General features: G+C 34.1%; 9 protein-coding genes and 3 long non-coding RNA genes across 16 annotated transcripts; 5 read left to right on the top strand and 7 right to left on the bottom strand.

Annotated features, from left to right (window-relative positions):
• Positions 1-6,027: 6,027 nt before the first annotated feature.
• On the top strand, positions 6,028-12,180 carry LOC144562763 (alpha/beta-Hydrolases superfamily protein). The gene is made up of 5 exons (XM_078312021.1): positions 6,028-6,808; positions 8,756-9,247; positions 9,329-9,388; positions 9,729-10,145; positions 11,345-12,180. Exons 1-5 carry the CDS (start codon positions 6,290-6,292, stop codon positions 11,759-11,761), a joined length of 1,905 nt encoding a protein of 634 aa, XP_078168147.1. The 5' UTR covers positions 6,028-6,289; the 3' UTR covers positions 11,762-12,180.
• A 5,997-nt stretch (positions 12,181-18,177) lies between these two features.
• Positions 18,178-27,410, bottom strand: FTSH11 (FTSH protease 11). 3 transcript variants are annotated; one of them, XR_013514202.1, is made up of 18 exons: positions 26,642-27,410; positions 26,066-26,219; positions 25,561-25,653; positions 25,032-25,120; positions 24,609-24,732; positions 24,332-24,451; positions 24,027-24,077; positions 23,889-23,950; positions 23,575-23,632; positions 23,370-23,495; positions 22,675-22,755; positions 22,443-22,572; positions 21,936-22,084; positions 21,198-21,479; positions 20,645-20,734; positions 19,127-19,180; positions 18,370-18,791; positions 18,178-18,311 (listed from the first exon to the last, which is right to left on the bottom strand). XR_013514202.1 is itself a non-coding variant. In XM_078312019.1 (17 exons), the coding sequence occupies exons 1-17, from the start codon at positions 27,184-27,186 to the stop codon at positions 18,639-18,641; spliced, it is 2,361 nt and encodes a 786-aa protein (XP_078168145.1). In that variant the 5' UTR covers positions 27,187-27,410; the 3' UTR covers positions 18,178-18,638. The 3 variants fall into 3 exon arrangements, 2 of the variants coding, with proteins under 2 accessions (XP_078168145.1, XP_078168146.1); XM_078312019.1 differs by having other exon boundaries at positions 18,178-18,791; XM_078312020.1 differs by lacking the exons at positions 18,178-18,311; positions 18,370-18,791; positions 19,127-19,180 and adding an exon at positions 20,002-20,241.
• An 8,400-nt stretch (positions 27,411-35,810) lies between these two features.
• Positions 35,811-39,909, top strand: LOC144562867 (putative polygalacturonase). Its single transcript, XM_078312180.1, has 8 exons — positions 35,811-35,938; positions 36,543-36,774; positions 37,149-37,258; positions 37,669-37,789; positions 38,012-38,186; positions 38,293-38,363; positions 38,637-38,907; positions 39,322-39,909. Exons 2-8 carry the CDS (start codon positions 36,546-36,548, stop codon positions 39,689-39,691), a joined length of 1,347 nt encoding a protein of 448 aa, XP_078168306.1. The 5' UTR covers positions 35,811-35,938; positions 36,543-36,545; the 3' UTR covers positions 39,692-39,909.
• Positions 39,910-53,268: 13,359 nt separating this feature from the next.
• Positions 53,269-56,466, bottom strand: LOC144562760 (pentatricopeptide (PPR) repeat-containing protein). The gene has a single exon (XM_078312018.1). The coding sequence runs from the start codon at positions 56,365-56,367 to the stop codon at positions 53,560-53,562; it is 2,808 nt and encodes a 935-aa protein (XP_078168144.1). The 5' UTR covers positions 56,368-56,466; the 3' UTR covers positions 53,269-53,559.
• A 1,430-nt stretch (positions 56,467-57,896) lies between these two features.
• LOC144562810 (polypyrimidine tract-binding protein homolog 1-like) lies at positions 57,897-63,330 on the bottom strand. Of its 2 annotated transcripts, XM_078312102.1 has the most exons (12): positions 63,183-63,316; positions 62,613-62,820; positions 62,049-62,258; positions 61,831-61,882; positions 61,092-61,154; positions 60,927-61,000; positions 60,694-60,789; positions 60,367-60,424; positions 60,161-60,250; positions 59,114-59,195; positions 58,911-59,023; positions 57,897-58,626 (listed from the first exon to the last, which is right to left on the bottom strand). In XM_078312102.1, exons 3-12 carry the CDS (start codon positions 62,060-62,062, stop codon positions 58,096-58,098), a joined length of 1,173 nt encoding a protein of 390 aa, XP_078168228.1. In that variant the 5' UTR covers positions 62,063-62,258; positions 62,613-62,820; positions 63,183-63,316; the 3' UTR covers positions 57,897-58,095. The 2 variants fall into 2 exon arrangements, with proteins under 2 accessions (XP_078168228.1, XP_078168227.1); XM_078312101.1 differs by lacking the exon at positions 61,831-61,882 and having other exon boundaries at positions 63,183-63,330.
• Positions 59,422-60,298, top strand: LOC144562811 (uncharacterized). The gene is made up of 2 exons (XR_013514213.1): positions 59,422-59,532; positions 60,101-60,298. It is a non-coding gene; the product is annotated as an uncharacterized LOC144562811 (long non-coding RNA).
• A 6,149-nt stretch (positions 63,331-69,479) lies between the features above and the next one.
• LOC144563286 (Glycosyl hydrolase superfamily protein) lies at positions 69,480-73,027 on the top strand. The gene is made up of 8 exons (XM_078312736.1): positions 69,480-69,813; positions 69,916-69,989; positions 70,434-70,514; positions 70,598-70,682; positions 70,784-70,881; positions 71,287-71,374; positions 71,589-71,934; positions 72,578-73,027. The coding sequence occupies exons 1-8, from the start codon at positions 69,544-69,546 to the stop codon at positions 72,826-72,828; spliced, it is 1,293 nt and encodes a 430-aa protein (XP_078168862.1). The 5' UTR covers positions 69,480-69,543; the 3' UTR covers positions 72,829-73,027.
• Positions 73,028-83,680: 10,653 nt separating this feature from the next.
• On the bottom strand, positions 83,681-88,677 carry SIGE (sigma factor E). The gene is made up of 6 exons (XM_078312405.1): positions 88,526-88,677; positions 86,379-87,078; positions 85,818-85,964; positions 85,119-85,355; positions 84,615-84,884; positions 83,681-84,165 (listed from the first exon to the last, which is right to left on the bottom strand). The coding sequence occupies exons 1-6, from the start codon at positions 88,675-88,677 to the stop codon at positions 83,971-83,973; spliced, it is 1,701 nt and encodes a 566-aa protein (XP_078168531.1). The 3' UTR covers positions 83,681-83,970.
• Positions 88,678-95,018: 6,341 nt separating this feature from the next.
• Positions 95,019-99,486, bottom strand: SEH1H (Transducin/WD40 repeat-like superfamily protein). 2 transcript variants are annotated; one of them, XM_078312292.1, is made up of 8 exons: positions 99,210-99,486; positions 98,936-99,047; positions 98,620-98,720; positions 98,114-98,191; positions 97,046-97,207; positions 96,473-96,585; positions 95,788-95,914; positions 95,019-95,382 (listed from the first exon to the last, which is right to left on the bottom strand). In XM_078312292.1, exons 1-8 carry the CDS (start codon positions 99,381-99,383, stop codon positions 95,242-95,244), a joined length of 1,008 nt encoding a protein of 335 aa, XP_078168418.1. In that variant the 5' UTR covers positions 99,384-99,486; the 3' UTR covers positions 95,019-95,241. The 2 variants fall into 2 exon arrangements, with proteins under 2 accessions (XP_078168418.1, XP_078168417.1); XM_078312291.1 differs by having other exon boundaries at positions 95,019-95,385; positions 99,210-99,476.
• Positions 99,487-101,705: 2,219 nt separating this feature from the next.
• On the bottom strand, positions 101,706-104,392 carry LOC144563402 (transcription/mRNA export factor). Its single transcript, XM_078312873.1, has 5 exons — positions 104,222-104,392; positions 103,633-103,720; positions 102,703-102,797; positions 102,370-102,446; positions 101,706-101,891 (listed from the first exon to the last, which is right to left on the bottom strand). Coding segments are annotated over exons 1-5 (339 nt in total). The 5' UTR covers positions 104,224-104,392; the 3' UTR covers positions 101,706-101,814.
• Positions 104,393-104,915: 523 nt separating this feature from the next.
• On the top strand, positions 104,916-106,910 carry LOC144563426 (uncharacterized). Its single transcript, XR_013514347.1, has 2 exons — positions 104,916-105,224; positions 105,940-106,910. It is a non-coding gene; the product is annotated as an uncharacterized LOC144563426 (long non-coding RNA).
• A 536-nt stretch (positions 106,911-107,446) lies between these two features.
• Positions 107,447-110,931, bottom strand: LOC144563717 (uncharacterized). The gene is made up of 2 exons (XR_013514399.1): positions 110,673-110,931; positions 107,447-107,643 (listed from the first exon to the last, which is right to left on the bottom strand). It is a non-coding gene; the product is annotated as an uncharacterized LOC144563717 (long non-coding RNA).
• Positions 110,932-115,965: the final 5,034 nt, after the last annotated feature.

Genomic DNA, 115,965 nt, shown 5'->3' with positions numbered 1-115,965 from the left:
TAAATGGAAAATCAATAAGTTATCAGCAGTTGATGTTTGAAGTAAAAAATAATATTTTGAAAATTCATAAATTAATATATTTTCTTAAGAAAAATTCACCTATCTCGAAAAATAATGATAACATTATAAGACTGGGGCCCGCTCTGCAGTGTGTGCTTTGGATCTACTGTAACATATTTTGTGCGCAACAGTAAAAGAATTTTACATTTAATCCATTATTTTCTGTTACTGGCTTGGTACACACTGTGTCACACAGCACTTAGGAGTTCCCGCCATAGAAATCCCACAGCATAAATTCGGAGAAAGCAGGAGAAATATTGAAGAATGACGAGGAAAGGAAAGATGAATTCGTATCCTCTTGAGATATCTCAAACTTTGCGTGACATTACGGAAAATTTAAACCGTTTAAAAAAATTATGCACGAATCTCAAAGCATAAATAATACAGGCCCCCCTGCGCTATCACCGAATAGGCACCGGACACGTCGGTCACGCAAAAGTTGAGATATCTCAGAGGATACGCACTCAGGAAAGATTCCAACGAGAAAACAAACAAATTTGGTACGCTCTTCCTCACAAAAAGGAAAAAAAAAACAAGAAGAAGAATTAAGAAGTTGGTACGGCCGTGCATCATAGGTTAGTACAAATTCTGATTAAACAATCCGAAATTAAACTTAATTAAATGGTGAGTTTATTTAAAGGATCAATCGTTATCTATTAACATAAATTTAAAGGATCTTGTGTATTATAAACTTGAGCTGAATTGATCTGAATTTCAATTGACCTGTCAAAGCTAAATTCAAACAGTGCTTTAATACAAATAATACATGACGGCTCTGAGGCGAGACCGTGCTCTACAAAACGGGATGAAAGCTTATTAATGGAAAGTAAAGGAAGGATTCCGTGGGTGAGGCTCTCCTTTGAACAGTGAAGTTACACTTCAATTTAGAGGTGAAGAATTTCGTCGACGTATATGGTGCTTACCTCGTCTCCCCTCCGAATATTAATTGTTCTCTTCCTCTCTTTCTTCGTTTTTCCTCTTCTGAAGCAGGTGAATTTGCTCTGACTGGACACTTTGAGGTGAAGCTCTCCTCCGCACAGTGAATATAACTTCTCCTCTCTCCACATACCTCCATTGAAACGGAGTCTGAGAGATTCGGATTCAAATATAGTTAATTCCGGAACTTCACTCCAGGAAAAAAAAAATACTGAATTCTTGAATTCTTGTAATGCTTCAATTAGTGGTTAAATGACTCGTTAACCAATAAAAATTGCAAATTACTATTTTAGATTTTATTTTAGGGATCGACTAACAGTACCCCCATATCAGTCTCCTAAATGTCCTCCGCACTAAAAGACAAATAACTTTCAACAGGGGGCCACTAACTGACTCCAACATCTGATATGGGGGTATTTATACTCTGAGTTAATAGTCAAAACGTATAGTATTCATACCTACAAATGTATAGTATTCATACTTATTATCAGAACCATTCGTCATATGTAAACACAAGTTGGAGGGGACCAGTAACGACCAGGGGGGCATTGACGTCTTGTGACAGCCTGGATTGGGGACCGCAACCGTTTGAAAATGACATTTGCCAAGATTGGGGACCACTACAGCGAATCTATATATTATTCATATCTAACTAAAGAAGTATTCATATCTAAACAAATGAAGTATTCATACTGACGATTATGAAGTATTCATACATGTTTGAAATAATTTATACAATTCAAAATTCAAAGTTAGACTCTTCTTCTTGAACACCTCTTCTAAGAAATATTCATATCTAACTAATGAAGTATTCATACATGTTTGAAATAATTTATACAATTCAAAGTCAGACCCTTCTTTCTTGAACACCTCTTCTAAGAAATATTCATATCTAATAACATAAATGCATATCTAACAAACCAAGTATTCATATCTAACAAATGAAGTATTCACACATGTTCGAAATAATTTATACAATTCAACATTCAAATGTCAGATTCATCTCTCTCACCCCACCTCTTCCAAAAAGTATTCACATCTAACATGAAGTATGCATATCTAACAAATGAAATATTCATATCTAACTAATAAAATATTCATATGCACCACTCTCTCCTCGCCGGATCTCAACGGTGCACCACGCCGAGAAAGAGAAGAGGCTGTGAAGGCCGTGAAGAGTGCGATTTTTTTTTTTGTTGATCGGGAGAGAAAGAGGGGTCAAAACAATTAGAAAGACTAACTAGAATGGAAGAAATAATTACCATAAGTAGTTAATGGTCAGGGGAACTAGAATGAGGGGGATGAAATCATTACTCTTTATTTTATTTTTAAATTTTGATGAAACAAAAGTTTGTTGAAACGTTAACGTACCAAAATAATTTTTCAACCTCATCATCCGTATATATTGGACTCCAATTTTTTTTTATATATAAATTCATAACTAATCAAATATATCAACATAAATATTTCATATTTATTGTTCAATACCGATCAAACCTTTTTTTTTTTTTTAAGTTAATCTGTTGAACTCCGTTCATGACTTAATCTCATGTTAACAATTAATACTTATAATTATTTTACCAATAACTCTTTTGGTTGTACAAATATTTTTTTTATATAAATGGCAACGTAGAGTATGAACTCAAACTAGATAATAACAAAGGCGTACCTCCCAATGCGAACTAAGTCATAAAAACTTAACTATAACATAATAATTAATGATAGAGTATATTAACAAGAAAAAATTTAATAATTACGAAAAAATCATGAGCGGAGTTTACCTAGTAGATGTTTTTGCTATTTTCTTTGAAAAAAAGAAGTAAATATTCATATTATAATTCAAAATGATTGAAAATTGTATTCCATTTTAAAAAATAAAAAATAATTTTTTATACTATGTCCCGAGACAAGCCATGAAATCTGTAATCAAATTAATATAATCTACATTTAATTTTCTATAATTTAGATAAAAAAAATTAAGATATTAAGTTAAACATTAATAAGTCGTTCATCAAGCAATTCAAAAAAAAATGTTGTTATACACTTATTCAAACATTCTAAATTATTTATTTTCCATCAAAAATTCTAATGTTTTTTTTTTTGAAAAAAGGCTAAAAGCCCGTTTCATTAACATGAAACAAGTACAAACAAGAGTCACAATTATTCCAAAACCAAATTAACATAACCATCTACATCAACATGCTACCAAAGTTCAAAGGTATACTCAAAAGGCTGACAGAGCCAAAATGTATATCTATTAATATATAAGACCACTTTATTTAATCTCTAGCTAACTCACGGTAAATCAAGGATTAATAGCCATCTTCTTCCTGTGGATCCACGGCTGAGCCTTACCCAGTGAATATGACCAGTTGTGTGTCCTTTTCAGGTGCCGAAGCCTGTAAGGGAATTTCATCCAACTTACCCGGCACCCATATACCTGTAGAGAATTTGAACTTCTTCAAAGTGTTACCTAGCCAATAAGAAACCAACGAGAGAATGAGTAAAATAGTAGTCTTAAAAGATTTTGGTGTTAATTGTTGAAAACAGATTTCATTTCTAATTTTCCATAAAGTCCAGCACGAAAATTCTAATGTTGTAATTTTAAGTTATAAATTGAAGTAATTGTTCTCGTGTTCATCATTTTTTTTTATGAATTATCAAATTTCTCCATCAAAACTTGAAAATTGATTATTTCCCAACTAAAAACAAACAACTTATTTATTTATTTTTTCTTTCATTTATCTAATTTTAAATTTTTATTTGAGCTTAGTGTTATTCTTTTCTTATTTAAGATGAAAAGACTAATTTACTCTTTTATTAAAAAAACACATTCTTATTGTCCAAACAATGATAAATTCATTTACATTCTGAATAAATTTTTGTAACCAATTTGGTATCAGCTGCTTTACAACGAATTAAGAAGACGATTGTCAGTTTGTCACTTCTACCAATACAAACTCCATTTTTTCTATCAATACAAATTTTAGTAGCTAAACAGTCACATGCATTAGCATTCAATTCTTGATTGATTAGAATGCAAAATAATATTTATCATAGTTGGTTAATAAGAATGTGTTTGTTTGAAGAGAAGGATAATTAAATTAGTCTTTTCATCTTAAAATAAACGATTAATAATAAGCTCAAATAATAGTTTAAATTAGATTAAAGAAAGGGGAAATGAAAAAGGTTGTTTTCTTTTAGTGGGAAGAAATAGTATTTTAAATTTTGACGGAAAAATTAAATATATAAAAGTTTTTGATGGATACGACAACAATTATCCCTTTATAAAATTAATAGTTTGATTTTACTGATGCTTGAATATTAGTGACAACCTGATTCTTGTATTATACAAATTATAACATATATACATAAGTTAAACACATACTTATAAATGTCATTTCAATGATTATTTTATTAATCATTATAATTATTAAATTAATTTGATTGTTAATGCTTTCTTTCCAACAAAATAGTATTGTTAAAAGTTAAATTAGACTATAGCTATCAATTTATTTATCATAGAGAATTAGGGCTGTTCAAAACTAACTAAATGAGCTCAACACGAGTTGGAGGTAATTCGTTTAAATTCAGCTCATTTACAGAAAGGGGCCAAGATAGTAAATTTTTCTGACAGGCTAGGGACTTAACTTTTGTTCAAGAGATTTTGGACAAGGTTTTATTTAAAATCGGATTTAATTAAATCGTTCAATTTGTATTAAAATTCGAATTTGTATTAAAATTTATACGAACAATTTAAATTTAATCGTACAAATCTTAACACATATTTAACTATTTTAATTCGAATTTGAATAAAATTTATTCTAAAACTTCGAACAAAACCCAACTCCACAGAGCAATTTACGGATTCACGAAACAAGGTGGAGTCTTTCCAAACCTTAAAAGTAGGACAAAATAAATAAACTCGGGTGGACTGTTACAATAGCCCACCAGACTTGTACATAAAAATCCAAACAAGTTTTTAGGCTGTGTTGCGTACAAGTAGCACCCAGATTTGGAGATTTTGTAAGGTTTTGTAAAAAGCCTAGCTAGGTCAACCGCTCATGTATAGGTGTAGACTGTGTAGGGTAACTAATTAATTAATTGAGGTATAGCTTGTATCATTGTATGAGGTGGTGCTCTCTCATGCTCCAACTCTCATGCATCCGCACACTTGCCCTCCCCCCCCTCTCTCTCTAACCCAGCGCCAATTCATCAACTCTGCACCTCTACCCCATTTGTCAGTTTCCTACCTAATTAATTACCCTTACAAACAATACCATGGGCATTTTCGTCCTTTTCTTTACCACCTGACACGTCGGTATTCATACATACTATATACATGCCTCTCTAGTCTCTCTCCTGTATAATATCCAGCTGATTCCTTTCGCATATATAGGAACTCAACAGGGATATAGAGAGAGAGAGAGAGGTCTCATAACCATGCCAACAAGGTTTCTATGAATTTTCTGTGGGCCCCACTGCGTTAACTTCTCGACATGCAAGATGCATGCATGATTGATCGCAAACACATGCAAGTTTGGTTGTCGGGTAATTCGCATTTGTTGCAGTATCGATCGATCTCCTCTCTTCTATAATTAATTTATTAAACAAGGTAAGTGCGGTATTTTGCTTCTCTTTTCTTCCAAGATATTAAATTTAAAAGTGTAAACAAACGCGATGTCGCACCAAACTATATATTAATTTTAATTTTTTGAAATTTGTTTTCCCTGTTCGCAATCAACCTCGCTCTCTGATCTCTCGTAAGTCTTGACGAAATGAAATTCGCCTTGACAGTAGATGCTATTTCGAGATACTGTGTTACTTATTCGTGGTTCCGTTTTTCTTTTATCTTTGCTTCGATAGTTCGATTATGTAGTGCACGTTTCTTTTTTAAATTTTTTTGGTAACGCTCTAAAACATAAGGTGGCGCTTACGAGGGTATTAATGTCATTTTCTACGCTACGTCGGAGTTTTTTTTATTTCCACAGTTGCCCTTTGCTGACTGCTTGTTTTGTTTTTCCCACGGTTTACTTTAACCTCACACGTTGTACTGCCACGTCAGAAAAGTCGCAAGGGTAATTACGTCATTTCTTCATATACCTCTGCGCTGCCTTCCAACTACAATAAATTAATCAATTATTTACTCCGTCTGATTTGAATTTAAGACTTAACTACTAAAGCGCTTGATCGCTAACTTCTTGCATTCATTCCTCCTCAGATTGTACAAAGAGAGGAATCGCATAGAGCACTTCTGGCGGTGCACTAACCGAGGCTCCGCACCGTACCAGCAATGGCGGTGACGACGTTACCTGGTATCTCTTCCAGTTCCCTGACAAATGAATCTCCCAGCGGATTCCGGCGATGTCAGTCGGAGCCGCTACTCCGTTGCTCAGTTCAAGCCCCTCGTGCCTCTGCCACGCTAAAGAGCACTAGATCAGTACCTCGATTCCTCTTTAATTTACCCAAGCCTGTGAGATCAATTCTCTTTGAAACTGAAGAGGGGATTGATTTGAATGAGTTAGGATCGGGAGAAGAAGCTGGGAGAAAGAAAGAGAAAGTAAATTGGACAGAGAAGCTTCTGGAACTGAGGCGGAGGTGGAGAGGTGACGAAGAGAGAGAAGGAGAGATGGATTGTTACTGTAGCGCGAGTTACGATTCGGAGGAAGAGATGGAAGAACAAAGAGGAGATATTGTATGGGATCAAGCTTCTTTTGCACGACTTTTGGCGCGAGTTCCATGGACGGAGGCGAAGCTCTTCTGCCAACTGGCATACCTCTGCAACATGGCCTATGTGATTCCCGAGATCAAGGTTTGTTTTCAACTTTTTTTTTTCAGATTTTCTACATCCCGATTTCTGAGTTGTCTTAGACTGAGAGTACTTACTAGGTAGTTTACAGAGGAGTTTGAAGAGAAGATCCGGGTGTCAGTAATTTTTGTTTCGGCTTATGTTTGACGATAACAGCGTCGTTCGATCGGAATTAGATGGAACGGATTGCATTTTTTTTTTTTTTTTTTTGTGTTCAACAAGAATTTTTATTAGGCTGGATTGTTTGTCAGTTGGCCAGAGTATAAAATAGCTGTTCCAAGATGTGTTACTCATCTCCAACTTACACCCGATTAGGTTGGTGTGCATTAGGGGTGGCAACGAACCGAACCGAACTGAACTTACCTTAAGTTTGAGTTTGGTTTGAATTAATTTCGAACCGAACCTGGTTTGATTCGTTTTGAACCGAATCCATTTCGAATCGAATTAATTGCGAACTACACATTTTTCGAATCGAACCCGAATCGAATCACGAACTAAATTATTTTTTAGCAGCCCTAGTTATACCGGTAGTTTATACATTATTTTTTTCTCGCGGGACAAAATGTGTTTTTAAGTTGAAAAATTGTTCATGAAAAAATACATCAGAGACGGTTTTCCTGGTATGAACTATGAGAGACGACCGAAGAGAGAGGAGAGACAATCATCTAGGCCGGAGAGAGGAGTGACAGCCAGTCGCCGAGATCGTCGGCTAGATTTTAGAGCTAGAGGGAGAGTGAGTTAGGGAGAGATGGAGAGAGAACTAGGTTATTGAGATTTGAGAGCGAGGGAGTGTCGGCTAAGTTAAATTATGACTCTCTATCTTGGATTTTAATTTTATCAGGTAAATGGATGGCCGGTGATTTTATGAGATTCGAATCACAAAAAATTCACGAACATATTTCGATCGAACCAGGCTAGGTTTGAGTTTGGTTTGAATTAATTCCGAACCGAACCTGGTTTGGTTCGTTTCAATTCGAACCCATTTCGAATCGAATTAAACTCGAATCAAACCCGAATCGAATCACGAACCTCGAATTTTTTTGCCAGCCCTAGTGTGCATAAGCTATGTTTAACATTAATTATAATTTATAAAGCCTTCCTCTAAGTGATTTTAAAATACAAAATAGTTGGTTTAAACCCGTTATTTCAAAGGTTGAAACCCGTTATAAAAGAAGGTTGGTTAATTAGCATAATTAGTATCTACGGTGGAGAACTTTTGGGTGCTTCCTAGCAGAAACATATTAATAAAAGAATCTCGTAAGAACGGCCTGTAAAGTTGAGAATCAAGTTACAAGTTGCAACTAGATTTTCATGCGGGTCCCAGATAATCAATTAATTCGTACCGAACTCGTTGAGAAAATCCAAATTCTTACCAAAATAAAAATTCAAGGGAAACGCACCACTGAATTTCCTTTATTTTTAGAAAGAAAAGGAGAGATGAGAAATGTGCAAGGTTGTTCTGTACTTAATGTATGACTGCCCTGTCAGCATGAGATTATTGCCGGGGGCGGATCTACTGTAGCACTGGGGGGCAGCCACTCCTCCCTAGATTTCGAGTGTTAGTGGTGATCTATTGGTACCGATCGACTTTGCTCCTCTTTGAAAAAAATTTTGCCTCCTTTTGATGTTTGATTTGTAATTCGAGTTAAATTTAGTGTTAAAATCAAAATAAATTTATTGAATTATGATTGATAATATTAATTATAAGTTATATGATCATAAATTATAAGTCAGGTATTGGAAAATATAAGTCAAAACATTGTTTTTTTTATTGAGTACCCAATTAGTTAATGGGTTTAAATCTGGTAAGCTATTTAAATCCGATTCAATATTTTTTTGCCTCTTCTGACGAAAATCCGGTCCGCCCCTGATCATTGCAAGGGTTGACTATGCTTAACCTGATGATGGTCAAACTTGTTATACATAAACTATATGTATCTGTAAATGCAGGAGGACGATTTGAAGAAATACTATGGTCTCAGATTTGTGACCTCTTCTTTAGAGAAGAAATCTGGTTTGCCTGTAATTAAGTCCAAGGCCAGGCTTGACTCAATCAAAGTTGGTGCACTCAATTACTCATCCTGTTTCGACGGTGACGATGATGGGCCCCAACCAAGACGACCGGCACGGTCTTCAATTGTGTATCACATAGCAGCATTGGCCGCATCGTATGTGCATTCACGGGCCCAGGGGCTCCTTTCTAAACGAAATCAATCCCCTGATCAAGTCGAACCCTCTGGCATAGCCGGTTCAACCAGCAATCGGTTGTACAAGGCTGAGGTGGCAGCTTACATGGCAGCCTCTACTGTGACAGCTGTGGTGGCAGCACAGGAGAATGCACGTAAAGAGGCAGCAGATGATCTCAGTTCAGTGAAATCGTCGCCGTGCGAGTGGTTTGTGTGCGATGATCGGGGCACCCGTACGAGGAACTTTATCATCCAGGTGTGCTGAAATTACCATTATGGCCTTGCATGAAGCAGGTGATGAACAGTTGTTTTACTGAGATGTTTGATGAAAAAACAGGGATCTGACTCACTGGAATCGTGGCAAGCTAATTTATTCTTTGAGCCTACTGAATTTGAGGCAAGTTTTCATTCTTTTTTTTATAAATTTGGGGTGGATTATATATTTACATAATTGTAATCAATGATTTGTGCAATCAATATTCTGGGAAGAACATAAATTTTTTCCCTGCTCAGAATGACAAGCGGTCCACAGTTTTTGTTAGTCACTGGATAGCATAGGACATTGGTTGCACAAAAAATTCCCTTGAACAATTTTCATTACTTACCAAACAATAAAAAATTTGATCAAGAAGCATGCACATGAAATTTCAAATGGAGTACATAATTTTGATAGCAGGCCTACCAGCTTTACTGTCCTAATAGTAACTTTCGACAAAATTTATCTTTGGTACATGCAGGATAGAGGAGTGCTAGTTCACCGGGGCATCTATGAAGCCGCAAAGGGAATGTACCAACAACTCATGCCTGAAATTTTATCCCACATCCAACAATACGGCGAACATGCTAGGCTTCGATTCTCGGGCCATTCACTAGGAGGCAGCCTAGCCCTGCTTGTTAGCCTGATGCTACTCACCAGAGGTGCAGTCGAGCCATCTATGATCCTTCCAGTAGTAACTTTTGGTGCCCCGTCAGTGTTTTGTGGAGGACAAAAGATTTTGGAAATTTTGGGGCTTGAAGAAACATTTGTGCGGTCAGTGATGATGCACAGAGATATTGTACCGAGGGCTTTCTCATGCAGTTACCCAAATCAGGTTGCTATGGTTTTGAAGCGGCTCAATGGTGTATTCAGGACACATCATTGCCTAAACAATGAGGTGAGTTGTATTTCATATTTTATCATAATTAGATGCTGTACGTTAACTGAAATTCACTGCTCAATGTCACACAATTAATCAAAATTATAATAACCGTGGCAAAACCATCTCAAATTATTGACTCAGCCCAAGTTCGTATTGGAAGGGTAACTTTTCTATAGCACATCTATTTTAATGAAGAATATTCTTTTATTTTCTACCAGTATTAGTTCTATGTTATCATTTGATAACTTGAAATTTTATTTTATTTTATCACTTTGATACTGAAAAATGGCATTCAGACTATCTATAAAATCTTTTTTTTTTAATATAAAATAAGAATTTTCTAGTGTTCATTTAATTTTTTTGCGTACATCCAGTTCATAAAAAAGTTGCATATGCATGTGGGCAATAGAAACAAAGAAAATCATTCTTTACAAACAGAGTTTCCAGAGTAATCTGTTTTAGAGTGTTTCGGTGCCTAACTTTTTTGTCTCATGAATTGGCACGACCTCCTTTTGGCATTTATGTCTTGAATGAAAACAGCATAATTATCTACTTAACTGAGGGATCAGTATGTTGCAACTACCAAAACTGATACGTTTTTAGGTTAATGAGAGAGACCTACAACAACAATATCTGACCATTTGTAGCTTATTAGTATAGAGCTCCTAACTGTGGGATACGTTCCAATTTAAGAAGTTTTTTTTTTTTTTTTCCAATTCTCATCCTTAACATAGATCTAGCCATTTATCTAGATTTATTTGTACCGAATTTACTCGAAAAACAAAAACCATTAGTGGAACGTGATTATGAGACATCAGAAGTAACAAAAGTCAATTTTAAAACATAGGGGGTATCAGTTGTGATTTCTTTGGCATTGGTGGAAATTAGCTATGGGATTTACTTTTCACAATCAATATAATATAATGAAGTAATCGATCAACTAAACGATGAATTTGTAATCGCTTTAAATGGATAAAAGTGTATAATTCCACTGTTGGATTGATTGATTACATCAAAATTGTGGTTATCACCCTCAGTTGCAAATTACTTGAATCATTTGCTTTAAAAATTTCTAAAATGATCGTATCATATATATAGAACAATTCCCAAAAATAAAGGAGATACTTGAGCAAAACTTGGTCTGGTTGCAATCAAATAAAAAAAAGAATAAATTTGAGCAAAACTTGAGCAAAACTTTTGTTAATTCCAAACAGAGGTTACTATATGCTCCATTGGGCAAGACTTACATCGTCCAACCTGATGTGAGATTGTCCCCACCACATCCACTCCTTCCAGAAGGCGCTGCTTTCTACATGCTCGAAAAAGAATACATGCCATCAAAGTCAGCTTTTGCAAGCGCACTACATGCCTTCATGAACTCTCCTCACCCGCTCGAGACATTGAGTGATCTAAAAGCGTATGGCTCAGATGGGACAATCTTGCGAGACCATGAGTCGAGCAACTATTTCAGAGCAATAGATGGGGTACTTAGTCTGCACACAAGGACGGTAGTAAGTAGGTCCAAGGAGGAGAGGTTGACGAATTGGTGGCCGCTTATTGCTGGGAACCGCAAAGGGAATGGAATTTTGCATAGGTGCGATTCTGGTAAAGAACTTGTAGGTGAGGTGTAAATTATTGCAACAGGTCCCACCCGAATTCGTATCACCTAAGGTAACAGAATATTTATGTTTGGATCTGGATGGCCCAATCAGAATCTGGACAACTATTAAAGCGGCCTCGTGTGTTCCATCTCGGACCGGATTGGCCCGGATCGGACAGCTGTGATCCAAACAGAAATATTCTGTTACCTCAGAGGATATGGATTCAGTGCCCCCAAACCCCCCTCCTGCTAAGATGTCTGAGGTTTTGTACATAACTGAGGCAATGGGCATACCAAATCTCTGTTCTTTGTAGTATGTAACCTTCTTAATTTTACTAGTATTTGTTACTTCTTTTATTTGAGAAAGTATTTATTACTTTTTTTGGTACCCTAGATGAGTTAACTAAATCGTATGGATAATAATATCATGATCAAGCTTGACTCTTTCAACCAGTGTATAGGTACACCGTTTCTTGATTTGCACAATTGGTCTGCAAATGTCCAGGATATAACATTTACATTTTCTGTCCATTGTAGACTCGACTTGCTGCAAATTAATCTGAATCACTAGATTTCTTCTTAATATGAAACTTTTTTTATAATTCAAACTTAAAACTAAAATGTAGAGATAATTTCATATTAATTAAGAATAATTATTTCAATCCCCACACTCCAGTACCTGCATTATACCCCATCTCTTAAACATATTTTAACTTCCCATAAACTAACTTAACTAACTAATTTAATTAAATTTATTCAAAACACTACTATAAATACTTGGAAGATAATAAATTAATGCTTGCAAATTAAGATATTAATACTTGCATGTATAACTATATGGAGAGACCGCTCAAACTACATGGGGAGAAGAATCATACACGTTTTTAGAGGTGGGTTTTTTTTTTGTTTTTCAATATCTTCCACATTTCTCACGTTCTATGAGGAATTTTGCGAATCTAAAACCACGAATGTATTCTACGCAATTTTATCTTTCAAATGAGATCCATGATGGTGTACTTTCGGATTCATCGTCACACAAGTATTTATACCTAGTTGTGGAAGTATTTATACCGCATCGTACAAGTATTTATACCTATACTTGTAAGTATTTATCCCCAATCGTGGACCTCTAACAAAAATAATTGACCACATAGGTATAAATACTTCAGTGCATAGATATAAATACTTGTAATACTTGATATTAATACTTTTAAATGTCAGCAGTGTCATATATGAAAAATACTATGTAAAAACACTTAAATGACGATGTATAAATACTTGTGTGATGACGAGCTCGAAAGTATGTCATCATGGATCTCATTTGAAAGATAAAATTGTATAGAAGACGTTTGTGATTTTAGATTCGCAAAATTTCTTATAAATCATGAGAAATGTGGACGAGATTGAACAAATAAAATTGGGGGGATAATGAGGGGATGAGAGTGCGGGTACTCATATCATCTCCCATTAATTAAACCATTATCAAGTTTATGTTCTTGGTTTACTTCTTATAACTCAATCATTTGTCCCACTTTCTTGATCACTAACCTTCCAACTGTGGAATTAATGCCCACCTTTCAATTGTTAGCTCTTGTTTAAATTGCGAGTATGCTTGGACGAATTTCATCCTCTAAATATATTTATACCGGTTGCATTGGATAATGGAAATATGGAAAGGGATGGATAGAGAAGGTTACATACAGCGATTTAATGCTTTAGTTTGGTTAATGTAATGCTGATAAAGTAGATGGAAAGTGTTAGTCATTATTATTGTTGCTATTCATTATTGCTATCAAATAGTTTAGTTAGTAAATATTTTATTTTGACTAGTCAACACTATACATATTTACCTTTTCTATCTTACATAACCTCCGCCAAACTTGCAGCGTTTGTCCGTCGATGCTTCAATAGTCAATAGTGGTTTGACAAGTTTTAAAGTTGGGTATATTATTTATCAGTTTATTGATCTTAGTATTCATTCTAGTATTGTTTTTCCTTAAATCTGGAGGCAGGAGTGTACAACGATAGAATTAATTATGAATTTTTGTCAATAAAAATTTCAATCCCACCCATCCAACCAATCTAACTTTATACATACGAATTTCGTAGTGAATGGGTTAACTTTGATTAAACTTTCTATGATACTTTTTTTAATTTTAAATATTATATTTAGCGATTAGCAATGTTACAACTATCAAAGATAACATTCATAAAGATAATTGAGTATTAATAAATGGATAAAAAATATTAAGTGAGGCTATATATGATGATATACATATTACACAATATTACACAATGGTTTGCGCTATAAACTTATATATCTATACAATAGAACATGATTTTCATATAAAAATGTACTTGCAATCCAAATTTTACATTTTTTTTTTTAGATAAATAAAAAATCACTCAATTTGAAAATTCTGAACTATCCAAAAGCGGTGGTTTTCTACCTATCTAAAAACATAGTAAATAGGGAAAAAAAAATTTATGCCACTCCAAAACATGGAATTTGCTATTTCAAAACCTTAAATTAACTAATTGCCACTCCAAAATCATTATATTTAGCAAATTGTCACAATTATACATATAATTCAGATATTTGATTAAATTTTTTCTAAAAATTCAACAAATTTTAATAGTGACCAAAATATCCCCGCTGATGAATTGGCTGCCCTGTTTGTGCTTGTTGACCCCTATTTGGTTCCTTTGTTGCTGCCTTTTTCTAATGCTTGATGATTCATACTGGTACCATAGAAACCGACTGATACATTAATCAATTATCAAAGTTAAAACCTTGATATTGAGAGAACCCCTAATAAGCCGATGAAAAACCTCCATCTCCTGAGCTGAAGCCGGCAACACTCCTTTCTTCGCCCGATAACTCAAAAGCCCTCGAACCACTGTCAATTCTTCCTCAGGTGACCACAGCCACTTCTTCCCACTGCTTCTCACAACTGAGGCAAAAGCCGATGAAGTACAAGACGATACCTTTGGCCGCTTGGAGCGCGGCTGAGAAGGTGGTGGTGCAATTGTTCTGGGCTTTGCAGGCCCAGTGATGGCATCCATGGGTAGAGACTTCAACGACCTGATAGTCGGGTCAATGCCTCGGGCCGGGCGATGGGGAGGAGGAGTGGGATGGGTATCAGATGGGTCGGACTTAGCGGATTGATCGGATTCAGATGGGTCGTTCTCTTCGTCAGAGAAGGAGGCGGAGTGCGGAGAGGATGGCGGAGACTGGAGAGACCAGTTGGATTTAAGGGGTCCAATTGAAGGGTAATTTTGGAAATATCAAAATACGTTTTATTATACACTACTTTTCAGCAAATTTTAATAAAATATCTGAATTATATGTATAATTGTGACAATTTGCTAAATATAATGATTTTGGAGTGGCAATTAGCTAATTTAAGATTTTAGGGTGGCAAATTCCTAAATTCCATGTTTTGGAGTGACACAAAATAAAAATTCCGTGGTAAATAAACATTCAAAATTATACAAACTTTGGTCTGCAAAAATATTATCATATGATGATCATGTTTAACACAATTCTGAATGGTTGTTTGAAATTTGGATATAGAGATATGGATCCATAGCGCGAGTTGATCCATAATATGTGTATTACCATATCCACACTCAAAAATAAATAATTATTTTAGTTAATAAATTAAGAGAACAATAGATGACATTTTGAACGTGAAGGAGCCGGCCTTAATATTTATAGGTAAACTGGGTAGTTTACTGATTTTCTTTTCTTATTTTCTAGTCCGTACGTCTTGTGTATAGCCAACCGTGCAATATGTTGTTTTCTTCCAAATAATAACCTGAACTCTTCTAATCTCGATCAGATTGTTGTGACAACTTTACAAAATATTTTTCCGTTCTTTTGTTAAAAGCGAATTATTAGATGCTAATCTGGTTCTTAGTAGAGGCGGAGTCAGACTTTCAGACTACGGGAGTCAATAATATTAAAAAAATTCTGCAGAGGATGTGATCAATTTTTTAGTACCATGCTATTTTGCTCACAATTATATGAAAAATCATACATATATATAAAATTTTGAAAAAAAAAAATAGAGGTCAATTGACCCCCATTTCTCCTTCCTCACTCCGCCTCTTGTTCTTAGAAAGTGATACACCGATCTACTTGTCAAATTGAGACAAACAATTCACATCCACATTTTTTTTATAAATTTTTGTTGCATTTTCGATTTTTTGCTAATTTATTTATTTCTGATTTAATATAAAGTTAGAAATTATTTTTATTGATTTCAAACTTCTTTTTTTCTCAAAAATAAGAATACCTAAAGAATACGGATTTTGTCTTATTTCCCAATTTAAATGATTCGGTCGGAATATCACAGAAATTAAGTTGGCCGAAGCGTCGCCAGATTTGGCTTATGCTCAATGACTTGGTTGCTTTGCATGAATTACAATAAATGTGACCCATACAAATAACTCCCCATGTAATAAAATAATTAGTATCCATTCAAATGCAAATATACTCATGCAATATAAATGTGAATGTCATAATTGGATTGGCTACTAAAAATGTAATGTTTTCTCATTTGCATAGTATATTTCTAAATTTATCAATACAATATTTTTGTAAAAATTATTGTTTTATTAAATATATGAATATTATTTTTTTTTTTCAAAGAGTAGGGTTAAAATATTCCATTGGTTTTGTGCTCCATTATGCTGCAACATCATTATGTCTATTTTCAAAGTCTAAATAATCAATCCGAACCATTCAATATGATCTTCGTACTAAAATGTGCTTGAATAACAAACTTTTATATATATTTTTTTTACTAATTGTTTATGGAGGTATAAAATCGTTATTTTTGAATGGCCCATAATCTTCTAAAAACAATGATTTTATTTACCTATTTTAAAAAATAGCAAAAAAACAGTTTCAAAAAATATAAATTTTATATCCAAACACATTTTAATATGAAGATCATATTGAGTGTTTCGGATCGACTATTTAAACTTTGAAAATAGCGATAACGATATTGAGGCATGATAAGACACAAAATCAATAGGGCATTTTAACCCTACTCTATTTAGATACCTATGTAAATAATGCAAATTCTAATAGTTTAAGTTTCCATGCATAAGCTTCGATTTTCCGTTCAAACAAAACATGCTGAACTAGTGCGTTCAAAATGACAATGCACAAATTTTGCATTATCGCTTCGACAGATAATAAAGAAAAAAAAATCTCCAAAGAGAGTATAATATGCAAGTGCTCCAACGAAATGGGGAAGAAAACTGAAGGTATAACTAAGAATGTCCATTGGAGAATTGCAAATTTGGTGCAGTGATATGAATCATCGTCGTGCATGCTACTGCTCATAGCATACAGGTTTCTTTAAAAATCTAAGGAGGTCGGGTGTTGTATACTTGGCTGATTTATTTATTTTTCAATAAAATTCACATGGCAGCTTTTGCCAGGTTTTCAAAGAAAAAGACATGAATCATCGTCTCTCTTCCAAAAAATTAAGAATAACCATTGGAGAACAGCTCTTTTTTTCACTTTTACTTTTTCTTGTTTGAGCATTTGAGCTGCTTTATTCTCCTCGGTTTGCATTGTTGGTGTTTGAGTTTAATAAAAAAAAAAAAAATTTGTTCCGTGCACACATACCAAGATTCAAATTTCATAAAGCATATCAAATGCACGCATACTAAGATTCAAATTTCATGAAACATATTAAGATCATAGCGCAAAAGGAAATTTCCCAAATGCTACGGCTGATTTTGTCAAATACATTTAATCATTTATTTTGGATTCGACTCAATGATCCCGATTCAAAGTGATCTTAATTTATATGGTTTGAAAGCTTGCACCAAATTCAGAAGTCGTGCAAAATGAACACACACGCTGAATCATGATCATTGTCTGATCCAAACCTTTAGATTGGAACCATTGACCCCTATATTTCTAAAAATATTATAAACCACTCATTTTTTCTATTTTTGTTATTTTCTATGAATAAAAAATTCTTTAATAAATCAGATGCTCATAACACTTCGTTTGACCATTCAAGTTTGATCATACGATCTGGAAAAATAAGTCGTGCATATATTTTTAACTTGTAGATTTAAAATAAAAAAGCTTATAAAATTATTTATAAGCACATTAATTACATTTTATAACTCTTAACTATAAAATATGTGAGTATGTGACCCGAGAATGTTTTAAACTTTTAATACACCAAGTCAAAACAACAAGAGGATTCGAAAAAAAAAAAAGAGTGCTCACAAGGCTTTATTTAGCTATCTGATTTCTTTCGTATTTTGAAAAACAAAAATAGTATGCATATGATTTTTTTTTACTTGAAGATTCTAAGATTAAAAAACAAAAATATTGATGGTTTTTGGCACTAACCTTATAGTTCATCCAAAAAGAAAGTAGAATATACATAAATTTTGACTAAAAAATGATTAGTATACGTAATCTAGACCTTTACTCTTAATATATCCAATGACAATATGTTGTAATAAATTAAGATAATCTATACAATAAAGCATTTGCAAAGCTTCTGACCTAGTACACATAATTTTAGAAGTACAAGAAACTTCAAAAATTCCCTTGGTAGTCACTACCGAGTTTTCAAAAAAGAAAAGAAAAGAAACTTCAAAAATGAAGCAAATTGATATTCTTCTTTTTTTCTTTTTTTCTTTTTTGACAGAAGCTGTCGGGTTTGAAGCAAATTGCTATTCACTTCCATCATAAACACACCCCTTTTCACCCAAACACCTGTTTGAAAACAATTCTCAACTAGATTTCTTTCGGCCAGCAATTCGCCAACAAGACAAAACGACAAAAAAATAAAAAGAAAAAAGGCTACCAATAAGCCACAAGGGTAATTACTATACACAGCAGCACATTAATAAATGCGCTCTTAAGTCAAAGCAAGCTCTTCTCCTTGGTAGGTGAGCTGCTCTTCTTGATTTAGTATCTGCTTATTGGGATTTAGTAACTGCTTTATCTCTTCAGCAGTGAGTGTCTCATACTCCAGCAGTGCATTTGCCAAGGCATGTAAAGACCTCTCATGCTGCAAAGGTTGTAAAATTGGAAAACAGAGTTAGAGATTGATCAGAAGTATAGTCGTTCTCTTACTAGAAAAGATAAATAGGGTGTATTTTGCTCTTTGACTAAATTAGAAATTTCCCATGTACCCTGGCAAAACAGGAATGCATCCCAACAATCCATGGCTTTTATCAAAAAAGGAGTGGTTTGAATTGCTCATCTTGGCAAAGAAATGAGAAGGGGGTCGTCAATGATATTATCCATGAAATATCTATTAAGCAGGATTCTCAGGAAGGAGTTTGCATGATATTGCAAACTTAAACAAGCAATTCAACCTAATATACCATATACAACACTAACCTTCTTTAATAGCTCCTTAACTCGGTCATACGCTTCTCTAAGAAGCTTGAGTACCTGCATAGAAGTGTAAAAGAGGTTACCTAAATAAGGTAGTAGATAGAGCTTATGTGTTCATATTAGGCATCAATACTTGTATCTGACACATACCCGATACGCGGATTCACGTATCATACGCGTACTATGCATATATATCTGACAAAACCAGCTGGTGTATCATAATATTTTAATTTAAATCGATACAGACTTTGATAAGTGTGGACACACGTCTCCAGCCACAGAAGATCATATTCCCAAGGAAGTCGCATGAGCCCTCAGGGTACTTCATATAGCACCTGCTTAACCTCCTATTTTGCAGGAAACCAATCGTCGGACTTAGTAAAGCCAGCGGGCCGGTTGATGTATAGAACCAAAAGTTAATATCCCACCGCTTGAAAATATTTATATTAATTTAATTTGTCTTATCCTACCCAATTAACCTTTATGCTCTAATTATCAAAATTGTAACTTAGTTTGTAACTAACAAAATTTGTCTTGTAGATTATCAAAATTGCAAAAATCAGTCAATTTCTAAATTTATCTGCCCAAATATTCTCTTCAGCTAGTCCAGCCATTAATATGTACGGATATTCTTTTATTTAAAATTAACCAGGAAATCTCCATTATTTAAGAATTTATATATTCTACACTTTTGTTCGAAAATTTTGCCTTGATTATAGTTTTGACAAGAATAGTTTTTATGTAGAAAAATAATATAAATCACATAAATACACACTTATGCTATGGTGATTTGCAACATTCAACGACTTACAAAATATGAATGGCCAAACCAAGCCACTCAATGTGATCTACATATCAATATCTTGTTGGAAACTATATCTTATATCCATTTAAATTATTATTATTATTTTTCAAGAGATAAAACCATTGCTTTTTGACAGTTTATGATTTTAAAATAAATGGGTTTTCACCCGTATATAAAAGAATATAGTAACAGAAATCTAAAGTATTAAATTCAGTTTCAAATAAGACTTCCATGTGTAGATCTCCTTGAGGGCCTTGGATTGCCCATCCAAATCTTGAAAGTCCAGATTTGAATGCAAAGGGCAGTAGCAAAACTGCACAAGTCCACGCGGATATTAGGATATACAAATTTCTTTGACAACCGATCAAATGGTTCTCAAAATAGGGAAAAGTAAAATATCTTCTCTACAGTATAAATAGATTGTATTAAATTGGTGCAATTTAAAAACTGATCGGTCATCCGTCAAGAGGTTTGAAAAAATAAGAGTTTAGTTTAACAAGCACAGTTGATCAGTGACCAAACAATTCCCAATTTGCACCAAATTTGATACAAAACCTATCTAAAAATTGAGAACATATCCATAATTATACTTCTTTTGATTTGATAATCATTTTGTCGGTTCCATGATTGTCAAATAAATACGGCCGTCTATACATCCCTTTCTATATTTACATGCAGCTCAAAGAAAAACAGATTACCGAGTATACTATTATTACCTCTGCATCAATGCGCGATTGCATCTCAGACCCAGGTCGATCTTTTATATGTACAGGACCTATTGCGCCACTCATCCCACAATTTGATACCTAAAGAGAACAAATATAAATATTAGCAGAATTAGGGGCAATTTTGTCAATATACTGGACCAGTCAGATTCATGACAGTTTATTTATGATAAGTTCACGTTCCTGTATTTGGACAAAAAAAGTAAGAAATTTTATTTTCTTTCCAGGTGAAAAATAACAACCAAAAAAGCAAAAAAGAAAAAGAAAAAAAAAGAAGATCTGTCATATCTTCAGAATTAGCAGGTGCTACAAGGTTACCAGATTTTCTTTAGTACGTTTGCTGTTTCTACCAAATTGGTAACCAGGGAAAGAAAGGAAGAAGAAACAGTAAAAAAAGAGAGAACTACTCATGCTGCCAAATAAAGCGTAGCATGCTGCTTTTTTATAATACAAACTTCTCCACAGATAAAAATATAGATGTCTTTGGTGCGCTTATTCTGGTGACAATTATCAGGCTTTAAGAGAAATTAAAACAAATTGATACCATATAATGAGCAAGCTCAGTTGCTGTTTGGAGATCATTACTTGCACCGGTGGTAACATTATCCTCTCCAAATATAAGCTCCTCTGCCACTCTGCCTCCCATGCAAACATCAAGCCGCGCCAATAATTGCTTTTTGCTGACAGATGTCTCATCTTGGGAGGGGAGCTGTGTGACCATGCCAAGTGCCGAGCCACGTGGCATAATGGTTGCCTTGTGGATTGGGTGGGCTCCGTCAGTGTTCAAGGCCACTATCGCGTGGCCACTTTCATGGTATGCTGTCAACTGTTATAAGAGTTGTTGGTTAGTTATCATATTTATATTTGGTTTTTTCCTAATTATTTTTTTACTCTTTTTATTTTTATCGGTTTTTTCCCAGATTTAAAAAAAAAAAATTAAAAGGACCAAACACTTCAAAGCATGTGCCTTGTTCTTACAAGTGTCGTGCCCAGTTTCGCACTTTTTAGCACAACACAGCACTTGCAGCCCACAACATGGGCCTGCATGGCATGATACGTCTGAAAGGCACTTGGGTGCCTGGCACAGCCATAGCACACTACCCAATATTACTATTTATCAGACAATACAATACTGCCACAGCAGAAAGATGACAACTATTTGCAAGCAATAAACATCTCCTTCAGAATTTGACAGTGCTTTGCATTGCAAATTAATCTTGCAAGTGTATCTTTGGTTGGTTGTCCTCAGTATTCAAGAAAACTTCGAGAGAAAATTGTCTACCTTTTTTGATTGTTCAGAGACGAACATGGTTTTGCGCTCTGTCCCCATAATTATTCTGTCCTTGGCAAATTCCAACTGAGTGGCGCTTAATTTCTCTGCTCCGTCAACTGCTGCTTTAATAGCCGCTATGTTGACCAGGTTTGCAAGGTCTACACAAGTGTGGAAAGAGTTAGTACATATTCAACGACTGCTTTATCTGAAAATAAATACGAGTTGCTTAAAGTTCATCAACTAAACATAAATCAAATAAATGTTCGGACCAAACCAAATATTTAAGGTACCACCCATTTTTTCTTTTCTTTTTGATGTCTTGAACCAGAATACTCGGTCCTGATTCTCCATCATAAGAGCTATAAGCCAGGTAAATGCTAATTTGTTGAAACAGTGATAAAAGTTTTAAATTTATTCCATCTAAGGTTATATAAGTTTGTGTAAGACAAACTCTCTATCACACAAGAATAATATTATTTGGCTTTTAAGAATTTGGAAAACAGGAAGAAGACATACCAGCGCCATTGAATCCAGGTGTACCACGAGCTATTGCTTTGACATCAACATCTTCTGACAAAGGCTTGTCTTGCAAATACAACTCTAGTATATCCTGCCGGCCTCGCAAATCAGGACTTGGGACCACAATCTAACAATAAAGATTTAAATTAGAATGTCATCTCCTTAAGTAGAGAATCAAAGTATATCCATCATTCATTTAGGTAGCATAATAAGTTCTGAAGAAACTTACATGCCTGTCAAATCTACCAGGTCTCGTCAGAGCTGGATCAAGAATGTCAGGCAAATTTGTAGCAGCAATCACTATAATGCCCTATTATAAAAAATAAAAATAAAAACCATTGCCCACATGAGATTTAAGCTAACTATTTGAAAATTTAATCCGCGACAATTTCTAGGTATCAAGCTTCTAAATGGTATCAAAAGGGTTTTGGACCCCCCAGCATTAAATTCTCTTAGAAGGGATAAACGGATTTTGATGATTAAGCGGATTAACAGCTGAAAAGGCAATATAAATAAGCAAATAATACAGATTTGATGGATTTTGACGATTGATGTTTGTAGTTTCCAACTACCCCAGTTACTTTTTTTATTTGAGATCTTGAAGTTTTAATTAAGCACAATTCTTCTTTGCAAATTGAGACCTTGTGGTATTTAACTAATAGTTTACTGCATTACAATGTTAGAATTTATAACATTAGAAATCAAAAATTGATATAATGTTGTGTTATTAAAGGACAGAGGTGTGGAATTTATAATTTGAACTTTGTAAAACTAGGAAAAAAAGGATAAATTTTACAAAAACGCCAATAATGATCTGTCAGCCCCCGCTTAATTCAAACCACACCACCGTTAAATGCCACTAAATGCCTTTTAAGAGCTTGACAGATAAATAAACTTAACATTATATATATCCCCATAATATACCTCGTTCTGTTCAAATCCATCCATTTCAACAAGAAGCTGATGCAAGGTTTTCTTTGTGTGCCCTTCCCATTGTTTTCTAGTTGAACCCACCGCATCTATCTCATCAATGAAAACAATGCAAGGAGCCTACGGATAAAATAGAAAAGGTCAAATAAGACAATTGCAAATATTTGTTTGGAGTTGTAATACAATAAATGGGTGTTACCTTTTTCTTAGCAGCTTGAAATAAAGCCCTCACTCTCCGAGCACCAACGCCAACAAACCTAAGAAAGAAAGGTATAGTAACATTCTTATCATTATTGCTAACATCATGATTAATAATTTTTTTATTCATGTTACTTCTTATTTTGCACAGTAGTGTGTCTATAGGAATGGTGTATTTTATTTTTCTCTTGGTTTTCTACAATACTTTTGGATGGGTGGATGTTCTGCTCCAGAATCAAGCACAGCACCATGGTAGAAAACAGCAGACAGTTGACTAATTACGACAGATTTAACTGGGTGTGAAAATTGGCTTACATTTCCTCAAATTCAGAACCAGCTCTATAGAAAAATGGCACCCCAGCTTCTCCAGCAATAGCCTGATATACACATTTAGCAAGTTATTGACAAAATACTAATTAACAGAATATGAAATTCCATTTAGATAGAGCTGACCTTAGCAAGTAAGGTCTTTCCTGTACCAGGTGCACCCGTCAAAAGTATTCCCTACATTGAAAATTGAAATTGAAAGTCAAATTAGAAATCAAGATGAAATTCTGAGAATAGGAAAAGCAAGCATAGTTCAAAAGCTCAAGGAAACATACATGCAAAAACAAAAGAAACAACGTACCATTTGAAAATGAGAACACAGTAATTTACAACAGCACAAAACTTAGTAAAAGTATTCAATAATTATGAAATATCACTATGAATGTACACGATGACTAAGGAGGGAGTGAAAAACATCAGGGAGTGTCTACCTTTGGTAGTTTACCACCAAGACGTGTGAATTTGGATGGGTTCTTAAGGTACTCCACAACCTCCTCAAGCTCTTGTTTGGCATCATCGCAGCCTTTTACATCCTTGAATGTTTTAACATTCTACCAGAAAAATAAAAAATAAAAATTAAAGGAATCCCATAAGAGAAAGGACAAGGGATCTATGGAGTAACAGGAGCTACTAATCAAAATAGATATCTTAAGCTCCTTGTTAAACTAATAATATCAAAATATAATGGCTAAAGAAGGTTCATGTTACCTTCTCAGGCATGACTTCTTTATTCACCTCCTTTGGGGAGTAAGTGGCATTAGAGCCAATAGCTGATGGACCTATGCCGCCGCCTAAGCCACTAGCGTACCTTTTTATTAATGTTGAACCCATCCTACACATGTTCATGCAAATAAAAATTGTGAGATACATTGAGGTGTATAAAAGTATCTTTAATCTTTAATTTAAAAAATGCAACATCAATTCAAAACCTGGCAGTGTATTCTGGCCACTGGTATTTACCTACATTCATTTCCTCCTTTTCTTTGGTAAGTTCAGTATTATCTTTATTTCTGCCTACTAATTGTATTGTGCCCTAGAACATATGTTGGATACCTAAAATTTGCTCATACAAAAGGTATAGAATAAATTATAAAATAATGCATATTAAAATGATAGAGATAATAAGCATACCAAAAGAAGAAAATTGCAGCTGTAAATAAAATGGGTATGATGAACTCACGAGCAGACCATGATGACCTGCCTGATGCCTTCGGTTTAACCTGAATAAAAGAAAAAATTATATCACAGTATAAAAAAAGTGTCCAAGAAAAATACTAACGTTGAAAAAGAATTCTAGCATTAGTTAGTAAGTGTAAGAATATACATCTGTATCTATCAATTATGGTAGAAATGAGTTCATACAAAATAAAAGGTGAACAGAATACATTTTATTAACAGAACCAACATCATTTAGTAAAGCCATTATTCCAATTAGAGAGTGTATATCGGTATCAAGCTAAGACTAGTTTATAAAATTTAGCAATAGCCCTTCCTGAATAATTTTTTTCTGGCTATAGTTTTGGCCATAAGTAATAAGAATAACCTAAGCCCCAATTTAATCTTAGAGCAATACAATTACCTGAAATAAAACAAAAGATTATACACCGATCCCAATAATTGCCTTGTGAAATTAAAAATGTCATTAATCCCCATTGCTTACCATAACCACATGAAGAGGTTGCTTCTCTGATATACCAGGGTTATAAAATGACACATCTTCATTTCCTGATACACGCTGCTTCAGCTCTTGCAGCTACTGACATAAATGCAAGTATCAAAAGTCAAAAAAAGTCGGTTCATAATCTAGATACTACAATTCAATTATATTACACTTAAGAGTGCCAGCTTGGCAAACTTTTAGCCTTTTATCATTCCTCTATTGTTTTTGGAGTTTTCATCTTGGCATGAATGTTATTTGTTGTACACAATGATGACAACTACATCGGGCCGTGCAGTAATTCAACAATTAGTAAGGCCTAATGGCATAGTTAACTAGAGATGAATCAAACATTTTGTTTTGTTGTATGACATATTGTTTTTTCCTTTTTTGGGGTGTGGGTGGGGGGCTGTCATACCAGCATAAAAGCCAGATTGACGTGAGCTGACAGGGCAGCATACGAATGAAATGACTGGAAAGCAGTACAAGAATTTCAAAACAAAATTACCAATGTGGGGAGACTCGAGGGTTTTCCTGTCGCTTCATCTGGGAGATACTCAGTTATAGCATTTGTAACTACAAGGGCACGAAGATACTCAGCAACTCCTCTACTATCCACTGCATGGTTTCTCTCATCAAACCGATTAATAACAGCTTCAGGACTGCCAAAAGTTATGGATGAATATAAACTGGGTTATTTATTGTTAAATTTGGGAAAAACATAGTGACAACTGTTTTTAACTCTAGTAAAATTTGTTCTCATTATGTGAACGACCAAGTGATCCCCAAAAAAAGGGTTTATATAACCTAATTAGTACAATTAACAATTCAACAAGAAAACCAATGTTTAAGAACTCAACAATCAAGTATTCTTATGAAAATAAACAAATAACACCAAATCATCAATTCAGATAGCAACTTCCAGTTGGTCCAAAAATTATCAATTTAAATTTGACCAAAATCAAAATGCAGCCCATACAAAGGTACAAAACTACAGTCATGATGGTGCAAATGTGTATTCTCAATTGCCAAGCATCAATTCAATCCTTAATATCAGCCTCAATAAGCAATTGAACAAGAGAACCTGTGTTTATTAAGCTCAGCAAGGAGGATACTCTGTTTAGCAGCATCTCTTGGGTTCGCATCTGCCTCCTCAATTAATCTCTGAAGCATCTTTTCATGCCTCCAAAACGGCCACCAACTCCACCAACTCGACCACTGAGGAATTTCCACCGATTCTACCCCCTTCAGAGCTGACTCCATCACCCTTATTAAAGAGTTCAGCAGAGGCACTTTATCCAGCACCCCATCCTTGCTCTCTTCCAAATTCGGATCCTTCCCGTCCGAATTCACTAGTGTAGTTCCATTAGCCTCCCAAGCGGCTTCACTGGTCGTCTCAGCTGACAGGTTGTCAGAGGTCGAGCTGGGATCGGACGCTGGGGATGAATCTTGGGCGGAATCGGAGGATAGTGACCGAGGCGGGATGCAAGAGATCCGGAGGTGGGACCTGGGCTTGGATAAGGAGCATTTGCAATTGGAAGAGCGAGAGGTGGGAGGAGAGATAAGAAACGGGGAAAGGGAGGAAGGGGCGGGGCGGAAGAGAAGGAGAGAGGCTTGGAGCGCTGACATGGAGTGCGACGACAAGGCGGCGAAGCTCCGCAGAGAAGGCGGAGCTCCGGCCAGAGGAATGAGAAAAGAAAGAGGGAGAGGGTTTTACGGGGTTAATTTGTGGCGATGGATAGTAGTCTAGTAGACTAGAAACAAGTGGGGGAGAAGGAGAAGCGCCTTGTGGCCCTTATCTCGGGTTTCATCTGCGCGCGTCTCCCTCTGATGCGATGGAGTGTTTTGGATTAGTGAATTTCGCAAAGCGGGGAAGAAGCGAAGTTGACTGGATATTACTATCACAAGTTTTCAATCACTGGATACCTCCGTTTTCATACTTTCATTATTTCCTCATACTTATTTGTCATAAAATTTACAACTAATATAGTATTATTCATCCCCACCGTAGAAACAAGGGAGATTTAAGGGGCTTCAGGAACTGGAGATGATAAAAGCCGATGCGAAAGGTTGTGGCTCGTGCAAGTTGGGCCGTTACCCGTTGCCCAAGCAAAGTACCTGGTTTTCATCACATCTTCGTTTCCCTTTTCTTTTCAGTTTTTATTTGCTTCTTTAATTTCTTGGATCTTTATATGGCAAGATCTTTTCTTTTCGTTTTTTCCGTTTATTTTTCTTTTTCTTTTTCATTTTCAGCACAAAAGCAACATCAACCGTCTGATCTTTACTCGACGGTAACACAAACCGTGAGATGCCAATTTGTTTGCATTAGAAGACAACAGATCACCGAACAGCTCCAAAAGGCCCATTTAGCTTGAATTTGAAAAGTCTAACTGGGCTCAAAATATTTCTGGGTTATAATTTCTCTCTCTTGGTTGCTAGAAACTACAACATCATTAAATACAGGCCTTAGATGAAGCTCTTTTTTGAAAGGCCTGTGATACAAAAATATACGAGGCCAATGATCCGGTCCGGTCCGGTTCAGCCCCTTAAGTTTGGCACTATTTGCGGATTCTTCAGACCGGATGAGATTTAGCCAGCTGGTCCGGGTCCATGCCCATCCACCGATGCAATCATGCGCGTGTCAGCTGTCAATTACAAAACGATCCAAGAAGTATTGCGAATCTGCGATGGCAAAATACGCACAATACAGAAAAGTGCTCAAATAGCCGACTGCTTGAAAGCAAAAGCGTCCGGGAATCTCTGTACATGTCTTTTGGAATTTGGATGGTGTTTGCCACTTGATTTGTCCCCACTTCACAAAAATACACTTGTGTAAGTTAGAATTTGTTGTTTATGCTATTGTGGTGGAATCGTAGTTTGTTTCTAGTCGCCAACCCTGCAATACAGATCTCCACATTTTATCTGTCAGGTTTTAATTCGTGTCTTTTTATTTTGCCCGTGCATATTCAAACAGGTTATCATAAGCTATCATTAACTCTGGTGATGAACTATCAATCCAACTCGGAAGAGAAGTTTTATTCTCGCTCGTATCTATAAATAACAATGTATCGATTATCTTAACTAAAAACGAGGAATATATTTGCAATTAATCGTTAAAGTTACATTTATATAATTATCACAGAGATCATAAACGGAGCTAAGTACAGTAATTAGGTCAATTGACCTCTATTTTTTTATTTATGTATGATTTTTAATTCAGAGTAAAATGTCATAGACTGTAAGATGTTGATTGATCAACATTTTCGGCATAAAATGTTTATATAATTAATTTCTAGTGTGTAATTTACTTTTATATATAGTTTAGTCTGGCTAAAAAAAGTGTTTGCATTGATGTATTATAATAAAAAGATATTAAAAATTGAAAACAAATCAAAAGGACAAAATAATATTAGATCATGGATAAAGGCATTAAGGTATCAAACGCAAAAGGTGATTGACTATAAGTATATTAGTACCAATTATCTTAGCCACAGATTCAATTACAAGTGTGGCTTAGAGGCTACTGATATTGGGTATGTATTCGGGTACGCCGAGCATATTTCCAAAAATAGTACATGCTGCACATCTCCGCAGAGAGGGTTAATAATGAAGTACCAAAATAATCATCTATAAATCTGCATCTAATTCGGGCGGGCCCATTTATGCGCCCAGCCAACTAACATCCCACAAGGGAATCACAGAAGAATAAAACACATAAAATATTTAATTTTTTTATATTGTCAAGCACGAGCTGGCTATCACTTTGTAAATGCAAGCACTAACCAATATACAAGTCAAAAATCCAATTCCCTCGTATCCAGTATCCACAGATCAGAAAAACTGTAATACACCGGGCAGTGGATTCTGAATTTCAGTTATAAATAAGCACAAAATATTGATAAGAATATATATATATATATATATATATATATATAGAGAGAGAGAGATGAGTTACGGTGAGTTATGAAGTAAAGCGACTATTTAATTTCACGCTCATATTTTGCGATTTTAAAGTTCAAAACGTCGATCCGAACCATTCATCTTGTTCTCCATATTGAAATGTGCTTGGAGACCAAATTTTACATTTTTTGAAATTTGTTTACTATTTATTAAGCAATTTTGAAAGTTGCTGATCCGACGGTCCAGAAAATTTTACTGTTTTTTACTGTTCACAGCAAAACAGCAATTTTAAAAAATGCTTAATAAATAGTAAACAAATTCCAAAAAATGTAAAATTTGGTCTCCAAGCACATTTCAATATGGATTAAACATCTAACGGTTCGGATCGGTCGTTTGGACTTTCAAAATAAAAATACGGCGTGAAGTAGAAACGCGTTTTACTTCGCAACTCACCGTAGTCCATCTCTCTCTCTCTCTCTCTATATATATATATATATATATTTTTTTTTTCTACTCGACAAAGCGAAGCAGAGTAATGGATAGAGATATAAAAAAGTCACAGCACACATGCCATGACACGACATGCGTATCGGTTATGTGTTATGGCTCTCGTATACAGTATCGTGACTATTCATTTGACATGATCATATTTCGAAAATTTGACATGACACAGCACATTAGGAGAAAGATTTGGTCATGTGAGTTATGTGTAATTAGGATCGTTAGATCTTGATCGAATGGTAAATCTTAAATAAACTTACTTAAATTATGAAAAAAAAGTTAAATATGACCAAATGTGACCAGTTACGTTTGGACTAACAATATGACTGACGTATTGTGATCATTCACGTGCCCTGACCATCATTTCAAATTTGGCCACGATACGTGATCGAAGTCACAGCACGGTACATATTTCTGATTCAATAATTTTTCTGAGTGGAGTAACAAATCGGGCCGCGTCTTTTTCTTTCTTTCTTTCTTTTACATGAATCAGTTTGAACTGACTTTCTTTTCTGCACAATTTTTTTTACTGGACCGTAAATTAAATTCAGAAGTAAATATTTCCATCCAAAATAGACATTGGTATAAAATGTCACTGAGTTAAAAAAAAAAAATTCAGTGTCTAACTAGTAGGCACTCTCTTTAGATCTGCTCATAAATACACCAGAGCATAAACATGTTGTTTCTTTGTCAATAAAATTTTCTATGGTTATCTAACGTTATAGTATGCAAAAATTGACATTAAATATGTGGCTTTTTAAAAATAATTTTAGGAAGACCGTACATTTTATGTGGGTTTTTTTCCATATCATTTACAAATTTCGCCATCTTTTCAATTCTTTAAAGAATATTTATTTATTTTTTAAATAAAAAAACCGCTTAACCTGAGTTTGAATATTTGTTTGTAGCTAAATATGTAATTTACAGTATAATACACATTTTCTGAGACGGACACAGATCTAGCCTGCTACGAGCTCAAAGATAAATTTGATCAAATTCGTTCTGATATATGATCTGGACCGTTTAAACCAGACCGAAATTTGTACACTAGATTTAAATTTATGAAACAGTTTATAATATAAATTATCTGCGAACTCGAAACAGATCGAACGATTCAAATCAAACATCGAAACAAATTTAGTTCGATGTCATCGGAATTCCTCTAATCCCAGCCTACTATATAATGTAAATTGCAATATTATATCGTTTAATACATTAGGTACATATTAATATTTGTGGACAGTATGATAAGGGTCTACATCATATAGCAGCAGTACAGACTATAGAGTAGCATTTGCGTAAAGCATTAGGCAGTTGTAAGTTGTAACTTGTAACAGCATTGTAACAGAATACGGTTGCAGAATTGATATAGCAATCCGAGCCTTTATATTATTATATACATCATCTACTGTACATGAAAAACATAATAATGGAATTCAAATAAGCAAGATTCGCTTTTTCTTCAATATACAGAGTTAGGCTGGGGTGCTATGGATAGTATAGAGGCATCTATGCTACGGCTCAATATTCGAGTTTTCAAAATCCAAACGGTCGATCCGAACCGTTCATCTTATTCTCCATATTAATATCTGTTTGGAGACCAAATTTTACATTTTTCTGAATTTTTTTACTATTTATTAAGTATTTTACAAAATTATTGATCCAACGGTGGCTGCACAAAACAGTAAAACCGTTGGATTAGCGATTTTCAAAGTGGCTTAATAAATAGTAAAAAAATTCAGAAAATTATAAAATTTGGTCTCCAAGCATATATTAATATGGAGAATAAGATGAACGGTTCGGATCGACCGTTTGGATTTTGAAAACTCAAATATTGAGCCGTAGCATAGAGGCCACTATGCTATCCATAGCACCCAGCCTAACTCCAATATACAAATAGGGACATGATCCCTTTTTTTTATCTAAAAAAAAGAAAAAGAAAAAAAGATTCGCTCTTTCTCTCTATTCTCTGTTTGATGTAATTACAGTAGTTTCTTCGAAATATATATACAGTTAAAAATAATTATAAGTTTTTACTAAAAAAATATCACAAGTTGAACTTTCCTGGAAAATATATTAAGAAAAATTGGGCTGTGTGCAATGAAGTAACACACTTCACATATTGAGAGCTATATTGCTAGCCAGGTCAACTAATTAATATACAGAATTGATCAATTATCACATGCTATCACATGACATCAAAAGTTTCAGATTATAATCAGATTTAGACCGTGCTTTCAAAGTCACTTTCTATCATCCGCTGTCCGTTTCAAGCATTTCATTATCAGTATTGATTATGTCGTAGATCCGAGTAAAGCTAATCAAATTATTATTTTTTTTACTAAGTTCTCCTATAAATTGAAACTTGAAAATTTTATTTATTAAACTTTGTAATCTTTACATGCATCAATATTTTTGAGCTCTCTATAATTATAAAATAAAATAACACTACACTATATTATTCAGTTCTCTTAATTTCGAGTTTCTAGCTCTGCCTCTGACATAAGGTTTTTTTACATGTATCTTGATTGAGTGATTGGTTTGAGATTTCACAATTTCACAATTTTGATTTAAGGTTTATAAGAAATGATCTAATAATCAACTGACCATTAGCTTTATTTTCTCACCTATTTCCATCTGATTAGTGATTACCAGAGGTTAAGAGTACTTTGGTACACAGGGGGGCGGTACCCCAAGCAAATTTCCAGAAAGCACTATCGTCTGCCCATGGACTAATGATCAAAATTAGGAAAAAAAAAATCCACTAATTATCGACCCCAAAATTCTGTGGGCCCCATTCTACGGAGACACTAATTAATAAATAAAGGAGCCATGCCCAAGTGCACTGCACACCCACTCAAAGATGAATGCCACGCTAAAGCCCTGTTTATCTTTTGTTGCCATCTGCTTAGATTTTCTGTGATCATTACGGGACTAGAACAGTGTGTCGGTGCAATTAATGTTTCCCAGATAAAAGTATGAAGTATCAGCGAAGTACGTGGGACCCAGCGTCAGTCAATCGTTATAAATTCTGGTAGGTGTTCTCCCACAGAGAACTCAGTACTCTAGATTTTTACGACTGTCGACTGTTATCTCAATATCCAAGGCTCCTCGGTCTGGCCAAAAGAAGGGAATCTCCCCTCATAAAAGAAAAGAAAAGAAAAGGGAATCGGCCAATCAGGAATTTTTTTTTTTCGACATTAAACAGTTTTAGTAATTATTTTTAATTAAATTTTATATCATTTTAAACTGTAATGTCAAATGTTTTAATTATATTATATTTTTAAACTACAATATTTATGTGATTATCAATAAATTAATGTTATATTTTTAGACTATTATTAATTAACAATTATTCCATATCTATCGATTGAAAATATAATTATCACGTCAGGCCTTAATTCTCACATCTTTTAATCATTTAAATTTTTTGAATAAACAAGTGAAATTATCCGAAATTGCTAAAAATACAAACAATAAACAAAAAAAAGAATAATTATTTCAATCCCCACACTCCAGTACCCGCATTGTACTCCCATCTCTTAAACAGATTTTAACTTCCCATAAACTAACTTAACTAACTAGTTTAATTAAATTTATTCACAACACTGTGATCTTTCAAGTTTAATTAAATTCATGAGTATAAATACTTGGAAGATAATAAATTAATACTTACAAATTAAGATATTAATACTTGCATGTCTAACTTGATATAACTATATAAATGGACCACTCAAACTACATGGGAGAAGAATCATACACGTTTTTAGATGTGAGTTTTTTTTTTTCAATATCTTCCACATTTCTCACGTTCTATGAGGAATTTTGCGAATCTAAAATCATGAACGTATTCTACGCATTTTTATCTTTCAAATGAGATCCATAATGACGTACTTTCGGATTCATCGTCACATAAGTATTTATACCTTATCGTGCAAGTATTTATACATCATCGTGCAAGTATTTATACCTATACTTGTAAGTATTTTATCCCTAATCGTGGACCCCGCATCACATTTTCCTAATCGTCCCTGCGTTAACCTTTCTCTAACAAAAATAGTTGACCACATAGGTATAAATACTTCCGTGCATAAGTATAAATACTTGTAATACTTGATATTAATACTTTTAAATGTCAGCGGTGTCATATGTGAAAAATACTAGGTATAAATACTTAAATGACGAGGTATAAATACTTGTGTGATGACGAGCTCGAAAGTATGTCATCATGGATCTCATTTGAAAAATAAAATTGCGTAGAAGACGTTCGTGGTTTTAGATTCGCAAAATTCCTTATAAATCATGAAAAATATAAATGAGATTAAACAAATAAAATTAGAGGGATAATTGAGGGATAAGAGTACGGGTACTCATGTCACGTCCCAAAAAAAAAAATAGAATTTATAATCTACTAGAAGATCGGTCCATGATGTCCATCACCCTTTGGTGCCAGCCTGCTAGCTATTGATTTTGTTATTAAAAAAATACAAATGAGTAAGGATTAAGTATGTCGACGCTTTTTATGATTGAGAAAAAAAAAATAGGTGGATCGTATCAATATCCCAGATTTATATTTCTTTCTATAACGGTCTGCAAGTATTATTAGCATCCAAATATTTTTACACAGTATTGGCAGTTCATATCATATTTTAGTTAGCACCATTCCTGTCATATTCCGTATAAAAGAACGAAATAATTATACTAATTACCTAATGCTAACAGGTTATTTACTTGTCAAAAGAAAGAAGCATGCTGCAACAAAATATCTTTGTTATAAGAGGAAGGATCAAACTATACCTGGACACACATTGACACTGAATTTTTACAAGTCCTTTTTATAATTTTAAAGTCCAAAAAGTCAATTCCAATCGTTCAATATGATCTCCGTATTAAAATGTGTTTGGAGATCAAATTTTATATTTCTTTTTTAATATTTTTAGTATTTATTAAGATGTGTAAAAATTCTTATTTTTAAATAATTCCGGACCATTAAAAAACAATAATTTTTAAATTTTTAAATAACTAGTAAACAAATTTTAAAAAATATACAATTTAGTCTTCAATTACATTATAATATGGTGATCATGTTAAACAATTGACTTTTTAAAATTTGAAATTATAAAAATAATTTATAAACATATAATATTAAGATATTTCACTGTAAAATAATGTAATTAGATCCTCTCTTCTCATAATTAATTACCTTTCTCTGAACTGCAGTAACTTCATTTTTTTTTAAAAAAACTTGACACACAGATCCGAATGTAAAGTCAAAAAAATCGTCTTGATGTAAAATATATTAATAAATTAATAGCGAGCGTAAGTCCTGCTATTCAACCCAAATAACAGGGTTTTGTATGAATTTGACTGAATTTTGACCTAACAGGCAGACAGTCTAGAAAGAATTATTCAACGGTTCAAATCAAAACTAAGAATTATCTCAGCGGTTCAGATCAAAGTTTCCCATCAAGTGAACTCTGGCGTACGGAGCGTAAACCCAGGACCATTCTCTTTGAGTGAGGGGGGTGTCCGATGGGCATCGGACCAAATAGGGTTCGATGAGGGGTTTAAACCGTCAGATCTGCTTTAAGATTCGCACTCGCAATTTCGCGTCTGCTTTAAAATCCGTACACACGAATCCTAAAGCAGATCCGACGGTTTAAACCCCTCATCGAACCCTATTTGTGTCCGATGCCCATCGGACACCCCCCTCTCCCATTCTCTTTTGTTTGCTATCTCTTTGCAAAACCTTTTTTTTTTCTTTTTCTTTTTGCAAAACTAGACAAAAGCCAGTGATCGTATTTAATGGTGGCCATCTCTCCTCTCCATGCGCTATTGCGCTTGACCCCTTCACAATACCTCCTTGTACATTATTCAATTACTATTCTTTATTATTTTACTTTCTGATATATTGTACAGATTTCATACAAGTGGAGAAGAGCACTCTCTAAAAGGTGCTTGTTGGAGCTCTCCTTTTGGGGTATTTTCTTCTGTATAGCTGGCTGCTCAAAGGTTCCTTTCTTTATAGTCTGGCTATTAGTTTTGGATTTCATCTTACATATCACTGGATTTCAAAGCCAATTTAGTGGATTGCAAGTTAGGTTCAATTTTTCTCAATTTTCTCTACTGGGAACACTCTCTTGGGACTAGAAACGGAAACGAACGTTGGTAGTGTTTCTGTTCCCTTTGCAAAGACAAATGGGGATAGCGATTTAGGTTTTTTAATTTCAATCTTTATTCTCTCTTTTTGGATTTTCTTCCTGGTTAGTAGCAAAACCAGGTATCAAATCCTTTTTCCTCTTCTTGTTTTATGGAGCTATCCTTTTAACCTCTCCTATTTGGTTCTTCTCCCGACTTAACTAAAATAAATCGAATAGATTTCTCGATTTCATTTCTGGGGTTTCTGGTACATGACCGTTATACACTGTTTTCCCTCGCTAGATTCTTTCCTTACCTAATCTAATGAAAGACCAATCAGATGTTTGATCTTTTCACTTTTCACAAAAAAAGCTCTATTTGTTTTATCTATTTAACCTCATTTACCTTTTCTTTTTACCTAACCAGGATTTTCTTACTTTACATAGAAGATGAGAAACCAATACCACACAGCAATGCACTTCATGCTTTTCCTTCTATCAGCATTACTGGCTGTACAAGGTGATGGGTTATTGGAGACCTGTACCAATATTGTTCCGGTACGGCAACGCGGGGCATGGATCTCACTGAAGAGCTTCGGTGCAGTGGGAGACGGTACCACTGTAAACACTGCGGCATTTGTACGTGCAATTGCACGGATCGAGCGAAGAAAAGCACGAGGTTATTTATTTGCTTATTTTTCAAAAAGATGTATTACTCAATTTCTCTAAGTAGGATATATGTCTGGAGTAAGACATGGAAATGGCTTTATTGGACCTGAGAACTTTATGTTTTTCAGAACAGCAAAGAGTACCATGGCACAACTTTTGGTCTGTAATTAGTTATCTAACTGAGTGGTATTGGGCTCTTAATGGGTCTTGGTTTTGCTTCATAAATAAGTTTTGAACAGACTTTTGTTTTTGGAATTTTTCTAAAACTGGTTTTATTTAAATTTACATTGATTTATTTTTGCGTGGTTTCAGTGTCAAATTTAATGTTTCAGGAGGCATATAATATGTACAAAAAACCTCATTGGTTTACACTAACTGATGCAGGTGGCATGCTACTCTATGTACCACCTGGTGTATGGCTTACGGGGCCGTTCAATCTGACGAGCCATATGACTCTATTTCTTGCAAGGGGTGCGGTTATCAAGGCCACACAGGTTAGTTTTGTCGTGTGTGGATAAGTGTGTAAAGAACTCTTCTCTTTTTCATTGGTGCCATTTGTTTCTATTATTTGCTTTGTTTTTATTTAAGCAAGCTAGTAGAGCTTTGTTTATTAGTAAAATAAGAAGATCTTTTTTTTTTTAATTTTACATAGACCGAGTTTAGTTGTGCTTTGCCCTTGTGCTTTGTGTAGGAAAATACATTTCTTTTGTCTTGGTATTTGTTCTATTTACATTACTTCTGGTGTTGAGAGAACATTCACGTGTTAGTTGACAGGCCTTCCCATTTTTCCAAGCCACTAATATCAAAATATTTTGATGTGTACTTCCATTGTTTGATGCAACCCTGAATTATATTAGATAGCCATTTTTTTTGTTTATGCTGACCAAAATTTAATGTCGAGCAGGATACCTGGAATTGGCCTCTTATAGATCCTCTACCATCTTATGGAAGAGGTCGGGAGTTGCCAGGGGGCAGATATATGAGTCTGATACATGGAAATGGACTAGAGGATGTCGTTATAACAGGTAAAACATATATGTTGTTTCTCTCACTATATTACCATGTTTAACAAAGTGTTGTAAACTTCGATACTTGTACATAGAAAGCAGCTTTGCAGATTACTTCCAAGAAAATTACTTAGCAAATAGATAAGAGAAAATTACGGAGTTCTAATCTCACATAGTGTTACATATTTTATACAAATTGGATGATTAGTTACTAAATAAACCTTGTCTCAAAATTTAAAGGTGGAAATGGAACAATTGATGGCCAAGGGGAGGTGTGGTGGAATATGTGGAGGCAGAGAACACTCTCTTTCACACGACCGCATCTAATAGAGCTCATGTATTCTTCAGATGTCGTCATCTCTAACATTGTTTTCAAGAATTCTCCTTTTTGGAATATTCATCCTGTATATTCTGTGTGAGCACTAAAACTAACCTACTCATTCCTTTTTCTTAACCTTGAGATGCAATTGTATTAATAACCGTGCGGGTGCTAAATTTCTAACTGCTTCTATGTTTTGTAGCAATGTGGTAGTGAAGAGTGTGACAATTTTGGCTCCACATGACTCACCTAATACTGACGGTGTTGATCCAGGTTTATGTCATATTGCCCTTCTTCTAGTACCTTCAAGTGTAGCCTAATTTGAAATTAATCATTACACCTTATTTTTAAACCCCATTGGTACTGTTAGAGTGTTTACTTGCTTTAGGTACTTTTTTCTTAATTTTTCTTGGCTGTAACTTTTCTGTGTTTCCGTCAATTAAACTCTCAAATAGTTTCCAATAAGCCTCAAATACAGAAATCAAACAAACAACAGAGCAAATACACAAACATGAAGATTCTAATATCTAATTTGGCACTGTGCAGATTCGAGCTCTAATGTGTGTATAGAGGACTCCTACATCTCGACAGGTGACGACATGGTTGCTGTGAAGAGTGGCTGGGATGAGTATGGCATCTCCTTCGGCCGACCAAGCTCTGGCATCACAGTTCGCCGTGTCACTGGTTCTAACCCCTTTGCCGGGTTCGCCATTGGCAGTGAGACCTCTGGTGGGGTTGAGAATGTGCTTGTTGAGAACCTCAACCTATATAACACTGGTGTCGGCATCCACATCAAGACCAATGCCGGACGTGGCGGGTACGTTATTTAAATGAAGCATCAAAATTAGTAACCAGTGTTTTGTGAGAGAGTACTTTGTGGGATAACAAGTGGGACTATAGTCGGAGTAAAATAGGATGTGGTAATCTGGTGGGATGTGCTATGCCAATTGCTACTTGTTGAGTAGGTGTGAATTAGAAATTTTGGACACATTTGAAGTTTTGAACCAAGGGGATTTTGTGCCATTTTGGAATTTTTATTTGATTATACCTTCAGATTATAGATCTACAACCAGATAGGATTCATATCTGATAACACAACAAAATATTTACATTGGTACAACTTCCATCCCACAAGCAATGAAAAGTAAGAATCTAAAGTTGGATAAATCTTAGTACTGTCATAATATTAATCGAAGCTTGGAAGATTGCTCATGATAATATTCCTTAATAGGTACATCCGCAATATCACAATATCAAACGTGAATATCTATGGCTCTCGCAAGGGGTTGGTCATTTCAGGCAATGTGGGGGACCACCCAGATGAAAATTTTAACCCAAATGCACTGCCAGTAGTCGATGACCTGACAATAAAGAACGTGTGGGGGGTAGATGTGCTACAACCCGGGTTGATTAAAGGTATAAATGGGTCGCCTTTCACCCGGATTTGCCTTAGTAATGTTAAGCTCAATTTGGCTGCTGGAAAGGACGCACAACCATGGAGTTGTCAGGATGTCAGTGGAGGTGCTCTGGGGGTGCAGCCTTCACCCTGTACCGAGCTTACTACAACATCTGGTACAGGATTCTGTACCAGTGAGCTTTGAACAATTCGTTGGCTCTTTTGTGATTCTGTAATTGCTCACTGTACCGGCCTTTTTTTTTGCATCGGTAATTAAATTTAATCAAGAGTTATGTTTGTTTGTTGGCTTGTTACTGTTGTCAAATACAAGCTAATTTTTCTTAAGAGAAATGAAAATCTGTAAAAAAATAAAAAAATATTAATTATAATTTGCTAGATTGCCTTTATATTTACAAATTTTAATGAGAGCCCTTGTGATATTTTTAATTAAATTTAATCAAGAGTTCTGTTTGTTTGTTGGCTTGTTACTGTTATCAAATACAAGCTAATTTTTCTTAAGAGAAACGAAAATTTGTAAAAAAAAAAGATATTAATTATAATTTGCTAGATTGCCTTTATATTTACAAATTTTAATAAAACCCCTTGTGATATTTTTCAGTGTCTGTCCCCTGGTCGTCGAGTAGTCCCAAAACTGAACAAAGGAATTTTCTACAGTATAACTGGTACCATTTGTCTCAGAGCATATTCTGTATGCCGGATCATGTCTTGGATTAGATATTAAAAAAATCAAAGACATTGAAGACAGTAAATTAATGCATATCTACTAATTCTACAGAGAGACCTACCGATCTCACCTTGTCTAAAATAAAATGACAATGTCCATATTTACTGCATATTTACTTATGAGTAAGACTTGGGTGCTATGGATAGCACAAGTACATTCATGTTACAGTCTCAAAAATCTATATAGTGAATTTCGATTTAAGCAGCTCAGTAAATTAATTATATAATGAATTTGTAGAATACTAACTTTTATTATTTTAAAAATAATTTATGAATTATAAAAAAGATTTCAAAAATAGTAAAACTTGTTAATCTATGAATTCATTATATAACAAAATTATTGAGCTACTTAGATTAAAGTTTGAAGTTTATTCGATAAGTTTTTGAAGCCGCAGCATGTATGACCTTATACTATCCATAACTAGGGTTTGGATCACGGGCAGGGCATACCCGGGGACGGGCACGGGTAGGCACGAGCACGGGTACGGCAGGTATACGGGTACCACGGGCCGGGCATCACGGATTTTTTTTTCAAAAACCTTGCCCTGCCCATCTTAAACCCGTGCCCGTTGTACCCGCGGGGGGCCGGGCGGTCCGGTCCGATTTTTTTTCTATTTTTTTTTACGGTGTTGTACGAATATTATTACGTGTTTATAATTCGACTTTTAAAATCTGAATAGTTCAATATCAAATAGTGTATATAAATAAATAAAATCTGTAACTTATATATAAAAATTATTCGTGCGAAATTTTTTTATATTTATTTGGCTAAGTACAAATCTATTTATTTATTTCTTTACACGTTTTTATAATTTATTTATATCTCAAATTTTTTAGTTTACATTTTAAATTGATAACTAGTATCATACCTGTGCGTTGCAACAGAGACATATTATAAGAAAAAAAAATATCAATAAAAATAATAATTATCCAAAAATTAAGACACATGTTAATAGAATTTATATGATTATGTATTTTTAATTAACTTTAATCGTGATCTCTGATAACAATTTGATGATGTGATGATTCTTTATTTTTAAGTTCTAATGATATCAAATAATAGCTCGATTCAAATCTAAAATCAAATATCGTACAACAATTCAATATCGACATATAATATGATATCAAAAAATATAAATAAAAAATGTTATCGTGTGTATGTATAGGATATATATATACACACACATACATATTATAAGAGAAATATATATTCACACACACGTTGCAATTTATATTCTTCTTCTTCTTTAATTTGTTTCCAATTTAGAATACACACACACATTGATATATTATATATTGGAAATATATTCTAAATTGCCCACAACAATATGTATAGAAACAAAAAAAAAAAGAAATAAGGAAATATAAAAAAAAAATTTCCATTGTGATCCGTATAGAAACGAAGAAGAAGTAAGGAAACAAAGAAATAAGAAAATGGAAGACGGAGTCTTCTCAATTGAAGAGAAGAAATATGAAAACAAATAAATATTTCGCTAAATTTCAGAGTTTATTCAATTTTAATTGTAACGTATGGTGTGACATATCATGTGGTGAGTATGTTTTTAACTAAATTTAGACTTCTATACATAAAACATATGCATTTTATCAAAACAAGACAAATTATGCAATTGGATGGCTGAGATCTAATCCGAAGTTTTATCTTTCAATCATAGCCGTTGAAGGATCGGACACCCAACGTGCTTAATAATAAAATGGAGATATATTTTCTAAACGTTCATTTTAAATTGATAATATATTTTTTAAACGTTAATTTATTTTTAATAGGTTAAATAAAATATAAATAAAAAATATATTAAAACAATATAAACGGGTGGAGGGGAAATTTGAAATTTTTTGAAATTTTGAATATAAACGGGTACGGGTACACGGGTATAGGGTACAAGGGCACGGGTACACGAGTTCACGGGCACAGGTTCACGGGTACTACGGTCCGGGTATGCCCGGGTATTTTACCGAAAAACCAGTTCCGACCCGTTTAATGCCCTTACCCGTGTACCCGTCCTATACCCGAGCTCGAACACGGGTACCCCGGACATAGGACACGGACGGACCGGGCACAGGCTGCCCGCCTCGGATTTTGTTAATACACTATCCATAACACATAAGCCTTACTCTTTAGTAGGAATATATATTAGATAACCAAATCTTTAGATAGAAAAAAGGTCGTGCTTTTAGAGGAAGAAACCTCACTCATAGTGGGAATTCATATCCTTGAGGTAACAAAATATTTCTGATTAGATCCAAACAGTCAGATCAGAATTCACAGGAATATTAAAAAGTCAATTTTATCTCGAACTGGATTAATCAGAATTCTAATGGATGGTCCGGATCTTAAACTGAAATATTCTGTTACCTCAGAGGATATGGATTCCTCATAGTGGAGCGCCTAGTGGATTGAATTCGGGTAGGGTACGGGTAGGGCGGGTAGTCGGGTAGGGCGGGTACGGGTAGGGTGGGTAGTCGGGTAGGCGGGTACGGGTAGGTCGGGTAGGGTTTTAAAAAAGTGTACCCTACCCGTTTCAAACCCGTGCCCGTCCCGGGTAACGGGTACCTCGGGTACGGGTAGTCGGGTAGGGCGGGTAGGGTACGGGTATTTTTTTTTTTTTTTTTAATACTGTTTTTTAGTTTTCTTTTCTGTTTTTAATATTATTTTTTTCGGCGGCAAAATAATTTTGAATTTTGAATTTAAAAAAAACGGGTAAACGGGTAAAGGGTAATGGGTAAACGGGTAAAAGTACACGGGTAAAAGGGTAAAGTAGGTCGGGTAAACGGGTGCGGGTACGGGTAAAACGGGTGCGGGTAGACGGGTTTCGGGTACGGGTAAAACGGGTACGGGTTGGGCGGGTTTTTTCCCGAATCATTGAGTCCGGTCCGTCTCAAACCCGTACCCGTGTACCCGTTTACCCGCCTATACCCGGGCACGGGTACGGGTACCTCGGGTAACGGGTACGGGTCGGGTAAAACGGGTCATACCCGTTCGGGTAAAAGCAAACCACTAGGAGCGCCTGAAAGAAAAAGAAAAAAAGGTTTATCCCTTCTCATTTACTTATCTGCTTGTTGAATCATGGTGTGATACTAATTACCGTATCAATATCTATATCTATCTATCTATATATAGAGATATAGGTATAGATATATAGAGTTGAGCTAAAATGAGTCATGGAATAAAACAATTTTTTGCTCCATGACACTATATTTTTATTTAGAAAATTCAAACAATCTATTCAAACTGCTCAACACGATCTCCATATTGAAATGTGCTTGGAGACCAAATTTTATATTTTTTGGAATTTTTTTTATTATTTATTAAGCCATATTGAAAATCACTGATCCAGTGGTCTAGAAATTTTTATTGTTTTTAAACAGTAATTTTCAAAGTGGCTTAATAAATAGTAAACAAATTTCAAAAAATATAAAATTATATCTCCAAGCACATTTCAATATAGAGAATATGTTGAAAGGTTCAAATTGGTTGTTTGAATTTTCAAAATGAAAATATGGCGTGTAGTATAAACGTGTTTTACTCTATAACTCATCCAAGTCAAATATATATATATGTGAGGAGGGTTCAAATGCCTCCATTTTTTGTGCCTCCATCATACCTCTATTTTTAAAAACTTTAATAACTCAAAATTTAAATCTTAAAATTAAAAATAAAACCGTTGGATAAGAACTACATCATTTTATCTATCCACGTGTAAAAAATTATGGCATTTCAACTTTGTTTTGGTTGTTATCTTGCGCTTGTAAAAATGTATATTAATGTGGATAATTTCTAGACGTTGATTTTTTAACTTATTGATTCACATAAAAGCAAAATCAAAATGTGATGATTTTTTATGAGCACAGAGAGAAAATAACATAGATCACATCTAACAGTTTTATTTTGATGTTTAAGTTTTAAACTTTGAGTTATTTAAGAGGCACAAAAAATGGAGACATTTGAACCCTCCTCTATATATATAGGCTGTGGCTAATTTGCTGCCGGCAGCATTTCTGCCGGCGGTGCTGCCGCACATTTTTCTGTTTTGTGATGTCCAAACAACAAATCCAAACAGTTAGATGTTTAATCTATATTATAATCTACTTGCAGACCAAATTTTATATTTTTTTTGAATTTTTTTACTATATATTAAGCTGGTTTGAAAACTGTTGATTTCAATGTTGCAGAAATTTACTGAAATCAGCGGTTTTCAAACCAGCTTAATATATAGTAAAAAATTCAAAAAAAATATAAAATTTGGTCTCCAAGTAGATTATAATATAGATTAAACATCTAACGGTTTGGATTTGTTGTTTGGACATCACACGGCTAAATATAGCCTCGGCAGCAGCTCTGCTGAAATGCTGCCAGCAACAATTTAGACAGACCCTATTAACTAAACAATTTAGACAGACCCTATATATATATATATATCAGATCTGCGCGTATTTTACTATTAACTAAACAATTATAATTTAATAATTAACTTTTCGGGGTACATTATGAATTGGTAGTCAAATATTGGGTGCAATATTTAGTGTCGAACAATGTGTCCACGCCGACATTTTTATTTTTACTCCATTAAAAAATCATTTTAATAATAATAACCAAAGTGTAGCAACAATTTTAAAAATACCCCACCAGTGGAAATTTTCCACGGACTGAAATTTTAATTCCCATTTTTTTTTATAAAACAGAAATTTGTTTTTATTTTTTGTATTGAAATATTAGAAATGTTGGATATATTTCTTTGAAAATAGATGGAATACAATATAATTTGATTTATTAGAAAGACTGTAACAAATAACCCGGATCAATAATTTTCAGGTCGGATTTTTCGCGGCTGTAAGAAAAATTAATATATTTCTGTATGTGTTATTGGAAAAAAATAAAAATGCTTAGATTCTGAGTTATTGATCCCGATTCAAAAGTCACTTCTATGTAATCTAGAAAATATTGTGATCCTTCTAGGACATTTAATTTATAAAAAATTGTATCTATTTTGAGAATTCTTTTTGAATAATAATTATTAAATAACTTAAAGTTTTTATTTTTTTTCAAAAATAGATACAACTTTTCATAAATTAAATGTCCTAGAAGGATCACAATATTTTCTAGATTACATAGAAGTGACTTTTGAACCGGATCAATAACTTAGAATCTAAGCATTTTTATTTTTTTCCAATAACACATACAGAAATATATTAATTTTTCTTACAGCCGCAAAAAATCCGACCTGAAAAATATTGATCCGGGTTATTTGTTACAGTCTTTCTAATAAATCAAATTATATTGTATTCCATCTATTTTCAAAGAAATATATCCAACATTTCTAATATTTCAATACAAAAAATAAAAAATAAAAACAAATTTCTGTTTTATAAAAAAAAATGGGAATTAAAATTCCAGCCCGTGGAAAATTTTCACGGGTGGGGTATTTTTAAAATTGTTGATAAACTTTGATTATTATTATTAAAATGATTTTTTAATGGGGTAAAAATAAAAATGTCGGGTGTCCATGTGCTTATTTTTTGGTTTAAAAAATGATGGTTTTTTTTCTTTCTTTCCGTAGACTTAAGGTATTATCAAAATAATTAAAAAATCAATTCTATTATGAATTCTGCGGCTTTCTCTGTTCCTTAATAATTACTGAATAAATCTTGCGACATGACATGGTGGTTATGACCGGGAGCACAGAGGGCATGTCTAACTCTCTTTACGACTTTCTTTCTGACCAGTGACCACCTCCATTAATTGTTTGTGTTGGATAACGACCGGTTACATTTCATCGGATCTATTTGTCATGCTAACAAATTGAGAAGGTTTTCAGTATCTCATGTTTTTTTTTAATATTTTTTCATGTTTTATATTTTTATCTTTATTTTTAATTTATTTTTAATGTTTAAATTATCGATCCGAACCGCTTAATATGATATTTATATTAAAATATATTTGGAGATCAAATTTTAGAATTTTAGAACTTTTTAATACTTTTTAAGATAGATACAGCATTATTGTTTATGGACTGTACATAAACCGTTGATTTTGTATTTATCTTAAAAATTATTAAAATAAATTTAAAAATTATAAATTTCATCCTTGAGTATATAGTATGGATTGTATATTAAGCAGTTCAGATTAGCTGTTTGAACTTTGAAAATAAAAATATAAAATGTGAAACATGGTGAGATATAAAATACACAAGATATTGGAACCCTTCTCAATAACAAATAGTTTATTAAATTTGTAATAATAAATTGGTGCCGTGTTTTATTAATAGTACGAGTAGTATAGGAGCAGAACTAAAGAAAATAAATTAAGAGGACTTAATAAATTATTGTAGTGTAATTTAATTTTACAGAAATGTTCCTGTACCCCAAGCCACCAAATTCGAGCTCGTCCCCGAATTGGTTTAACTGGATTTAACCGTCCGCTAATAAAGGTAATTTATTAATTTGCCATTAATTAACGAATTACTGTTTTAACGTACTGTAGTTTTAATTTGATTGTTTTAGACATTAGTTTTGCATACTTTTGTACTGTGTTTTAATTTTGTGAACAGTTTGTTAGGAACAGTTGTAATCACCAATCTCCGAATTAGTCCCCCAGATTGTTAACGGTTCTCTAATCATTTTCTAACTAATTAAGTACTTTAACTAGTTAAACTAGTTATAAGTACTTTAAAGTACTTTAGTGTACTTTAAAGTACAATTTAAACCCAGTTAGCTCGGGAACGCGATGAGAGATTTGTTCTAATTTTAATTATGCAAATTGACAGCTTTTGATATTTAATAACTAAAAAAATAGTCTTCATTTTGAACAATTAATCTATTAAATGAAGATTTTTCAATGTTTGTAAACACATGTTTATATGGGGCTAGGCTACTATGACATTGGTGTTATTTGAAATTAAATAACACAAACTTTTAAACCCTTAGATCTGCCTTGAGATTCGTACAAAATAAAGTGCTTGAACAGTAAAAGCGGATATTACGAATCTCAAGGCAGATCTAAGGGTTTAAAAGTTGGTGTTATTTAATTTCAAATAACACCAATGTCATAGTAGCCTAACTCGTTTATATGCACATGTTAATTTTAATTATGCAAATTAACAGTTTTTGATATTTAATAACTAAAAAAATAGTCTTCATTTTGAACAATTAATCTATTAAATGAAGATTTTTCAATGTTTGCAAACACAAGTTTATATGCTTTAAAATGTGTTTGAAGAATAAGCTTTAAAATGTGTTTGTAAACACAGATTTATATGTTTATAAACACAGATTTTTCAATGTTTGTAAACACAAGTTTATATGCTTTAAAATGTGTTTATATGCACAAATTTTCAATGCTTTATTTATGTTGTTTGCTTGCCAGTACATATTGGTTTACATGCTTTACTTGTTCACATGTACTGTTCCTGACACATTCGTATAAGTCTGCATTTCTTTTTGGCTTACAGAACTGACTCCATCCTCTTCGCGCCTTCGACATTTCTTATATTGAATCCATTATTTGGAGGTACATTATTTCCTTTTTCCTTTGTATTCCAATTTTCTTTCTTTTTTGTTCATATTTCTAGAAATATATATATATATAGGAGATGGAATTGTCAAAATCCAATAACATTCTTCTTGATGCATACTTCTGTACAAAATTGCAGACTTCTGTACAAAATTGCAGACTTCTTATTGATACTTGTTCACAAGTATTGATATTGGTGTTAAGCATGTCTTAGAATCTGAAACAATTCACAGGTATTGATATTAATCAGAGAATTTTCAATGCTTTGTTTATGTTGTTTGCTTGCCAGTACATATTGGTTTACATGCTTTACTTGTTCACAGGTACTGTTCCTGGCACATTCTGCACAAATGAAAAAAAAACATGTGCTGGGGGACGCCCTTGGAGATTAGTACAAATTTAGAGTTGTAAATTTCGTGCTCGGAGACACGCTTGGGGATTGGTTCAAATTTAGAGCTGTAAATTTTTACTCGGGGACGAATTCGGGGATTCGTTTTTGTTTTAAAAAATGAAAATTTAACTCATTTACAATGAAAGTTAAACACTTGAATACAGTTGATTAAACACTTTCCTTTATATGTTTAAATTATACGATTGTTTCGCTGCATTTGGTTGTGCTTTTGTTACAAAAATTTAACATAGCATTTTTCTCTTCATGCAGCGAAATTCTATATAATAAAGAAAGATTGGTACTGTTATTGCGCTGTATGAAGTAAAACCTGATTTTTTTGTCGCCGACATTCTAGAAGGTTGGAGGACGCGAACGGGTACTTTGTTTGGGTACAATTATCAGCTTCCTTAATTTTAAAAGGGTGTTGAAAAATATTAAAACTTGTAAAAATTATAAATTGCTAAGAACAAAATTATTAGTTTCTATTTCAATTTATAGGACTCAGTACCCTTTTTTACTATCTTAAAAATGATTTTAGATAAATGGATTGGATACGGGTCCGAAAATTTTGTCCTGTTACGGATCGGACCAGCTGGTCATAGATAAATCAGTCACAATCCAAATATCCAATCGGACTTGGAAAATGATTTTGTTGTTAAAGTTATTTTGAGTGTTTGCTGTTTCAAGCAGTAAGAATTCTGTTCAAGGGTGGAGGCCTAAATTTCTTGAATGGGAGTAATTTTTTTTTTACTAAGAATGATAAATAAGAGAGAATATAAAATAAGAAGTGTCACATTGTGAGCTTTTGATTTTTTTTATTAAAATAAAGTTCTAAAACACTAAAAATTCTTCAAATTATACACAAATCATTCTTCTTCTTCTTTTTTTTTAAAAAAAGAATGGGTCAATAGTATAAAATTTCACAAAAAAAAATATGGGAGTCAATTTCTTGTACATGTAACATTTTACTATAAATTATAGAACAAAAGTCTACTTCATTACTAGTTTTTGAAAAAAATAGAGATCAATCGACCCTCATTCTACACTACTACCTCTGCCTCTCGTTCAAATCCACGGGTTTCGGTTGGTGTTATTTTTAAAATTAAGTTACGCATTTTCTTAAGGCAAAAAAAAAGATGTATATCCTTCAAATCTTTATTCTTTGTATCAATCAAAATTTTAATTTGAACATTCGCCCATCCAAACCTAAAAAAATTTGTATATTTCTCTAAATTTTAAATATTAACAGGTTGACAGTATAAATTAATTAAGAATAATCGTAATCATTCTTAATCAGGGATCTGGATTGGAAACAAAGGTAGAATTGCATGCTATAATTAATATGACGTGTACCTAAGAAATTGAAGTAATTCCTTACTATGAATTAAAAGTGCAATTTTCTTACATGAAAGATTTTTTCTTTGTTATATTTTGACTTCATTACATGGTTAAAGTGCAATAATTACATAGAACCTCTATGACGCATTTTAACCTTCTAATATGAAAACATAATCAGAAATTAGAACAAGTCTTTTTGAGTGTGAACCTAATGGGGCCCGGGTCCAGATGGTTCCCTTTCAAATTTTATCAATTTTTTTGAAAATTAGTTAAGGAAAATATGTTACAATTGTGTATTCATTTTCATCATCACACACTAAGGTTAGAGAAACTTAATAAGTTCATTATTTGTTTGATCTCTAAAGATAAAGATGCTAATACCATAGCTAAGTATCAACCTATTAGTTTAGTGAACCGCAGTTTCAAGTTGATTTCTAAAATCCTTACTCATAGACTAGGTAATATCATGAACAAGATTATTGATCCTTGTCAATCTGTATTTTTACAAAATAGATATATCTTAGACAATGTTGTACTTCCAAGAACTTGTACACTTTTGCAAACACCATAAAAAATCAGAAGTAGTGATCAAAATAGATTTTGCCAAAGTATATGATACAATTCATTGGACATATATGTTAGAAGTTATGCATAGTAGAGGTTTTGATATCAAGTAGATCAATTGGATTCATAGTTGGCTTGTAAGCTCACAATCATGCGTTAATATAAATGGAGAATTAACTCCATACTTCTTCTGTAAAAAAAAGGGTTCGACAAGGGGACCCTCTTTCCCAATTTCTTTTTATATTACCTGCTGATGTTTTAAGTATAATTTTTCATAGAGGAGGGTTCAAATGCCTCCATCATGCCTTCATTTTTTAAAACTTTAATAATTCAAAATTTAAAACTTAAAAATCAAAATAAAACCGTTGGATATGATCTATATCATTTTATCTATACACGTGTAAATTTTTTTGACATTTCAATTTTATTTTGGTTGTCATCAAGAGCTTACAAAAAACGTACTAATTTGGATAAGTTTTAGACGTTGATTTTTGAACTTATTGATTTACATAAAAATAAAATTGAAATGTGATAATTTTTTATGATCACATAGAGAAAATAACATAGATCACATCTAACGGTTTTATTTTAACTTTTAAGTTTTAACTTTTGAGTTATTAAAATTTTAAGAAATAGAGGCACAAAAAATGGAGGCATTTGAACCCTCGTCTTTTTCATAAAGGTAAAATTGCAAATGTGATTAGAGGTTTAGGTCCTAAGTGTTTTGATAATAAGAGTATTACAAACTGCTATTATGCAGATGATACGATATTGTTTTTAGAAGCATCACATGAGGTAGTCGAGGCAGCATGGTGGGCCATGCAAGCATTTGAAGCAACCTCAGGAATCAAACTTAATTTAGATAAAACCGAAATGTATTTTATTGGAGAGGAACCTGACACTAGTTTAGCCAACACTTTTAGATGCAAAATTGGACATTTTCCCATGAAATATTTAGGTTTACCTTTGCACGATAAAAAACTTTCTATAGCTGATTGGAGATTCTTGATAACCAAAATTGAAAAGAAATTGAACAATTGGAAAGACCAACTTCTATTTTTAGGAGGTAGACATACTCTCATTAATTTCGTTTTATCAGCCGTACCTTTATATGCATTTTCCCTTTATAAAGTACCAGAAACTGTGATTTCAGATATAGATAAAATTAGACGCCGTTTTTTATGGCAAGCTACTGACAAAAAAGGAAATATTCCTTATTGAATTGGCCGGCTGTTAGGGTGTCAATGGCACCTTTTTACCCATTTACTCGACCCGTATCGTATCCAAAAACACGGGTAAGGATAAGATTTTTTTCCGTTAGGTAATTGGGTACGGGTAAGGGTAATGATTATTTTCCGTTATCTTACCCATTTTCGTATAAGATAATTTTTAAAAATAAAATTATTTATATATAGATAGATAGATAGATAGTTATTTGTATGAAGATGATACATGACACACTAAAATTTTGTATTTTATTAAATTTTCATAATACAAATTAGTTGTATTCATTATTTTTTTCTTATCTTAAAAAATATTTTATCAAAAGTACAAATTGAAATGTTAATGACACTTTTTTATTCGTTTACTCGACCCATACCGTATTCGAAAAGATGGATAAGGATAAAGATTTTTTTCGTTATCATAATGGATACGGGTATGAAAATATCTCCACCCGACCTGTATCATACCCGTTGACACCCCTACCGGCTGTATGTAGAGCAAAAGAATTTGACAGGTTAGGCATCTTAGACTTACGAGATATGAACATCTCATTATTAGTCAAGTGGTGGATTAAGTATAAAGACCCCAACTATCACTCCAATTGGAAAACTTAGATAACCTACCTTTACTCTAGTTATAACTCTTCCATTGCTATCTCTTCATTTTGGTCTGACATTCTTGCATTAGATAATCTTGGTCAATGTAGTGTACAATATGTCCCTGGATATAATTCTCAAGTTTGGTTTTGGGAGGACATTTGGATAAACTCATGTCCATTAGCATTTAGCTATCCTTAACTTTATGAAATATGTTTCTCTAAAAATATAACTATTGCTGATGTAGTCAATTCACATGGGCAAAATGTATTTTTTAGTAGAATCCTTACAAGAATACTCCTTCAAGAATGGAATCACATCCTCAGCATACCCAGTCAGATTTCTTTTACTCACTTTACCGACAAACTTTCTTGGAGATGGGAGTCAACAGGGACCTTTTCTGTGAAATATTTATACAACTTTCTTAATTTTGGAGGGATTGCTGTAGATAACCCTTAGCTTATTTGGTCCCTTCCTATTTCCCCAAAAATCATAATTTTCATTTGGCTTGCCTTGAAAAATAAAATACTTTCTAAGAAAAACTTGAGTAAGAAAGGTTGGACAGGTTCGCTCAAATGTGTGTTTTGTGATAGAGAGGAATCAATCAATCATTTATTCATACATTGTACAATGATAAAACAAATATGGTTTTGAATGGGTAAAAATCAACAAGTTTTCCAATCTTGGAGATCTATGAGAGATATACTCAATTTTGCTAAAACACTACCCCTTGTACAAGGAACAACCTTTTTGATAGTTTTTTGTGCTATGTGTTGGACTATTTGAAAACACCGCAATGAGATTTGTTTTCAAAATGCACAACCTAAAACAGCTCGAACTCTCATTTTACTTACTGTGTCTTTGGTTGTTTATTGGATAGGTCATTCTAAGAAGGATAAGAAGAAAAAGGTTCAAGGCGCAACTGAGCAATGGATGCCCGATACAGACACCATTGCTGCCATTCCACTTCGAATCTGGTACCCTGGAGATGATCAGCTAGTTACTCGTCAGCCGCCCGAAGAGGGGAGTGAGCAGTGAAGCTGCAAGGTCTAACTATATGGCTAACGTTAATGGTAGACAGAAAATAGTAGAGAGACTTTACAAAACCCCCCTCTGAGTTGGTTTTGTTGTTCTCAGAGTTCCCAGTATTACGTATATTTTGCTTGTTTTGTGATGCAAATAGCAGGGTATTGCTTTGTTGGATATTAGCTTGAGTTGTTTAGATGTCTTAGTTGTTATGGCAGAGATTGAGTCTCCGATTTTTGCAGAGGAGCAATATAAGCTTCTAAACTGATATGGATGTATTATTTACTTGTTTCAGTAAATGGAACCGGGCTTCGGCCTTTTTATAAAAAAAAAAAATGAAAACATAATCACAAAATACTAAACAAATGAACAAACAGAACGAAACAATGCGAGATCTCGACTCTATTAAATTATCAATCAAAACAGGAGATACAACAATAAAAATAAGAATCTTATGAGGCTGTACGACCTATTTTACACTACGAACACTACAAAATTTTAGGGGCTTTATAAATGTTCCAATCTACTTTACATTCATAAAATTATGCAAATCCCATGCCAAGAAAGGGGAAATCAAATCAAGATCTTTTAATGATATATGGCCTTGTGGCATGCCCTCAATTGGTGCAAGAACAGAAGCTGATCTGCACCTCCCTTATCATCTACCAGTAGTCATTACAAGAGCATTTCCCATTAACAATATGGTGAAACCGGACAGTATCCCGGATAAACATTTCACGGTCACACAGCCCGGACAGGTACTTAGCCCATGTGTGGCAATCATTGCAAATTCTAGTACTTTTTATAACTCTAATTGGCCGGGTATGATCTGTGCATATCAATCCATATGTAGCCGCCAGTTTCTCAGTATGCCCCATGAGAACCTGCACCTTCTCTTCAGACTCAACATTCTGGTTCACACAACTTGTATCCGGTACATAGCCCATTTTTTTAATCGAGTGTACCAACCATTGTAGCTTGTCCTGTATCTCTTCCATTTCCGGGTGCGTCAACCCCTCTACGTCAAACATGTGCACTTTCTTATTTATCTCAATCCAGCTCCACCCATAGCGGCCCTTTAACCCTAGTACACTCATCATCGTTTTTATGTTCTCCACCTCCTCCCAACGGTTCTCGTTTGCATACATACTAATCATCATAAAATAAATTGCCGGGTTGTGAGGTTCACGTGAGTACAGTTCTCTGGCTGCTGTTTCGGCCATTTTGAGGTTTTTATGGATTCTGGCCCCATTGAGGATTGCACCCCATACACTTGCGTCAGGTTCCATTGGCATTTTTCCCATCAAATCCATCGCCTCATCTAAATATCCCTTTTTTGCTAGGAGGTCGATCATGCACGTGTAGTGCTCTACTGTTGGAGAAATGTTGTATAAATTTTGCATTTGTTCAAAGTACTTCCATCCTTCATCCATTAAGCCAGAATGCCTACAACCTGACAATAAAGCCGTAAATGTAACAGCATTTGGTAAAAGTCCCGATTTTAACATTTCTTCAAAAAGTCTAATCGACTCTTGGCCGTGCCCGTGAGATGCAAAGCCCATGATCATAGCATTCCATGAGGCTGAATTCCTGTTATTAATTCTTTTGAAAACTTCATGCGCAATTCTCAAGCTACCCGACTTACTATACATGTCAACAAGTGCCGTGCCGACATAAGTATCAGTGTCAAATACCCTTCGAATTGCAAAACAATGCAACTCCATTCCCTTTGTGAGCAACGGTACTGCAGCACAAGCCCGTAGAAGAACCGCAACAGTGGTTGAGTTGGCCTCGATACCTTCTTTGAGCATTTCAGATAGTAAATTTAAAGCTTCTCCATATTCTCCATTCTGACAAAACCCAGAGATCAAACATGTCCAAGAGATCACATTAGGTTTGATCCCATCAGATTTGATCTGGCGGATCAGACTCATTGCTTGTGTGTTCAAACCTTGCATGGAATATCCTGCAATTAAAGCATTCCAGATAGGTACATTAGGTTTGAAGCCTTTATCCTTCATTTTTCTGACGAGTTCTAGGGCTTTCTCTAATAGTCCCGCTTGCGCATAGCCCGAAATAAGTGCGTTCCAAGTATATAGATTTCTTTTTTCCATGGAATCAAACACTCTCTGAGAAGAATTTAAACTGCCGCATTTCATATACACATCAACTAGCGATGTACAAATATACACATTGTTCGTGAATCCATGTCGTACCACATACCCATGGATTTCTTTACCATATCTGAGCAAACCCAAATTGCTAATAGACATAAGAACGGAAGTAATGGTATTAGAACTAAATCTAAATCCATTCCTAACAATTGTGCGTAGCACTTCGAGTACTTTGTAGTCGTGACCGTTGTGGGAATATCCTGACAAAATACAAGTCCATGTCACCACATCAGGTTTCAATCCCGATTCAACCATACAATCTAGTAGCTCCAATGCTTCATCTAGAAATCCATTTTGAGAGCAAGAAGAAATAATTGAATTCCATGATACCACAGTTTTATCTTCAATTAACTCAAAAACTTTTCTAGCTTCATCAATTAAAAAGTTCCTAGAATACATGACTATTAAAGAATTACTAACCAATGGATTGTTAGAGAGGCCGGCTTTAACTGCCTGGGCGTGAATCGCCTGCCCTTCTCTTAACGCCTCAACTTTCCCACATGCAGGTAAAATTTTAGATATAGTAATCGGATCTCCAGTTATTCCAAAATAGTGCATCTCATTGTACAATTGCAGAGATTCAGAATGCAATTCCTTATCGACATACAGAGCAACCAATCGATTCCACAATACAGAGTCTTTAATCGGTGCTTCATAAAATATCCTATATGAAGAATCTAAGCGATTACAGTTTGCATACAACTCCATTAGAGAACACTTGATGAAGGTCTCATCAGCCAGCCCAAATTTGATCAGAGAAGCATGAATGGAAAACCCCAAGTTGAATTCATTCAAATCAGAACAGATTTTCAAAATGGAAACGAGAAATCCGACACTGAATTTGATCTTTAACCGATGCAACTCCCGAAAAACCAACAAAAGACCATAAGGGTTGTCAGCTAAAAGTTCTACTAGAAAATCCCATGACAGAGCTCTGGATTTCAAGGCCCTGTAACAAACCGCAGTGGCCAATAGGTAATTATCAAAATACAAGTACATTCTGATCAGCTTCTCCAAAGTAACAGCACAGCTGGTAAAATTCGTAAATTTCAATATTTGCGCATGGATTTGTTTCAAGGAGGAGAGAGATTGCGCGGCCATGGGGTCGCGTGATACATGGCGGATGGCAAGGTCCTCGAGATAAGGAGAAGTGGAAGGGTTGACATGCAAAAGTGCTTCTGAGGTTTGTAGAGCACGTGAGGTAATTGCAGGAGTATATTTCTTTCTTTTTCTCCTGAGCGGGAAGGTCTTTGGATATGGAGGGGTAAATTTGGCAATAGAAAGAGCTTGCTCCATTAGAGAAGAGGTACCTTTAGTTGGGAGCCGGATAAAACTTTTTATGAGCCTCTATCTCTCTCTTTTTGAAAGTTCGCTCGCACGCTGGCGCACACTTCCTCTATGAAAATTGGATGCGGGAAGCCGCTAACCTAAGAAATTTGGATAAGATGCAAGATCTTCTGTTGATGAAGCCTATTGCCCATTATGCGGTCATAATGTTTTTCCTCACGTGTTTTTTTTTACTTTTTAGTTGGGAATTCCCAATAATAACCGTATGAAAACAAAATAATTTCCCCATAGCACCATTAAAAGGCACAAAGCCAGGATTTTTTTTAAAAAAAAAACCATAAATAAGAACAAATAATTTATCAAACCAACTTGATTGCTTTGGTTTTTACAAAAACCATAAGAATCAAAATGACATTTCGGTTTGAAGTATTTTTTTTCGTACTGAATTGTTATTTCGGTCCAAGCCGTTTTCATAGATTTCGAAAAAAAAAATAATGTAGTTGTTGGTGTAAAATTCGTGAAAACACCTCTGACCGAAATGGTAATTCGATACGGGGAAAAAAAGACACTTCGGACCGAAATGACATCTCAATTCTTATGATTTTTGTAAAAATGAAAGCAATCAAATTAATGTGATAATTTTTTATTTATTTATGCTTTCTAATTTTTTTTCCAAAGCCGCACAAACTAATAAAACAACGCTGATTGCACAGCATCTGATTGCTGTTACCTCCCAAAAACTATATTATAATGTAGTGAAGGAAATGATCACGACATGTCACGGCAGGTGATTGAAATAATGGAGGACAGTCACGTCATATCATTATTACAAAATAATTACAAAATATACATAAAAAAGGTTTTAATTACAAAATATACATAAAAAAGGTTTTAATTACAAAATATACTAAAAAAACTGTTTTAAAATAAATTATAATAAAGAACTAATATTGAAAAAATTGATCACATAGTGTGTAACATGATGTGCCATCTTCGATCAAAACGAGACATCATTATGTCATCAAACACGACATAACTGATTATGTTTATTTTTATTTTCAAGTTTTAAATTAGTTTATAGAAAATAATTACAAAAATATACTAAGAAGGTTTTAATTACAAAATATACTAAAAAAAGAGTAAAAATCTGTTTTAAAATAATTTATAATAAAAAATTAATATTGAAAAACTTATCACGTAGCAGCGTGTAAAATGACATGATTAATATCCTTCACTACTAAAACGCACTTGTATAAGAAAAGGAAATATACTGACTACATAAACGGGACTTGAGGATGTATAGCTTTCGGAATAATTTTGGGGCCATCATGTTTTCTCTATAAATTATTAAAAGTTAATTCAACGCAATCTGCTGCTGCTGCTAGGTTCCAAAATATTCTATCATCATAACCATGTTAACTTCAGTTTGGGCATCAATCACAATAGCTACTATAGTAATAACAATGAAAAAAAAAAAAAAAACCTAATATATGTTGACTGATACATCATGCATTCAACAATTAAGCTACAAAAAGAAATTCCATCGAAGAACATAATTGCTGACAAAAAAATTCCAGTCACAATGTCTATAGATATAATGCACTTGCCAAGAAGGAAGATGAGCGCTATTCTTTTTTATTTTGAAAACAAAAAAAGCTTCTATTGTTTCACACTGAACACTAATTTCCAGGTTCTCAACTAGGAAATCGAGCAGAAGAGGAAAAATAGCTACTGCACTTAGTAATTATAAGGTTGTGGTGGCTGGGGTGTAAATGGTAATTGTTGGCCTCCTGGAAACTGCGTAACATGAGGTTGAGGTAGAACTGGGCGAACAGGAAACTGATGAGACACCATGCCTGGAGCGGGAAATTGACTTCCAGGAAACTGCTGAAGTGCAACACCAGGAGGTGGAACTTGACTTCCTGGAAACTGATAAGGTGCAGCACTGGGAGGCGGAACTTGACCTCCTGGAAACTGCTGAGGTGCTACACCTGGAGGTGAAACTTGACTTACTGGTGCATATGATGGAACACCTGGAGGCGGCGGGAGGTACTGGAATTGTTCAACTGCAGTGGCAGGAGCTGCAGTTAGGGGTACATATGCTTGGTTTGGTGAGGTGGGGACAGTTGGCTGAATCCCATTGGTAGGTGATGGTGAGGTGTAGAGAGGTCTCGCCGCAAGTGGCTGTGGGCCCAAGATTGATGGTCCATTGGTTGTCGGAGGGGTGATGTTCCCTCCTGTATAATCTCTGCCTCTATCATTGTTTATCTGGGAAAAAAAAAAAGGAAACACCATTATACTCTCAAAAAAGTAATATAATAACATCATTTAAGTAGCTAGTGGTAGTAATTAAGAAGTGCAGTCACTACTGAAATTTGCTAATACTTGGAAATCTTACCATATTAGGTAACATGGAAAAGAAAATTTTCTTTTACACCTCTAATGTTTCTCACATGGGATTGATGTCAATTCATCCCACAACCAAACAATGCACCAAAAACCAAAGCTGGTACAGAGTTCTAAGCCATATTAGTGTCGGATTTGATCAATACCTTCACATTGAGAGCAGTATGCCGAGAGTATGTCAGATGTAGCTTGCAATATCCTCCTTCATAAATAGGATGCCCTTCTAGGGCTTCTTTAGCCATCATAGCTGTTTGTGTGTCTGACATGAAACAAATACATAAAAATATTTCACGCCTTAGATTTAACCAAATGATTCCAAATTTTTCACTATAGAATATTTTCTAGTTACCAGGGTACTGAATTAGAGCTTGCAATCCTGAACTCTTCTCGAATAGAGCAATCTTTTGAACCGTACCGAATGCAGAAAATACCTTGAAAATGTATTAAACAAATTTTGGTATCAACTTTTGTTACAATTTTGATTAGCTATTAGTACTGCAATTTCTCAACATGTCTCGATCAGCACTTTTTTGTGTTGCTCTGTGTTTTTGATTGACCATTAAATTCAAGGCCAAGGACAATTTAACAGCTTAATTAAGGTAACTTGGTCTAAATCTCCTCTAGAAAACTGAGGTAAATTGGCAAGTTCTGGGCTCAATTGGGCAAAATTGGGTCTGAATGCAGATAAGGGAGCTGATAGTATGACTATCTGACAATATGCTGATCTTACACAGATTACAATACCAATTGGCCTCAAATGATTATACAGTATCAGTGTTCTAAATAGCTAGCTATAGCGGTTTTGGACCTAGAAAACTAAGCTACGAGGTAAAACTGTGCTAATCGAGCTACGGCCGCTATAGCGTGTAGCACGTAGCGGCAATAGTGGTCCGCTATGCTACATGGACTCATGATTTTGCAATTTTAATGGGCCTTAATGTCCAGATGGGTTTTTTTTTACTTTATCAAGCTATATCAATACAATGGAACATGTGCGGGCTATACTGCTATATCAATTAAATTTTGTATTATGCATTAATATATGGTAGTGGTATATTTTGAATATAAAATATATCGATAGTTTTTGGATTAGAGATATTTTGAATGACAATTTGAACTTTGTATTGGTTCAATATGAATATTAGAACTTCTTAATTAATTTGGTGTTTTTTTTCTTGATGAGACATGTTTACTATTAGTAGAAATATAAAATATAATTTTTAAAATAAAAAAACGCTATTTATGATAGCTTTCGCTATAGCTGCGCTATTCGCTAAAGCTTTTTTTTTTGTCTCCCCGCTATACCGCTATAAATGCTATTTAGAACCTTGTACAGTATACATTGGGTATTGGCCAAATTTAAAAAACTGAAAGAAAATAAAGAAGATCAAATTACAGCGTGAAGCACATCAACAGTAACAGCATATTGCATGTTCTCAATTGATGCCAGTAGCACATTGCTCGGTGGCTCACCTTTCTGACCTTCCTGATAAAATTACATTTAACATTAATAGATAATCATTTGAAAACTAAAGTCAGTACATGTAAAAGATTTTTCTCAGAGAGGGAGAGGGAGAGAGAAGGAGAGAGGGAGAGAGAGACTTGGCTAGTTCCATCTATAGCTGATGGTGCAACAGGAAGGTAGGGGTTTGTGTAGTCCCTGAGATAAATTTTAACCAAACAAAGAAAAAGTTTAATTCAATGATAAAAAGATAATAAAATAGTTTACAATGTGCTTTTAGCAAAGAGTATGTCGGCGTAGAAGTAATTGCCACGGATACTGCATAAAAAACCTTCAAATTGACCTGTCAAGGCCAATTCTAAGTTTCCCAAGCATCAATTTATAACCTAGCGTATGCACGCGTAGGGTTTTATTCATGATTAGAAAAAGAAGCGGGAACTTCATTTTTTATAATCTTACTAAATTACCTGCTTCTGTGGCTCTGAAATTTGACAGTCAAATCTGTATGAGCTGAGTATGTTATTTTAAGGTTAACCAGCCCAACATGCTCCTCAAGCAAATAACTACAATTGAAAATTGAAAAAAAAAAAATGTATGAAAGGATACATGAAAGAATGTATAACAAATATATAAAAATAATCAAATAAATAGATAGAATTGTACAAAACAAACGGAAAGAAAATAAGGGATGAAATTATACCTTGGGATAGATCTTCCATCAAGAGCATCTTTAGCAGATGTAGCAGTCTCTGTATCAGTGAATTGAATTAACGCCTACAAACAGATTTAAGTTAACAAGAGAAAGCAATCATAGAAGTTCTTGAAAAATTCACTCAACATAATACACAATAGGAAAGAAGAGAACCTGAAAGCCATGTGTTTTCTCAAAAGTAGTGATCTTGTGAACAAATCCAAAGGCCGAGAAAACCTGGACAATAACAATTGTAAAAGTTACTCACCTAAGAATAGTTACAACAGTACTTGCAGAAAACTATCCAGCTGCATGTGAAAGGAGAGCATCATTTCAATGTTAGTTGTTCTACATAGAACTTTACAACACATGTTCCAAAGAAGAGGAAACTTAAATTAACAGGTTATGGGATTAACCCGACAGAATCAGATTACTTTAAAGGAACAATGCAAACAACCACATACTATAACAGGTCGTTAGCATTAACTACGATGCAATATATAAGAAAGGGTTTGGAAGTTCAATTTTAGAAAATAATTAAATAATTTATCCATCGACTATTAGAAAGTTAAAACCAATAAGATTATGTCAGATGTCATGACCTTCATTCTAAGGAAAACATAGAATGCGGTCATTAATAGGATTATAATTTAAAATTAGATATATTCTAAACTGCTTTCATAAAAATCAACAAAATACTTATTTAACTTGTATTGATATTAAAGCTTGATGAATTCATTTAGTGCCTCAGGTTTCCCACCCCTCGCATATTTCAAAAGAAACTAAAAGCATGCAAGAGGAAAGAGGGAGAGAGAGAGGGAAAGAGCGAGAGAGAGGTGAGAGAGAAGAGGAGAAAGGTAAAGGGTAGAGAGGGAAAAAGGAAGGAAAGAGGGGAAAGAGGAGACAAACACACATGAGTTGCACATGCAGAGAAGCTGCCATCTGAGCTCGTGACATTTATAACCCTGGTAATCCATTCACATCATATTAACAAAGAACTCTTAATTCCTCACAAACTAAGTTCTTTAGTAAAAAATGCCAATATCAGCAAAGAAAAGTTGATTTCTTAAGGCGTAAAAGCTATTATAAATTATAATCAATTAAAACTGCAACGAGGTGAGGATTCCATACCAGATGCAGTACATCAATGCTAACGTCACCAGTCTGGACTCCCTCTAGTGTAACTAACAGCACATTGCTCGGTACTTCTCCAGTGGTTTTGCTGTTTGTTATCTCTCCTCTGTTGGAGTACTGGAGATAGACTGTTTTTCCTCGTATCTGTGCCGGTTCAGTTGCTGTGGAATAGTAAGATATCATAGCCATTGCTTGATTCGTGTCTGCCTGTAATTAACAAAAAGAGGAGAAAATTTAACAAGTCCCAAGAAAGTTCCACAATAAAAGCAAACATGCCCTATTTGCCAGCTTGATCAAATGAAAGCCCCCTTTTGCTTTCCTTGTCTTGCACTCTTTTGTGCTTAGTCACAGTTGCAAATGATATACAATTGAAGCTAGGTTGGTCAGATTGAGAATTGCAGACTTGCAGTAACTGGAAAACTCGAGGATACATCAACGAAGGAATTAATTGGTTGAGGCCCTCAATGAGGTTAATTTAAAGCTTAATAGGCTAATTTGGTGCTTAGTATGCCAATTAGAGAAACTATGATATAAAAATAAATGCAAAGAAGGTGTACTTACAAACTCAATAAATGCTTGGTTTCTATTAGTTCCGACATTGCATTTGGTATTGATAACCTTGCCAAACGGCTTGCCAAATTCTATCAATTCCTCTGCAGTGCACTCCCATGGTAAATTTCTGAGGTGAATTACTTTTGACGGTGGCTGGGTCAAGCGAAACTGTTGGCCAGAGACAGATGTCATCTCACCTTTAACTCAAATATTTCACCTGCGTGTAGATATATTTTGGTAAGGTATGTTTCAATTTATATGACAAGAAATTTTGCAATTATGTCAGGAATCACGATTGTAACGCTCGTGGGCAACCAATTATCATAAAATAAATATGCTGAGCACTGCTGTAGTGGAATTACCATTCCATCGTGAAATAAAACGAAAACCAAATAGAAAAAATAAATACCGAGGTACAAGATACCTATCTGATGTCTAAAAATTACCAATTCAAGAAAAGTATCCATTAATTTCAACAATCACAAGCAACAAAATTTAGGGTTTCGCCAACAGGCACGAAGGCCAAATATGACAATTTCGAGAAAGAAAAGAAAATGGTGATGGTCAACAGTTGCGTACCTACGGTTTTCTGACGCACGGCGTGCGACAAGAGCGAGCGAGCGAGCAAGCGAGAGAGAGAGGAGGGGTATCAAAGTCGGAAAGAGAGACGGTGTATTGCGAAGTTATTCGTGCGGTAAGGATTTCATAGGATAACTCTCGGGCAGATCAGAACGGTTTTGTTTAGATGTAAAAGGCGTAGACTTTTTTCGGACTAAATAAGACGGATCAAATTCCTATTAGTCGTCTGATGTTATTGAACGGTCAAGATCTGCTTGCTTCTAAATAAAGAACTCTACTGCGGGAGTCGTATCTAGAGATGCACAAAAAATTTGTAGTTTGTGATTCCATTCGAATTTGATTCAAAAAAGTTTATAAAGAATTCAATTCAAAATAGTTCGAAATTAATTCAAATTAAATTCAAACTGAATCTGATTTGTTCAAAATAGGTTCGTGAACTATTATAGTTTGAAATTTAAAGTAACGTAAACCATTAATTTTCGCTGATGACTTATGTTCGTTGATGACTTAAAAGTTAAAACATAAAGCCGTCCAGTCATAAGTCATAACTCGTAAGTTGTAACTTGCTCTCAATTCTAAAATTCTAGACGATTTTCACATCTTGCTTTCGACGACTATATCACTCTTCCTTGTTATAAAAAAGTTAATAAAAGATTCAAAATTGAGCTCATAAAATATTTAATTCGAAATTAATTCAAACCAAATTTAGTTCAAAATTAATTCAAACTAAACTCAAACTAGAGTAAGTTCAATTTGTTTGCAGCCCTAATCGTGTCTTTCTAATTGTCAAAGTTTTTATTTCTACCGTAATAAATTAGAGAGAATCGAAAACTACCCATCGTGCAGGGCATTGTGCGGCCTCCAATTTTCACAATGATTATGCGGATACAGTCTCAAAGCTGAACAACGAATTAGCATAATTCAGATCCAGTGAACTAATCCAATCTTTGAGTTAGTTCAGATTCAGTGAACTAGCTCAATCTTTGAGTTTTAAATAAGGACCATCCGATTTGAATTTGTGATAATTTATTCAAAGTGGAGCGGATACATCTTGAGAGATGAATTCAAATGCGAAACAATCTCGAGTGACAAATTCGAATCGGACAGTGTCGATCAAAAACACAAAGATAGGGTTACTTTAGGGGATCCGGACCCGAATTAGCAGGCCTATTAATTTTTTTAATAGAAATTTATTCAGCTATTTCTTGTTCTCTGCTGAATGCACAAATTCCAAAAAAGATAGAATGCACAGATTCAGTTTTTTGCGGCCCCTGTTATTTTGTTTTGTTTTTGCACTTACAAAAAACAAAATAGACCAAATGGGCATTGTGCGACTCTCAGTCTTTGGAGTCATAGCGGCATTGTGCGGCCTGAGTAAATCAAATTCTTCCAAAACTAGAGTATTTTGATTTTTTTTTTTTTTTGGGTTAAGGTAAAAATGAAAATTTCGATTCAAATTGCAAGTAGTGAGTTTATGTCTTTAGAGCATTTACATCCGGTAACTCAAATGAGTTTCTAAATAACTGTTAACTACTTTTTAGAAATTATAGTATCTAAAGTTTTTAACTCTCATATCTCTGAAATTAATTTTAAAGTTTCTATTAGGCGTCAGCAATAAAATTAAAAGGAGAAATAATTTCAGCCAATCAATTGGCCAGCATAAAGTTTATAAACAGTTTCTTAATAAGAAACACTCCTGCATAGTTTCTAAATAAGAAACTCTCACACATCTCTGAAATTGGATTAGAAACTCCCATAGTACCAGGGATGTGTCAAACAAATCAAAGGAAAAACAGAACAATACACTCCCAGGAAATCTCCCTTCCCACCCTAGTTTATTTATTTTAATAGTTTTTTTGTGTACAGATTCAAATACATTTCCAAGCTATATAGAAATTAGCCTCTCTGCCAAACTAAGAAATAAGAAAAGGAAAAAGAAAAAAAATCTGGTGCACCTTGCCAGTAACGCAAATAATCTGGTGTATCCTATTTTCTATCTATTTCTAATATACTTTCTATAATTGATACATCTCTTCTAAGGAATAAATATAAAAGAAATCTTCAGCTTCCATATCTAGTGCTTCTGGATCCTCTAAGGCTCTCCAACAGGATGTAGATGCTCTTAGTCATTCTAGACGGTCTGATAAAAAATCAACAGTGCAGATCTACATCTTGAGTTATTTTAGGTATAGTAAATCAGTCGGGACCCATAGAAAAGATAATCACAATTTCTTATGCATAATGAAATATACAACACAATTTCGAAACGTGCATTTTCCTAAAATTTATAAAAGGGGAATATTACTCTTAAGTCTTAACCTTGTCTTCAAATCAGAACAACAGTAAATGTAGAAATACGATTTTATTTTTTCCACGAAAACTTCCTGGTTCTTTGCATTCAAATATTTATGCACCATACTATCAATATCGGATGGTTTGGAGTTGTGAGAAAAGTATGTTCACAACACTATGCAAAAAAGCAAAATCACCTCCCAATTATCCGCATAAAACACGCTGCATGATAAGGCACATATTTAGCCAAACAAATTATTTTGGAGAACAGTAAAAAAAATTAAAAAAGATTATCAGATAGGTTGGCAGGAAGCATTTCATGCTTTACAGGCGAATTCATGTAATTATAAAAAAAAAAAATATCGACTTCTATCATCTGAGTTCTGAGGTGACAAAATTTTTGAGTTTAGATCCGGATCTTCGATTTGATTTGACAAAAATACTAAAAGGATCCGTGCATTTCATCTTGATCCGTATTGATTCAGGTTTTTATCTAAACTCAAATATTCTATTACCTTAGTATGTTTAGTTGCAATATTAAAATAGTTAAAATAACAAAATTGGTATTCATTTTATTAGAATAAGGTGTTCTAATTTTTTTGAGAATAGCTTATTCTAATAAGATAAACAAGTTTGATTCTCTATTCTAGTTATTATAACTTAATCAAAAGAGTATGTTTGGTTGTAAATAGGGGGAAAGCTAGTGTGTTTCCAAAGTAGATATTTGTCTATTCTTGAAAAAAAAAATTGTGTTGCCTACCCCTAGCCTTTGTCTAACAGATAAAGGCATTTCCCTTTGATTATTATTGAGTGTTCTTCTTGATTTCTTCTAATTTTTTTGGTTTTTCTAGTCCTAAAACCAGTCTTGTGCGAGTTGGAGAAGAGGGAGACGGATCTGACCAAGGGGCCTCTTGAATTCAGGTAGGGATGTTTCGTGTGGACCGTGTACAAATTTGAACAAGGTTCACATGATCTAGATGGTCTAGGTTTATATAAAACAAAGGGATATCTTGAAAATTTAAATGACATGGCACCTTCTTCTTTCTCTGGGTCCCACTGGTCAGTTTCCATTTGGATGTGCCCAAATTGCATCCAAAATTGTATTCGTATCTTATGAAATTTTGTAAAATCCATATAAAATCAATCATTGGAGATTTTTTGTATCAAAATTCTTGGTTTAACGCGTACAATATTATCATGGTTTTTATTTTCAAGAAATCCAAATTCTATTTTTGCGAATTTTAAGAAATTAGATTTTAAGGCATTGATGTTGTACATTTTGTTATGTTGAATTTTTTTTTTCAACTATATATGTTCGTCTACCCCTGAGAAAATTCCTAACTTCACCACTGGTTGCAAAACAAGAATAATTAGAATAGCCAAATCAAGAATAACTATTGTTTGTCGAGTAGAACTAGGGTGTTCTTAAGTTCACCAAGTCCCTTTTAGTGAACTCAAGTTTAAAACTTATCAAATCGATTTCAAATTACGAATCTGAATCGTTGAGATTCGCCTATTTTACGAGTGATGTGTCTACATGTGAAAATTTTAAACATTTGAATTAATTTAGTATAAAGTCAAGCGGTCAAAATTAGAAGTCTAATAAATTAATTTTGATGCATTCATATTTTGAACATTTCTTGACCACTTGACTTTATACTAAATTAATTTGAATGTTTAAAATTTTCACATGTAGACGCATCACTCATAAGGTAGGCAGATTTCAACGGTTCGAATTTGTCATTTGAAGCTAATTTGACGGATTTTAGACTTGAGTTCACCAAGAAACTTAGTGAACTTAAGAACACCCTAGTTCTACTCATTATATGTCTTATTAGAATAGTCAAATCTCAAAACTCTCAGGAATAACCTATTCTAATAAGACAAAAGTTTGGATTCACTGTTCTAGCTATTCTAATCCAAACAAACACCGAATAAGCTATTCCTAATAGTTCAATTCCAAGAATAGTCTATTTTCAATCCAACCAAACATATCCAAAATAACTTGTTCTGAATAGCTTGTTTTCAAAAATTATTCTCATTGCAATCAAATATATATAGCTTATTCCGAATAGCTTGTTCTGATGGACTCATTCTGAGCTTCAGGCTCTAGTTAAGAAGATGGTCAGTGAGGATACACACGTCGCCATCTCACCAGTATGGATGCATTGAGTACACCGCAGAAGGCCAAAAAGGGCATCTTCTCTAAATTTCCTTGATTCTACAACACTTCCATACAAGTACGAGGGATAATAATAACACTATATAACAGAGAGTCATATGTAACTTATTTCGTCACAGCATGATACGACAAATATTGCTTTTCTTAGAGTGAGATTATTAGACGCTTTACAAAACTAATTTGTGAGTTTGATTTAATTTTAAACTACGAATTCTTGCAATACATTTATATGTAAAATTTATAAGTTTTATAAATTATTTTAATATAAAGTCAAACAACAGAAGAGAAAAACTTATTAATTAGTTAATCATTTTTTATTTTTGAAATATGTAAACAAATTACTCTTAAAATAAATCAGTTTTCAATTTAAATTTAACTCAATAGATCTTGAAATTAAAATTACTAATTACTTCTTAAGCTTAAATACACACATGCATCACTCATTTTTAACATATCTACTCTCACTCACACAAGCAAATATTATTTTTCTTCAGAACCTTGGATTCTATCTCTCTGCAAAACTTAATGAAATCCAAAGTTAACTTTGCATAAAGATTTAACAATTTTATTCACAATTGAATGAAAGTGTAGAGAAGATGAACTCAACCAGACAGCAAGTGTTTTTTTTTTTTTTTTTTCTTTCCTTTTTATTACACAACTGTGTGAGGAGTGAATTCATAATAATATTGAAACATCTAAATAGGGGTGTCACTGACTCCTGTTTACCTGTTTACCCTACCCGTATCGTATTTGATAAGATGGGTATGGATAAGATTTTTTTTCGTTAACTTATTGGGTATGGGTAAGAATTTTTTTTCGTTAGATAAACGGGTATGGGTACGGGTAAATGTTATTTCGTATCTGTTGGATAATTATATAAAAATAAATTATATCATAAGAAGTATATTATGCTAAACATTTTATTTTTTTCATTTGAATGTTATGTAGTTAAGAAATTGAATTTGTTAAAAGAGATATTTGTGATTTTGATTTTTTTTCTTAATAAAAAACTATTACTTAGAATTAATTTCATATTTATATTTTAATTTTATATTAGTAATTGTGATTGCATATGGATGACATCATAAGTTTTGATATTTGTTTATTTGAAAAATTAATAAAATTATGATATTTGTTTTATTCGTTATTCGCCTACTACCGTTTCGTTATCCGCTAATTTTAATGGGTATGGGTAGGGTAGGATAGGACAAAGTAAATTCTTAACGGGTATGGATAGGATGTGAGTAATGTCAATTCTTAGTGGGTATGGATGTGAAAATGGTTCCATCCTAACCGTATCATACCCATTGACACCCCTACATCTAAAACAAAGAATTCATAATAATATTTTTATGCTCTAAACATGAAACATCTAAAACAACAACTAAAAATAATGAAATTATAAATTATAAATACAGGAAGAGAATTAAAATTTTAAACTCCCTTTGATCATTTTTAGAAGTGCAAACGTATTCGATCATTTTAAACTCCCTTTGATCCATCTAGGAGTGCAAACGGATCGGATAGTCACCTGTATCTGTTTTTATTTTTCGAATATAGATATGAATTGGATATCTGTATAGATGTATGTATAAATAATTTTATAATATATATTAAATTATATTATATATATTTATTATTTAAATACGGATAATTAAAATTCTCAGATATTGAATATTCGAAATCGATATCTGAAAATTTTGGATACAGATCCGGATACGATCAGATATTATTATGTGATCCGTTTGAACCTATTCCATGATCCATCCGTATCAATCGTATAGACAAAATGACCGAACATTTTTTTTCTTTTGTATTTTTGAGGAAAAATTGACCGAACATTGAAGTAAAAGTGCGCTGCTGCTTCTCGCGCCTCGACAGCCGACAATGCCAGCAAAGAGGCGAGATCGCCGTAAACCGTCCAGTTCGACCGATCCGGTTCAGTCTGACCGGGCGGCTCGGGCCGAGAGCTCAAAACCATCCAAAACCCACCTCCCTCTCACTCATCCTCGCGTCCTCTTTCTCTTTGTACTATTCCTCTCTTCTATCTCCTTGCTCGTCATTTACCTCTACTCTCCAGTTCCCTCAGCCCCGGTCCTCTCCGTTTACGACAGGGGTCTCGTCAGGCCCGATACATCATACCAAGATATCCTCGCTGTGAGCTGTATTTATTTATTTTTGCCATTTTGTAAGCATGTGTATTACATTGTTTTCAACTGTTCATTTTTTTTTTCTTCTTTTCTTGTTTGGTACACGTAGGAAAATGGAAGGGTTTCCGAGAATCGGTCACATCGTCACTTTCTGAATCCTGTATTAGCATATGTAACACCTTGGTAATTTATTCTTGGTTTCACTTTTAGTTTATATGTAGTTATATATTGGTGCATCTTTATGAGTTGGGAATTCACCAGAGCATTTTATTTTTCAGCTTCTAACATTCAGCAATATTTAAAATATGACTGGCGTGTATTAGGTTGATACTGGTTTACCCAAACAGTGCAATTTTATTCAAATTTAACTAAAATTGAGCCTTAAATCATCCCTCAATCATGCTACTAACCTCAAATAATCTTCATGCTCTTTCAAATTAACCACAACTAGAATCATAAACTTTTTCTCAATCCAGCAATTGGGCACTTAATAAACCAAAGCAAACAAAACACGTACAAACAGGATGTTGTATTACTTCCACTGTACCAGCAGATAATGACCTGACCGTACCATGATCCAATATTATAGCCCTTATATTCTAATTTAAGCACTTTCTGTGAATGCAGGAATTCGAAAGGTTATGATATGGCAAAGCTCTTCAATTCTAAGTTCACTCACATATCCCCAGTGTGGTATCAGCTGAAAAGGTTGGTCAAACATTTAAAAACAAGTCTTTTAATTTTGAGAGAAGTTTAATTTTTTAATTGATTGGGTTCTTTTTTTCTAACAGTGAAGGAAAAAAATTAATATTGCAAGGACAGCATGATGTTGATTTAGGTTGGATCTCTGAACTGAGAAAAGGAAGCAACTCACTGGTAATTGGCATCTGATATATCGTGTAATATTTAAAATATTTTAGTGTACAAAGTTTAGTGTTACAACAACTTATTTATCTTTTAATTAATAATAATAATAGGTGGTACCTCGAGTGTTGCTGGAAGCATCCCCTGCCGAGGTGCTAGTAAAGAAGAAACAGTTAAGCAATGTAATAGATCTTATAATCAAAGAATGCCGGTGAGTTTTTCTTGGGATTGCCTCCCTTTTTATATCATCTACCTCTGCAAACTTCCAAATTTGCAAATTTGAGATTTGAATGTTCAAACATGTTGCTTGGTACAATGCACTGGGGCTTACTACAAGGGCCTCTGTGCACAACTGCACACAAGGCTTTCCACAGAATGACATGGAGCTAATAATTTTGAATTACATTTTTTGCAAAGATATAAATTAGAAAATGATGCAATCATTTCTAGCCTGGGTTTTGTGACTACGGTTTGGGTTTCATATCTAGCCTATCCCAACTTGTTTGGGACTAAAGGCTTTGTTGTTGTTGTATATAAATTAGAAAATGATGCAATCACTTACATTATGTTTTTGATATTTTAACTGTCTATTTATTATAATTTTGTCAGTAAACAGGGAGATGGGTTTTGATGGAATAGTGCTTGAGTCATGGTCTACTTGGGCTGCCTATGGTGTTTTGAATGATCCTGAGCTACGCACTATGGTAATTTCTACATGCTGTATGGTTATATGCCCAGTGTCGTATGTGCCAGAGATTAAATGTTGTACTAATACCATTTATATCTGAACTAAAATTGTCCTTACCTGGTGTGGTTGCCAAGAGGATGGCACCGGTTCAATATCATATTCAAACTTTGTTTCCTTTATTATCAACAGTAGTTGCCTTTACAACCTTCAGTCTTGTGCATGATTCACAGGCCTTGAATTTCATCAAGCAACTAGGAGAGGCTATGCACTCAGTCAACTCAGGCCCAAACCCTAGTCAGCATTTGCAATTAATTTTGGTGATATCACCCGTACAATCTGAGAAACTAAGTGGTTATGACTTTGGGCCAGGGGATCTGAAAGAGCTTGCTGACTCGGTTGATGGCTTCTCCCTCATGACCTATGATTTTTCGGGCCCACAGAAACCTGGCCCAAACGCCCCTCTAGAGTGGATTAAATATTGTCTTGGAGTTCTTTTAGGTGATGATGGCGCCGAGCATGCTCATATGATATTTCTCGGGATAAATTTTTATGGGAATGATTTTGTGATTGCAGAAGGTGAGTCTATTTGTTTGGACCTTGATTATGTATATTGGTATCCTCAAGTAATTTAAAGTTGAATAACTTTCGATATAAAATTAGTTAAATGTGCCCTGGAAATTGAAGTTGACATTTTTGCCCTTGTAAAACAAGTTTAATGTGCTCCAGAAAGCTTGAGATTGGCATTTATGCCCTTGTAAAACATTAAGTATCTGTGAAGATCTTTTAAAATGCTGTAAATATGGCTTTCGCCATCATCTCCTAATTTTACCACATACCAAAAATAACTGCACTCTTCTTCCCCATTTCCGCACTTAGAAATGTGGGGTACCTTAAACCACATGGTGATGTTATTTCAATACTTTGGTTATGTGATCATTATTCTTTTTAATGTACAGGAGACCATGATATTTTGACATTTGTTGGGGAAATTAACCAAGAAAAAAAGATATTTGTTGGGGAAATTAAACAAATGCATACCTAGTTGTGAAAATGGTATTTTATCAAATGGGTTATATAACATTTTTTGCTGATTTCAGTTTTGCATTTCACCACATTTTTCTCATCTTGCAGACAATCAATCACTAAAATATGCTACTACTTTATTTTGATACATTGATGATTATTTTTAGGGTTTTAATGTTTATGATATGTTTCACAGATCTTGGTGGTGGGCCCATTATCGGGAGAGACTTCATCTCCATACTAGGAAAGCACAAGCCGACATTGCTATGGGAGGAGAGAAGCTCTGAGCACTATTTCTTCTATATGCATGACAATGTCAAGCATGCTGTGTTTTTTCCAACACTGATGTCAATTTCTGTTCGTTTGGAGGAGGCGCGTGCCTGGGGCACCGGCCTCTCTATCTGGGAGATTGGTCAAGGTTTGGATTATTTCTTTGATCTCCTTTAGGAATTGTTGCAATTAAAAAAGTGGAACTGTTCAGAATAGAGTGAGGAGATTTTACTTTTTCACTGTTGCTTCTTGTGCATTAATTAAATAAATGTTCAAGTTTGAAGGCTGTTGAAAGCTTTATAGAATGATGTGAAGGATATCAATTTTCTAGAGAATTATTTAATTTTGCGTTTTTATATCTAGGCAATTCTTTATTATTTTCTTTTTTACTTTCTTTATCAATGATTCATGCAATGCTGGTTATTAGTTGCTTTCACCATACAATAGTTCAGCACCACATCTGCCCAAGTATTTGGCAATAACAAATCATGAGGTATTTTCTCTTCCTAGAGCTGATTTATTTTTTCTTCTCAATTTTCTCCATCTCTTTTTGCTCCAATGTGCCCTTTAGCTTCGTACTCCTCCCCTAGAGGTCTAGAATACATCCTTTCTTTATTTCCTGTTTTGGAGAGCATTTGTTATGTAATATAATCTGTTGCCAGTAGCACATGTTCTTCACAAAAAAAAAAAAAAAAAAAAAAAATCTATGTAAATAGTAATATAAACTGCAATGTTCGAATAACTTAGCCGCCTCTCACACTAGTTTATCTTTTCACTGAGCAACAACAAATGAACTGTGCTTTATTTTGTTGCATGTGAAAGAGTAAAATATAGTTGGAATCTCCTTCAGTCCTCGCTCCTTTTTCATGTTCTAATTTCTTGGACTTTGATTCTCATGCATTGTCATCCAAAAATACTGGATTTCGGCTGGCTTTCTCCCAGGAATTCGTCCCGCTATTAGATCCCACCTACTAGAGCCATGAGAGAATTGTCTAGAATTAGGCATAAGGGTGATGTTTAGTTGTTTCTTTAAATTAAGGAGAATTAAATGAGTGAGGCTATGTACTTTGTGCATAGGGGGTGAAAACTGAGCGGATGCGGAGCGGATAGTGGTAAAACTATATTCATATTTTCCTTTTTCTTTTTCAGATACGGAGCGGATATCAGACAGATATGGATACGGGTTCGGATCAGATCAGATATTTATGAAAATAATATAAATATATAAAAATATAAAAAATTGTTATATTTATCTAATTATAATGGTGAATAACATAAAAATTTTCATAATATATATTAAAATATATATGATATATATCTAATATTCGAATACAGATAATTGAAATGTAAAACTACATCAATATTCTTATCCACACAAATATTCGGATATTGGATATCCACATTTAAGTTTTCGAATACAGATCAAATACAAATTGGATACTATTCATACCGTTTTCACCTGTAACTTTGCAAACTGCAGAATAGTCTGTGCTATAGAAATGTTTTTGGAGACCACAATTTACATTTTTTAAATATTTTTTTAGATAGATAGAAAATCACACGATTTAAAGATTTTAGTGATTTTCAACGTATTTAAAAAAAGTAAAAAGTTTTTAAAAAAATTGTAAAATTTGATCTCCAAATTAATTTTAATATGAAGATTATGTTCAACGGTTCGTTATTGACTATTTGACTTTAAAGAAAAAAAAAGAGAGATCTAGAGAACTAACAGATCCGCATTATGCGAAGTACCGTAGCCTCGCTCAAAACTAAATTGTTTAGTCCAAGCTTAAATGACTTGAATTGTTCATATTTTATATGATTTTTAACCACAATCTAAGTTATTTTTGTTTTTGGTAGGACTTAGGAGTGCATTAATCTGTTAAAATTTTCTAAAAACATATTAAAATTAAATTTCCAAATAAAATTACAACAAAATTAAAGAAAGTTAGATTATATAATTATGAATAAAAATATTATAGTAGCAATAATAATGATATAATAACAGAAAACAAATAATAATAACAACAACAACAACAATTAGAATACTAATACTAATAATGATAATAGAGGAGGGTTCAAATGCCTCAATTTTTTGTGCCTCCACCATGCCTCCATTTTTTAAAACTTTAATAATTCAAAATTTAAAACTTAAAAGTAAAAATAAAACCGTTGGATATGATCTACATCATTTTATTTATGCACGTGTAGAAAATTATGTCATTTCAATTTTATTTTGATTGTCATCAAGAGCTTGTAAAAAAAGCACTATTGTGGATGATTTCTAGACGTTAATTTTTGAAGTTATTGATTTACATAAAAACAAAATTGAAATGTAATAATTTTCTATGAGCACGTAGAGAAAATAACATAGATCACATCTAACGGTTTTATTTTGACTTTTAAGTTTTAAAAAATGGAGACATGGTGGAGATACAAAAAATGGAGGCATTTGAACCCTCCTCATGATAGTAATATTACTATTATATGAATAAATAACAACAACAACAACAACAACAATAACAGTAATAATAATACTGATAACCATAATGACAATGACATAATAGCAATATTTATACTAATTACAATGATAATGATCATGACAACGAAACTAATAATAAATTATTAATACTAATACTTAGAACAACAATAATAAATAATACGATTAAGGATGAGAGAGAAAATAGATAGGGTATGAATTAATATATTTAGGGCTTGTTCGGCACTGATGGAATAAGAGAATTGAATGAAATTGCACATCCATTCTTACCGAATAGCAAAAGAATGAGTCAGAATAGAAGGAGTGGAATAGAGTACTCTTCCTCTTTTCTCAATTTTGAGGAAAAGCTGGAATTGAAGAATTAGGCTAAAAAGTGGCGGGAGAATAGAATTTTTTTCCACTTTTTACCTTTATTTCACTGTTGTGGCACTTTGGTTATCATTTAATATTGTTTCATTCTTCTTCTTCCTGCACGTTTCCAGAGGAGAAAAGACTTATTTCTCCATCTACTCCAATCAAGATATCCGATGATTTGATGAGCGATTTGCGAAACTAAAAGTACGAGTGAGATGAACGCGAATTCTTTTTTCAAATGAGATATGCTTTGTTAAAGCAATTTTAATACTTCGTAACCGTCACGCATGATGGCCTCTTTGTCATTGCTCCATCCAATTTGCAGCGAGAATGTATCTCAACTACAGGTATTGATCAAATTTAATCGAATCACTCGAAGACAGGAACAAATTTGGTGAAAATTGAGAATACGAAAGAATAGAGCTTGAAAAGGAATGAAGGGAAAATTGTCTTTATTATTGATATCTCATTGGTTAATGTAGAGGGTGGGTTGTTGTTTGAGAGATTTGGTTTTGATGCTTTATTCCATCTCCTAACAGTGTTATCAGGTGGTTTACTGTTCTTGAACACTTGACTGGTTTGAGGTTTGAGAAAAGGCACTTTCTTGTCAGAGGTTCCCATGACCACCTCTAACTCTAAGGCAATATCCATTGCAGCTTCTAATGTTTGGGGTTTGAACAAGTTTATGGTGTTTTGTAACTCCTCTCTCAACCCACCAATAAAATTCCACACAAAGAAAATCTCATGCTTAATACTAGTATCAGCCAACAACCTAGACTTGGCTCTCTCAAATTCTTGGATGTACTCTTCTACTGAACCGGTCTGATGAGTCTTCCTGAATTGTACTATCGGGTTAACAGCACCTCTGGTTTTGAATCTCACAAACACCTTTTCTACTAACACAGGCCAAGATGGGTTTGGGTGTTCAACCCGATAACAGCTAAACCATTCCTTTGCTACTCCCACAAAATTCATAGTAGCCATATGTGATTTGTAATCTTTAGGTATTTGGTAAGCCTCGAAGTAAAATTTTCATTCCTCCAACCAATCTACTGGGTTCTTTCCATCAAAACTTGGGAAATCGATACGAGGTAGAAATACCTTTTGAGAGCCAAAATTGCTATCATAACCTTCTCTTCTGGTTTCTTGCCTGTCAGGAGACACACTCCTATTTCGATAGTGGTCTCTGTGCATGGCAGAGTGGCTACCCTCCTCTCGCTGTTTTCTCGAGATGGCATTAGCCATCATCTTTGTAATTGCCGCAAATCGAGCATCTAACCCTTCCTCCTTCCTCCAACTGATTGAACCTCTCATCTTGGGCTTGGATGGAAGTTTGGGTGTCTCTCGCAACCTGAGAGATCCTCTCATTGATCGCCACAACATCTAACTGGTAATCTTCCTCAGGAGGGTCATTTCTTCTTGACTTCACCATTTCTTGCAATTCTTGATAGCTCGAACTGCTACTCCTCGTCTGATGGAACCTTGCCCTGATACCAAAACTGCAGCGAGAATGTATCTCACCTACAGGTAGTGATCGAATTTAATCGAATCACTCGAAAACAAGAACGAATTTGATGAAAATTGAGAATACGAAAGAATAGATCTTCAAAAGGAACGGAGAGAAAATTGTCTTTATTATTGATATCTCATGATAAATTGGGTTCACTGCTACAAGCCCTTTATATAGGCGATGAAATCTCAAAAAGAATTATTACAAAAGATCAACTATATCTCTCAAACAATTCTATGCTTAACACGTCAGCTTCCATCTCATCTGAAAAGCATGAGCTGTTCAGTTTTGCCTCTTTTCTGACATGGCGGGACCCTCTTTTCATTGACTACACTCTTCAACAACTCCTTTGTTAATTCAAAACTCTGGAACCCAGTTGCAGCTTGATAGACCTAAATTATATACACATTCGATCTAATTTTATCACAAAATAACACCAAATATCTTGTATTTTGAATATAAAGTGAATAGAATACATATAGAATCAAGTTACTGTTTTTGCTTGATTTTAACTTGCAGGAAATGAAGAAAATCAAAGAAAAATACTCAGTGTTGACACACGGTTTGCGATATAGCCACAATGAGTACTTAGATGGATTTTTGGACACACGCCAATTTTAAAAAGGTATAATAAGCTATACATCAAAATCCGTGCGGACGCACGGATATCGATGCGGACGCACGGATATCGATACAGCCGCACTCTGGTCGCACAGGAAAAGTCCGAGCCTAGTGTGAACGCAGTTCCACCCGCAGTGCGGACGTACTGTAGCAGTCAGCCAAAAATGGAATCTGAACTTAAAACGGCCATAACTTTTGACTCGTAACTCCGATTAAGGCTTGTGACCACTTTTTGGAAAGCTAGCGAGAAGATCTACAACATGAGAAACTAAAAATTAAAATTTTTCCCAGTGCGGGTGAGACCATACGTAGTGCGGCCCGGAGCAGCCGCACTGGACCCGCAGAAAGTCAAAATTGCACGTTTTTAACAGTTTTTCTATTTTTGGCGCACCAAGGAAGCGTTTTGATAGCCAAATGTGGACAAGACATCATGAGAAACAATCCAAATATAACACCCACTAACTCCACTTTCTAGCCTCTTAATTGGGCATGGTCCTTGGCTATAAAAGAGGAGATTCATTCCCATTCAAAATATGCATCAATCCATTATCTCATTCTCTCTCTCTATACACACAATACTTAGCGATAAATTCTGAAGTAAGGAAAACTTTCAAGCAAGGAGAAGAAGAGTTTCCTGAGCAAGATTCAGTAAGATAGAGGTTTTTGATTTGATAAAGGGTGTAATTACTTCTTTTATTTCATTTCTTCTTACTTTGTCAACTTTTTGTAATGGATCTCTCTAAAAGAGAGTAGTTATCTCTCTAGGGGTTTAGGTCAATGCATGAACTTGTTTAATTCTATTTTATTCGGGTATTTATTTTTATTATGATTGTGTTATGGGATTTGATGTTAATTTCTGTGATTTAATCATTTGTGTTAATTACATAGTTAGTACTTGAATTGTAGTATCCCGTTTTGGATTCGAAAGAACCAAAATTGACTGTGATCAATAGGATAGTACCAAATTATGAATGCAAATACCCTAGGTTTAGATTAAGATTGTAACCAATTTAATCTAAGCCAGAACTATAGAAATTAAGGTTAGGAACTTGGTGAATAACCTAACCGTGAAGTCAAACTCTAATTAGGACATCTCAATTCGAATCGGGTATTGGTATGATGGACTTAATTGTGAAGTACCAATATTTGAGGAGATGAGAAACTAACAAGAGCTCAATGGGTCTAGGTAGCTAGGGTGAGGGACTTAATCGAGAAGTCCGAATTACCTAGGCATGTTATTAATTTACGAAAGTAACCCTTAATAACATATTAGGTTAGAAACCTCGTCAAATCATACATGAATTCAAACAAATACCGAATTAATAGAGTTAGCAAGGGATTGTAGACCAAAGACCCCTAGATTTCTAAATCTTAAAAGCAAATCAATTATTTTCTTTTACTTTTATTTACAATTATTGTTTCAAATTCCTTTATTTTGGGTATTGAACCTAACCTTAGGAATCGTTAGAATACAACCCCCAATTTACTTTTATTGCACTTTACTTTATTTTATTTTCTGAAATTTATTACTAAAGTTTAAGCATAGTAATTAAATATACTCCCTGTGGATCGATACCCAACAATATACTACACGGTAGGATTGTATACTTGCAATCTGAACCAAAAGTGTATTTAGGGATAAAAAGGTACATCTAGTTGTACTGAAGCTTTTTACCATACCCTTTGAACGTAACACAACTACTAACCCTTTTAATTTCTGCTACCCTTCACTCTTGACCGTCCTGCCCTCCATCTCTTCTCCTTCTCTTCGTTCCTTCCTATCTGTCACCCCCAATTCACTTTCATCTCGCTGCACAATTCACCATAGCTGCTCCGTCGAATCTCCACAGGTAAAAAGACTACTTTAATTGTTTATTACAAAGTTAAGATTTTTGTCGCCGCTCCGTCCAATCACCATAGCCTTTTTGAACTAATATTTTTGTTATGCAGCTTGTGACGCTCGAATCATGAATTTTATTACTGCTTAAGTCTGGAAGCTTCATTGTAAGTTGATTATGGTAATTTAGATTATTTTTGTTGTTTCTTTTACTTTTATTTTGTGAAAATTTCTTAGTTGTTAGTACTATTGACGATTGAATTGCATGAACAAAAAATTATTTTTAGTACTTTGATACTTTGAAATTGGTCTAACTAGCATTACCCTTATGCATAAATTTATTATCAGGTCAACTTCAATTTTTACTTGATTCCAAGGATGAGTGGTATTTAATACTTTCGCAAAATTTACCAATTATATTGTCTTTAGCAATATTTCATACCAATTGTACAGTGGAGGTGGGTGTATCAGTTATTCTGGTACAGAAGGCCTTGTAAACAAACAAATTAATTTAGAATGATTGAAAGGGCAATTTGGCATGTCAGATAGATGAGAAAAGGTTAGAACAGTTACAAATTTTTTTTTAGGGCCTGATACAATGAAGTGTTCTCTTGTTAGGGTATAACAGTTAAATTTTTTTTATTTTCTCAATATTTTGTTGAATATTCTTATATGCATGGAGAACATTTTATATTTTAAAAATATAAGGACATAGACACAACATGACAATAAGACCTGTAATCTATGACATCCTATTATACTAAAAAATTTACATGAGGCCTCAGCCCAAGACATCCTTGAATTGGTACTTGGTATTAGATCATTACCAGTACCAACCTCAGGTACACAACCTACAATTGTAGAAAAAGTCTTTATTGTTACACAATGTAGAAAGTATCATGCATATATTTTTTTTAAATAATTTCTCTTTGTTTTTTTGAAGGATAAGTTTCATGGATTCAAATATAAGTTCATCAAATGCAAGGATGTGTGGCAATGGCAGAAAAAAGTGGTCTGGGAAGGGTGCAAATGACCAATCTGAGCTAACAAATGAGAAGTATCGAGCACCACGATCTCCAGAATTTACTCGACAAGAGACTGAACTACTTATAATTCTAGTAGGTGACAGGTTAAAAGCAAGGAATAACAGAAATGAAGGCACTCCAGACGACTGGAATTACATTGGAAGCCAATTTAACTATAGAAGTGCTCAAAACAAACGTCACGTGCAAGTTCTGAAAAATAGATGGAAGACATTAAAAGCTGAGTTTTCTTTTTTCAAAGACCTAGTTGGTAGAAGTGGACATGGGTGGAACGAAGCTGACGGTATTCCCGACGTGATTCCAGAAGCATGGAAAGAATATATCAAGGTGTGTACTTATAACAACACTTATTCATGAGTTCAAAAAGAAGCTAAGATGTCTAACATTTTAAGAAAAGATACAAGTTTTATCGACATAAGAAGTTTCCTTGGTTTAGAGCCATGGAGGAATAACTTAATTCACCACTTTAGGTAAAGTAATTTATTCTTTTTAAGTCCTATATTCTAACGTGTTAATTTCATCATAATTATTTATATTTAATTTTAACTCCTTCAAGTGAGGAATAAACTTTCTATTCCTCACTTTGAAAGTCACAACCAAACATGCACAGTGGAAGGAAACATGAAAAATGTACACTTAGAAGGTTAGAATTTTTTTGTGCGTACCTGTTTCCAACGAGCATATACATCGATCCTTCGGATGAGATCTTCTTCTTGCATTGACATTTGGATAGTTGTCATTGTCTTAGTACTGAAAACTTCTGCTTTTGGTAACAAAAGCAAAAAAAAAATATTTTAATGGTTTGATGACCAAAATAAAAATAAAATTTTGAAAGGATATATTTCTTTAACATCAATGTGGCATTCGATGATAGAATAACTTGGATGTTCTATTATTTCATCGGCCAATCCGTATTACAAAAAAATGTAAAAGAAAACAAACTTTTAAGTAAGCAAAATAATGGGAAAATGCTACCATGCATGAATAGTAACACAATGTTAAGGTGAAGCAAATCCGGTACAATTGCTCATAAAATAATACAAAAACAAACCATAAATAGATATTTAAGAAGATGCACAGGACCTTTGGTTTTCTTGTTTTGAACAAAACCCTTGTTTTCATGGTTACTTGTGGAATTGTCTTCTTGGCTTCTCTCCATGGCTGAAGTGAAAGGGAAGATTGAATCAGGCACAAGACTAAGCTACACCAGAAATGGGCACATTTATTGTGTGGCAAATCCAAATCCAAATTTGCTGGGATGTATTGACGTGTAATAGTGGCAATGCCAAATACTGCCACAGTCACAGTGTGGTGGGTTCCGTAAAAAGTTAAACACGGCAGATATGGGCTTTCACTAAGTGAAGACACATGATTTTCTTGATCAATCATAGGGATGTAAATTCACATTTTGTTGTTTCGTGATCGGGTCATAACTCGGACCACGTGCTATATCGTACTGTGATCATGTTAAATTTGTGATCAAGTTTTTACGTACCGTGTTATGATCAAATTCGAAGGGACTGTCATATCATGTTAGTCGAGCTGTCACCACACGTATTGTGTTCAAACATGAGTGATCGCATTTGTCAGGTTTGATCACATTTAGCAATGTGTTCCCTTTCATAAGAAAAAATTTAATATATACTCCTCAAAAACCTTAAAATATATGTATTCCCCCTTCTATAATTCATAATATCATATTTACCCTTCTACATTTTAAGAACTCGATTTATCCAATTTATTGATTTTTTTATTACTCATTTTTTAATTATAAAGTATCTATTTTATTCTTTATTAAAAAAATAAAAAAAGTATAGTTTGTTACTTTGTTTAAAAGAAATATTTAGTCTTTTAATTGGTCAATTTTGAGAGCAAATGATTCATTTTATTACTTGTAACTCATACAAGCATATGCCTAAATGCTAGTGTATGCGTAACAAGTCGATCAGTTAAAAGATCAATATTTTTCTTACACAATCTACACATATTTTTTTTTATTAAATGGTAAAATGAGTACTCTATAAATTGCAAATAAATTTTAATAGAAAAGTCAACAAATTAAGTAAATTTGTGTGTATTTAAAATTTAGAAGGATAAATATTAATATTATGAATTTCAGAGTGAGCAATACATAATTTCTCATTTTTCATAATTTAAGGTACTTTATTCAAAATTTACCATTTGATCAAATATAACGATCCTCATCAGTCATCACGCATGACTCTTATGACCACACATTATGTTGTGACGAGACCAGTTCATGTGGCGTGCCAATTTTCTGAAAGATAGTCCCGTCAGCGAATGATCACGACTGAGACACGACATCATGTGATTGGCTCAGATGTCATGCCATATCCAATCACAGTGTGACTTTTTTACATATCTATTAATCACCCACTGCAATCAGTTTTTTTTTTTTAATGTGTAACACAGTCGTTCCTTGTAGTTGAATGAGGAATAACCTTTGATAGACAAACATGTAAACCTGATATGCGCGTAGTTTTTATTGAATTTATTTAGCCGTTAATTAGTAGTTGATACGACAAGGTTGAAATTTTAAATATGTTGTACAAGAGGTAGTGATCATGAACATCGCCTAGAGCTGAGAATCTGAGATGCAACTATACAACCACAGAAGACCTGACACATTTATAAACTGGCAAGAAGAACTGTACCTTTGCTAGCAAATATAATTAAGGACATGACCAGCTGACAACACCGGCTACTGTAGTTGAAAGAGCCAGTGGCCTTAAGAATTGCTCAGGAATGTGTCAGCACAATTAATTTGAACACAATAAATTGTCAGACAATTTAAGACTCATAGATTCTGTTCTGGTCTTGGTTAGGACGATATCCAAAGAAATAATAGAGATAGGGACCAGACGGTTGTACCACCATCTGACCAATCCAAGTGAAATTTAAGAATGCTCAGGTACGTACGCACCAAAATATGCCCGTACCAGAGTTAATAACAAATGAGCCGTACCAACTCTTTTGGGTTACAAAGGCCCAAAACATAGTTTAGCAGATGGGTGTTGATGCAAGGTAGAGCATATTTTCTTTAAACAGTTGGTAACAAATAAATTAAGTCTGATTTTAGGTCAAAATAGGTTTATATATAATCACATAGGCTGCAAATGCGCAGTAAAAATGAACTTTATACAAGTACTAGAATGCGGATTCTCGTTTTATTATCTGTAAATTAAGAATGCTGTTGTTATATACATGGATTTTAATATCCAAAAACCAATATAAAACATTCCTCTTCCTATACCTTCTATGTACTACTTCCTCACAATCGGTCCAATACTAACTATTTCCATGACCATGTATAATCCATGATCATTTTATAGCGCTGATGCACTTACACACTGCCACATTCCTATCATACTACTCCTTTGAAACTCAGCATTAAAGCAAAAAAATGAACAGGCTTATATTCACATATTTCTTTTCAGAGGTGTATGCGCAAATAATCGAGACGGGTTGGGTGTTTGAGCTTCATGAAGGCCTTGAGTTCATGCTTGCGCACCATCTCTCTTGAGATATTGAGATTTCCAGCGACTTCAGATAATGAGCGCTCTCCCTTGCCATCTAATCCATATCTCTGTCTTATTACAATGCTCTCCTTTGGCTTCAGTGAATCCAACTGCATGACAACATTAAAAAAACAAAAATAAACAAAAATGAACAAATGACCTGAGACTCCAAGATAAAGTTAACCAAACTCATGTTCTCCTTCAGTTTGGAATTGTAGCACCATATTCAAACCCATACAAATTTGGCCTCTTCTGTAGTTAGTGGGTCTATATTGTTATCTAATTTGACTGTCAGATCCAAATCAGGGCTCAAGCAAATAAAGGAAAATTTTTTTAAAGACTTGATTTGAACCATTTGATCGTGTCAGGTTATCTAACATGGATCCTAAAGATGGTCTATTAGTAGAGAGGAGCAGAGGCCAGAGCGTGCTGACACATGAATGTTTGACTGATATATTTCATGAAGACAAGATCTAACCGAGAATTATACATCATTAAATGCATGAAATATATCAATCGAATAATCATGTACTAGTTGAATTAAAATAGCGATACATACCACATCATCTAAAGCAAGCCGTAGAAGATCTGGAGACCGTGTCCTGCTTTTATCACCAGTAAACCCAAAAGTGTCGGTAATTCCATTAATTAACTCCTCTTGTGTTACCGGATGCTTCACATTAAGTGAATGGACCGGTCTTGTCGCCTTTAAAACGTCTCGATATCTCTCTCTTGTAATTCCCACGCTTTTTGCGATTTCATCTTCGGTCGGCATTCGGCCAAGCTCAAACATAAGCTTTTGCTTCGCCTTTAGAATTTCTTGTTTAAGCTGCAATTTTGGAAAAAAAACTTAGCAAACAAATAAGCATTTCTCTTCTTCTTCTATTATCCGGTTCAATTTTTTACCATCACAATTGACAATGGAACCATAGGACTTAATAAGCAGTATAACTGTTCACTAGTTTGACAAAAATTTCCTCATACAGAAACCACTGGAAATAACTCCAAATGAAATTACACAAAGATTGAATACACACAAAGAACGAACTTGTCTGATACGTACTGATTCAAAAGCAACAGGATAACGGGTGAAGCTGGAGGTGGTTATTGATCGCATAATAGAATGCCTGATCCAAAAAAGACCGTATGTTGATAAGCACATTCCTCGCTTTAGCTCGAACCTATCTATGGCTGTGGTTAAGCCCTTCATACCGGCCTGACACAAGTCGTCATATCTTTCATCCGTAGCAAACTCAGAAAAGTACTTGTTGATCGCAAATATTACTAGCCGTAGATTGTGCTGCAAATGGGAATAGATGCCATTTAGTATACCATATATGAGAGAAAAGACAGAAGATAAAATACTGAATAAGGACAATGTCATGGTTCCCGTTGAACACCTCGACGAAATATTGTCAGATGGAGATTGTACATGCCCTTGTATGTAGGTAACATATGACCCAAAATACTATAAACAATATTCCTGCTTATCGTAAAAAGCACTAAATGAGTGCATTTTGGTCTTTCTCAACAAGCTATTAAAGAGTACAAAACATTAACAATTACGGATAATGTTACAAATGAGAACCGTTGACTTAGTGCAGTGGCACGAGCCCTCGTCTCTCTACGGAGAGACACAAGGTTCAATTATTGGGAATAACATCTAAAAGATGCTGAGTTGTACCGGGGCCCTTTAATCAAAAAAAAAAAGGAAAAGAAAAATATCATGTTACAAATGAGTATATAGCCACGTAATATACACCTTTAATATTTTATTCCTAGCTGCCTGGCCAACCATCATATGCTTATTCAATTCCTGAACAGTCATGTTCATCCTGGCCGCAAGTTCTCCATCCGATGGCTCTTGTTGTAGATTGCTTCTTAAGCTCTCCTTCAACTCATTTATTGCCTGCAAAATGTAATAAAAAAATAAAGATAAACACCTCCTTTTATTATCCCAGGAACTATAATTTCTCCAAGACATGACTGGTACATTGGTGAGCTGCATTTATATTTTATATTTCTTCCTATTATCATTTGGCCATATTTTGATGTGTAAACACACTATCAAACAAACCTTGACTTAACACAAATAGAACTACTGCTTGAGATACTCGTATTGTTACCTATTAACCGTTGTCAGATAAAAATTCTGGTATTGGTACAAATACTGAAAGGCTTTATTAACCCACAGGATCACATTAGGCAGGGAAGATCAGCCAAATATATCATGTACATTTCCATTGGATGCATGTTCATGCCAATTCAAAGAAAAATAAGCACAAACAAATAAAAGAATGATAAAGATGAAACAAAATCTAACCTTCATGGGTTGCATGAGCTTAAACAATTTTGTCTGCTCAGCTGACCGAAGAACTGGTGGAATTTTCATCCTTTTCCAATCCAATTTATTCAAATTCCACGAAACCAGGTTCTCTTTCAACAATCTCTCCTCATAGTTATCTTGAATTGGTCTTTCTTCATTCTTTGCCTTTTTCACAGCCATTCTCTTCTCCATGCTCAGCCTCTTTGCTTTTCTCTTCTTGCCTCGAACCAACCTCATCCCTCCAAAATGCCCATCTTGCCCCTCCCCAATTTTCTCCAATATTTTGGCAGGACTAAGCTTGTAAATATTCTCCAATTGCTCTGCCACTTCATCATAGTTCAAATCAGTACCTTGTGAGGAAGAAGAGACCGTGGGTGCTGCTTCCAGTGACACAGCGTTAACTCTCTTCGATTGCTTCGCGCTTCCTTTCGTGAGACTCTTCTTTCTCGAATCCTTTACTTTTGCAGAAGGAGAGGTCAGAGCCGAGCACCTTACGGATCGAACCGATGAAGAATGGCTCGAATTAAGGGTTAGTAAAAGGAAAGGACGACGGAGCGTTGGCGAGCACCGGCGTACCGGTACGAACGGAGCTTGAACGGCGGAAGATCTCATTTTCACCACTGGTACGAAGTTTGGTGCAGCACGAATTGCGAGGTCAAGCTTGATCGAATAGACAGTGAATTTGGTGGAGAAGAATCTGGTATCAATATTTAAAGCGGGAGTTTAAACAGTTTAATCGGACGTTGAGTAAAGAGGGAGGAATAGATCGTACGGTAGGGAGTGGGGGGACGTGGCTTGGTAAAGAGCGAACCAGCAGAGGTAGTTTTGGTGGTGAGAATATCTAGAGGGAAGGCGTGGATGAGGAAGGTGCCACGTGGGTGATTTCAATTAGTCGCGTAGTATTTCTGGAGATCGTTGCTGCGGGGCCCACGAGGAAGAGATGAGGCCGTGAGTTATTCGGGAGAGTTGCACACGCCGCTTGCTGTTGACCATTTGAAAAATTAATTCAAGAAAAAGTAATGTAAAAGGCACAGCCTAGTAAAAATTGAGCGCGTATCTACTGCACTCAAAAGAGAATTTCTTTTGAGTTTAATGTATGTCGTCCGTCTGATCAAGATCGGATTTAATCAGGTCTCCGCCAATGATGCACTGGGCTCTCTAATATTTGTGCGGATTTCAATCGAAAGGTTCAGATTTATTAATTAACGGTGAGTTAATGCAGAGGATATGAATTCGTAAAAATTCGGGTGAATTTTACGTATATCCTTCAAAAATTCAAACTTATGTATTTTTTTCTCTAAATGATTTCATATTTGTCTTTTTAAATATAAAAAAACTTTAAATTTATTCAATTTTTTATTATTAAAAAACCATTTTAAATTTATAAACTTTTAATTCTACTTTAAAAAATATATATAATATGTGTAAGAGAAATGTTCAGTCTTCTAATTTTAATCAGATTGTGAGAACAAATAATTTATTTCTCAAATTGTGACTTATATACAGTGTCATTTAAGTATATATCTGTGTGCGTATCACAAACATGGTTCTAAATAGCGCGCTATAACGTTTTCGGATCATAAAAATTATGGCACTATAGCGCGCTATAGTGGCGCTATATGGGTATAGTGTTGTTTTTTTAACCGTTTATCACGTTATAGCGATAAACGCTATTAATTTAAACCTTTGATCACAAGTAAAAAAATAAACAATTTGCTCTCATGAACCATCCATTTAGAAGACTGAATATTTCTCTTACACATGTTACATTATTTAATTTATTTAATAAAGGATAAAATGAGAATATATTAATTTATAATGAGTTTTGATAATAAAAACTTAACTATGCGAGTTTATAAAATTTAGAAGGCAAGTAATTTCGAAACTTTTAGGGAATATACATAAAATTTTGAGAAAATGTTTCTATTCACTAACTTTTGTTCACGTTTTGTCCACAGACACATTTTAAACTGAATTTACCTATCGAAATGGTCCCCACTCCGATTGGATCTGTTTCTCTTTTCTCCTCCGTTCTTTCTGTTTTTCTAATTCAATTTCAGATCTCTATTTCTCCCAATCTCTTTTCAATTTTATTCACATCTCTTTTTATTGATATCTCCATTAGAGATCTTTCTCACCATTACCTAATGCTTGCATTTCTCCCTGGTCTCTCTTGGCTTCCGCTCAGCGACTCGTTGTGGCCGAGATCCCGCACGAGGCAGTCAAGTGCCGGGCCCGTTGGATCCGTGTCGGAGCTCGAGCAGATATCGTCGCTGACTGTGACGCTTGGCCGCATTCAGCCACAATCTCCTACTAATTGCACAATCTATTGAAAGAACCACGATGCGAACCTTCCCATCAGGTACAAGGTTAGTTTGATTGCTCCGTAGTTTGGGATCTATGTTGGATATGACAAGTGTAAATAAATTGAGAAGAACAAGTTATTCGAGTGCCTATTCATTTTTTTTTAGTTCTTTAGCAACCTAGAATGTACTGTTAATGACCTTCTCAGATGATAATCAGATGTACGACACATTTGTGAAAGATTTAATTCTTCTTTTTTTCTTGTTTTGAAAACGTTTGTGAAAGGTTTGATTCATCTATTTTGATTTTTTTTACGTGTTTTTAATTATGTTATTTAGTATAATTGCTAAATTTATTATAGTAATGGATTTCCTATTGACTGGCACATAGTTTGTTTTACAGGATTATTATATGGTAGTTTCATAGGATTATCAGTTATTTTATAGGTTTCATTCAATAGTTTTATAAGATGTATAAATTTTTTTACAAGTTTTACGTATCAGTTATTTTACAGGTTTTATGCAATAGTTTTGTAGGATATATTAGTTATTTTACAAGTATCATTTAATAGTTTTAAATGATGTATCAGTTATTTTACAGGTTTCAAGTATCAGTTATTTTATTTTTTTGCAGGATGATATTTCAAAGGAACGTGTTGTGGAGTATTTTTTTTATAGGATATATGAATCAGGTTTAAAGGTTATGTAGAGTATTTTGCCGGATATAGTTACAGGTTTACATGATATATGCATCATTTTACAGTACATATTATTATTGATGTTTAAAGGTTTACAATATATATATAATTCACAATTTTACAGGTTATAGTTTACAGTTTTACATGATAAAATTCACAGTTTTATAACCTTATTTTTTTTTTTTTTGCAGGATGGTATTTTGAAAGAATGCATTGTTCTAGTAATGATGTTTCTAACTCATTCAAACAATACTAAACAAAGAGCTATGAATAATATGCTTGTGTGGAAATGTATGAATTTGTGTTTAAAATGTTATTGTTTGATTTTTCTACTGTCAAACAGTGATGTTTTCAATAATGACAGTTTATACTTGTGAAGTTATTAATGTTTAACAATGTGATTGTGAATAGTTAATATATTGATGTTTTATAGTTTGCATATATTAGTTTTACTGTTTAAATATTTTAAATTTATAGTATTGAAGTTTGCAGTGTGTTTATCTCAGTTTTATAGTGTTTTAAGTTTCAGATTTACAGTTTTATAGTTTGCATATGTTAGTTTTATAATTTATATTTGAGAATTTTACAGTATTGAAGTTCTATAGTTTGCATCTCTATATTTTACATTATGTGTAGTGCTAATTTATAGGATATAGATGCATATATAAATATTAATAATTGAAAAATAAATTGTGAATTTTTTTCAATTATTAATATTTATATTCAGGAAAAAAAAAATAATTTTACATAATTTCTGGAGTTATTTTGAAAAAAAATGCAAGTTCAAGAAGTAGTCTGATTTTAAAATGTTCTAGAAGGTTTTAAAAACTGTCATTAGCTGTAAGTTAAAAAAGTACACTAAGTGGTCCCACAACAAGTACAATTAGTTTAGCAAGTTGTACAAGTTGCAAGTATACAAAGTGATCATGCAGGATGTTAGAATTTTAAAATGTGTTTTGTATATGACTTGTTATATGAGATTACAGTATAGCATTAAAATTTTACAGTATTCGCGCAAGTTAAATTATAATTTTTTTTTAAAAAAACTGCAAACAAACTCATAATGGACAATTAGACGCTTCTAGAATTTTCTCTAAAAATTTAAGCAAATTTCATGAGGCTATAATCGTGCAAAAAAATCATGCCGCTGAAGAATGTGCAACGTAATTCTGGAAACATCCAAGTCAATTGTTTGTTACCTGATTTGAGATATTGTCAATCACAGTCTCAACACGTGCGCTGCATGGATAAACTTTGCGTAGAGCAGCAAAGATAGTTTCTTAAATATCTGAAGAATGGACTAACCGTTTCTAGAATGTTCTAAGCAGTAGGTTTCTGCAAGAAAAATAAAATTTAAGTAAAATGGCTCCCTTTTTAAAATTTTATCCGACTTTGTGGATACAAATATAAGGATAGTTTTGCAAATTACAATACGATATACTTGAGTTCCGAAAGGGCATAAAATAAAGATGATTACCATTCATTTTTTATTTCGAATTATGTTGTGAACTAAAAAATAGTTTTTCCTCCAATCTTTAATAAAAAAAATATTTTTTATTAATTTATTTTTAATCTGTACTCATCAAGTGATTCCTTTTCAGAATTGCGATATGATAAAATGAGCCAATCCTTGCTTATTCCACAAATAAATAATAGCTGTTATATCATGTTAATTTATGAAATTTATATTGAATTTTTTTTGTTGATACAGAAATGGATCCAAGCAAATGAAGACAATATTTCATTGATATTAAATAGCTCGCTTTCTTCCGTCAGTCTAAGGCAAATAACATTTTTGTTTAAATCGTGGTCTATTTAGAAACCAGAAGAATTGTAAAATAGAAAGTGACAAATTCTGTTGGATAAAATAAATTGGGGAAAATTTCTGGTGTACCCATTCAAACTTTCAAAATAGCCAATTTACCCATGAATATCTCATAATAGCCAATATCCCCATATAAATTAAATTTTCTTTCTTTTATCCCCTTTCTTTTATTTTATCTTTTATTTAATTATTTTGAAAATTACATTGACCAAATTACCCTTCTATTAAAATAAAGATCAATTAAATATTTAATCTTTTCATCAATCAAACTAGTTTACTGCATCCCATCTCTCTCCCCTCGATCCCACTCTACTCTCTTCTTCTTTGTTGGAGCGGTACCTCACCTGATAGCACCATAGTTCTCTAGATCTCCTTCTAATATTCTCATCCTTGGCAAGCGAGTTCACAAAGACCGGGATCTGTTTCCTTTCTTCTCTATTCTCTGCTCCCAATTGGCACACCTCGTCAGAGCTTCCTCATTTCTCTTTGCTATCACTTCTCTTGGAACTTTCTTAACAAATAAGTTCTGAATTGACAGTTCCAAATTCGTTTAAATCATGAGCCTTGTCTATAACAATCTTACCTGCATTACAAAAATCCATTATCACAATATTAATTGAAGTACGACATTGATTAAAGAATCTAATTGAACCAACAACAACTGTTCATTTTACTGATTGAATGAAAAAGTTTATGGTTGTCTAATAGAATCAAGTACAACAATGTAGTGATTCTTCTCATAATTAAATGAAATAACTCTTGCCAAGTTCTTTTAGACACCAAGGTAGATAGTTGTGGGAGAGAGAGATATCCTAAGCAGATGGCTTTATGAATCACCAAGAGAAATTGAAAAATGGGTGTAGATGTGGGATGTAGGATGTGCCAGCAATTATCCAATAAATCGGCTCCACATCTCATATTTCTATGGCCTGATGCTACTTAAGTTTGGTGTGAAAATGCGATCAAGATTGGATATAATATAGATTGATGGTACTGGCCTCGACAATATTGAGAATGTTTGGCTCAAATTTAGGCAAATAATGGCAAGTCTATGAGGGAAACGCCGTTACAAGGAATGGAGCTCCTTATTCCTATGTGCTTGCTGGCATATATGGTAGAGAAGGAAGTTTATGGCTCAAATACTGTAACACTGGCATGAGATGGTTGATGGGAGATAACCTTAGACCTGATCCTGATTAGAAATCTCAGAATTAGCCGATTCGGGTTAATTTGCCAGGTAGTGGATCTTACTGGTAAACTGATTCGGTACCGAACTGACACAATGTGAACTGAACGAACTGGTTGGTGTTTCAAAATTTCAGTTCGGATAGAGTATGGTAACTTGACGTTATAATTCTCAAGTAGGTTTGTGTATATGTGTGTCCCTTTGTGTTGGTTAAATTTCGACAGTCCAACTGAATTTGTTAGCAGGAATTATACAATTAAATTTTTTTAATTTGAATTTGTTTGTGTTAAAATTTTTAGAGGAATTAACTATCTTTCATTACAACTAGAGGTATGTAAAAATTAGGGAAAATTTCCTTTGTGCCAATTGGGAACTGAGGAAGCTGAGGAAGCTCTGACGAGGTGTGCCAATTGGGAGCAAAAGAATAGAGAAGAAAGGAAACAAATCCGGTCTTTGTGAACTCTCTTGCCAGGGATGAGAATATTAGAAGGAGATCTAGAGAACTACGGTGCTATCAGGTGAGGTACCGCTCCAACAGAGAAGAAGAGAGAGATGGGATGCAGTAAACTAGTTTGATTGATGAAAAGATTAAATATTTAATTGATCTTTATTTTAATAGGAGGGTAAATTGGTCAATGTAATTTTCAAAATAATTAAATAAAAGATAAAATAAAAGAAAGGGGATAAAAGAAAGAAAATTTAATTTATATGGGGATATTGGCTATTATGAGATATTCATGGGGAAATTGGCTATTTTGAAAGTTTGAATGGGTACACCAGAAATTTTCCCAATAAATTGCTACATAAGAATGATATATATATATATATTTGTAAAATATTATGCGTCATCATGGTCTAGATGAAAATCGGACGGCTGAAATGAGGCCATGCAAGCATCAGAATTTAGATGTGGAGTCCTCACCACAAATTATTTTGAAAAGAAAAAAATAATTTAGCCTATAAATTATCAGATGCTAATCGTGTCTTGGTACTATTAAATGAAGACTGAAAGTGTTAATGGTGAACATAGTTTTTGTCAAAAATCAGTGCTTTGTAGTCCATAAATCGAAAAAATAACATAGATCACATCTAATGATTTTATTTTGACGTTTATGATTTAAATTTAGATTTACTAATTTTAAAAAAAATAAAGGTATATATGGTGGAGACACAAAAATAAAGACATTGGAATCCTCAGTTTTTGTCTAAACAAATTAGTAGTACTTGCTAGTACAAAACAATTTAGATGGATTTTGGATGGTAGTTTTATTTGGTGAGCATCAGGGCTAAATTTTTTTGAGATATAGATCCGAAATTTTTAAATATACCATCATCCCAAAAAAGATAAACCCAAACATCCCGGTTTTGAAAATTTTCGAATTTTGACATGACCGCATCGCCCAGATGCGGCCACTTTTCTGCGGGCCACATCTAGGGGCAGCGGCCCATTTTTTTTTTTTTTTTTTTTTTGCTTTTTTCTCATGTGACTTTGAACTGAAAACAGGGTGGCCGTGTCAAAATTCGAAATTTTTCAAAAAAAGGGTGTTTGGGTTAAACTTTTTTTGAACCATGGTATATTTAAAAATTTCGGGATATAGATTGTTGTTTACCTTTTCAGATTAGTATGTAAATAATCAATTTCAATATATGAAACGGCTATTATATCTTTTTATCAAAAAAAATAAAAAATTCTGACGTTGTTTCCAGCTTCCAAGTCCTGCTTATTGTACTTATTCTTTTTTTATTTAAGGAAATTTCATAACTACAGCCTTTCATTCACGCAGAAGGCATTACCTCTTCCGCTACACCAAGGCTGACTTTTGAAGTCCTGTTTATTTTCTCCGCTCCAACAAAATACATGGAGATATTGATCTCTTTGCCAAACGCATTTTGTTTACTTATATGATTATATCATTTCAAAATAGAACATAAATAAAAAAAAATTATGTTTTTTGGACTGCGTCGCCTCGCACCACGTTGTATTAAGGAAAAATCTTATTCAAAGGAGCTGAAGTAATTCAACTTTGAGATAGAAATTGATTCATTTACAATGTGGTGAATGATGCAAAATGTGTAGCTAAAGTTTGTACATTTAGCACTTTGCTCCTATACCGGTTTACTGGAATGGATTGCAGCAGAAAGCTGAATGTATTGTTAAGGAAGCGCGTGCGTAATACTGCGTATGCCTGGGACCAAAATATTTCCACTAAATTCAGAGTAGGTCCAATGCCCATTGGACCTACTTTGGGTTAATAGATTTAATCACCGTCCAATCTGCATTAAGATGCGTACACTATACATTAATATCCGTACAGATTACTTCAATTTCGGTGCATAAAGATCTTAATGCTGATCATACGGTATTGGAACTATTTGGATCCAAAAGCAGATCCGATGCCAATGGTACCTACTCCGATCTCATTTCCACTGGATTTTATTTTGGATAGGAAAGGCCGGAAGGGTAGCAAACTAGATGTTGACTTCTCGCCCGCGAACTAGATTAAGTAAAACTAATCTTTTCGGTATGTAAGTTGACTTCAGTTTAATGAAACGGGCATTTTATGCTTCTTTTTAAAAAAAAAAGATTAATTTACAATGTAATGTACTACGTACGAATCGTGAATATTTTTTTTTGCTTCAGAGGCGATAATTTAATTATAAAATAAGATTAACATAACTGAAGAAAGACGTCCAATAGAACAACAATGAGGTCTTGGTACAGTCGAAACTACTAAACAGCTTTGTAACTGATCCACAATCCCTCCAAAAAATTGATCAGCATATTTATAACTTAAACGTAAAATACAAAATTCCCACTAGACTAACATTGATTCTGACCTAAAAAAATTCAAGTCTGAACAGTGCCACAGTCAAGTGCAGCCTGCTCATGCCAGACTCCGTTTAAGTTGCATTGCCAGAGCCGAACCATGCCATCATCTCCTGTAGATGCCAGTGTCATGCCACTCATGTCCCAATCCAACTGCCAAACCTGCTACCCGCCAAATCAGAAATAAGCACATCTAAAATATCCAATAAAATAATAGAAGAACAAGGGTAACTTCAACAGTCGCCCAAAATTAAAAATTTGTGCATAACTGGGAAGAAACTTATATTGTACACCCCTATAGAAGATGATAAATATCACCTAGATGCCTACGGGCTTTTCTCAAAAAAAGAAGATAAATATCACCTAGGCCCCTTCACAATTTCTTTTGAAGTGACGATATTAACCACTTATTTTTCCTTCAGTAGAGATAATACTGTATAAAGCATAGTATGTGCATTCTTTTAGTAAGATCACACAATCATGTCGAAGGCGCAAAATGGGAGCATTTGGCATTATGCAGGATATAAATAAAACTGTAAACAAAATACCATAGGCAAATAATCATACCTCGCCATCATGGCCAGAGAGTAATGCAACCTTTTTAGTTGACAGCCTTCCATCAGGCCCGGGGTTGAGTCCCACATGCCATATCGCAATTCCTTTGCAACTGGCAACAGCTATTATTTCATATGGCCTAATAAATAAAAAGAGAACCACAAGTCAGAATGGAATTTTACCCAACTTTATGAACCCAAAAGAGCCAGCAACAAAGCAACCAATATGAAGCTGTTCTAAAATTATTATGGCCAAAGATTGGCAAATCAAAGAAAACAGGTGGTAGAATTTTGATCTGAGCCACCTGTCTTGATTCCATCCACACTATTAAGTCTATCATATCTTGATTGGACAGCCCTAATTTACTGGGGTAGGATGCTAGGATCTATGTATGATGGACAATAAACTGAGAGTTATATATCATGGAAGTTCAACTATTGCTGATACAGACCAGTATATTTGTTTGGGTACTTCTTCAATTACTTGGCCATGTACTACTGACATTCATGCCTCGATCCCATAAATAGCCTCAACTAAGCACTTAAAGCACATACATAATTTTAATCAGGACAACTGCCACAAACAGAAATTCCAGCTGAGCTAAGGGATGTTGACAGGTAGCAAAAACCAAGCAATTCACAAATTGACGTCATTAAAAAGAAATGTCAATCGGCTTCTCATAATAAGACGATATAACCTGCCAATGTTTGGGGCCCATGCTACAGCATTTACGCCATCGCCCTTCTCTTCTGGCAAAGCAAGCTCTCCAGCCATGATCCATCTATGATGTGCTTCATCAAACTCCCAAATCTGTTAAATTTCAGATTTGCAAGGTAAAACGACCATATTCTACTTTTATTGAATATATCTGTAGGAAACTTTCTTCTACTCAAAGTGTGTTCTACTGTATGTATTTGGAGACATCTTTTAACTAGCTTGTATTAAAATCAATTTAAGCTTAACGCAGGCAAATCAGAACTCCCCACTTTATGCCTGAGCCAATCCCATCCTATTTCAAGACTAAAAAATGCATAATGCATAATGCATTTTGAATATGTATGATATAGGTTATTATTGTGGAAACTAAATTCAAATATTTTATTTATCACAATTTGCTAATAACCAACATTTCTTAAGTATCCAACTATTAGCTAACAGTTTTAGAGATATTTGCAAATTTAATGTTTGTGAAAAAAATGTTCCTTCCTGGTGTTCTTCACAAAAGCATATTAAAAGGGCATGTTCAAGATTAAAAGAGAAAGGTCAGGACCTTTGAGGAGTTGAGCTGGGGAGAATCTGAATTGAAACCAAGAACAAAACTAGCTGGGGCCCGCTGAAGTTGTGCTTCCCTTTGTTTCCACGCGATGGATGCAGAGAAACAATCATAATTTCCAAATCTTGAGACTGGATCGACCATATTTTGGAAGTCTGACTGCCAAAAGGAGGAGACAATTTCATCTCTACATCTACAAGCTAGGAATACCAAAACCCACCAAAAAGCAAAGAAGACAACATAGGTATAATATTGTCCTACAAAACTTAAATAATCAAATACAGAACCACCCAATTTACTTCAAAATAGCCTGAAACCGCTCTTTCTTCCTTGTTCTAAATCTAGCTACATCAATGAGAAACAAAAATTGTACATTTGGTGTTGTTGGAGAAATTTAAAGAATAATATCTGTGATATTCAGCATGCTCCGGAGGCCATGAGATGCTTCACAACTCTACGTGATATTATCGATTGTTCTTGTTGGAAGATATAAAATGATACCAAACAAAGAGATAATGGGATGTCAAAACAGTTAAACTTTGCTCGTGTTCAATTCAGTATTTGTAAAGGGAGCAATGGCTTAACTCCTTTCAGTAAGACCCATTATTTTATCTTCAGAACATCCGATCTTTCTCATAATATCACCTACGATCCAATATCTTCAGAGATATTTAGAAATAACCAATAATTTGACTAAGATAGAAAGAAAATTTGTTAAGCTGGAAATGTTGGCCTTTTAGCTCTAATTAGCCCCTCTTTTTCCCAACCCCAATGAAATAAAATCAGCCCAAGGATTGTGCTGAGATTTTTCAGTTATAAGAGTGAAAGCAAGCAAATTAGTTGACGTAGCAAATTTATTTCACTAATTGATGTGACACATCACCTTTTGAGTTGGTTTAGTTCAGGTTATATAAGTGGTGACAGCAAGCTATCCCCATGTATGTCAAGAAAAGCCAATAATGGGGCTTTCAACTCTTACTAATAATTAATAGTAGTTGGTAAACAACATAGGGAGTTCACAATTAATAGCATAAAGCAAGTAAATAGAGATTCTCAAAGTCGAACCTGAAGCTGCCATTTGTCTAAATCTAACGCATCCACCAGCTCAAAGATCTTCACATGGCCATCAGAATATGCAGTGATCTACTCTGACACAAAAAAATAATAAAATATTATAGTTTGCAAACAAATTAAATGAATAATTTTCTTTGAGAAATTTCAGCAATCTTCAGGGTCAAGGTGTTCTCCAACTTTAATCAGAGAAGACTAAAATATAAAAACACATGCTTTCTAAACCATAATAAAGCTGCTAACCAACCAACAAAAACAATTCCTTAATGTTGGGGCATTTTGATAACTTCACCCCCAAGCTTTCTCAAAATTACCTCTCTAAAGTTATTCTTAAAAAAATGGGTATAATCCTGAAAGTAATTTTGAATCACCCTCAAAAGTTTTTTGCCTCCAAATCTTATGCTTTAGATATTGTTCTAAGATCTCCAGAGTTGAGTTTGAGGCCTTTCCTTTCTGACAGTTCCTCATCAAAATACTATAGAATAGTTAAAAATATATACCATTTTCATGCTTTCTGAAAATACTCTAAATTTTACATCCAGAATGCCGCTGCTGGTGCTTTCTAATAGGAAACACCTCCTCCACACAATTGTCTGATTATCTACAAGAAAAAATAACAGCCCAAAGAAAAGGTAAACTTTCACATGTTAATATAACCCATGCCTCTACTATCAACATTTCTTCAAAAGATAACAGAACTACCCTCCATTTTCAAGTTTCAATGAATTATACCTGATATGGATGTATCATCAGAAACTGCACACAATGACATTAGTACAACAAATAAAAAAAAACGAAGATGAGAAAATTTCAGACCTTCTCCAACCTCCTCCCAGATCGAAAATGTACCATCAACACAAACACATGCTATCGCATCTCCAGCTTCAGGAGGAAGCCACACCACGTTAGAAATGCCATTTGTGTGCACCTGTACAAGTCAATTGACAAAAAAAATGAATAACTAAGAGTCTAAGACTATGATTATACTTCTCTTACAGTCTAAGCACTCCACAGAAATGATATCTCAGGTAGAAAAGGGATACTACATCAAAGACCACGCTACAATCTGAAGTTTAACAGCTTAACTCACCTTCCACTTGTGAGAAGGAGAGGAGGAGGCGGCGGCAGAGGAGTCCTGAGAGTCGTACACAGATACGGTGCCGTCAAAGGAGCCGACAGCGAGCCGCTGGCCGCAGAAGTTCCAGCCGCAACACGCCGCGTCTTTCTCCAGCGCCGCCACCCCTCGCTGCTGTTGAGCCTCCATTTAAACTACCACAAACGCGACTAATGAATTGGCTCCGCCGCGCTCAATTCCAGCTCTTGAAGCGAGGAGCCCGAACCTTCTGAGTCGGGTACGTATGACACAAGGTGTAGCGGGTTACTGAGAGGGATATTTTTCCCGTGAGATCTACTGTTGGGAGACTCGGAATCCGCAGACGATATAATGTGTGCTCGGTTTACGGCCGCAGATTGGAGTGAAGGATGTGTGGCGGATATGGGCTGTGTTTGATTTCGTTATGATTCAAGGCCCAGGCCTGAAATTAGGTTGTTTCATCGCCCCATGTAGAAAGGTTATAGAAAGTGATATTATTAGTGCAAAAGAAAATATTTGTGCAATAATTAGTGCAAACGTAGTAAATTTTACAAAAATGGTTTGAAAATATAAAATTTTAAATTTACATTTTCCTCTATTTTTCTTCTAATTAATACATGTTGATTTCACTGACATATAATTTTTCGTTTGCCACCGTTAATTGTTCTTCTCTTGTTAAAAAAAATAGTCACTAGCAAGAAACAGATTGAGAATTCAAGATACGACAGAAATAGAAAAACACAGAGGATCAGAGAAATAAATGCCGATGTGGATCGCTTGTGCAAGGAAAGATTGGAGAGGCGACCGTGCGCAATTCTCAGTTTGGAGGTCTGGCTTTGCGGGTGTTGTTTTGAAGAATCAATCTCTGGTTGAAGTGGTGCAACAGTCGGGGAACGAGAGCAAGCTGATTGAGAACAATGTAATAGCATTTGTGCGGTACATTGAAAGCAATCTAATAGCATGCCTTCGGTCTCCTTGGTAGACACTAAAGTCCATAAAAGAAAAAAAAAATCCCTAAATATCTAAACAATTTTATAACCTTTTTAAGCAAATCCGAATTATGTGCAGGGTTAAAATTTGTACTAAATTCACATTAATTATAAATTTGATTAGAAAAGAAATGTATCAAATGAAATTTTTTAGTTTTGAACCGCATGCATGGTTAATTTTTTTTTTCTTCTTTTATTTCTTTCTTTTAGAAAATTATTCAATATTGAAATGAAATTCCAAATTTGTAGGGTAAATTTCGCTGGAGGTCACTAAACTTTGTATTTTGTCATAAATTGATCACTTAACTTTGATTTATCTCAAATTAGTCACTCTATAACTTTTTCATCCAAAATATTAACGGAATATGCTCATTCCATCAAAAATGCTAACGGAATATCCTCATTATGTCCAAAATTCTAATGGAATGAACATATTCCGTCCAATATATTAATGAAATGAGAATATTCCGTTAGCATTTTGAATGAAAAAGTTAATAGAGTAACCAATTTAGAACAAATGAAAAATTGAGTAATTTAATTGGGACAAATCAAAATTGAGCAACCAATTCGTAACAAAGTACAAAGTTTAGTGACCTATGGGGAAATTTACCCAAATTTGTATTATAAAACAAAACAAGATGTGCAGTAGAACCCCAATATGCCAACCAATTAGAATTAGGAGTACTCAATTGACAACAGAGGAAATTAACAAGAGAAATTGGATTAACATTAACAAGAGAAAATGATTCTCCTCTCCTCTAATCATATATTTGTACCTTTTTATCTCGATAAAACGACTATTCTGCAGTCTGCACCTTTTCAAGTGGTTTCTTACAAGCATACATGTATATTTGGATTCTGTTTAGGTACATTTCATCTTTCAACATAAGGCTAACACTTCATTTTTTTTTACTTAATTAATTAGTCCAATAGCCTAACCTTTAAGAACTAAAATATTGCCTATCCCAAGGATAAAAGCTACAAGATTGGAATCTGAGGAATGTAAATTCGAGTCATGCTGTGTTAGGAAGAATCACGTCGTGACTGGGACATGTGCTATGTTGTGAAGTTAAGAAACAATATTGAAAAATAAAATTGTGTTAAGTAATCTACTATTCAAAATTTCAATTGTTGTTTGAAGTACATAATAACATAATTTGGGCTTTGTATGATAACACAGGACATGTCACCACAACCAAGGCAATCCCTGTCATAGCATGCCCTTTTTTTTTTTTTCCTAAAAGATGGTCACGACACATAAATAATCACAATATGCAACACACAAGTCGCAACACATGACCAACACATGTCGTGTCGTGCCATGATCAATCCAGTCACGATGTGGTTTTTTAAATCCCTAGGTTGGTATGAGCATGTTAGAATATTTTTTTTAAATTCCAATAAAAGCAGAGATAGTTTTACATGCACCATACAAAGCCCGAAGGTGGCCCACCGTGTCATTGTCCCCTATGACAACATATACACTCAACCATTACTACATGTATCATACAAAGCCCAAATTACTCTCATTCTCCATTTCTTCAACATTACATGGATCATAACAATCTAGTCAAATTTACACATCTTACAAAAGAGACTCCAATTACAAAAATCTACCAAAGGGATGCTGACATAAGAAAAGACTTGATGCGTTGCAACAGCTCTGCCTTCACCGAATCAGGCACTGATGCTGCAGCACATTTTCAACTTTTGTTTATTTTAATAACAATAACTTTACAACATTCAAGTTTGTTCATTACAAAGGCACCCCTAAACTTATCCATAGTTAACATTCTTGTCCTTACAGCATACCATATCTAACATCAGAAGTTACAACAATGGATTTTAGTACCCTACTGATTTCACTAGTTGGGCCCCTACCTGTACAAGTATGCTGGTATAGTCTGGTCAGGTCAATCCTAGTTATAAGGAAAATAAAGGAGTGCTAATATTAAATCAGCTCTTTTGTTGTCTAAAGATAACACATGTTCTACTGCGTCATTCATCCGATCAGCAGCACTTAATAGTTCTACAGTACCAGAAATTCAGTACTACGAAATATTTATCGACATGCTGTAACAACCTTCCAATTCCGACAAGCCCATTGCAAAATAAGAAATCACATAAAAGAATGAGAATGTCATTTTAAAGAAATTGCCAAAACATACCTCTTCCTTTAGGTGTAATAACATGAATAAGATCATCAATGGTGACATTATTCCTCCCCTTTTTCCTAGCATAAGACCTACTTATTCCATTCATTTAATAATTTAGTGAATAGTAATAGTGAAACATCATATGAACAAACTAAATGAAACTAAATACATAGGATTTACCATAATTGGAGGAAAAAAAAAAAAACAGGTAGGATAAAGAAATGAAGCAAGGGCAAATATATAATAATTGTTTGAAAATTGGTTTGATATTTCTTCTTTGAGATTATTTTAGGAACAGTATATAATTGGGAGAATTGAATGACTAGGATTCAGAAAGAAAGAAACCGGCAAAGAGATTTCATGTCATCGCGCCATCCACATTCAATCAGCCTTTGTCTTAGTAGCTCCATTAATTTTTCCTTCTCCCCACTTTCTATCAACTTAACCAAATAACCGAATTTTAGTTAGTATAGATAATAAATAAAATTGAGAACTGACTTAGAATGAAGTATTAAGTCAATCAGGTACAGGGAGCAGCAATTACTAATACGGTACCACAAAAGGATATTTGCGAGTTTGACATTAGTTAGTATAGGTGTAATTGTACAGTGAAGACATTGGACTTAAATCGATGATATTTGAGAGTTTGACACAATTGAAGTTCAACAAAAGCTAAATGGGGTTTGAAGTTAAATATGTACTTTCTGTGAGCTAAAAGATTACACTATTGATTTAAGGGATCTCGAAATTAGGTATTCCCCCGTCTAATTCATTATCATATTTACCCTCCTAAATTTCAACAACTCACAAATTTACCCTGTTTTTTGACTTTTCTATTAAACTCATTTTAAATTTATCAATACCCATTTTACCCTTTATTAATTAAATTAAAATATGTAGTCTGTGTATTATAATGTTACGTGTTCTAATTGATCGGTTTCCAAGGACAAATGGTTCATTTCTTTACTTGTGACGCATATACAGTGACAGTTACACACATGCTTGTGTGCGTGTCACTATTAGAGAAATGAACCAGTCCTCAGAAAACGAAGCATTATACTGGAGGACAAGGGGGTAAAGTCTGGCCAAACGAAGCATTATCTGAGGTCTTTCACCTTGGTCGAAGGGGTAGTTTTTGCTAATCTTTTGATGCTGGTGTTGGTGTAATTATAAACTATCATTTTGCAAATGCAAATTGGCATATAATGCCTCTTTTATCATTTTGTGGTTTAGAAAAAGAAAAAATAATAATGATAATAAAAAATAAAAAATTACCTTAATATTGATGATTTCTCTAAGAGAAGGCTCTGTTTGGGGCACTTCATCCCCATCTGGAGTTGGTGGCCGAGTAATGGAACCCCTCCTGATTTACATTGTAAAATTGTAAAATTTCAATTCAGGCATTAAACTAGGAGCATATTTTGTAATCAAGCTATATGAACCTTGTAAAATAGAAAGGTCAGTCAAGCAACAAACGAAAAAAAAAAATGTAAACATCAATTCAGCTGCGAAATGAGGTCAATTAAATATTAGAATGAAAGATACAAACACAAACAGGGATGGCTCAAAACTACAAAGAAAGGCATAAATAACAAGAGTTCAGGCAAACACAAAAACAGCAGCAATGCAACAAGCCTGGTATTATCCCCCCCTTGCCCCCTTTTCTAATCAGAGTCCTAGTTCAAATATAAAAAAAATCGGTAATTCTAAAAATATGTTAACGATGCTAGTCACTGATAAACCCAGCTTGCCATTTCCAACCCGGAGAGAGGTGCGTATTTGGATTCCATTCAAAATCACTCGCGAAAAAAGAAAAGAAGAAGAAGAAGAAAATAACAAAAAGATAAGCACACTTAAAACTTACATGAGAGGCGCGAAATCACCTCTGAAAGGGTATCTAGCGTCAGGGGGAAGGAAAGCGGCTACCGGCCGTTGCTAGGGTTTTCTTTGGTCAAGGACCGATGAGAGAAACAAGAAACGAACACTAAGGAGAGAGTGATGAAAGAAAAATGGTAACTGGACAGGGGAATATTTTTGGGCTTCTATTCTGTTTAGCCTTTTTTTGATTATCTAAGCAAATGGGCTCTCATTTTGGGCCTCCTTAACTTTTACATCGCTCGGCCACACACCATACAACATGCTCTACGTGATTGTTCGGCTTTTAGATTTATGATTTTGGCTAATAACATCAGTAAAATCTATCGAATCGATTTCAAATGGTGAATCTAAACCGTTCAAACCGATCTACTTCATTAGTTATGCATTTACATGCAAAATTTATAACTTTTCAAATTTATTTAATATTCAGAAAAATTGTGAGAATGCCACTCCAAAACCTTAAATTGGGAGATTGCCACTCCAAACTTGTAAATCGAAAAAATGCCATCGTAAATTCTGTTAATTAGGTAAATGTCATTTATACGGTATTCTTATACTATTTTGATATACATATCTATGTATTTTCCATTTTACCCTTTATACATTTAATTTTGCCCTTTTATCCTAAACTCTGTTAATTTATTTTGCCAAACCCCTCTCTATCTCTTTGGGCAAAACCCCTCTCTCTGCCTGGATCAACTGTCTGAAACCCCTCTTCTCTGCCTCTTCTTCTAATCGCCAAAGCCCTATTTCTCTTTGTGCGAACCCCCCACCTGTATCAACGCTGAGCCATGAACCGCCTGGATCAACGCTGAAAAGGGCAAACCCCTCTATCCCAGTCGCCAAACCCCTCTATCTCCGCCTGGATCAACGCTGAAAAGGGCAAACCCCTCTATCCCAGTCGTCAAACCCCTCTATCTCCGCCTGGATCAACGCTCGGACCAGTGGTCATCTCTCCTCCGCCTTGCAAGGAATCAAACGAGCACCATGTAAGTCTATCTCTCCCTCTTTATCATAGGTGATTTTGGAAGGAAGCTAACGTATCAGTGGCAGATTGGTTTGAAAGATTGCTAATTTGTTCAAATAATCTCATTTTACTTTGTCTTGAAAATTTGCAATTTTAGACAGAGCACTCATGGTGGATATTGCATCTTTGCTTAATATTGCAAACACGTGTGAAAAAATAACAAGAAAGGATGAGATATACAATATAGAGAACCCGCGAATTCACCCAAAATCATGAAATATTTGAAGGAAAAAGAACAATGAACTGTTGGCTTTAGTTACAGTTTAAAGGAACAGTGACATTAAGCATAAGCATAATTACAATTTTAGGCAAGGCATTAAGCACTCATGGTGTATTGTTCAAAATTTTATTTTATTCAGAACTTTTTTCACATAAAAGTATTATCCTATTTCACAAAATTCATGCTTCAGTAAAACCTTGTTCTGATAAAAGTACATTCTGGTAATCACCAAGTCTCAGACTTGCAGTCATATTCTAAAAGCTTATCTGGTAAAAGCTATTTTACAGAACAGGAAGTTTAGCAAAAGCTAGCTTTGAACTTTAGCCAAACTTTAAACTTTAGGAAATCCCAAATTTGTTATATTTTTCTCAACTTAATTATGCTTAATGCCTTGCCTAAACCCAAAAATGCACAAATGAATTAAGCTAATTGTATTCCTTCTACAACATTGCAACAGTGACTTCATAAATCAGCATGCATCGCTCAAATCAGTCCTCCTTTGGGAACTCTATGCAATCGATTTTGTCCACTGCCGCCCAGCCGAGTGACAGTCTGTTGCCAATTGTGCAATGCCCGAATTGCGGGATTGATGTGAAGAGATTTGTGAGCGGTACCACAGCAAATCCACAGAGGGTATTCTACAAATGCGTAAACTACAAAAAGGTACTGAATTTTTGACAAATGATCTCTGGGTTTTACGGTACCGGGTTCATAATAGATTATAGGCAAAGGATTTTGTAGATGCATCTATTTTAATAGTCTAGTCAGTTAATGGAACAATAGGTTAAGCTGAATGGGAAGAACAAAAAGCATACCTTAGTTCATTAAATTCTACACCTGTAAATATACCTTAGTTCATTAAATTCTCTACAGTAGTTGAATGGGAAGAACAAAAAGCCAAAATAGTAGTTGTTGCAATGCTGGTAGCTGGTCCAAGAGATCAACCGATGGTAGAGTCCTTGTTCTACTATGCCCCTGTGTAGTTCAAAGTTAATTTCATTTGAAATGGAAAAGGAAATTGTCACTCATGGCATCACTGTTGTATTGGTTATTTAATGTGCATATCTTCGTGGCATTGGAGTTGTGGGCATGCGAAGTGATCCTGAGCATGCTGGAGTTGTTGCTTGTTTTGATAATGAGATTAGAAAATTGAAGAAACAGAACTCCCAAATTGTTGCATTAGCGGAGAAAATAATATTCCTTCTTCTTGTAAATATAGTTGTGATGATTAGTATTTTGATAATATTTATATGCAAGTAGTGTAGAAATGTATAAGGGAGTTGATTATGTGCCTACTCTATTTATGGTCTTTCATATTATGTTTTAGGAAGTTCTGATTTGTAGGATCTTAGATGGATGGATAATTTGTTTTATTTATGAACTATAATTATATATTAATTAAGGTTCTGTTAGTATGATTGAAGTTTTGACTGCATGTGTGAAGCCCCCAACTTGTATTATATTAATTAAGGTTCTGTTAGTATGATTGAAGTTCTGACTGCATGCATAAGGTGTGAAGCCCCCTACTTGTACTCGGGAAAATCTAGTATTTCAGTGCAATTCATGTCCCATATGTAAATGACCTTGGTAGGGCCGAAGCAGTTTAGCTATATAAATGACTTTCTAATACGAGAAGCATGCATTTTGTAGTTTTAATTACTCAATTGTGAAGTACCTAAAAATAATGACAGCAATAATATAGCTAGCCCAATTCACAGTCACACATCTCCGCTTTATCAGCCTCTTTAACGTGTACATTAAAAGAATGAATTATCAGATATGTTTGGTACTGAACAAGTAATATAACACAGCATGTACAAACAATTTTCCCAATATCAAACTACTAGAATCAACTTGCAAAATATTAGAAAATAGTACCAGCCAAATATTATAAAATCGAAATCAGTACCAAACAGCAAAATATCAAACAGCAGTTACTAAAATCAGTACCAAATAGCAGGTACTAGAATCAACTTGCAAAATATCTATCTATTACAAAACAGCAGGTACAAGCAAATATCATACTAGAATCAACTTACAAAATAAATATTACAAAATCAATCATAGCAGGTACAAGCCAAATGTTACAATCTTACAAGAAAGGGAAAATATTACAAAACAACCTTCTCAGAAACCTACAAAACAGCCTTCTTAAAACATCCTATCATAAATTTGGTAAAAATTCAGATCAGTCCCTGTTCTTTATTTTATTTCAAAATGACATACAATTCTTGTCTCATAAGTTCCTTTCATCTACTCATAATTCTTGCCGTAATTCTACAATTATGAAATGTGCTACCCAGATTACAAATTAAAAGGTAGCACATTGTAATAATTTGCCTAAATCAAAGAAATATGCTACTGGTATATACAAAACCATAGACAATTACGAAATTATGTAATTATATACAAAATCATATACTAAATCAAAGAAATTTGCCTAAATATAGTACTGGTATATACAAAACCATAGACAATTATGAAAGTATGTAATTGATTGTACTACAAAAATGAATAGATGATTTAATTAGTTAAGAATAATAATTGTTATGATAGTACCCATAAAAAATATTTAATTTTGTGAATTTTGTAATAATTTGTACCAACAGTTTAGCATGAGCCTAAACACATGGACATATTTTGTTACTATCATTGTTTATCTTAGAAGTCAAATTACTGTAATCAGGAAGGGAAAGTTACAAGATTTAATATATATAATCTAAGATCATTTGTTGTCATTATTTGTGCAATTACTCTTTTATCAAAGACGCACAAGATTTAATTACATTCTGTAATATGCTACTGGCACTACTGACGCTACTAAATCAAAGAAAAGGTATTTTGTTACTGATCATGATCAAACGCACTGCAACATTCTTATGGTACTGGAATAGATTGCTACTGGCACTACTGATTGAACAGATTGCTACTGGCACTAATTGAACAGATTGCTACTGACACTGATTGAACAGATGGAACAGATTGTAAATTTTCAGGATTTTAACAGTAATATGATGAAAATTCAATCTAAAGTTGCAAAACAAGCTTTTCAAAACATAATTTAATCTTTCTAGAAAATATAAGTGTTAGTTTGTAATAATCTAGAAGTCAATAATACGATAAATTATCATAAAGCTTTGTTCATGAATTGAATGTTTATTTATATATCATTTTGTTGCCTTGAGTATTATTGAATTTATGGATCATTTCGAGTTCATGACTGAAATTGTGAAACTCCATAATATAGATGATATATACTCTTAAAAGGTCACTGACCAAGGTAATTAGCAGGAACACTAATTACCGCGATAAGGTTAGTATGTGGATTAAAAGATGGTCAAGTTTTACAAACCACCTGACACAAGATGTCATTTTAATCACATAGATACATGTTCTAGGAACATGATATTTGACAGACCCCGAATGAAATATTAAATAGAATTGTGTTCGTGTCATTTATGTTTTCATTCAGTGTCACGTTCTACAGTATGAGGTATTTATCGTTCCCACTGAAAAATATGTATGTGTGATTGTTATCCACCGCTGTCCGTAAAAAGCAGTCATAACGGTAGCTTTTCCATATGTATAACTTAGCTGAGGAAGTGATAGTTTACCAAGAATACTATTTGTCCCTCGTATCTCTATACGAGCTATAGCATCACTGGGCCCCTTGGTAGAGTTAGATTATCTGCATGCGGTATAATTACAAGAGTAATTATATTTGATAATCTACTCAAGATCAAGAAAAGATACAGTTAACAAGGATAACACACATCTACCTTGAAACTGATCTGATAGCTATGAGACAGAAGAACAGGCACAAGTAAATTGTTTACTGGATCGTGATATTGTACAGTACAACATCATCTGTGTAATTGGATGGTCATGATGTGTTGCCAGATGTCGCTCATGATTATAGAAGTTAAAAAAGTTTTAACTCTATTTATCAACATAACACAGATTCTATTGGGTCACACCATATAGGAGTTAATCAGAGAATCTTATTGTGATTGATTATAAATTTGTTATGATCAATAGTAAGATGGTTATAATTAATTATACGTGTTATAATTAAATTATAAATGTTATGTAAAAATAACAAGCAAAAACATTGGTTAATTTATAAATGTGTGTGACACGTTGTATAAAAGTTAACCGGTTAATTTATAAATGTGCATGACACGTTGTATAAATTACTGAAACAACAACCGCAAGAAAAATATATATAGTTGTTCAGAATAATTATACGAATATTATTTGTATTCGGGCCGAGGGCATTCGGGTCTTTTCAGATTCGTCCTTATCCGCATGACATGTCATCGATCCTATCCAGATGACACGTCATCGATCTTATCCACATGACATGTCATTCTTATCCATTCAATGGCATATCTTGTAAATAGGCCGAACTTGGAGGGCATTTTGGTCTTTTGGCAACCGACCCTAAACCCTATAAATAGGGGTGGAGGGGTAGAGAGAAAAATCACTAATTCACTCATACCATTTTGTGTCGAAACGAATCGGTATTTTCTCTCTTTCTCGGTTTCTCTCCCAAATAGTGTTTCGATTGAGAAAAGAAAGTTATACGTAGTTGACGTATAATCTTGCGAGTTGTTGTGAAGTATATTTACGGGATCGATGAATAGTGTTTTACCGAATTTCGCAGTATGTCAGTTTTGCATATTGATGAAACTGAGCAACCGAAAATTCGTGTTTACGGGTTTTTGTCTTTTTCCCTGTGAATAGTGTTTTTTGCATAATTCTGCGGTTTACGGTATTTCTGGCAGAAAAAATAAACTGCTCTCCGGTTAGTCCTGGTGGATAACCGATAGAGGTATCACACGTGTGATACTCCGAGTCGATTCCTTCCTTGGTGAGGCTCTACTCGCTCGGTATGCATTCCAACTGTGATTTGGAAACAAGGTATAAATATGGTATATTAATCTATTTAATTGGTAAGTAGATTAAAGTTTTAGAAATCAATCATGGAGTAGATCTGTAAAAATGATTAAATTGGGTTTTGATGCCAAAGGAATACTGAAGGTGGACCGCCTTGGAAAGTTTCCTGACATACCCCGTTTAATCCTGATCTTAAGTTGGCTGTAGAAATTTTTGTTCTACGGTCATTCCGCAGCTTAAGCCTAAACGGGTTTTGGTTACAGCACCGTAAACCCCAACAATAAGTATTACCAATTTTCAGCGTCGCCAAACTCGGTTCACATTGCTGTCTTCTCCTTCTCCTTGGAGGCCACGTCAGATGAAACACTTAAAGGCGAGAGAGAGACCTGCTTACGAACGGACCACAGGGTCACTGACGCCAGGAAAAGAGAGAGCGACAAGGACATGAACTCACGAATGAGAAGGGGAGAGCGTATGTTCGCCTGTGTGGGGGAAAAATGGAGAAGGGGAGAGCATTTTAGGGTTCATATCTTCGCCTGGCTAAGGTTCGTATTTTCTGAGTTTGGATTAAGGGTATTTCATGCATTAAATAGATTAATACCGTATGAATGACATTTTCACCAATTAACAGAGTTTATGATGGCATTTTTTCAATTTACAAGTTTGGAGTGGCAATCTCCCAATTTCAAGGTTTTGGAGTGGCATTCTCATAATTTTCCCAAAGATTTAAATCAGTGTTCTAAATAGCGCGCTATAGCGTTTTTGGAAAATGATAAGCTATGGCATCAAAACGCGTTATTTGAGCTACGAACGTTATAGTGGTAATAGCGGTCCGCTATAACGCATAGCGTGTAGCACAAATAGCGCGCGCTATGCAACATGAGCTGTTTTTTCTTTTCTTTTCAATTTATATGGGCTTTAAATAAAGGCGCAGATTGGATTTTAACCTTGATTTTTTTTTTGCAATTGACGTACTAAGCTTTATATTAAATTATTAATTATTAAATAAGAGATCCATGAAACAAAATCAATAAGGAAGCTACAGCGGGCTATGCAACATGAGTTTTTTTTTTTTTTTTCAATTTATATGGGCTTTAAATAAAGGCTCAGATTGAATATATTAAGATATTTCTTGAAATAACAAAATGATACTTACTATATGGTAGTTTGAATATTTTGAATAGATTAAGATAGTTAAATAATGCCATGATGTCTAGGTTATTTTGAAATTTAAATAGAAAAAAAGATAGATTATGTCATGATGCTGAATATATTTTGAATAGAAAAAGATCGATAGTTTATGATATTAGTATTACTATGGATATTTTGAGTCACCATTTGGACTTTTTATTGGTTCAATATAAATATTATAATTTTTTAATCAATTTGATGTTATTTATTGTTCTATGAGACTTAGATAATGTTGATATTTAGTACAAATATATGATATAATTTTTATAAAAATAAAAAAACGCTATGTGGCATAGTTTTCGCTATAGCGACGCTATTCGCTATAGCTTTTTTTGTGAGCTTCCCGCTATGTCGGGATAAACGCTATTTAGAACCTTGATTTAAATAAAGTGTTTGGTTTTATGTCCCCCTATTTTGTATGATCTATTGACATATTAATAAAAAAAATTATTTATATTAAGACCTAAAAATTTTCTCTCGCCCCGGACCTTGAAATGTTTAGGACCGGCCTTGCAGACCAACTGAGTGAACCGTTGATTTTTAATAAAAATATGATATGCGATGATTAGTTATGTAAAAAAAAAAATCATACTTTTAAATAATAGTTGTGCATACATAATGAATGATGTATTACATGAGTAAAGCTAGCGTGTGACATGCTCACCAAGAAAGTTTGGTGAGCATAACTCCAAAAGTATATCGGATCGACGTTAAATGTCAAATCCAAACCGTTGAAATCCATGTACTTCATGAGTGATGCATATACATGCAAAATTTTGAAAGTTTTGAGTTTATTTGCTACACGGTCAAGTGGTCAAAGAAATAATAAAAATCGAATATATAAAATAACTTATAATAAAATATTCATTTCTTTGACCACTTGACCGTGTAGCAAATAAACTCGAAACTTTCAAAATTTTGCATATATATGCATCACTCATGAAGTACATGGATTTCAACGGTTTGGATTTGACATTTGACGTCGATCCGATATGCTTTTGGAGTTATGCTCACCAAACTTTCTTGGTGAGCATGTCACACGCTAGCTTTACTCGTATTACATTATCAAATTTACAAATAAATATATAAAATTTAATAACCTAGATGATAGAGTCATGTACCGAAGGTCCCACGAACTACTCGTGGGCCGAGTACCAAGCTCGTTGTTGAAGACCTCCTGAGCCCGACAAAGCAGTTTGGTTCAGAATGCTCTGTAACAGTTAAATGAAAGCCTATTTGGCAAGCCTGCTCGGTAAGTCTCTTAGAGCAGGCCCAGCTCGAGCGCGGAACAATCACGCTATGGTAATTGGTAACCGCCACAATGCGAGCGTCACCACTTCCGTATGACAATTTGTCAGACTATGAAGCCGCGAGTAACCGTAACCACCCCTATGCGACGGTTACGGGCTGGCCTATATAGCACCCCAGATTCAGCCGAGTCAGAGGTCAGCAATTCTATTCACGCAAGGTGTCTATAGGAAAGAGTTCAAACACTTTACCGACTTCCATCTTACAAACATACGACCTAGCCTCTCCGACGTATCACTAGATAATAGTTAAGCTATACGATTTAGAAGACTGTGTACACTGGTTTTTAATTGTATAAGGCAAAGCTAAAATGAATTAAAGCAATATGCAAATGAAGACCTGATGCAGCTGAAGGATGCTCCTCACAATCATCGAACTTGATTTGGTACTGTTATGTTGCTTATTACTCGATCGATTGATTTTGGTTTGCGCATTTTATCAAACACTTTAGAGAGGATTGTTCAATACTATAAGGAGCAAGGTTAGGTCTGTTAAGATTCAATGCCAGACTCCAAGTGGAATTTTAATTCTTGATTAACTAACTCATCTTTGATAAGATTGGGACCAATTAGAATTATTCTTTCCAAGTACATATAGTAACAAAAGTTTCACTTGGGAATTTCATCATACACCTTCCGTGCATTGAAATAGTTTGACATTGCAGGTAGATTAAAACCAAAAGCTAATTATAAAATTTCAAGCAACTCAGAGAGATTTAACCAAGCAACACAAGCAACCACATCCAACCATCGTTCTAACATATTTGCACAAACTTATGCGAAAACTCCTGTGACGGATTATAGGAAGAAATAAGAAATAAATTGCCAATTTTCTTGTGCAGAGCGGCAGATGTTCAAAAGAAATTATAAACAATTGGGAATTACACAAGATAAATAAATGCAAAATATTAGATTATTTTTGTGATTCTCTCCTCTAAATTGTTGGGTTTAGTTAATTTTCATTTCCACCTGTCAAGAAATTATAAACAATTGGGAATTACACAAGATATTCCAAGAAAAGAAAAGACAATCGAAGTTATAAATAAAAAAGTAAAAAAAGAAGAAGAAGATATCATCGGTTCAAAATCTGGATGAAGGAAATTCTTTACCGTAATAACAAGAATATTAAATAGTTAAGTGCTTTTTCTTTATATATTGTCTGTACTTGTGGAAATATTTTTCAAGATCCTCAACAACAAAGTTTGTCACGATTTCATAAATCATAACTGTCTTTAATTATTAGTATGTTGTGGTTAATTTTGAATTTCACGAGAGAGAAGAAGAGAACAAATTCGAAAGAATATGATACGCGAAGAGAAAGATCGCAAATCAATCTCGACAGAATCAGTTTATTTTTAACTAAACGGTTCGTCGTTTTTTCACAAAAATCGGTCAACTAACTCGGTTTTAACCGGTTTTAGTACATATATGGTCTTCTTAAACCAAACCGGTTAAAACCGATTGATATCCTCTACATGTTGATATGAGGTACATATCAACATGTACAGAGAACTACGATGCAGTTATCGGTTAAGATCCTTTTCCATATACTCTGTTATCTAGAATCATAAAATTTCATCAACCAATTAGCAATTAAAGTCAAATTCATTCTAGGCAAATCCCCCACAGACGATATCTAAATTTTAAGATATTCTATCTATTTTTGATAAATTTTTTATATTTTACTAGAGAGAATTAAAAAAAAACTGATTTAGATTTGTAGAATTCCTACCAATCTAAACTTTTTGATTTTCATAATTAGTAAAAGTCTTACCAATCTTTCTATCAATCAAAAATCTAATATACTCTTTTTATTAATTTATATAGAAAAAAATTCTCTCCAAGATGTGCAGGGTAATTCTCAAAAAGGAGGGTTCAAATGCCTCCATTTTTTGTGCCATCATCATGCCTCCATTTTTAAAAACTTAAATAACTCAAAATTTAAAACTTAAATATCAAAATAAAACCGTTAGATGTGATCTATGTTATTTTCTCTATGTGCTCATAAAAAATTATCACATTTTGATTTTGCTTTTATATGAATCAATAAGTTAAAAAATCAACGTCTATAAATTATCCACATTAGTATACATTTTTACAAGCTCAAAATGACAACCAAAACAAAATTAAAATTTCATAATTTTTTAAACGAGCATAGATAAAATGACGTAGTTCATATCCAACAGTTTTATTTTTAATTTTCAGATTTAAATTTTAAGTTATTAAAATTTTTAAAAGTGGAGGCATTTGAACCCTCTCATTCTCAAATGGGGGTGGGCAGAAACTAGAAAGTAGAAACCATTAGATTAAAAAAAATCTCAGTGGGTCCACCAAATCACTCATTTAGAATAAAAATTTCATAGTGGTTCCACAAATCACTCATTCTTCATCAGAGAATAAAAATTTCATAGTGGATTCCACAAATCACTCATCCTTATTCAGTTATTCCTCAAGTAGAGCAAGTAATGGCCTCACCTTATTTTAATTAGACTCAATTCACATCCGGAACAAACATAACAGAGAACAAAAAAAGAAAAAAAAAAAAAAAGGAGGTCAGGCGTATCATGGTTTAGTGCAATGTCACACTGTGCTTGACTCCCAAGTTACGTTGTATGAATCAAAGTTCTAAATAGCTAGCTATAGTTGCGATATAGTTTTTTCGGACCTCAAAAGCTATAACGTTATTAACCAATTTTCTTTTATAATGATTTTAAATAGCTAGCTATGGTTGCACTATAGCTGCGCTATGACTTTTTTCGGATCTTAAAAGTTATAACGCTATAATAACTATTTAGAATCTTGACATGAATACAGGTATGAGTATCGTTAGGAGCGGATTCAGAAATTAATCAGAGATAGACACAAAATACTAATAAGATTAGAAATGCCGAAAATTAAAGAAAACACACAAAAAGAAAAAGAAAAAAAAAATGAGCTTTCTTATTTGAACATAAAAGATGACATGCTGATAAATTTTGCTCATGAATCACCTTTTTTGTACTAAAAAATAGCAACAAAATTGTAAAAAAATAATCAGTCCAAAATTAATGTTAAGCCTACTTGTTGACTCTAAAAAAAAGAGAAAA

Source organism: Carex rostrata, chromosome 12, assembly GCF_964058835.1.
Source record: "Carex rostrata chromosome 12, lpCarRost1.2, whole genome shotgun sequence".
NCBI lineage: Eukaryota > Viridiplantae > Streptophyta > Magnoliopsida > Poales > Cyperaceae > Carex > Carex rostrata.
The sequence above is the reverse complement of the archived record's forward strand: the minus strand, read 5'-3'. Positions and strand labels throughout refer to the sequence as shown.

What these genes read in the sequence shown, in the direction of transcription:
- LOC144563286 (XM_078312736.1), top strand. Translation starts at nt 69,544, where the DNA reads ATGCCAGCAAAGAGGCGAGATCGCCGTAAACCGTCCAGTTCGACCGAT. An exon ending in CATACCAAGATATCCTCGCT is followed by an intron (nt 69,814 to 69,915) that starts GTGAGCTGTATT and finishes TGGTACACGTAG; the next exon opens with GAAAATGGAAGGGTTTCCGA. An exon ending in GAAAAGGAAGCAACTCACTG is followed by an intron (nt 70,683 to 70,783) that starts GTAATTGGCATC and finishes TAATAATAATAG; the next exon opens with GTGGTACCTCGAGTGTTGCT.
- LOC144562760 (XM_078312018.1), bottom strand. Translation starts at nt 56,367, where the DNA reads ATGGAGCAAGCTCTTTCTATTGCCAAATTTACCCCTCCATATCCAAAG.
- LOC144563402 (XM_078312873.1), bottom strand. An exon ending in GACATGAAATCTCTTTGCCG is followed by an intron (nt 102,447 to 102,702) that starts GTTTCTTTCTTT and finishes TGGAATAAGTAG; the next exon opens with GTCTTATGCTAGGAAAAAGG. An exon ending in TATTACACCTAAAGGAAGAG is followed by an intron (nt 101,892 to 102,369) that starts GTATGTTTTGGC and finishes AATGTGCTGCAG; the next exon opens with CATCAGTGCCTGATTCGGTG.
- LOC144562810 (XM_078312101.1), bottom strand. Translation starts at nt 62,795, where the DNA reads ATGACATCTGTCTCTGGCCAACAGTTTCGCTTGACCCAGCCACCGTCA. An exon ending in GATGGAAGATCTATCCCAAG is followed by an intron (nt 60,790 to 60,926) that starts GTATAATTTCAT and finishes TTTCAATTGTAG; the next exon opens with TTATTTGCTTGAGGAGCATG. An exon ending in AGCTCTAATTCAGTACCCTG is followed by an intron (nt 59,024 to 59,113) that starts GTAACTAGAAAA and finishes GTTTCATGTCAG; the next exon opens with ACACACAAACAGCTATGATG.
- LOC144562867 (XM_078312180.1), top strand. Translation starts at nt 36,546, where the DNA reads ATGAGAAACCAATACCACACAGCAATGCACTTCATGCTTTTCCTTCTA. An exon ending in CGAGCGAAGAAAAGCACGAG is followed by an intron (nt 36,775 to 37,148) that starts GTTATTTATTTG and finishes TAACTGATGCAG; the next exon opens with GTGGCATGCTACTCTATGTA. An exon ending in ATTCATCCTGTATATTCTGT is followed by an intron (nt 38,187 to 38,292) that starts GTGAGCACTAAA and finishes TATGTTTTGTAG; the next exon opens with CAATGTGGTAGTGAAGAGTG.
- FTSH11 (XM_078312019.1), bottom strand. Translation starts at nt 27,186, where the DNA reads ATGTCAGCGCTCCAAGCCTCTCTCCTTCTCTTCCGCCCCGCCCCTTCC. An exon ending in GGTTCTGAATTTGAGGAAAT is followed by an intron (nt 23,633 to 23,888) that starts GTAAGCCAATTT and finishes TTTCTTTCTTAG; the next exon opens with GTTTGTTGGCGTTGGTGCTC. An exon ending in ATGGATTTGAACAGAACGAG is followed by an intron (nt 22,756 to 23,369) that starts GTATATTATGGG and finishes TTTTTATAATAG; the next exon opens with GGCATTATAGTGATTGCTGC.
- SIGE (XM_078312405.1), bottom strand. Translation starts at nt 88,677, where the DNA reads ATGCGGCCAAGCGTCACAGTCAGCGACGATATCTGCTCGAGCTCCGAC. An exon ending in GGGAGAAATGCAAGCATTAG is followed by an intron (nt 87,079 to 88,525) that starts GTAATGGTGAGA and finishes TATTGATACCAG; the next exon opens with ATTCTTCTCCACCAAATTCA. An exon ending in AGCTCATGCAACCCATGAAG is followed by an intron (nt 85,965 to 86,378) that starts GTTAGATTTTGT and finishes TACATTTTGCAG; the next exon opens with GCAATAAATGAGTTGAAGGA.
- SEH1H (XM_078312291.1), bottom strand. Translation starts at nt 99,383, where the DNA reads ATGGAGGCTCAACAGCAGCGAGGGGTGGCGGCGCTGGAGAAAGACGCG. An exon ending in CTCCTTCTCACAAGTGGAAG is followed by an intron (nt 99,048 to 99,209) that starts GTGAGTTAAGCT and finishes TGACTTGTACAG; the next exon opens with GTGCACACAAATGGCATTTC. An exon ending in CCCAGCTCAACTCCTCAAAG is followed by an intron (nt 96,586 to 97,045) that starts GTCCTGACCTTT and finishes GAAATTTAACAG; the next exon opens with ATTTGGGAGTTTGATGAAGC.
- LOC144562763 (XM_078312021.1), top strand. Translation starts at nt 6,290, where the DNA reads ATGGCGGTGACGACGTTACCTGGTATCTCTTCCAGTTCCCTGACAAAT. An exon ending in ATGTGATTCCCGAGATCAAG is followed by an intron (nt 6,809 to 8,755) that starts GTTTGTTTTCAA and finishes CTGTAAATGCAG; the next exon opens with GAGGACGATTTGAAGAAATA. An exon ending in TTGAGCCTACTGAATTTGAG is followed by an intron (nt 9,389 to 9,728) that starts GCAAGTTTTCAT and finishes TGGTACATGCAG; the next exon opens with GATAGAGGAGTGCTAGTTCA.